Here is a 144,179-nt window from a genome sequence, read left to right as displayed (position 1 = left end):
GTTATTTGTGGGTTCTGGTTAGATGATTTATTTAGAGAGTTATGGTCCTTTGAAATTTTTAAGTTGCTAAACCATCCATCGTATTATTTTGTCCAAAGTTATGCCCCTCAAGACGTTTCCTTTTATCTGAATATATAGTGCAATATTGTGACAAAAAACCTTTGGGGAGCAACATCCGTCTCCGACGGTTTCTTGTCTTGAATTAGCGCCCCGACCTAACATCGTTAGCAAAAGAGTTTTTCCGGATCCGCGGGTAATTGTTCGACCCGCGAATCCGACTCGATTTCAGATCTCCGCTTCTGAAGTTTCGTTAGAAGATTCGATCCAAATAAGATTATGGATTTCCTCATACCGTATGTCGATCCACTTCTCGTCCCATCCGTCCATCTTGTTCCCGAGGTCGCTGGCGTGGAACTGACCAGCGTCCGGCCGGTTGTGGTCGTAGGAGCCGGCCGAGAAGTAGCAGATCACTTTACCGCCATTACTATCGTATAAACATACATACTTTTCATGCTTTAATGAATTATAAACATCAGTGCGTTTAGCAAGTTGAAACCTTATGGCTCACATATTGAAACTAGGCCATTATTGTTCAGCTAAAAGTTATATTACTTCATACATATTATAACTTGAGCCACTAGAATTTATGCTAAAAATTTGCTCGATTCTTCGAGTCAAGATTTTCATGCAATGTGGTCTTTGTTGAAATTAAAATGAAAATATAAATCTTCATTTCTTCAAATTATTGACTATAACTATTTCTGTGTAATATGGAAGCGTCCTAGTGACAAGTGTCAATTAAAACATACCAATTAAAAATACAAAACATTAAATAATCCCTTAATTACGACTCCCTATCTCGCAATGGCAATGAACATCTCGTAATTAACCATTTGATGTCGTTTTTTATGACATTTCATTTAAAAAATAAATAAATCATAAGTGGGGAATACAAGTCCCTCCTCCGTTTGTTTGTTCTGTAAGTCCGTCAGTCCGTCCGTCCGTAAAACTGTACATCGCTATATTTCTCATAAAGTACTGAAGATTCATATATGAAACTGAGTGTACTTGTGGAGGGCAATGTGATTATTTTTAACGACCCATTTTCACTACAGGGTAAAGGTATTGTCACTGTTAGTAACAATTAGGAAATACTTTCTATTGATATAGTTAAACAAGAAATAATGATTACAAGACTATTGCCAAGCATTAAAAGTACCATACCTACGCAGGATCCACCATTTTCAGCAATATTTCTAGTCTAATTTGTTGCCATAGAAACCATAATTCTTGACGCAGGAACAAAATAAAATGACGTGCATAACCTCCATATTGCCATGAAAGAAAATGAAGTTATCGCAGGATCCAGAAAATTATGACAGACTGACAGACACACAGAGCGCAAACCATAGTCCCTCTCCGGTTTCACCGGTAGGGGACTAATTAAATATGGTGTTGACAAACTTGGCTATTTATCATACTTTTGTTTGTCATTCTCTTCTGTCCATTCTTCCGTCTGTCGTTCTGTCGGTCGGTCTGTCATAAAAAAATGAAAACTTACACAAACATATACACGTTAAGCGTTATGACCCTAAATAATTTTTGCACGGCGTCCGGTCACACTTACTACTTCAATTACTTGATAATTACATGTTTCACCTAGTGAGTTTTGAAAACAAATCTTCATAGTGCAATGTGTGCAATGGGGAGTTATTTCATACTTACACGTTTACAATTAAAGGATCTGGAAGTCTGTTATAATGCACAATATTTCATTACAATGGGGTTTTTACCGTTAATTACTTGCAATACATTCAAAGCATTGAAGTCGTTATGACGACTTAAAAAGTAACAATTATGAGAAAAAAGGACGCAATTACGGGATACAAAGTAGTGATTACGACATAAAAAATCTCAATTACGAGACAGAAAGCCGTAATATTTAACGACGTAAAAAGTCGCAATTATGAGATAGTATGCCGATAAATATTAGATAATATGTCGTAAATACGAGGTTATTTCTTTTTTGTTTTTCAATTTTCGCCAGGGTACTTCCATAGTGTCATTTACGTCCGCTCAACCCTTTCCAATTATCGTTTATACTGAATGCACACATCATATTCGTATTTGAAAGCAAAGAGTAGTCACGGCTTACGCATGGATCGCGTTGATGTCACGCGTTGTGACCACAGGTGGTTAGCGTGTGGCTATGATATTAATTAACGAAAACATCATTTTGAATGATAAATAATCATATTATAACGAAAAATAAATTTTATGAAAAAAAATTCACTATCAAATATATATATAAAAAGGTCCATAGGCGGCGGGGTTATCTATCAGGTTCCCCTTGTGGCGGGTTTTCACCGCCCATTATGCCATTCAGTAAAATATGTTTTCTGTTCTTTATTTTTTTATGGCATTTTAAAATAAATGCCCCTTTTTCAATCAATCATTGTCTCAGTTATTTCCTTCGTGGCATACGAGTCCGTCCGATTTATGACCTTTTCTTTACCACTAGGACAATACATAAATAATATTTTATGCACACATATTTTTTTTTATGTGATTGTTCGCCTTCTAGTTTAATTATAGACCAGTTGAATGTTATTGTTTACATTCGGGATTTTGTGCGCATACGCACTCACTGGTTGGCAAAAACACTGGTTACCGTAACGTAAAACATGTATAAAGGGCTCTTGTTTAGTTAATAAATTGGTAATAAGACCGAAATAAACATTAAAACTCTTAAACTTTAGTGCAAATATATCATATTTAGTACCAAATAGATGTATATACACAAATAAAATTTCCTCGTCATAAAAATACGAAGTCACGATTTCGACATTGTTAAATCACGCGTAACGAGACTGCCGAGATAACGCGAGATTAAGGGTTCGGGGGGGGGGGGGGGGGGGGGGTTCTGCCAGTATTCGCTCTACAGTATACACACCTGACCTATATTGACTTTATAAATAAAATAAAAGCGATAAATTGCCGATTTGTAACTAATAAAAGAAATCTTTATTTTTATTATAACGTTCAACGACCATCTGCTCGATAATAGTTCAGTACCATTGTAATTAACGGCGCCGTAATAAACTACTGACAAAAATAACATGATCATACCTTACTGTACGGTGTGCAGAAACCTGTCAGAAATTAAAACAACTCCAGACTCTTATAATTTTTGATTGCAAGTTAATTTAAACACACCCACTTATTAAAATTAAAGGGGCCTTTTCACAGATTTTTGGCATTTTTTTAACTTATTCATTAAATGCTTTATATTGATAAATGTGAACATTGGATCGTAAAAGCTCCAGTAAAAAATCAAGAAAAAAAATAAAAAAAGGAAAAGAACATTGCCCGGAGCAGGTTTCGAACCAGTGACCTCAGGAGTCCTGCCAGAGTCCTGAAGTAAAAACGCTTTAGCCTACTGAGCTATTCCGCCGAGTACACATTTTAGACGTATTTTATACGTTATACAAGCAATCTTCGTAGTTTCACAAAATTTAACGACAAAAACAGAACTCTCCAAATTATACAATCGTTTCGCGTTGCAACGCTTTATAATTTTTAGGTTTTAAAATCGTCAAAAGATGCATATAATGGCTATATTAGAGCATGGTTAATGTTCAGTATTACTGTTTCCTCACACATATAATAACTAAAACGAAAACTTACGAATCTGAAACAACTTTTTTCAATTTTGTCAATTTACCAAAGCGTGAAAAGATCCCTTTAAACCTTTTTTATATTAGCTTATTTTTCTAAATTTTCAGAAATAAAAACCAATTTGTATTTGCACATTTAAGTAAACCTAAGACTACTTTATTGTTAAATATGTTTGATTTGTAAATTGTATAATAAATTAATAATCTATATATTTTTATTAGTTCTGTTGCAAGCCTAATTTAAGTTAAATATGTTTGATTTGTAAATTGTATAATAATCCATATATTTTTATTAGTTCTGTTGAAAGCCTAACTTGTTTTTTTTTTCAAAATACATAAAAATCATATTGTTGACAACTATAATAGTATTTAAGATCATTATTAAGCAAAAGTAAGTCACCCAAATCAAATCAAATCAATATTTATTTATTGTCGGTATGGTATACAAACATTATAACTTAAGCTATGAATAGCTTTTGACCGACAGCTTACCCCGGCCAGCTAAACCGGTAGAGTGCTGATCTCTGACTCGCTCATGGGTTGGTAAGTTTAAGCCTCAACTCGGGTTCATCTCTTAGAAATAATTACACCTTAGGCTACCCTGTCTGTAACCCAAATTGCAGTCGAGGGTCACCGACATACATGTATCAAATACAATGTATGTGCTTATGTTAACATTTCCTGAAGATTCAACCACTGAGCAGGATAACTAAGTTAACCCCATATTATTAATGAAAAAAATTAAATATACTATTAGATGTATCAAACAGACAAACCAACTAGTACCTACTAGTACTTTGATAAGGAACATCATCCATTAACCATCTATACTTCCAGGTCTTTTGGCTCTGCTACATCAACAGGAATTACTTTACCTTGACCTTACCGTGCCATGCATAGTTGAGATTGACCGTATTGTCATAAGAGAAGTTCAGTAGCGTTGGGTTCATGTTTTCTGTGTAAATCATAGGGATTACAATTTATAATATTTCATCCCAACAACAAAATCTTTATTCATTTTACAGTCAGGTTTTACTTCTATTAGCTTAAAAACTAAATAGTGAATCAGTTTTTGAGATGAGCTTGTACCAAACACACACACACACAAGCTCCTGTAAATTTTATCAGGGACCTATACAAACAAAGGGATGAGACACTCACTGAACCGAAGAACAAGCTAACGCGTTGTTACGCAAAAGGGAAACGAGACTTGCGACCCAACGAGACTTCGCGCTTCGAGGCAAATTTTCACAGCCGCCATTTTGACAAAGCGAGACCGTGACAAAGCAATCGGGAAAGAATAAGAGTACAAATTAACCAAGTGTTGCCAACACAGAAGTATTCATTGCAAAGGTTTGTTGAGTTTGATATAGTTCTGGCTACCATAACTATAAATGTCGCTTGTTATGATTTTTGACTGGCGCGACTTTATAGTTATGGACCAACCCCATAGACCAGTTCACGCGTGACGTCACGCGCACCTGCGTGTTTACATCCGGGCTATATTGGTAGTCAAAAGAAAGATACAATCAAACGGGAGAAATAGAGCGTGATCGGTTAAATTTAAACGATTATATTTAGATTTTATTTTTCAACATGCCAACAAGTTGTTCTACGTTTCTGAAACAAATAAGATTGAACACAATGAATAAATAGATCAAATCCAAATAAAAAACATATACAAATTAACCATAATGGTATTTGTCTGGGCAGGGACCTTTACCCTGGTCCGGGAAAACTAACATGTTGACACATTAAATAAACATTTAGTTAAATGCAATAGTTTTCATTTGATTGTTTGCATCAATCTTAAAATCGTTTAAGCCTTTGTATTCCGGTGTTTAATTGCCCCTTTGTTCTGCCTAATCCGATTATCTCGTTTTGATCAGATATTGTCCAGACCTAACTAACAACATGGTGTCATAAATCACACTAGGTGGCAGATGACAGTCTGGTCATTAAACGCAATTGATGATGCCACCATGTCTTCATTCTGGTAGTATTAAGTAACTAGGCATTTGGTTGAATAAATTTACCACCGAAATACTTAACAGTTGCTTAAATTAGATATGTTACATAATTATTGTACAAATTTGAAGTCTATAGATTATCGGAAATTGAACACGGTAAAGATACAAGCCCGTTTTATTTATAAAAAATAAAGTATTTATGAATTATAAAATGTAAATAAAAAATATTTTACGTATTTAGCGGGCATCGGTTAATTATAAATACGTCATTCCGTATGAAGATGTAATGTTACGGCAATGCACGAAATACATCATAAAAACAAGAAATAACGTTTGACATCAATGGGGGTAAATAATTATTAAACAATGTGTATATATTATATTATATATGTATATATATTATGTTGTGTGTGTGTGTGTGTGTGTGTGTGTGTGTGTGTGTTTGTGCGTGTGTGTTAACTGTTAGATAGTTGTCACTCATACTCGATCACTAGAAACGAGTTTACAAAATACATGAATACACAGTTCAATTTGCATCATGTGAGGTTGTGTTTTTCAGTTGAATGTTAATATTCCTCAAGTCATTCTCTGAACAACACCCATCCAAATTAAAATTACATGTAAATACCGTCATGAACTTCGCTTTTAATAGGGCTTTGTAGTACGTTTATTTTCAATGAAACACTGACACATTCTAGCTATCACTAATTTTTTATTATTATAGTTTACGCATGCAATTGATAATTATAATTTTATAATTAGATGTATCATTATTTTTATTGAAGCTTTTCTGCAAATAATTATACGGCTAATGCATAGAGCTCTTTGTTGCGTCGAGTTGTCTGTCGTTCAGTCTTCAGACAATCTTAATTACTTTTATGCTAATGACGCGTTCTTTTAAAATGCAAATAAATGTGTTAATGCATTCTTTTGGCACTAAACATTATATTTTTTAAATATTATTTAGGTGTTGTTTTTTTAGTTTCTTTTCGATTTATTGACTAAACAAGTCTCGTTATCCATATGCTTTGCGTTAGCTGTAAGCAATGCTTTTGACTACCAGTGCATTGCGCATGCGCGAAAATCGGGAATCAAAACAATAACAATGAACTGGCCTATTAGGAAAGTCAACCAGAAATTCCCGAAAAGTTGACAGTTAGCAAAGACCGGTCCAAAACAGCTTTTATATGCAGTTATTGGCCCAAATCAACCACTTGATCGGAAAGATTAACATTTTTCACATTCAACTGATATATTCTTTCACAAAATACTATCTTAAACATTTAAAATTTATCTATTCTGCTCTTACATATCGAGAAAAACAGCGATGTGACAGACTTTCTTGAAATGCAAATCTCCCGAGATTTCACGGTCATATGACGTTATTTCTATTTTTAGTAACATACCATGTGCTCAAGTGTTTCAAATTCAGAATGACATTTCCCGGTATTTTAGATTATTCTGGCTTGTTTTGTAAACAAATTGTAGTGTTAATACAAACTCAAATGTAGTGTTGTGTGTAAATGAATAGTTGAATGTAACCTGTGGTGTTTTGTACGACTAGAAGTTTTGGTAATGAACGCTTTCTGAGTAGCATGGTCTTGTTGTCTTTAAACCCGTAATTGGCCATTTATAACGTGCTTGTACGAGCTACAACACTAAACTGGCGACGAGGATGGCCAACCTTCCTCCATTTCCTTCGTTCAACATCCATGACAGCGGCGACACGTCAAATTCTTCGTCAAATTCAGCCGGCGTACGGTGGCGTAAGTGGACGGAAAAATTAGACAATTTAATCTGTGCACTGGACATTGATATTGACAAGCGCAAAAAGGCTCTCCTTCTGCATTACTGTGGCAAAGAGTGTTTCGACATATATGACTCGTTCACTGATGAACAAAAAGGGGTAGGTTCTACTAAAACTGTACAGAATGAAAACGGTGATAACATAGAAACCCCTGACGAATATGGAAAATTGTGTTCCTCATTCAAAAACTATTTCACTCCGAAACAGAATCTTACCTACGAAATCTATAAGTTTAGGCAGTCGAAACAAGAATCTGGTGAGTCGATCGACACCTTTTACACAAGGCTAAGAACCCTTGCAGCGACATGTGAATTTCACAACAAGGACACTGAGATCCTTAACCAAGTTATACAAGGATGCACGTCTACACGCATCAGACGTCGAGCTCTGCGAGATAACTTTATTGAAGAGGCTCGCGCATTGGAGGTTTCCGAGGTTAGAGCGTCTGACATGGAGGGACGGCAAGCAGCTAACGCTAACGCTATCCACACTATCCCTGGTGGTTCGCGTGGTCGTGGTGTATCTTCGCGTGGTCGTGGTGTGTCTTCGCGTGGTCGTGGTGTGTCTTCGAGTGGTCGTAGTGTATCTTCACGAGGTCGTGGTTCCTACAACAACCCATCCCAGGCATCAAGAACTGGCACTGACTGTCGTAACTGTGGTGGCAAACATGTAGACCGGAAGTGTCCGGCATTTGGGAAGAAGTGTCATCATTGTGGCAAATTAAATCATTTTCAAACAGTTTGCAGATCAAGATTACAACATGTGAACTATACAGAAGCCAGTACTTCAGAAGCTACACAAAATAGTTCTAGTGATGAATCTGTATTTAACCTTTGTTGTACAAATTCTAGCATACCCTCTGTTTGTGTTAATATTTTTAACAGTGATGTTAAATTTTTGATTGATACTGGTTCTAGTGTAAATATAATGAATGAAAATATTTACAATAACATGAGCAGCAAACCTTCTCTTCAACAGCCTGTACCATTGATTTTTGCATACAGTGCATCTCAACCTTTAGATGTTAAGGGTTATTTTAGAACAACCATCAATTATAAGGGTAAAACAGTTACTGCTGACATGTATGTTGTAGGTAACACTGACTCTGGGCAGTCCAGCTGTCTCCTTGGGGCCAAAACTGCTCAAGCTCTGGATATTGTTCAGTTTGCATTTTCTTCGTTTGCAGCTTCAAGTTCTATTCCAGATCAGTACCCTTCTCTGTTTGATGGCAAGATGGGCAAGATAGAGGGCATCTCTGTGAAACTGCACATTGATCATGATGTTCCCCCAGTGACACAGCGGCATAGGCGAATTCCATTCCATGTACGCAAAGATGTTGAGGCTGAACTCAAGCGTCTTGAAGACCTTGATGTTATTGAGCCTATTTCAGGTCCCACACCCTGGGTAAGCCCCGTTGTAGTTGTCCCCAAAAAGTCAAAAGGTGTTCGTGTTTGCATTGACATGCGTGAGGCTAACAAGGCTATCTCTAGGGAGAAACACCCTATGCCAACTGTGGAAGAACTTATGTCAGATTTGAATAGTTCTACAGTATTCAGCAAACTTGATCTGTCCAACGCATATCACCAACTTGAACTTGATGAGTCCAGCAGGTACATCACTACTTTTGTCACTCATGTTGGTTTACGGCGCTACAAACGTCTATTGTTTGGTGTGAATGCTGCATCTGAAATTTTCCAGAAGACGGTTGCAGACCTCCTTGCTGACATCCCTGGTGCAAAGAACTTGGCAGACGACATCATTATTCATGGTAAATCTCAGTCAGATCATGATCGAACACTTAGCCTTACATTGGAGCGACTGAACAGATGTGGTGCCAAACTCAACAGAGATAAATGTATCTTTTCTGTAAACAAAATCTCTTTCTTTGGCCATGTTTTCAGCGATACAGGTGTTTCGGCTGATCCAGAAAAAATTAAGGCTATTGTAGGTCACTCAGCTCCTCAAAACCCAGCTGAAGTAAGATCTTTCCTTGGCATGACGCAGTATGTTTCTCGATACATACCTCACTATGCAACCATGACTGAGCCACTCAGACGTCTCACTAGGCAAGATGTTCCTTGGGATTGGTCAAGTGATGCCCAAAATGCTTTTGATAGTTTGCGATCTGCTCTGTCTAGTACTAAGGTGATGGCTTACTTTGACCAGAACAAGTCAACTGAGGTTCTTGTTGATGCATCCCCTGTTGGAGTCGGAGCGATTCTCACTCAGGAAGGTAGAGTTATATGTTACGGAAGCCGTGCACTCACAGACGTGGAACAGCGATATTCACAAACAGATCGTGAGATGTTAGCTGTTGTTTATGGTGTTGAGCACTTCCATCTGTATCTCTTTGCTTCTGAATTCAAGGTGATCACAGATCACAAACCCCTTCTAGGTCTTGTGAACAGTCGTAAACCTGCTTCTGCGCGCATTGAGAGATGGCGTCTTCGGTTGATGCCGTATCAGTTCACACTCGAGTATCGTCCAGGTAAAGATGACCTGAATCCTGCTGACTATATGAGCAGGCACCCATTCACGAAGCCAAAACGTGATAATGCAGCTGAGGCTCATGTTGCTTTCATTGTCCAGAAGGCAGTACCGAAAGCTATGTCCTTACAGGAGATTCAAACCGCAACCAGAGAGGATGCTACACTGCAGAAAGTTATGACAGCCATTCAGTCCGGCAACTGGTCTCACTCCGATTGTACGTCCTTTGTCAGGTTTCGAGATGAGTTTTCGATAGTAGATGGTGTTATTTTGCGTGACCACCGCATTGTTGTTCCCACTTCCTTGCAGCAGCATGTTGTCGAAATTGCTCACCATACCCACAAAGCAACTAGTTAGGGAGAAGGTGTGGTTCCCCGGCATTGATAAGATGGTTGAGGATGCGGTTAGATCTTGTATCCCATGTCAGGCTTCATATCCCGGTCCAAACAAACGAGAACCTATCTGTCCTACAAAGCTTCCTTCTAAGCCATGGGAAGAAGTTGCTGTTGACTTTGCAGGTCCTTTCCCATCTGGCCAATACTTGCTTGTTGTAATGGATGAACACAGCCGGTTCCCAGAAGTGGAGATTGTTTATTCGACAGCTGCCAGAGTTGTTGTACCTAGATTGAAGTCTATCTTTGCTCGACAAGGATTTCCCTCTGTCCTGAAGTCAGACAATGGTCCTCCATTTCAGGGACAGGAATTTGCAGAGTTTGCTTCTACCTGTGGGTTCAAACACCGAAGAATTACTCCTCTTTGGCCTGAGGCCAACGGAACTGTAGAAAGGTTTATGGCCACACTTAACAAGTTTGTTAGGGCTGCAGTTGCTGCGAACCGTGATTGGAGAGATGAACTTCATGATTTTCTCATGCACTATAGAGCAACTCCCCATGCATCCACTCAGATATCCCCCTTTGAAGCCCTTGTTGGGAGAAAGATGAGTATGGGACTACCTGAAATCTCAAAGCCTGTCTATCCTGTTTCTGTCTCTACTCGTTTGGCGATAAATGATGCAAACAGTAAGCAAAAGATGAAACAGTATGCAGACAGCAGACGTCACACAAGTCCGTGTACATTGATAGCAGGTGACCAGGTGCTGGTCAAACAGCGTAAGGTTGACAAACTTACACCTCCATATAACCCTGACCCTTACACAGTCAAAGAGAGACGTGGAAGCATGGTTATCGCTGATAGGAATGGTCATACCATTACTCGCAATTCCTCACATTTCAGACCTGTTAATGCTAGTATTCCTGATCCTGATCCTGAGGGTGAACCTGAAAGCATTGTTGAATGTCCAGTCCCTCAGTTACCTGACCTTGGTTCGAGTCAATCTGATTTGTCTCCTACAATGACTCCTGTTCCCTTGCGCAGAAATCCACCTAGAGCAGCGGGAATGCCTAAGAGACTCTGTGATTTTGAACTGACATAGGTTAGCAGTGTCTGTTTTATTCAAGATCATGGTATTTTAAAAATCATTGGAAGTTTTGATATAAGTTTAATTTTTGTTTAAATTGTTAACATTGTTAAATGATTGTTTTATCAATGTAAAATAATAATCATTTTACGCCATGATCATTTATAGGCAATGACAAGCTATTAAACTTAAGACATTAGGATTAAGTTAATAACATTATATTGTTGTATAATAATTAAACAAAGTATCAAAAGGATTTCCCATTAAGCATATGGCTGCTAATGTTTATTGTCTAGTCAAGTAATCTTTGATTATATGCCTGAACCATGAGTGTATGTTGAATGTGAATTGTTTATTATTACCATTATGACTTACCTCCCACATAAATACTTATGCTTTGAACAATTGTGTGAAACTTTAGATTTCCTTGATATGTTTAAGTAAAGAAACTTTTATCAGAGTTATTATGAGAGTGGAGATTTGATTAATCTATAAGGACTGTGAAGTTTTGTGTTTTATTTACATGGGCATTGAAACAAATTACTTTGATTACTTATTCTTTTAAAATGTTGCTCAGTAATTTGTTTAATTTAACTTTATGCAGTTTTTCTTTAAAGGTGGGGATGAATGTAGTGTTGTGTGTAAATGAATAGTTGAATGTAACCTGTGGTGTTTTGTACGACTAGAAGTTTTGGTAATGAACGCTTTCTGAGTAGCATGGTCTTGTTGTCTTTAAACCCGTAATTGGCCATTTATAACGTGCTTGTACGAGCTCCAACACTAAATCAAAGTAAATATTATTTAAAACTACCTGATTCACACTGAAATCAGTCTTATAATCCACCATACGTTAGTTGTTAATCACAAATAATAGATTTCAGAAAACGAAAGTAATGTTTACAATTTCAGCAAAAAATGTCAAGGTCGATCCGAAAGAATCCAAATGAAAACTCGTCACGTGACAAAGCGACAATGGCGTCAAAATTGTGAATTTCAGACTGATGAGAGTTATTTTCATCTATTGTAAGATGCATTTGAAATATTTGAACCTTAAAATATTCCCAGATGCAGTAATTTATATTCATTCACTAATATATGTAGAAATGTATTCAAGAAAATGAGCTTTCTTTGATTTATAGCGTGACATAAATATGTTACGACTCTGGTTGACTTTCGATACGGGGTTCGCTTCAGCGTACAGGTCTGTCAATACTATATAAACTGTACGCTGAAGTTTCTTTAGCTAAGTTTGATACATCTTATTGTTTCATTTGTTTTCGACTATGCTTTGTATTTACTTATAAAACAACGGTGGGTATTTTCACCATATCATGCGTATCATTGTTTACACTTCCATAATCCGAGAAACTTGTGTCGTGGCTTTTTTCAAAAGGCTTGGTCAAATAAAGCTCTATACTATTGATGTTGGTATTCTTACAAACGTTACATTTCAACGCATTGTGTGATGCTAATTTTATTTGTATTATCAGCAAATTCATGATTTTGAATGAGCACAAAGGCAATACAATTTAAGTCATTTTTTTTATTTTTTACCACTATCAGTTTCATCAACATATGTCGTGGCTCAAAAAGAGCTGTCGTAATGAAAGGCTCACTCAATACTAGCCCTATATATATCATGTTGGTATCTTTACAAACGTTGCATTTCAATGCATTGTGTGGTGCAAATTTAATTTGCATTATTTGCAAAGGCATAATTTTGTATTAGCTCAAAGATTATACAATTTTAGTCATTTTTTATTTTGTAATCACTATCAGTTTGATCAACATATGTCGTGGCTCTTTTCGAAAGGCTCAGTCAATACTAGCCCTATATTAATCTTATGGGTATCTTAACAAACATTACATTTCAACGCATTGAGTGATGCTAATTTTATTTGTATTGTTAGCAAATTCATGATTTTGAATGAGCACAAAAGCAATACAATTTTAGTCATTTTTTTATTTTTTTACCACTATCAGTTTCATCAACATATGTCGTGGCTCTTTTTGAAAGGCTCAGTCAATACTAGCCCTATATATATCATGTTGGTATCTTTACAAGCGTTGCATTTCAATTCATTGTGTATGCAAATTTAATTTGCATTATTTGCAAAGGCAAAATTTTGTGTAAGCTCAAAGATAATACAATTTCAGTCATTTTTTTGTTTTATGTTTTTAGAATGCCTAGAAAACGCAAAAGAGGATCCCTTACGGTGAAACGCAAGTACCACTACATAACATCTGAACAGCCAAAGGAAGAAAACCATGTTGCCAGTGAACCCCTGGTGAACATTAAAGCTACAACAGATTCTTCTACCCAGTCAGAAAGTGAAAATGTGCAGTTCACACGTGATCATAGTTATGCTATTGATGAAGACTCCACATATGAGCTTGACTCCTTCCAGGAGACAAACAATGATAAGCCTGAAGCTGATGTGATGGAATGTAGTTCAGGGCTTCTAGAAATGGAGGTGGAGACGACAACCTTCTCAGACTTTGCTGTGGAACTTAAACTTCAAAATAGTTCATCTCAGTTCGTTGTAAAGGAATCAGAGCAATCAATTCAAATGTTACAGTTGTACGCAAATGACAATCTGACAGCAATCAAGTTATCGGTTGAAATTAAGAGTGATTTTACGTGCTCTGTCTATGTGCATCGGAAATGCATTCCGAGATCTCACCAAATATGGACTATTTGTATATGTCCCTGATTTTATACACACTTTAATGAGCAAGTATTTGGACTGTCACAGTTATTGCTTGTTGGAATGTCTCAGACAGACCAGGATATACAAGCAGTCTTCACTTTAGCATTTTTGAACAACTAGCCTGAATCTTTATGCATTAATAGAACAGATTAAAATACCCACTAGCCCGACTATATGCATATTTTAATAGCCCAAATTTAATACATTTCCAGTTAAACAATTGGTAAGGAATGATTCATGTGTATGCAATTTACAACATATTTTATTGATTACATCATTAAGTGAGTGAAACAATAGTTACAGAAATTTATCACATCGCCTGTGGAGGTCTCTTAGGCTATAGTCATACACGCATGTACATGACTGTTATTGATATTTAAAGATCGATGTTCCCGGCCTGCGCGCGGATTTCAATAAGCGAGCGGGGTGACAGCGATTTAATTATGCATAATGATGCACTTCCGTTGCTTCAGAAAATGGCGAGTGATTTACCTTTTCAATTTCTATGTACATAGTCGAACTTTTTTTTAAGCAGACGTTTTGTCGGAAGGTTTTTATTGATTTAGTATGTGTTTGCATTATAATAAACTACGGGTAACTAAAAACAAAATAATAATAATAAAAAAATAAAAATAAACATTGACATCGAGTGCCTATGATACAGTATTCCAGTTTCTGACTTCTGTTTACACTGTGATGTTCCTGAAAAAAAGGTTTATATAAGTTATAACAATAAACCATTCAATAACATTTAAAGACAGCATAGTTATCTGTTTTAAAATAATTGTTCTTTTCAAAGAAAAGTATTTTACCAAAGGTAATCAAACTTCTAATTTGCCCAAACTTAACAAATAATATATTTTTCCATACCCCACCCGCTTTTGGCATGTTTCGTTTTTACCTACTTTAAACACAATAAAATCAAAATAAAGCATAAACATGAACTACAATTAAATCAAAGATACTAAGCTAATAACAAATTACAAAAAAAATCATACCATATAAGTTATATCTGCAAATTATTGGGAAATTATAATTGCATCAACACAGAACTCTATGCAGACGCACTGCAGTAGATGATCGAATACCCCCCCCCCCCCCCCCCCCCCCGACCTCACTTAATCCACTCAGAGTTGTTTTCCTTAAAATAATGTCGAAAAGGTCGAGTAAACGTGATCGGAAGACTAAACACTGACAATTCCACAAAACAAAACAATAAATAAGCCGTATTCTTTCTGATAGTAAGACTGTAATAAATAATATTTCAACAATAATAAAAATGTTTTAATTTCATTATAGTTGTAAGGTGTGTGGATAGTGTTTTTTTCATCAGCGATCGATAATGTCAGCCAGGGATTCCTGTGTCAGCGGTGCATTTAATATTAAACAAAGCCCTAAAAAGCGTAATACATTACAATTTTTAAATATTGTGGTGATTTTCTTTTACATTAAATGACAATATTAATACAATTGAGCATACAAACGGAAAACCCCTGCATATTATGCAAATTGAACTGTCTTTGCATGTTTATTGAAATCTCTTTACTAGTAATAGGGAGTGATAAAACTATAGCATTTAATGATAAATGCATATATTTAATTTATTTAACGCAATTATGTTTTACCCTATTGTGATTGCTTTTGTTCATGATGGTGTTTCTTACACTGCAGTAATGTACAATCTTTACACGCACAGGGCCGTACCCAGGAAATGTTGACTGGGGGGGGGGGCCCAAACGGGGAGTGCGGGAGGGGTTTCCCCTCCCGAATAGATTTTTTTATTAGGCACTGTTCAAGGTGAACTTTAATGCATATAGAAACATATGTTGTGTTATAAATTTATGGATATATAACAAGTAAATCAGCACCTTTCTGAAGTCTAAAGCTTTAACCATTACGGGCCGTCCATAAAGTATGTCACGCTCCAGGTGGGGGGAGGGGGAGTAAGAAAGTGACAGTTTGTGACATGGGGGAGGGGGGTCAGGCCATGTGTGATGTCACACATTTATTTTAAAAAAATGTATAATTTATTTATTATTTCTTTAGCAGAATTTAAAAATAATTTTCAAAAATTTGTGAAACATTTGAATTAGTTTTATGTCAAAATAAGACGAATTGCGTATCTCCTGATTCTGTTGTTCGAATGTTTAATAGGCAACTTGGCTGGGCCGGCTTATTCAATAGGCACAACCTCAACACAGATTTCAATGACAAAATAATTGGACTGTTCCAATTTTAGTTAGTAAAGGGTTGAAAGAAAATCTAAATTATAATTTCGTTTTTATTAGAGGTTAACACGTGGATAAATATTCATACTGCTCATCGTAACAACCCTACAGTTATAAAAGCCTGTAATGAGAAAGTTCTTTTACTGGTAAGTGAAATTTTGATACGGTTTAATAGTGAATTGAGTTTTAGATTAAATTTAAATTAAGTATTAATTTAATTATAAATGTTCGAAAGTGTGAGTTTGTGACGTACTTTAGGGGAGGGGGTCCAAGATTTTTTAACAGTTTGTGACATGCCGGGTAAAATGGTTAAAAAAAGCGTGACATGCTTTATCAACAACCCCTTGGTGTGAAATTCACACACATGTTTAAAGCTTTAGATTTCAGAAATGTATTACACTTTATAAAGAAGTAAAAGCAACCTTTGAAACTAAAAAACCTTTATTATGAAATGTAACATTAAGTATGACTGTAGAGGTTTGATTTCAAAGAGAAAATACTACTATGGTTATATGTCAGTAACTGACATATAAGATAACCTACTAGTATTTTCTCTTTGAAATCAAACCTCCTCTATATAAAATTTCAAAGTAAATTCATTATAAAATGTTTATCATCTACAACACAGTTTTCACAGAAATGTTTAATAAGCTATGACTCTAGAGGAGGTTTGAATTCAAAAGAGAAAACACTATTATCGTTCAGACCTACGACCTTCTGTATCAGTTCCATCCATTTGCTGTTTCTCTTTCCTTGTCCAATCAAAAGACGTGTTACACCCACCATCAAAAGATGAAGCATTGAGCACAATGGGTAATTGACAGATCGGGGATGTGTGTACAAGGTGATAAGAAAACATTGCCTAAGGGCTTATCTCCACTGGCGAGTAAATTAGCGCTAATCCCCTCGTGTATCAGGGGCAATAAAACACATCTGCACATTTGTATTGCAGGGAAGAGTACTGTGGGCCCTTTCATATGAGAAAATTTGCAGTAGGCCCATTATTAAAAAATCACAACTCGACAGCCAGCTGGGGGGGGGGGGGGCCCGGCCCCTGGGCCCAGTGCCTGGGTACGGGCCTGACGTAATAGCTGAGTTTACTTTTGCCGGTACCCGTTAAATACCTTTCATGCGTAGCTCAGTAAAATTGCACAATATTTTAAATGTATAGTTATTAAACAATGTATTATTAGGATTAAAATGTCTAATATATATATAGTTTCTCTTAATCCATTTCCGACGAATGTCTTCATTTTTTAATGTTAAAATATTTTATTGAAGCAACTGTTCAGTATTTTAGCTTTGAAATTTGGCTTAAATGACTGCTCAATATGCCAAGAGATGACATGGAGGTATCGTAACTACCGTAACTTGTGTTTACTGACCAGACACTCGTCTGCCACATGTGGTTTATTCAGGGACCCAAGTTTAGGTCCCTGGGTTTTACTTTATGACACCATGTTTTCTTTGTAATTGTCTGGACAGTATCCGATCATAACGAGATAATCGGTTTGTGATGAACCGAGGTGCAATTAAACACCGGGATATACCGGTAAAAGCTGCAACTAAGAGTGTCAAAATTAGTGTGAACAATTAAATAAAACAATTACATTAGTCAAGGGAATTTATTTAATGTGTAACAAGGTAAGTTTTTTCAGACATAAAGGTTCAAATCAGTTACCCTATGTTGCGTACAGAAAATAGACCTATTGGTTGTTTGTTTTCATCCTTATTTGATTTCGTTCATTAAATTTAATTTATTCTGAAAGAATTTCAATTTCTGAGATTTTTTTAAACTAAAAATGGTCGCGAAGAAGTGCCAAGTAGAGAGATTTTTGTGGTAACCACATATCGAGCTATTAGATTGTGTTCCACTCCCGAGTTCGTTGTGAGTAAAAACGAATAATAGCAACAATATAACCGTTCCAAAGATGCATTCCCTTGCATGCTTATGTTTTATATAGACATAATTAGTAAAAATATATTTGATATATGCATGATAATCATTAGAAACGATGATTTTGTCAACCTTCTCTGTATGCGCTTATATGAATTTCACCTCTTTTTGCCAACCAGTGGGCGGAGTCTAAACTTTGCAGATGCACGTGACGTCACTCGTCAACTGGTCTATAGAGATTAATCACGTGACCTATCTAACCAATAATAATCTATCCCAGCTACGCTATGTTATTAACAAATCGGCTTAAGTTATATGACCACGTGAGCCCTTTGGCCAATCAATATTGATAATGGCCATTATGCGCTCGGATTTTCTACTTGCAGCTGCTACTACAATAAATAGAGATTATTTTCAATACCCACCTCCACCCCTTTTCCGCCTAGAACGGAATTGTTTTTTATGTGTATTTTTTATGTAGTATTTTCATTTTGTCTCATGATACCTTCAAAGTGCCTTTATGAAAATGTGTTTTTATGATATGTTCTTTGTGACCCAGTGACCGCATGACCCAGTTGACAATGATCATGCAGTCTTTATGAATGAAATCTCCAGTTGTAAAGACACACCTCCGCATTGGACCAATGAAATCACTCGTGTGTTTAAAATAAAAAAATGTCAGTAAGTTGAAATGTATGTAAACAAAGGTTTCAAACGGCGCTGGACAGTTAGTCTTGATGCAAAATGTAACGACAAGTACGGTCATAATGTTTTTTCATACGTTTTATTGAATTATGGTATCGAGGTACATGAACTTTCTAGGGAAGATGCCCTTTACTCCGTGAAGAATTCAGTCTTAAAGACTGCATGATCATTGTCAACTGGGTCATGCGAGTTGTGTATCGTGTTATTTCTTAAAAGTTGACCCAGCATTTGTAAAAATATTGCAAGACATATACATTTCCAGAAAAGAAATTCATTTCTGCGTTAAATAAGACCACCGAGATCGTGAAAATCGCTGCACAATTGATGAAGAAATGGCTGTTTTTTTGGCTGATTTTGAGTTGCATACCTTGTTATATATATATTTGATAGTGATTTTTTTGCAGAAAAGTTATTTTTTTGTTATAGTATGATTATTTATCATTCAAATGATGTTTTCACTAATTAATATCATAGCAACACGCTAATTACCTGTGGTTGTGACTGCCCACAGGTCAGTATCGTACAGGTCCGCTTGCATCGAGTACTGTAACGGGTTCTGGTCATCCACTTCTAGTTGCCATTGGAAACGGGTACCGGGGTGAGGCTGTTACACGCCCAGGGCGGAAAAGACGACAGGAACACAAGGCACAGCAGGTGTAGCATTGTCCATGTACAGGAAATGCGATCGTGAACACGTATCTAAACTGTGCTGACCGGAAAGGTCTTATCTTTGTGCAGTACTAGACCAGTAAGGGTTGCTGTAGTTAATTAGTTGTATGAACGTGTATCGGCCAGTTATTTACTTATGTTCATAACAGTGCATGTAGTCACCTAATTAGTTCACGATACGTATTTTCTTTAATTATCTGTAAATGGCATATTTATGATATAAGTAAAACCATTGATCTTTGGTCCAACCGATCTCGAACAAACTTTATCATTATCGTTTTTATTATGTTTGTGGGCATTATAACTTGGTAAAGTTCAAATATAACATTTTAGTCTTAACAGGCATTCGATAAATAATGACCATTGCAGGGGCGGATCAAGGACTTTTGGACGGGGGGGGGCGGGATATTGAAAGATTTGCTGGGGATCAAGGGGGCCGCTAGGGCCCCTGGCGGGTGCAGGGCAAAGCTCTGCTTGGGGGTCCAGGGGGCGATGCCCACCGTAAGCTTCACGATTTGAGTGATTTCGAAGGCTTTGACAACCACTTCTCGAGCATGTCACGCCTTATACTTTCATCAAAGTACCTTCTTATAATACCAAACAAGTGCATAGTTTGTCGTTTAGGGGGTCCAGGGTGCGAAGTCCCCCGGTTACTTTAATGATTTTGAAGGCTTTGACAACCACTTCTCGAGCATGTCACGCCTTAGATACTTTCATCAAAGTACCTTCTTACAATGCAAAAAAAGTGCATAGTTTATAATTTTGGGGGTCCAGGGGGGCAAAGCCCCACGGAAGCTCCACGATTTTAGTGATTTTGAAGGCTTTGACAAGTAAAACATGAAATGAATTTACTTTACTTTGGAGATTTTAGGGGGGCGTACGCCGCGTCCGCCCCCCCTGGATCAGCCTATGCACTGAGTTGAATGTGTTAACATCATCTTGGATATATATATATATATATATATATATATATATATATATATATATATATATATATATATATATATATATATATATATATATATATATATATATATAAAATAAAACGCTTTTATTAAATTTGCCGTAGCTTTCGACCTCTCGGTCTTCTTCAGCGGCGTTTATTTGTGAATAAGCATATCATCTTTAGCGGAAGTGACGTAATATTATCGCACGTTACATTGCGCGCCAATTTTAGTCTTTTGTGTTTAGTCCATATGGTTTGAACGTCCTCAGTTTGCGCTTCCAAACGTGTTCGATGGTCTTCCGGTACTCGTCGTTCCATTTAATTTTTCGAGACCCATGATCCGGAAGTCTGCGACGCTGTGGCCGTTTGTGTACAAGTGCTCGGCTACCGGGTCGTTGTGTCGAGTCCGTATCCGGGACAGGTTAAGAAGATGTAGCTGGTACAGGGTATCTCCCGTTTCTCTTACGTATACGAAGGTCTTACACCGTTCGCAGTGTACAGCGTAGACTACATTGGTGGATTTGCAGGTGACCTCGTTCCGCACATTGTAGCTTTTGCCGGTGATGTCGCTGAACTTTTCAGCCTCCATCATGTATGGACAGATTGCGCACCTCTGTGCCCCACAAGGTTCGCTCCTGTAGGGAACTCGGAAAAAACATCCGGTTGTGTTTCTTATGAACCAATATGTCTTGAAGGTTGCAGTCATTTCTGAATGCTGCTAACGGGGGTTCAGGAAATACGTTTTTCATATGATCTGAAGTGTGGAGTGTTGGCAGGTGTTTCCGGAGGATATGGCCGACATTTGGTAGCGCTCTGGAGAAAGTGATAACGAGCGGTACCGAGGAAGTACTTTTTGAAGGCACTTTCGTATGCAGCAGATTTTCTCGCTTTTTGCTATCAACTTTCTTCAGTTCTGTCTCGACGAATCGGCCATTGTATCCTCGCTTCTGTAGTTGCTCTTTTATCTCATCTCTGTGTTTTTTTAGTCCGTCTCTTCCGAACATATTCTTTTCAGCCTCACACCTAAGCCGTACGGAATGGCCTTCTTCGTAGATTCGGTATGCGACGAGTCCATGTGCAGGTAGAGGTGCCGATCTGTTGGTTTGGTATATAGGTCTAAAACCAGCCTTCTTTTTCGAATAGACGTCATGATGTCTAGGAATTCGAGCTGCTCTGTGGAGTAGCGGAGCTCTAGCTGTATTCGTAGATGGATTTCATTTGCAAACGCATGGAATGTCTTAAGTGCCTCCAAACCATGTGTCCACAAGCCACAAACGTTTTACAGGCCTTTTTACAAAGTTTTTTTTATAAATATATGTGAAACTCTGTTTACTTACGACACTGTTAATTGTTTTCTATCGCCATCTGAAGGTCATAATGATGGAAATATTTTAATTATATGCTGTGCTTGTGTTTCGATATCAATTAAGACTATATCGTAAACAATTAAACTTTGTGTCATGAATATAGCTATCATTGACTTGGATGATAGCAATGTAGGTAGGATAATTAACTGCCATCTAAGATGAAGTCACTTAAGCAGGCTTGACAAATATGATGATGTTGCTTTTAAAAAGTAACTTTAATTGCAATAATGTCCAGATTTATTACACTATAGGTACACATATAAGTTAATATATTTAATGACTAACGAGTTATTTTTAATTTCATATCATATGATTAGACCTAATTTACACATAGATTACATAAACCACCCATGATAGCTACCTGACACTTTGTTCTTTTGAATACATGATTACAGCGATTGTATGCATATGGTGAATGTTACTGAATGGGACATCATTTACTGATAAGATAGAATATCAGCTGATATGTACAGGATGTCTCAATATTTGGTCATCAAGTACTGACAACAGAGTCTGGATTATGAACCTTAGCAAATACATATAAATTTTATCGAACAATTATCTCTTGCTGAGGGCATGTATTCTATCCAGTTTTACACATGATCCTGTCACAGTTAATTTATGTCCAAGATACAATTGAGATGCATATTGCAAGCATTCGTGCAGAATTAATGGCAGTACATTAAACATGTCACTTGTAAGCACATTTAAATAATTTCATAATTATAGCTTTGATAGAAGTAGGCTATTGTTTGCACCAAAAACAGAGCAACCATCGAATATGAGGACAAAAGATAGCAGTTTTTCCCTAACATGTATAATATAACATGGGCAGTTTTGACCCCTCTTATAATCATGGACATAATTTGACCACACTTAATACATGATCTATATCTTATTCCAAATACCAATTGTAAAAGCTCTTGGGCTTTTAGTATCAGGAAAAAGTTCAGTTTTTTTGTCATTGTCATAAATCATTGGTTCATGGCCCTTTTGACACCAGGGGCAGGATTTCACCAAATTTCTAAGATGGAACAAGGAAGAAACAGAATGGATACGCCTATATTTATATGCATTTGAAGATACTCAGGATACACACACATATACAAGAGCTGTCAGATAACAGCGCGCTCGACTTTTCGAGTGCTTGATAGTTTAACGTATGGGGAAATTGTTCATATTCAACAACATCAAGGTAATATAGTCATATTCTATCTGGAAGATGACCACAATTCAAACATGTTGATCGCTTATGATTTAAAAAGTCGTACATTATAGACGATTCTGAGTTCAGGTATATTTTCCACTATCTATTGAACATTTGTAAAGTCATGAAACAAACTAATGAGATTATATTTCAAGTTTGATAGCAATAGCTTGTGTGGGATTGTTGTCTTTCAAAAATAAAATAATGATATATAAATATTATTTTTTTAAACTATGTTTAAAATAAATCTTTTTGGGTGAGGGTTGTGAAAAGGGAAAATAATGTGGGGATGTGGTCGTTTATTAGATGATCTTTCACGAATAAGAACAAAAGGGAAAACAACATTATTTGTTTTGGGAGGGATTCTGGAAGGGGTGGGGGGTGCGTGGGGGATGGTTTTGGTGGAGTCCATTGTGGTTTGTCAGGTAAGTGTTGTTTTGTCAAAGTATGAATCAAATCTGATCCTAAATAAAGACGTAATGGCAATTAAAGCAAAATTTATTAGTTTGACCTTGAGATTCAATGTCATTCAAATGTCAAGGTCAAATTCAACTTTCCAGGTACAGTACCCTCATGATAGTAAAATAGTATTTGAAGTTCAACAGCAATAGCCTTGATACTTTAGAAGTAAAGTGCATCTAAACACAAAATTTAACAAAATATTCAAGATACGAAGTCAAAAAAAGGCCATTATTTACATCAAAATGCCAACCAGTGTTATGTAACTTATGTTCTGTACAGTCCCCTTATGATAGTTAACGAGTGTTCCAAGTGTGAAAGCAATAACTATGATACTTAAGGAGTAAATGGACCTTAACACAAAACGTAACCAAATTTTCAATTTTCTAAGTATAAAATGGGCCATAATTTTGTCAAAATGCCAGTCATAGTTACATTACTTTGCCTGCCCAGTCCCCTCATGATAGTTAGTAAGTGTAGCCGTGGTGTAATGGATATGGTGTCCGCCTTGCGACCGGGAGGTCACGGGTTCGATCCCCACCGTGGGAGCGTTCTTTAGATCTCCCCAAAGACACCAAGTACTGGTTCTAGGCCCAGGAAACGGACTCGAGAGCGTTTATATAAGCCCAAGGCTTTCGACGCAATCGAGCTAAAATAAATAGGTTTAAACTAAGTTTGAATGCAATAGCTTTGATACTTTATGAAGAAAGTGGAACTCAGCACAAACTTAAACGGGCGCCGACGCCAACGCAGACTCCGACGCCAACGCCGCTCAGGTGATGACAAAAGCTCATATTTTTTTCAAAAGAGTTATGCACCTTGACCTACACAATCGTCTTGTTGCCACAAATAAATATTCCAAGTTAAATATCTTTGATAGTGTTAACGGTTTAGAAGTTAAACAACATATTCTAAGTTAAAAAGGTGCATAACTATAAAAAAATAGTGTTGAATAAGTTATCCAGCTAGACCTAAACAAGTGTCTTGTCCCCATAAGGAAGTAGTCCATGTCTGAATTGATTAACTATGATAGTATTCGAATGATTGAACTTGAAATGTTCACCCGAAATTCTAAGTTAAAAAGGGGCAGAACTCTAAAAATAATGCTGACAGAGTTATGCACGTTGCCCTACACAATTGTCTAGTTGCCATAAAGAAGTATTCCAAGTTTGAGTTAATTATCTTTGATAGTGTTAAAGTTATTTGACTTTTTCAAAACTTTAACCAACGCCGACGGCGACGCCAATGACGGGGCAAGTAGTATAGCTTTCATTTTTCTTCGAAAAGTCGAGCTAAAAAGAATTATTATGATTATGGTATAAGAAGAAACCTTGAACGATTTCAACAACTTTGACAAATCGCAACCTGGTACTTCGTTTTAGGATAAACGCCGCCAGATTTATAATCCTCCTAAATACAAAATGCCAAGATAAATACTCTGACCAAGTTTCAACATGATTGAATCACAAATATGGAAACTAGATTGGTAACACTGTTTTTGGGCACATGTCATGAAGATTCAAACTCAGCCTAGATATTGCCCAAAAAAGCATTCTTACACAAGTCAGTAGTTTTGCCTCTACAGTGGTAGCAAGATTATAATTGGATGTAAGATGTCCCTTTTTAAATGGTGAAAAACTAAAAATGATGCACAACACACACAGGACAGCTCACATCATACGACAACGGATATTGGGTGATCCGAATAGTTCATCTTCCGTACAAAGTGCTCATGTGAAAAAAATACATATTATTTTATAATTAAAGGGCAATTACTCCCTAAAATATTAATGGAGCAGAACAACCTGAAAATAATCCCATGTCCACCCACTAAGGATGCAAATGAAGTGTCATTGAAATTTGTAAAATGAAATTATGAGATGCAACAAAAGAGGGCATAATTACTCCAATGACACACTTAAAAATCAATAGAGCAAAATGGACTGACTATAGGTCGGTGTCCACCCTATCAGAAAAGTGCATACAAACTTTTAACATAATGGAATCATTAGTGTCTAAGATTTGGCGCAAAAATTAAGTCTATTAGAAAAGGACAATTTAATAATCAAAGGGCAATAACTCCCTAAAAATATTGGACCAGAATGACCTTACAAAGATGCACATGTCTAACATAATCGCATGCTGCATATCAAGTTTCATCAAATTCTGATAATTTGTTTAGCCAACAAAATCAGCCATATTGGAAATAGTTACACAATTGACACATTTCCAATATTCAGTTTATTTGTACTTCCAAAACATGGCAAAGTTCCTGAATAAGAAACAACAAGCTTGTGTTCATCATGTACATGTGCAATCAATCTTATGCATGAGGCCATTTGTTTGAAGCGATCTTTGTCTTGTGTGACCACTTCGAATTCCTCCCAAGCCTTTTCACTATATTTTGCTATTGTATCAAGCGACTTTGTCTTCAGCTACCAGTGACGGCTGTTTTTCGTGTACTTAGATGTCCAAATCTGGGATTTTGTTCAATAGCACAGGAACATATTAACAGTCTATGGCTTAAAGAGTTCGCTATCTGGGACAGCCTAAAATAATTAAAAAAAAACATTCTCCATGCATTTTCAAAAACAATTATATTCTGAAAAATTCGCCATTTACCAATAACAATGGAAGACAAAAACACATTTCAAGTAACAAATTGTTTTATTAATTCTAGTTATATTGAGATTCATTTGATTGAAAAATGAAATCATTTGGCAAGAGAGACAATCCTACATAAAATGGATGGTCATTATTCTTCCAAATAAAATCCAACTTTTGGTTACTCCTTTGAGAGTTCCCTTAATACAAGATTGACTTTACTTTTATTTCAAAAGACTCAAACTATGAGTTTGCCATTAAGATGATTTATTTTCTAACAAACCGTCTTGCTACACATCAGTGTTTTCATATGTACATTCTTTCATGCTAACCATCCCAAGACCTGAAGGCTTGTTAACAAAACTTTATCACCTATTATCTAGTTTGAGTGGCCTCAGAGGCAAAGTGCACAGTCAGATTTGAGATATCAATGTTGGATTTCAGTTTCAAATTCAATCAAATTAATGTGTGAACAATTAATGTACATTAATTACAAGGTGAGTACATTTTCACTTTACGTATTAACTTGAACACTATACTTATATTTTGTTAAAATATAAATGTCTATTGTATGTATGAGATATATTTAAAACAAATATGCATTGATTTTCAAGCGCAAAACCGTGTTGGCATTCTCACAAACCTGTTTCTCATTAAACGTTGGCATTAAGTCATCATTGCAATTTATAATATTGTTTTGCTTTTATCATCAAACATAAGAAATCTTTGCTAAAAGACAATTTAGGGACGACTTTTTATCGGCAAACCTGTACTAAAATGACATTATATTTACGGAAAAAGTATTTTTAATAAATGTTGCTTGATTTTCATTAGAAATAATTGTGAAAATAATATTTAAACAGTTAAAATCACATATGATGAGCTCCTGGTATGATTGAAAACACGGTTGTCGAGGTGGGAAGAAGATACTCTCATTAAGTCTCTGAAGTCATTTACAATTTAAATTGAGTTGATTCCAAACTGCTTGTCATTCAAACATTATTATTTTCAAACACAAGGACGCTCTCCACAAGGAATGCTGATTGGTTCGGGATAAAGTATTTGACAACAACTGAAGATTTAAAAAAAAAAATACTGCTTCATATGTGTCTTGAAAGAAAGATTTTGTTAAGGCACTTATGAAATTTCATTTCATAAAATAATGTTAAACTGGATTAGAAAAATACCTTTTTTAGTTTTGTTGTTTCCAGACAGCAGCCTAATAAATATATGACTGCTGATTGCATTTTGAAAATTTTAAAATGTTCAAACACAACAGATATCATTTTTTGTCTTATCTGCTTTGTACTGCATTCCATCTTACAACCCTCCATATAAATTATGAAGTGTAAATTTAGTTCCCTTTGATTTACAATAACAAGTTTATTTCAGAATGTTATGTCAAGGATGTAAAGAGGAACTAGCGAGTGGAGCCAAATTCTGCCCTTCTTGTGGCATAAAGACTGCAAGTAAGTGCAGCTCATGAAGTATACATTCTTCATATCATACACCTCCTGATTTTTTGGCAGGAAAACAAGAACTATATAATTCAGCGAAACTTTGTTGCAGCAATATTCCTTTCTTAACTTTAATCTACGCATTAATGCCATTCAACTGTGAAATTTTTAGTAAAATCCACCCAACTGTTAAAGAGGAGATGAAAACACAAGCTTCATGACATATGTTGTACTGACTGACGGATAAAGGAGATGTTTTGTAATACATCTTAATTACAACAAATATGCACAACGTTTTAACTTTGATCTTCCTTTTAGCAACATTGGTTTGCACTCAATATGTCATTTTGATATGGATCATTTGTGCCAATTTATTTCAACAAGAAAAGTTCTTTAAATAGATATTCAGCGTATATCCTGACTTTGAAATAGAGTTGAAAATTAAAATAAAAACAAAGGTTTAAGTATTGTTGTGTTCTTTTTTCACTTAATAGGCTGCATAACATTTTTGTTATATAGTTTATTTATATTTAACTACATAATAGTGTTAAAATATACACATTTAACTATGTGATATCACATCATATGACTTAATTGTGTTCTCACTTATTAGGACTTATTATGAATTTAATTCTTCATTATCGTAACAAATGGAATGTTGATATTTTATTAAGAAAATGTTTTCTTTCCACACATTCAAATACTACTGTTTCATCCACGTCATACCAAAATTGGTCTTATGGCATTTGCCGCCAGTGTAGCTCAAGCCCAGCTGCAAACTCGCGCAGTCTAGTCATGAGCTACGCTGTCCTTTATACATCAAAGCGCTGAAGGCACTGAAGTTGTTTGATTAAAGTTAACACCGCTCTCATACGTGTTCTCGGAACCGATTGGGTGGAAAAAAATTAAAATTTGGGACTAGAAAGTAACATAAGAGATTCTCGTGACGCATCTGTGCCAACACACATGACTCTGTAATGTTGCTTGAATATTCGATAAGTTGGTTTTGCTATCTCTTAACAGTGGAGTATCTATTACCCCGGCGTTTATGTCGATTTCGTGTAGAAGAAGGTACATAGTACTCCTTTAATGTGTGTGTAAATCAGAAGTTTATTTACAGGTCATCGCTGGTTCTGTACGACTACATTATGAGCAGACTTTCCCCTATGAACTTTCAGTAGCAAATTTTTCATGTTGATTAAAAGTAGGTCAAATTTACCTCGGCTTCTCGGGTATTCGCTAAAGAAACACTTTTGATCCAATATACCAGTGCATGGTGGCAAACGAGTCCTTAATGTGCACTGGTAGATAATTTAAAGACAATTAAGGTCTTGTTGCTCTTAAAAGGACAATGTAACTCCGCCAAGGGAGTGCTGACAATTGAAAATACTTCCTTCCCGCTCCTTGCGCGCTGCACCTTCTTTAGGGCCTCTCTTGACGTCACAAGATGTCAACCCAAACCCCAGAACGGCTTCCCCAGATTTTGAGCGAACTGAGTACCGCCATCTTTGGACACTTCCATCATCTTCATAGGGCCACTCCCTCAAAATCCTGGTCTGCATCTCTGTGCAATGTCTGACTTGCCTGTCCTCTCGATGTTGTGTTGTACTTGGCGATCCTTCTTAATTCTGGGAGTCAGCGAAGTCAGCAGTAGACGTGCGGCTCGAGGGATGACGGTACTCGCTGGATTAACAGAGCCGCCTGCAGAAGTTCCCCTATCCGACCCTAGTAAGACAATGTAGTGAAACCACTATCCACCTACGGACAATAAGCGTTTCACTTTGCCATTCTTCGGAGTAGTCTTCAAGGAAATCTGATGCGGGTGACTCTCACCCTGGTCGCGACGCCACGCTCTAGCTGTTGACCGAGCTCTTTTCAAGTACAGAATACTGGTACAGTTATCAGTACATTTCACATTCATACATTACGTCACTGATATAGAAACCTTGATGTATTTGACAATTTCTCTTTTCTTTTACATTTACAACTTTAATCGCCAGCTAACAGTTTCAAGTGCCACCGGCAATTTCAGCGATCGGAAACGCTAAAAGATAATATCCTTACTTTGAAAAATGCGTTTTGAAATAATTAAATTTAAATAAGTTTTCAACTGTTGTTTTGTTTTGTCGGCTGTTATTAAGAGCGCTGGTTAATAGCATCAGCTGCGCACGTGTATATGTGTATTTCAGAGTTTATTTAGAAGTCCCCCTGCGTCTTCATTAAATCATCTTTTTGCTGACATGTCCTTGTTACCTTTAAGGAGAGCTGTACTACGAGATTATAACTTTACATGCAATGGACTATATTCATTATGCAAAAATGTTCTGTAAAATATGTGCTGGTTGAGTGTCATTTGATTAACGAAAGTATCCAGTAAACCGATTTTCGAAACACGACTATTAACCTTAGTTGTTCTAGCTAACAACTAAAAAGCATGCAAGGTTTTGTGGTATCTTACGTGTATCCTCATATACTGATAAAACTCCTTATGACCTGGGTTTTAAATAATCTCCTTTCGTCTTGTAAATGGAACATCAAACCACAATACTTTCCGATAGAAAATTTAAGTCACACCGTGTTATTTAAAACAAACTGGCAAATGTAATTTAAACATTTGTACAGGAAATTTTAAGGATGGAAGGTTTGATGAGCTGTAGCCTGTCTAATATAGCTTATAATGTAATATACATGAGCTGTGCTCTGTGAAAATGGGGTTTAATGCATGTGCGTAAAGTGTCGACCCAGATTAGTCTGTGCAGTCTGCACAGGCTTATCAGGGATGACAATGTCAGCTTAAATGGGATTTTTGCTCAAAAGAGACTTTCTGTAAACAGAAAACAGCATAAAAGCGGAAAGTGTCGTCTCTTATTAGCCTGTGCGGACTGTAAACGCCAATTTAAAAATTAAATGAGACTTACCGTGAAGTTGAAGTTTAATTGTAATTTTATGAGTTAAATAGTAGAAGGAGGGAGTTAACTGAGATAGTACATGCGCTACGCATGCGCATCAGTATTCAAAGAGTTTTTAAATCTTTTTTGAACACAGGATATAACTGCATTAATGCAAATAGTCCACATACTTACCGTGAAGTTAAAGCTGGGTGGGAGGGTGGCAGTTAACTCCCTCCTTCTAATATTTAACTCATAAAATTACAATCAAACTTCAACTTTAAGGTACGTTTACGTTTATTTTTTTAAATTTTATTTCGTTAAAGGGGCCTTTTCACGTTTGGGTAAATTGACAAAATTGAACAAAATTGTTTCAGATTCGCAAATTTTTGTTTTAGTTATGATATTTGTGAGGAAACAGTAATACTGAACATTTACCATGCTCTAAAATTAGCATTTTATTAATCTTTTGACGATTTAAAACCCTAAAAATTATAAAGCGTTGCAACGCGAAAATAATTTTTAATTTGGAGAGTTTTGTTGTTGTCGTAAAATTCTGTGAAACTACAAGGATTGCTTATATAATGTATAAATGTAAAAAAAAATCTTGCATTGTATCCGGAATGATGACCGAGTGGTCGAAGTGGTATACTTTTTACTCCAGGACTCCAGGGGTCAGTGGTTCGAGCCCTGCTGAGGGTTACCTTTTTTTAAAATTTATTCTTGATTTTTTTTACTGGAACTTTGTATATCTAATGTTCACATTTATCGATATAAAGAATTAGATGACAAACTTCAAAACATGCCAAAATCTGTGTAAAGGCCCCTTTAATTAAAACGAATACAGTATTTGAGACTTCAAAGCTCCAAGAAAGATATGAGAACACTACCTGATATGACCGAAGAACAGTCAATGCAAAACCATCTTTGGCCTGAATTGAAATGACGCCTTATCAGTGATCGCTCCGCCCACTTAATCACGTGGCTCAGCGGGAAGAAAACCTAGACAAGCTAACACCAAAATGGCTTCTTTGCCTATAGACTGCATATAGATTTACGCGATATTCCGGATGATTTTATGGACTTGTTTAACACCATATTACACTTGTAAAGGGGTTGATGCCATTTAGTTATTCTGCAAATGCAAAAAATATACGATTAAAGAGAACATCAGCTTTTTATAACGGGTAAATCGGTACATTAAACACGCTGTCAAACGCTTGCGCGCTTACCGAAATCGAACCCGTTATTACGTGTAATGGTGGTATTTGCAATAAATTAACACTTTACCGGTATTTACCCGTGTTATTAACAAAATTATTACCGAAACATTCCCCATACCCGTGTATTTGACACGAAATAGCGCTTTATAACTGGGAATTCGGTGAAGTTTTACGCGCTTTCTGACGCCGGGTGGGTACCTCAATCCCACATGTTATTGCGTATAAAAGTGATCTTAATCATATTAAACATTGCTTATGGGACATTTATCAATAACTATAATTTAAAGCGCAAAAACAACACAGTAAGTTTGGACATGTCTGTTATAAAATTAGCGTTGTACGAAATGGAATACGGTCAGGCTATTATAAATTAATAAAGCTACCAATATCAGATGCTCGCGCAGGTACCGACTTCCCCGAAGTTACCGCATTTATTGGTTAACTTATATCAGTAATAATAACTCTTTTACAATAGCATTTATCGATACGTCTTTATTAAAATAATAACAAAATGGTTTTCACGTGTTTCTGACACACGCGATTTTTAACGGGGATTTCGTAAAGTTACACGAATTGGGTACCAAAATTCTCAATTATTTTACATGCACACGTGACATGATACATACTTAATAATGCTTAGTTATTGCTTATATGACATTTCAAGTTTGTGAAATAAATTAATGTTCTATAAAGGGGATCTCGGTAATTCTTGAAGCTTCCACTCGCTCTTGTCAAGACCGCATTGTCGCATTGGAAATGGTATAAATTTAATTCATCTAACTTATCTTTATGGATACCAAATGTCAGAGTTGCATTAACCCTTTTTACACCGTTTTTGCCATATTTCATTTCCGTTTTTTTAATCCGAACGAAATAAACTTAACTCGTTAAAAAAATGAGATCTAGGCGTTCGAGCTCCTAGTGTGGATTAAAAGCGTTCATTGGTGACACCACATGACTGCAAATGTGTAGATACCGTTAATAAGATAATATATCACATGTCACCTTCAAATAACATGTATGATGTCAATTGACAATGTTTATGTTCAGTTGTTCGTGGGGACGACCGCATGCCTTTATCCATCTCTTACACTTCTCAAAATCTTTTTTCGGCTTTGGAAACGAAATAAATTCAATGTCACCAACTAATCTGTCAGGATATCGATTGTCCGAGTTACATAATCTCCATTGACACCGTTTAACCATTTTTAATCGTTTTTTAAGAGGAAAACAAAAGAAACTCGTTGGAATAAAAGTGAACCTAAACATGTAGCTTGTCTAGAAAATGGCGGACAGGTCGTTGCTAACGAGCGCGCCCGATTAATCGATCGCTGATTGATGGATCAATTCTAGCGGGCGGAGCGATCATAGATAAGGCGTCATGTCAATTAGGCTTCTTGTAAAACTTAGCAAATGTCCCTGCATTTAACCATCATGTTCGTAGAATTTCTTGAATTGCTTTGGATGTGGCCGCAGAACGAAAACTGTAAGGTTCATAAACCTTGTCATCGATCCCTGATCTTATCATCACAGATTTAATCCATCTTGCGACAAGGTCCCTTGTAACTGCCTGATGGGGTTTTACATATCTTATCAGTAATTTTTCATAATTTTTGTCTCGATATGTTTTGTTCTTGCTATATATTCTTTTAAGGCAAATATATATGCACACACACTTATCTAGCGGGAAAGCTTTAAAAGATAAACTTGAATATGTACAACCAGATCTGCTTTGCTTTAGGAGACCTTCAATTCGAACAAAGAACTCATAGTTTATCATCTAAACATTTGTAACTAATAACTTATGTACAGTATCAACACGTGCTGCATTAGTAAGAGCCATTAGCATTACAATTTTCAAAGTCAAGTCCTTTAATGATGTGTCCTTAACTGGACTCAATGAACGCAAATATGACAAAACAACATTTACATCCCAAATAGATGAATATCTTGATTGTGGTGGTCTTACATTGAAAACATCCTTTAGAAACCTGACCACCAATGGGTGAGAACCAGCTGTTTGTGTATCAAATGAGATTCTCAAGGAGGATAAACTGCTCTTGCCACATTGATTGAACTGTAACTGTGTCCTGTTTCATATAAGTCTGTCAGATACTCTATGGCATTGTTTAAAGTATGATAAATTTCACTGATTTGCCATTTTTTACAGACAGATAACCATTTTTATATTTGTATAATTTGTGTTCGTTTCTGGTTGATTGACGTCATGAAGCGATGAGCATGCTGGCAGCTTTTGGAGTCCTCGGTTTCTAAATGAATTCCCGATACAAGACAGGCGAACATCGCCATCTTTCTCCACAGTGGATGTTCTAGACCTGTGTGTGGCATCGTTATCACAGTTTTCCCTTTCGGCAGAATGAGTAGTTGGCCAACAAGCATGCTCAATAGTCCTGGGAACCACGTCTTTGTCGGCCACAGTGCAAAATTATGACTGCCCGTTCGTTGCCTCGCTGGATCTTTTCAATGCAGCGACTTATCAGACTGAAAGGGGGAAAAATATAACATTTTGAAAATGCACCCCAATCAAAAGACAACGCAGCAACATATTGTGCATTGGGATCAGGCTTAAATGAACAGTACTTGTCCAACTTGTTTTTCAACCTTGATGCAAACAAATCGATTGTAGGTTTACCTCAAAATGTGCAAATGTTCTGAAAAACTTGATTACTAAATTCCAATTCTAATCTGTCATTAAATTCCCGTGACGGCCTATCAGCTTCATTCAATTTCCTTAATATATGTGCTATGGACCACCATGTTCCATTGAGGATACCGAAATTCCATATATCTTTTGCAACAATATCTCATGCATAGGACTTGCAGCCACCCATATAAGTTTTGTAGTACACTGCAGTTGATGAATCTGACAGTATTTTAACATGCAAATGTTGAATACAGTTTTGCAGCGTCTTGAGAGAAGAAAAGATCGCCTTTAGTTCCAAAATATTAATATGAGAATTCGATTCCTATTTTGATCATCGACCACCACCTGTTTAATCATTAAAACTTTATCCCCATCCTTGATTGTTAGAATAAGTTTTGATAACAACGTCGGGGTTACCTTTATTTATCTTTCTGCATTCAGACATAATGTGCGTTTCCCACCATTTGAGATCAAGTTTCATGCTAAAACTTAAACGCATATTAGCGTCATAGTCGCATTTACTTCTTTATAGTGACGTTATTGTTTCTCTCTCATGATTACGATAATGCCACTTCCCATAGTCAGTGCCAGAAAAAGAGGAAACCATTAAGCCAATCACTTTAGTAACCTTTGGAATTAATGTTGAACTCAGTTTTAACAATTTTGTACATTCTGCTTTTATAAACAAATTTTTTGTCCTCTGTCAAATACACAATCATTCTCTTTGAATCAATGACATGACCCAAACAGGTTACAATTTGTGTAGGTATCATTACAGATTACTCATTGTTTATCATAAAACCTAGCTTTGTCATTACTTTTACAGTATCTGTTATGTTATCTAAGCATTTCTGTTTTTTTTATCCCCCGCCGTTTTGGCAATGTCCATCCGTCCGTCTTTCCGTCTGTCCTGCCGTCTTTTCGTCCGCCCGTCCGGAGCCATTTCTTGAAAGTGCTTCGGCGGATTTAATTGAAACTTAGTATGAGTATATATATGTATAAAAGGATGATGCAAGCCAAATGGCATTGTACACCATCCGTCAATAACGAAGTTATGGCCCTTTGTATATTGAAAAATGCTTTTTTATGTGTCCGGAGCCATATCTTGGAATTCCTTTAGCTGAATTCATTTAGACTTGGTATGAGTTTATATATGGATAAAAAGGATGATGCACGCCAAATGGCATTGTACACTATCTGTTAATAACGGACTTATGGCCCTTTGTATCTTAAAAAATGCTTTTTTGAGTGTCAAATATAACACTTTTGTGTCCAGAAGCATATTGGTGGGGGATTTCAATTAAACAAATTTGCTTGTTTTTTCTATAAACCCAGAGGAAATATTTCCTGCATTACGTAGAGTGGAATAAACTCGCTTCCTTATTTTTGTAAACCACAGTGGTCAGTGTGAAATTCCATTTGGACAGCCACGGAATTGATAAGGGTTGTTTCTTCATTGAAACCTTAAATATAACTGATCGTCATCAGCCTTTAAAATTGAATAATATGCATGACGTATGTCTATGGATGCCATGTACATATCTTTTGTAAAGTGAGAGCGTTTTCGAAGGTGTCCATCTTAAAATGGCGATACGGAATGAATGCATTCAAATCTTTTAGACTGAGTATTAATCTATACTCATTGGTTTTCTTCAATCTGAGAAATATTGGGGACAAAAATTGTTTTTTATCAAAGTCCACAAGCCTTATAACATCTTGATTCAGAAGTTTTTGTATTTCTGCATCAATTATCAAAGATTCCCGGTCATTATATTTCCTATTTTGCAAATTAGATCAACATGGTTTGAGATTGTCTTCAAATTCAATATGACAATTTTCTATTATATCCAATACTTTTTTTATCTGATGTTATGTTTTGCCATGCTGAAACAAAATTGGCTAATCTACCAGCTGATTTTTTTTCAATTACCTCGTTTAAGCTCTGTATTTGACCCCTCCTCGCCGAGGCAGGTTTTTTTTTGCATCCTGTCCATACTTTGATGGCCCTTGTGAAGGGTAGGTTTTAGCCAAAGGACGTCCTCTCATTTGCCCTAACCTCTATTCCGGCCTCGAAATCCAGGTCTACCCCTGTACATGTAACTGCCTCGTCCAGACATTTTAAACCCGATCGTGTCCGAGTCCTCAATTTCTCTAGCTGTTTAGGATATTTCATCACAAAAAAGCTCCTTTGTAACTGGAAGGGAATGGTTACACAAATGAGAATACTCTTGTTTTAGTTCTGGGCGCAACATATCTCGCCTCATCATATTCACGTGGTAGTTTGCATGCCCCATGAGAGCCAACGCATCATTGCAACTGTCCAAAATTTGTTTTTCCCTTTCCGTCTCCGACTTATCCTGTTCATTGACCATAGTTTTTGTCAAAAAGATGCCTGCTTTCACTATGGATGTTGCAATTTGTTGCATTTTCTTGTCATTGCTCCTAGTCTGTGGAGTCATGACACCCCACACTAGCTTATTCGTTTTGGCAACAATCAACCCATCACAATTGCCTGTACGCGGGCAATTCTCATCCTTTACGTTTTTTTTTGAAACAGTTGCTCATGTATTCTTTTTCTGAACAAATCAGTAACATTTTTCGCCAGATATCGGTACCACATACCTGAGTTGGTTTGAATTTCTTGGCCAAACTGGCGAATTAACTGGATTTTTCATTATTTTCCTCAGAGTCTAAATTTTGTTTACGCAAGGGCCCTGCATCGTCATAATCGTCCATGTCTTCGTGATCAAAATTATTGAATAAAAAAAGTCGTAATTGCAATTTTCAATTGCCTCTATTCTGTTTATAAGAGCCCTCTGCAACATTCCACAATGATGTTATTATTAAGATCATTGTTTGTGTTAGGTGGTGTATCCAACACAGTCAACGTTTTCTTTGCCGGGGCGTTCACCTTAGAAGCTACTTTTTTCTCCGGTTCTCCGCGAGAACCGCTGTTTATGTTATTGTCCGCCATATTTGGCAAATCAACAATGTTCGGGCAACGTGAAAACTAATTTGGATTTTCACGGCGCAACTACGTTGACACCGTTCCATTATATTGTGTATACTTTGATAAATGTCTTATCAATGTAAATATCAAAAAACACAACGAATTATCACAAAATACGTCAACAAAAAAAAATGTTATCAAACTACGTTTGATTGCAAATTCACTTTGCAAATTGCGGAAGCACACGCATGATGATCATGCGTAGCGGATATACTACCGTATTCGTTCTAATTAACGAAATAAAATTAGGGACGACACTTAAATCGCGAGTCGACTTTTGACCCCATTTTTTCACCCACTTTAATTTCCAGTGTAATCCGAAATAAATAAATCCAGTTCGGTCCAAATTGATTGCCCTCTTTGTTCATCACATTCATGCTTGTGTACTGCGACAAACAAAACAAAAACCCAACTTGCCCAATATCAAAGGTTATTTCGCGTGTCCCTTTCCACACCATTTGACACCAGATGTCAATCACTTTCTTATTGGTAATCTTGCACAACAAAAAAAAGCAAAACAAAACTACAACAGATTCTATGACACTGAATACACATCAGTTCGACTGTGTGGTGCAATCAAAGTAACCATTACAGATAAAAAACTTACAAACGCCAGACTACAGACAGATGATGGACTGGAAACAAACTTAAAATTATTCCATTCCAACCCATCAGCAATGATGAACTCTTAAAAATGTCTGCTTCAAACAGCAGCATCAACAGGTTAGTTCATCAAACAATGTAATGAAGATAATTCATCGAATGTTTAAATCAAGAACATTGAAAGAATCATTCAGGACAATGTTTCAACAATTGAATCTTTAAATTTACAACTTAAAGAAATGAAAAATTAAAAACAATTCGCATGAGGGAATATTTGAATAATAAAATAAATGAAACGAATTTTTTCGGACACACAAGAAGAAAATTGAAACCTGAAAGTAAAATAAACATTCATTAAGCAGTGAGCTTTAAAAATTAAAGAATAATAAAAACCTCTACAGTGTAACCAGAGCGGATTTGCATAACCTATGCAATTATCTATGTGAAGAAATGATCTTTGCGGAGGAAAGGAAATCAAAGCGCTGAAGGCACTGAAGATGTTCGCTATTGCATAATTTAACACGCAATTCATTTTTCAAAATCAATCGCAAGTTTGAAATGAACACACGCCATTCAACTTTATAAAGTGTGTGTCATCGCGCACGGGTCGAGTTTTGTGTGCACTTTTTATCATCCTTATTATTTCATAGAAATAACTTAGACAAAATAAAAACAACATGCTTTTTGGACGTTCTAAAAGCATAGAAAGTATGATGAAAATGGTAATGAGAACTTAATATAAAGAAAATATGCAGTAACCATCATATTAAAGGAATATTTTTTCTAATATCAAATAACTATCTCACCAAGAATATAACTTCATAATGAAAGTACAAAACTTTTGATTTTTGACCCCATATACAAATTCAAAATATACAATAATCTTCGTATCTTGTATATGGCGGAATAAAAGTATATAAACATTGCTGTTTATGCTACCCGAGCAGTTCACACATTGTCAACGCTGACATAAACATAGGTATGGAGCACTAATGCGCTTTTAGGCGTAGCTGTTTTATACAGTTTTCATCTTAGTGACTTTTACATAACGCCAACAGACACGCATGAATCTTTTCGAATATTTAATAAGCTGATTCGAGATACAACCTCTGAATTTTTGCTGTTTGCCGTACTTGGTCAGCACGTCTGGAAATCATATCTTTATGTGTGGATAGGCTGCCATTATTAACAAGTTTGCTATTTTGAATTGTTCTTAAAAGTGACATTTTCAATTCGCAATGATATTTGTAATGACCCTCGTCATGCGAAAATGGGTCTTATTCTATATGCGCCCATCATATAAAAAGCCCACTCAGCTATCTCTCCTTCTGGTAAGGAACAACATAACATATTGAGTGAATTTATAGCGAACAGCATCGCCTATGGCCTGACTGCGCAAAAGCACATGTTGGGTTTAACAAACGCTTGCCGAAACGCATAAGACCCATTTTCGCATGATGGCGCTATTGCCGTGTGACTTAAATGTGTCGAAAGAAAACTGCGTTTAAATCAAATATCAACATACGATATATTTCGATAGTGAAGAAAGATACTCATAACAAGGCATATGAGGACACATATGAAGTGCTCTCCCGTAGTATATTGTTTATCTACTCACACTAATGTGTGGTTTGACAATGCTTACACACATTTCATGCGGTGAATATGCAACTTACAAGTGAAAAACACAACACAATAGTTTAACTTTTGTTTAATTGTATTTATTAATTTAGAAAAGTAAACTGCAAACTTTATTTCAAAGTCAGCGTATACGCCGACTACATTTTAAAAAGATATGTATTGTTATAAATATGTTTAATATAATATATTTAGTTGTTTTCGGTTTAAGCGATTATAAAGCATTTTCGAGGTTGCCTATAGTATGCCTGTAGTAATTGATGAGCTCATATCCAACTGTCTATGTATTGAGAACCGTGAATATAAACAATCTAAACCTTCTACTAACCTTCTACTATTGCGTTGCTAGCACCCGTAAATACAAAAGATCGCCGTTATTTGTTGAGAACCAAAGAACGTTTTCCTGAAATAACCGCTGTAGTAGCATAAACGAGTTTACGAAACAGGTCATTCGTATTATTATTATATATTGTTTGTTATATTCGGGTTTAACGATTATGAAACATTTTTTGATTTTGTCTATCGTATCGCTGAAGTTATTGTTGAACTTATGTTCAACGTTTTATAAATTGAGAATATAAATAAGCGTTAAATTTTTCCCGAATTTATTAATAGCCTTAATTTACGACCTGTACAACGTCATTGAGGTGTATAGGAGAGCGTAACCTATTGCGTTGTTATCGCCCGTGGACTTTCCTTTGTTTATCGACAGGCGCATCTATCAATAGCCTCATATTATGAATGGACTGAGCAAAAATACTACTTCATGAAGACGCTGCAGAAAGTGGACTACTTTATTCATTCACAAACAATCTCCTCCGCGACACGTACAATACGATCATTGTTTATTGATTCTTTTCTATAAAAGCACCGTTCGAAACTATTGCATTTTACGCGATATTAATATCATGTTTCCATTTGTGAATGAATATAATTGGAGAACTCATACATCTTGCAACATTATACAACTCTTTCTCGCGCGGATACGCGTAGTAAGCGGTTATTGGCCTCCTACTAGCTAAGCCGTAACGACCTGAATTTTTGACTAACCACCTTAGACGGTCGCTAAGCGACCATCTAAAAACGGAACCAAGACAGACGGTTGAACATGCCTTTCTCCTGTCAAGGATGTCAGTGCATCATCATGCCGGCCAATGTCCTGCACTCCGTCTTGCACACTGCTCTATTTGCCCATCCCTTGAACATTTCAATGCATTCTGCATGGCTAATCAATTGTAAATAAAATAAGTAAGTAAAAACCTTACCAAATATAATTAATTAATAATTTTATGTAAGTTAAAACATAAGTTAAAAATATTTTTAGTTATAATTTAAAAATATTATTTAGGTTTTATTTCAAAGTTATATATCAAAACAAAATGGTTTTAACTGCTAAGTTGAATATTATTTTCATGGGTTTAAGTGCGCAATTTGCATTCTTGATGCAACCAATTTTACATAATATTGTTACCTCATACCCAGTCATCGTAACTTTAAGCCTTATGCCTTTAGCATACAATGACAGCTTATGATACATAATATTAATATATTACCAAAGCAGCCTGTCTTATTGTCACTTTAAATCCCTAAATTGACAATCCTGTTGCATTTAAATGTAAATCTTAATTATAGACAATCCCAGCATCGATACATTGAGCGCCGCAATATTGGCTATCACCTGACCCCGCCACCATCTTGGTACGGAAGAATCTGGCAAATAACAGCGATGTAGAATTTATTTGTCAAATTCTTCACGTAATAATTAAGGCCGAATTTGCTGTATTTTTTAAATAAATACTTTCAGTTATGAATTTGCTTAAAACACAATTATTTCTTTATTGAATTTTATTATTCGAAGATAAAAAATATGGGTTATTTTATATATAGTATATAAAGTCTGAAGTAAACTTTGTGAATTTTTATGTTTATAATTCCGGAGATGTCGATGAGCGATTTTTTTAAATATTTATGACAGGGATATACTATTTGTTTGAAAATCAGATATCTGCCTTTGATTAAAACATAATTATTTCTTTATAAAAACGTATGTAGTTCCAGATATACTCATTAAGAAAATGTATATGATATAATACCGAGAGTAATTTTTCTTATTGAATAGTACATATCTTTGTTTTTCTACAGATTTATTAATTCTTTGATATTATCTCTTATTAAAGTATCATTTTTAAGGTAATGTAAAAGTATCTAGCCGAAATAAAATTTGTGATTTTAACTAAAATTGGTCCGTAAATATTTATAAGCGAAACTCTGTAAGATTTCATGTAGCGGCAAACTTTTCTTATTAAAACGTTTTTTGTTTAGTCTAAAACGTTCTTGTTTGTTATCAATATATTTTATTTAAAACTCGCTTTCAAACAAAAATCTCTTGCCGGAAAATATTTTTGCGATTTTAAATGTACTAGTCCGAGGATATTTATTAGCGAAAATATGTAAGATGTCGGAACATGGCAGGTTTTTTAATTGAAAAGTGAATATCTGCTTTTGCTTATAACTTTATGTTTATTTAACCATTTAAATACCATTCTCATGTAAGAATCAAAGTCTGTAGCCTAAACAAACTGTGTTTGTCTTGTTCTGAATATTTACTTGTTTGTTTACTTGCTTTTCTAAATTTATTAATACAATCTAAATTTACCATAAATATGCTCAACATGACACTTATTTAGTCATACGTTAACATACGTAAACTTAAATAGTCCCAATAATGTTCACTAAATTCCGTGAACGTATTTAATTCCTTTCTTAAATGTTCACTATAAAGTTAAGATTTAAAATAAACTATTCAAACACGAACGCAGTGATATTTTTTCTTCGGTAATTACGGATTGTCAATTTAATTAAATTTATAAATGGTAAAAGGAACATCATCTGCGATTGAGGAACAAAGGCATTCCCTCAGTGGGAGACGATGCCCCAATGGTGAATTAAGAGTTAATTGGAATGTCTGTGACACCATATATCTCCACATGTGTACATTCTGTTATTAAGATAAGATACCATGCATCACCTTCTAATTACATGTCAAATGACAATAAAGGCCTAATTTATGCTGAGTTTTATCAGAGTCGAAGATCGTTGTCTCAGGTTTTATGACTCTTAAACAAAGCATTTGGACCTTATAAAAATATTTATTTTAAAAATACGAACTCTTATATGATAATTGTATCAATAACAGAAACATTCTAAATTTTCAAATATATTTAATAAAATCACGTTACTTCGTTTTATTGTTCAGGGACCTATACAAACATATAGGTCCCTGCATTGTACTTCAGTACCAAGATGGCGGCGCCAGGGGTGGTAATCCGAGAATTATCGATTTCTGGGATTGTCTATCGATCTAGACAACTGTTTAGAAATTTGGTAAAGAGGTGAAGAATATTGAACATGAGATAGAGATATAATTTAGCTTTACTTTGTGACATTTGACTTTGTGGTTTTCTGTGTGATATAAATTTACTTCATTAAACGTTATAGGAAAATATTTATTATAATAAACATTAGTTTAACTAAATAATATAATCTGTGTGTCAGAACTGTGTTATGGACTATTGTTATCATTGCTGTTAAACTTAATACTTTGTGAAAAGAAACTTTTCAACACTTTGTGAGTTGCCTGTGCGTGTCATCTTAACAACGAACTGCGTCTTAAAAACCCAAATCTCTGCAGAAGCAAAATAGCATTTAATGATATGATGCCCATTGTATAATGACCTAATGTATTAAGTAGAACACAATGCTGGTAAGTATATGTTTTTCTTAAATAGTACAGCTCATAAACCTTATTCGTGTAAATGCAACAAAAATGAACAAGTTTATAATGAAATCATCATCAATGTTTCCTTCTTCAAGGTGGCCATGGTCAAGTTCAAGGCAGAATACAACGGCTACATGATGAAGCAGTGGTACCTCCATCAAATGGTGGATATAACCAAGCAACTCCACAACAGACACAAGGTTCTCGGCTTTATCTAAATCTTAATCTACAAGGACAAGGCCAATACGACCCAACAGCACCCCAACAATCATCTAGTTACTCTGTGCAACTGCAGTATGTTTCAGAAGGAAATGGTCAAAACCAAACGCCATTTCCACTGGAGTCTTTGTTTCAATTTTTGACTTTTAACACAACAGGTAAAGTCATAGCTATTTTGTTAATTTCAATCTATACATATTGTTTAATGTTTATTTATTTAGTTTGATGATTTAATGTTTACAATTCAATTTATGAATATATAAAACTTTCAGGCAGATTGACTGGGCACTTGAATATTTTTTTGAACCAAGGGCACAAAAATAGTGTTTTACTTATAAAAGTTGCAAAATGAATGCATGTTTTATTGAAAGCTATAGTAACTGCCGATGGATAGCAATACCGTTGATGAGAACTAATCTGTCTAACAAATTGTCTAACTGTATAACTAAAGTGTTCACAAGACAAATGTTGATGACAGACAACGCCATACAAACAACGGTAAAAAAAGCACTCACAACAGCTCACCATCAGAACATTAGATCTTTTTCGCAGACAAAACAACAGTCCAATGCCAAGTTAATGTGCACGCAGTAAGAACTGTATCAACTGACCTTTAGTATTTTTTAAGTTATTGCAGAATTAAGATTTTGGTTTTCACTTATGTCTGTTATTTTATCAACCCCATATATTGTCAGTTGAAAAAATGTGCATATTCCCTATATGGCTTTCTATGTACAGAGTTTTATATACCTTGCTCAAGTACTTTTTAGTTGTTAAAGGACCCAGATTTTAGTGTTCACTTTTTTCTATAACGACTGCAATACCAATTTGAGTATGACCAAAAAAACTGAAATAACATGCACTATTTTAAAAACGACCCTCTATCTACATACCAAATTTCATCACTCAAGATAAATTACATTTACAAATGTTGCAGGATCCAGATTTTATATTTCACATATTTCTGTAACCATAGCACCCATAATTTGTATGACAAGAAAACTAAAATAACATACATGTTCCCCATATTGCCCCCAATCCACATAATGAAGTTTCATAAATCTTAGACCCGGTGAGAAAGTTTCATTTCAATAGAATTCCTTGAAAAATATGAGGCGGGAGTATTTTTACTAAATTATCCACTCTTGAGGTCCACATCAATACATGCATGATAATGTTTTTTCTTCCAATTTATTTCAAAATCTTACAATGGTCAAAATCACAACGAGAAAAATAGCAGAACACGTTTATTGTTATTACTCAAGTTTTCCGGATGCTCTAAATTTTCGGACATCCCCGTTAAATATTTTGCTAGACTTTAAATTTAAGGACAGTTTGGTTTTCGGCCATAATTAAATACTCTGACCGTTTATTTTACAATGCTATTTTACCACAATTTCTGCACTGTTGCGCTTAGCTTGTGACACTAGGATCATGGGTTTCTACAACCGGACACAGGTAATAAAACCTCACAGACAAATACCTTTAGGGAAATTACCATTCATCCTCCTCCTGATCATCATCATAATGATCGATCCCTTGACCGGTTTGGCCATTGGGGTTAAATGAGGAATGACGATACAGAAATCCTCCTCCAGTCAGGTTTGTTGTGTGCTGCTGAGAGTTATTCATCCACGAGAAGGGATGCCCACTCTTTTACATTATCCATCCAGCTTTACTTCTGACGTAATCGACATCGACCCACCTCTAGTGTGCCCTAGAGAACTGTCTTGCACAGAGAGTAGTGCCTGTAAACGTGTCCAAACCAAGCCAGCTTAGGTGGATTGACGGTCGTCAGTAGGAGCTCATGTGGACCAACAAGTGTTGCAGTCATGTTCTAGACGTACTCGTTGGTCTTGTGGTCCATATTGGAGATAAGAACGTTTCCTTGCACAGACATCGGCGGAAACCATGACTTTATTCTCCCCACCATCAAGCTGACTTAAAAGAGCAAGCACATTACAAAGAACTCTTCATTAGATTTCACTTGGAGAAATTGAAAGATCCATTGATAGAAGAGGTATTTCAAGCACAGAAAGGTTGCAAGTTTGCAGCCCTAAACATCCTCGAAAATCACATCGACAGAATTAGCAACAGCATCAAGTATGTCCTACTGTAATCGGCTGAAGAAGTGCTTGGGAGAGAGAGAAGGAAGAACAAGCCATGGGTGACGACTGAAATCATGGACATATGAGACAAAAGAAATGAGCCGAGGCAGTAGAAGAACACCCGCCCGGACTCGAGGGCTTATTACACGAAAGCGAACATGGAGGTAAAGAAGAAGATGAAAGAGGCCAAGGAAGAATGGATTGAGGAACAATGTATCATCATTGACAAAGAAATGACCAGAGGCAGCATTAAGAAGGTCTATAGCACACTCAAGACCTTAACGAAGACCAGTCAGCCCAAGGCCAGTGTTTTATCAGACGCTGAATGGAATCTCCTTACCGAGAGTAACTGAAAATAACCCAGGGATGTGTTTATTCTGGGGGATGAGCAGATTGTACAACTTAAATTCATGTTTATAATACATCTTTCAAATTTTCAATACCTTTAGTCTGTGTATGGTTTCTTACAGAAAGCAAATGAACATGTGAAAATATAACAGCAATATTCCAGAACATTCTACTTATGACAGTGCTTTAAGTATTAAAGTTTTTCGTTTGATATGAATAAAGATAAAAGATTTTTTTTAAACTATTTATCTTTAATTGACGCATACATTTTATTCATCCCTGCAAACAATATCATTTCTGTTGTTAATTGGATTGTAAATTGAAATCTTCCCCGAGAAAATTGTTGTCTTTTCTCAATTGTCCACCATCTTGGACAATTACGTAAGGATGAGCTTGACCTTTCACTACTCAAAATGTGCAGCTCCATGAGATACACATGTATGCCAAATATGAAGTTGCTATCTTCAATATTGCAAAAGTTATGGCAAAATGTTGAAGTTGGAGCAAACAAACAAACCAACCAATCAAACAACCGACAGGACAAAAACAATATGTCCCTCACTATAGTGGTGGGGGACATAAAAATGCAGCAGCAAAACAAAAACTAAATATTATTTTCCTTATTGACAACTTTAATCCATTGCTTATAACAATACAGTTACAAAGATATACACATCCATTTTCTGTTCTTCTATCCCTTTGTCGAAATCCACTATCTGTTCTTCCATCCTTATTATCGAAATGTTTTTTTAAACCACACTATTTGTTGATAGCGTTTGTATCGAATGCTAACCACTCTGACCCAAAAGCAGATTGACCATATCGTAATCGTGTCGAAGCGACTTATTTTATTTCTATCGAAGTAAACAATTATGAATGGCAACCACACAGTCTAAAATACGTTTATGACTCTTTCGAAGCTTTAAAAATATTTAGAACCACCACGTCAAAATTGTAGTCCCTAAAAATCTGAGAGAGACTAGATAGTATGTTTCGTCATAGAAATGACATCACACTAGATACGTCATAAATTGCGTAATCAAGTAAATGAAGATGATAAATACGGAAAGCTGGCTCGGTAATATATTTAAAAGAAGAAAAAAAGGATGATAAATAATATATAACGATAACATTCATGATGTGTCCCAATAAATTTCAAAGGTCAAATATTAGATCAAATTAATCGGTGCGTAGGACTACATACTTACATAAAGATCGCGATCACGTGAGGTACTACCGGAAATCAACTAGTTTATCCGTACCTGCTTTATTAGGTCGATGTTTGCAACAGAGGCAGGATCAAATGAAATGGAATGACTTCGACTTGTTTGAGTCAAAACAAAAAGTATAACAAGTTTGTAATATAGTATTTAATGAAAAATCATTTCCTGGTGTAAGCAGTTTTAGATAACGTTTAGATAACGCAGGTTACATTAAGTTTCTTGATATTTCTAAATGGCAGGTCTTAAATTTTGAACACAGAACCACACAAGGATGACATCTAAGTGAAAAAAAGATTGACAAGGCACTTTAAGCTGTGTTAAGTGTTTCATAACTCAGTCTAAATTCATAAAATTCTGTTGAAAATGCAATACAATTTTCGATTGGGCTTTTTAATGGATCAATTTTCCTTTTAGTGCAGAAATAAATCAATCTGTTAATGTACTTGGAATACTTATTCGGAGTAGTCTTTCTCCATGATGCCATGCTGATGTAAATAGGCTAGCAAGATAGTTTTCGCCTTTTCATAGAACTTCCGGATATGTGACATACTATCAAAATGTAGTTTGTTGGTTAATGGACGAATCTCATGTGTGTATGGCAATTTCATTATGTTTCGAAACTTACCTTCAGAAAATAGAAATCGAGAGTCAACTACTCCAGGATGCTGGCATAAAAGTTCTGTGTTATCCAAAGCGGTGCCACCATTAAAACATCTACAATGTACTGTCTGTCTTTCTGCAGGACTTGGGCAATGCACCTGGAAGGCGGAAATGCATATATGACATATTTGTTATTATCAATCAATAGAAAATGCATCTATGCTTTGCTACCAGATCAGGCTTCCAAGACACAAACATGCTAATCTGTTAATTTGATTAAAGAAAACAGATTCACCCAATTTTCATACAAGATTTTCATTAACAATTTCTACAACGAAAATCTCATTCATTCATGTTTCCTGGTAAATGTGTAGCTGTAATACAAATTTCACTGTCTTTACATTACAGCAAAATTTTACTCAGAAGTCCTGATGTTCATCCCATATCAGTATCTGTACATTAATATTGCTTTTTGTTACAGACAGATTTCAGAGCATGACTTGCAGCACATAATGCCAAGACATTTATATGGTTTCCATTTCATCCCATCTACCAACAGTTTTATTTTAAATAAATATAGCAACTCATCCAAAAGCACTTGCATCGGCTGTAATTTTTAACTCAAGGATTTTATGGGTTATTTTTCTATGTTGATATTATAAACATTTAATCCACCGGCTAATTTCCTGCTTCATGGTTTCAGAAATGCACATGATTAGTTCAAAACCTCCAGCATTATGCTGTAGCACATGTATGTTTTCAAATTCCAATGTTTGGTAGAAGGACGACCATATTCAACAGCTAAAAGAATGAAACCAACATGCTTGAACCATTTTTTAAAAGAAGAGTGACCAGTAGCCTCTTTTTAAAATCAATAATGTTTCCAAGAATTGTTATTGTATTTATCGAGTTGGTGTTGACGTTCAATATACGTGTCAGCCCAGTATCAGTGGGGCATATGAAACACAGTACTTTAAACTAAATGATAACATCTTAACTTTTCTTGCTCCTCCTCAGCAACTGGTACACTGTAATAGCCATGGTGAATATCAATACAAGCAAAACAAATACCAGGTTTTACCAATTTTAAAGCTGCTACAAAGGTTTCCATCTAAGATTGATGGTACTAAATATGATCATTTAATAATTTCACATTTAATATTATCTATATTCACCAGTCCTGCAGTTGGTTTAGGAATAATAAGAATATGAGAAATATATTCAGTAGGGTGATGATTTCAGGTCGGCCTGAAATTACTCAATTACATTTATTGCCAATAAATTTTGTATTTCTGCATTTTTTCTTCTTTTTCTAAGCATCTATTTCTTTACAAATGGCAATGCTCCAGAATATCATTTGATCTTCATTTGTATTTTTTCTCCAACTTCCTTTGTGATTATTAATATACCAGCAACAATTGTATCAAACCTATCTACTTCTTCTTGAATGTTTGTTTTATATTTTTGCAATTAAGGCTTCAGCCCGAATAGGGCCATTTCTTTTACCTCTTCCACAGAAGCCTTGTCTGCAAATACTATATGTTCACATCAGTGTGACTTCCATATAACAGATCAGTTTATGACAATAATACCAAAGCTAGATAATGGTATTTATAATCCAAATCATCCAAATAATGTTTGTTGAGTTTTTTTTTACGTTTTGCGGTTATTATCTTGTTAGCATTAACCAAGAGGGCGATGGCAGTGGTTCCTAACTTCACATGTTCTGCCTCAGAAGCCCCAAGCTTTTCAGCAAGTTTTACCATATTAATTGAAGCTTTCAACATGACTCCTTGAATGGCACTGAGCCTAGAATCTTCAGTCTGAGTTTAGCTTTTTAACAGCTACCAAATGCCCTTGTTCATTCTAGTGTTTCAGCATAGCTGTTTAACCCAGCTTTTCACATTAGCTGACCTTTGCATGCATCCAGTAAATTTTAATTTAAAATTTCCCATCGGTTGGCTGTGCAATGTACATACAGTTTTCACATTTGCATTAATGTATTATTCAATCGACTTTCTAAGTTTGGAAAGTATAGTATATCAAAAGAGATACTACAGCGCGTTTTGCAAATATGTTAATAGCGTGTTCAGCATGAAATAATTTTATCTCTACAGCATGAAATAATTGTATCCCTAACAAAATAGCGGGAGAGATAGAACAGTAATTCACACACAACTCTCGACATCAATACAGTTTGTGTGTGCCTCTTTATATTAAGAAGATTTTCAGCGCCAGAGTGTATGCACTTAAACGCTGTGTTCTCATATTTAGTAATAATAACCGAATTGCATTCTGTGTACTTGTATATTACAGATCATATAACTATTAATTTTTCCTATCCAGTTATACGCTGTGACAAAAAGAGTTTAAATTGTTTTTCGATATTGAACGATTTACATGAATATTTATACAGCTTTCCAGCAGTGCAATCGTTACCTTACGTAAATGCATTCAATTCCAACCCGCAAGGTATCAAGGTCAGTTCGCGGTCAGTGACAGAACCGCTTAATAAACACTATCGCGTTAACTATGTGAACTTGAATTTTATTTTGACCAATAAAATCATAAACTAGAGCTTTGTCAAAGACGTGACGAATAGCCTCACATGCCGCATTGACACAGAATAGTTTGCATGTTGTCTTCACAAAAAACAGCAGACACCATTCTCAGTGTTAAAAACGCACTAAGTGACCCCGTAACCTAGTTTTGACCCGGCATGACCCATATTTGAACTTGACCTAGACATCAACAAGATACAACTTCTGACCAAGTTTGGTAAAGCTCGGATGAAAACTATTCGAATTAGAGAGCTTACACCATGCTCAATGTTTAAAACGCACGTAGTGACCCCGTGACCTAGTTTTGGACCCGGTAAGACCCATATTCGAACTTGACTTAGACATTATCTAGATACAACATCTGTCCAAGTTTGGTGGAGAGCAGATGAAACAAGAAATATCTTTAAAAAAGATATACGGCGTTGATAGTTCAATGAATGAGATCAAGGATAGCGAATGTCTTTTTTCTGTGCAGTTCTTAGCTGCATCACACGCAGTACGGGATGTTACGCGGAGTTTTCGCGACTTATTTTACATTATTACATATTGCTGGTCATAAACCTATAGATACAAAATAGAAAACCAAAAGCAGAATGGAAGTGAAATTAAAACATACGAGTCAACCGGCCACACGAGAAGTATCCGTATTTATAGGCGCGTTCTTCGAACAAACCTGTTTACTAAAACAGTCGGTTTGTCGGGCATTGCTATTTGATTCGATTATTAACAGTATCGATAAACATCGCGCTCATGCTTAATACATTGGTCAATATGGTGGAATAATTATTGTTAAATTAATCAAAAATAATATTTATCATTGTATTGTTGAAAACACATTAATGATCTACATATTTCTGGTCTAAAGAAAATTCCAGGTCACCTAGTTCACGGATAGCGTATTTATTATATAACTATTATTTTACTGGCCGCGAACTCCGGTGATGACCTGTATATAAACTCTGACATTCATACACTGACCGCGAATTGACCCGATACCTCGCGGGTTGAAATGCAATGTATTAAAGTGAGGCCTCGCTTCCACTACTTTTTATACTTTTACATGTTAACATGTTGACAAGAATATGGAAGTAAGTACTAAATATGAGAACATAGCCTTTAAATATAAACGCGTTGCGCTGGTAATTCTCTGAAAATAAAAGGTGCACGCAAAAACTGTATTGATGTCGAGAATTGAGTGTAAAACTGTTCTATCTATTAAGTCTTTTCATTAGAAATAAAATTGTTTCATGCAGTAAAACAGTGTTACAAAGACGCGGATATGTTTCCAATGTTCTGGTGGAATACTCAAATCAGCCAATGGAATAAATGAAGTGTATTCATTCGTACCTAGCCGCGGGAACTTTTATTTGAATTTTATTGGACACTTACAAAGGTCAGGAGAGGTGAAAAGCTGGCTTAATACAGCTGACGCCGAAAAACTTGAATTAGAGAGCGGAAACTTAATACGAACCGACAGACAGATCGACAGACCGACCTACAAGCTCACTTCTATATACCCCCCTCAACTTCGTTGTTGAGGGTATAATGATGATTTTCGGCAATGTTATTATGGTATGTCAATTATAGATTCTTAATGTGTTTTCCGTTATTCAATGATAAGCACCAGTTTTCTCTAATTTAATTAGAAATATCACACCATATATACCAATTTATGAAGCATGATTCTATAAACAATCGGATCAAATATCAATGTCCGACAAACCATTAAAACAGTTTTGTTTCAAGAACGCGCGTCTAGATATTTAAAAAATGTACAAATGATTCAAGTGTGGCCGGTTGACTAGTATGTTTTCATTCATTTTCATTCTTCTTGTGTTTTTCTGAATCTATTGATATATGATCAATACTATCTAATAAAGCGAAATAAGCAATAAGAAATAATATTAAATACGAACTGTTTGACTTAGAATTCGGTCAGGGTCCAGTTAATGACAGTGATAAATAAAAAAAAACAGCTGATAAAAAAATACTAAATGGTCATTTCACATTTCAGTTGATTCCGGAAGTAGTATGACATAATAGATTTACATACACAATGGCATAACAATGCCCTCCATAGAATGAATCGAATTTCTTATTCCTTCAAAATTTCCCTATGAAACACAATGTTATGTTATACCTGTTACCATAGTAGATTTGGTTGATGCAAGACCTTTGCTTCTGTATAGCGACAATCGTGCACCAGAGTAATAAACTTAATTTACATGCAAAAACAAGCATAATCCTTATAGTAGCCATGTTTTTCAATGAAATGCAATAAATATGCCTACATTAATAAATTATATTAATACATTAAACCTATTTACTTAATTGCAGGGGAGCGAAAACTAAATGTACCACCAATACCAACTAAGAACAATTATGGCACTATTTAAGTGAAATATATATCTCCGTATTTAAGATGGGTACTTTAATGAAGCAATTTATTATAAACTTTGCTATTTGTTAATGCAAAATTAATAATCATCTTTATTATAACTCATGTGACCACTTGTGTATTTTGTTTATAGACCAAAAGTAATATCACAGGGTAACATTTGTTTTTATTATATCACATGATTATTTCTATACACAATGCATCAAACAAAAAAACATCACAATGCCACATATGCAGGTTTACAGCATTTAAGCTTTGTATTTTGCGAGCAAGTAAATATCCTGATGTTTATGTTATTTCTGATTTGCTAGACCTTTATTTATGCTATTGTTTTAATTAACTTTATCATTGCAGCAGAACTATTTACAAGTGTGAACGACCTTTTCATTGGGAAGCTTAGGTCAAATTTATATCTAGGTTTTTCTTGTTTTGTTTCTATTTATTATACTGTTACGATCGCTTCATGTTCATTTAATCAGAAAGGAACAATCAATTGTTGTGGTATTGTTGTTGTTCTTTTTACAGACTTGGTCCGAAAACAATACCATACAGCTCAGCTACGAAGATATATTGATAGACTTATATTCAAAAGAATATTAAATACTAAGTCTCTAACTGACCTAGAATTTGGTCTAGGTCAAGTTGTTTTCAGTGATAAACCAAACACAGCTGACTAATGAATTACTAAATTGTCGTATGACATGACAGAATATTATACCTAATTTCATAACAATGCCCTGCACAGAAGGAATCAAAGTTCTTATTTCTTCAAATTTTCCCGATAAAAAAAAATGTAATGTTGCCATACCTGTTACCATAGTAGATTTGGTTGATGCAAGACCTTTGCTTCAGTATAGCAACAATTGTGTACCAGAGAAATAGACACAATGAACATGCAAAAGCAAGCAAAAGCCCTGTAGTAGCCATGTTTTCCAATAAAATGCAATACATTAGCCTACATGAAAGTATATAAATGCATTAAATGTACTTAATTGCAGGGGAGCGAAAACCAGATGTACCACCAAGACCAATTAAGAACAAAGATGGTAATATTTTAGTCAAGTTTATATCTCCTTTTTTGAGATGTGTACTTTATTGTAGCAATTTATCATAAACTTTGCTATTTATTAATGCAATATTTATAACCATCGTTATAATACCTCATGTGACCACTTGTGCATATTTTTCATAGATCAAACGTTATATCACAGGGTAACATTTGTTTTTATTATAGCACATGATTATTTCTATATAAAATGCATGAAACAAGAAACATTTAAGATGTTATTAAATAAGTGTGCTATCCAAAGCTAGAAATGCATGACAGCTACACAAACACAAAGTTCAAGCACAAGCACAATACCTCTATCAAAACTCGAGTTGAAATCAGTTTTTATTTTTCAACAGTCATATTGATCTTTATCTCAATGCCTTAATTGTTTTAACACACACAAACTGGTCAGGAAGTGTATTTGACTCCTTTACATGTGAAATCTAGAGAATCTTTAACTCATTGCTTCAACCAGGAAATATCTTACGCTTAAAATACCATTTTACTAGAGAAAAGCATGTGCAAAGTTTAGATGTTCCAACCACAAGTTTCTCATTGAAACGTTACGACATCTAAATGAAGAAAACACTTGCCATTGAAAACAAATTTCATGTATTTTTTCATTGTGCTTAATTTCATGAAGAACGTAACATGCACTGTTATTTTGGTATAGTGGTAACAAAGAATGATATTGATTTTATTAATCTGAGAAAAACGACAAATGAGCTCAAATTGAAGAAAATTACATTATTCATATATTTCTTAATGCACAAAGCATAAACACCAAACTATCCACAACTCATGCATGTATAATGTGATTTTCTGAATATTGTATTATTGGTGGGTGGCCTTTAATAACGAAATGAATTGTCTTTACTTGTTTTTACCAGCTGATCCAAAATGCAGTCCCAAGCTAGGGCATCATTTTACACAAGCACGCAGGCACGCATTAAAGTAATCAAGTGGAAATCATTTTTCAATTCTAAGAGACAGTGACATTGCCTTTGACTTGACAGGCCCCAATTTCAAGTCCAAGCTAGGTCTGCATGTAATATTCACACACTATAATACAATACCTCCAACAAACTTACGTTTGTGGGAGTAAGCCATTTTCCTATTCTTTTTTAAACAGTGACCTTGTTTTTTACCCAACATTCTTCAAATTAGATTCCTTGCAAAAGTCTTTAAACAAGCTTTCTATATCCTGAAAATCAAAAACCAAAGCGCCAACGGCGTTGAAAGTCTATTGGCAAGATAAAAGGAAGTTTCTGCTGAAGTAAATGTTAAAGAAACAGTTGACTTAATGAAAATCTTTAAGGCTATCAAAAAGAATTTGATTTTAGAAAAAGTACACATAAATGAAAAAAGAAGTGGTGAAATATTGCAAACCATCCTATATCAATTAGAAAATAAGAAATATGGGGAGCTTAATATTTTGCTAGCAAGTAAATGTCCTGATGTTAATTTTATTTCTGATTGGCTAGACCTTTATTTATGCTCTTGTTAAAATTAATGTTATCATTGCATCATTACTATTTACAAGACTGAACGACCTTTTTATTCGGAAGCTAAAGCCATATTTATATCTAGAGGTTTGTCTTGTTTTGTTTTTAATTATATTCTGTTACGATTGCTTCATTTTTATTTAATCAGAAAGGAACAATTAATTGTGTTGTTCTATTCACAGACTGTCCGAAAACAATATCATACAGATCAGCTACGGAGATATATTGAGAGACTAATATTCAAAAGAATATTAAATACTAAGTCTTTAACTGACATAGCATTTGGTCACAGTCCAGTTGTTTTCAGTGAACAACCAAAACAGCTGACTTATCAATTACTAAATGGTCCTTTCACATCTCAGTTGATTCCGGAAGTAGTATGACATAATAGAATAATATTCACAATGGCATAACAATGCACAGAAGGAATCGAATTTGTGATTCCTTCAAAATTTCCCTATGAAACACAATGTTATGTTGCCCTACCTGTTATCATAGTAGATTTGGTTATTGCAAGACCTTTGCTTCTGTATAGCAACAATTGTGTACCAGAGAAATAGACACAATGTACATGCAAAAACAAGCATAAGCCCTATAGTACCCATGTTTTCCAATGAAATGCCATAATTGTGCCTACATAAAGAAAGTACATTAATACATTAAACCTAAGTACTTAATTGCAGGGGAGCCAAAACCGGATGTACCATCAAGACCAATTAAGGACAAAGATGGAAATATTTTAGTCAAATTTGTATCTCCTTTTTGGATATGTGTACTTTAATGAAGCAATTTATTATAAACTTTGCTACTTATTATTGCAATATTTATAATCATCGTTATTATACCTCATTTAACCACTTGTTTATTTCGTTAATAGACCAAAAGTAATATCACAGAGTAACATTTGTTTTTATTATATCACATGAATATTTCTATATACAATGCATGAAACAAGAAACATGACAATGCCACATATGCAGGTTTTAAACATTTAAGATGTTATTAAATAAGTGTGCTATCCAAAGCTAGAAATGCATGAGAGCTACACAAACACAAAGTTCCAGCACAATAACCTCCATCAAAACTCGAGTTGAAATCAGTTTTTTTTTTCAACAGTCATATTGATCTTTATCTCGACACTGCCTTATTTGTTTTAACACACACAAAATTGTCAGGAAGTGTATTTGACTCCTCTAGATGTGAAATATAGAGAATCTGTAACTCATTGCTTTAACAGAAAAATACCTTACGCTTAAAATACCATTATATAAGAGAAAAGCATGTGCAAAGTTTTGATGTTCCAATCACAAGTTTCTTATTGGAACTGTACGACATCTTGGTATAAAACATCATCTTAGATATTGTACACATTGTCTCAATGAAAAAAACACTTGTCATTGAAAACGAATTTCATGTGTTTTTGTATAATTCGTAATTTCATGAAGAACGTAACATGTACCTTTTTCTTTGTATAGTGGTAACAAAGAATGAAATTGATTTTATTAATCTGACAAAAACGACAACTGAGCTAACATTGAAGACAATTGCATTATTCAAATATTTCTTAATGCACAAAGATTAAATTTAAAACTTTTCAAAACTCATGTATGTATAATGTGTCATTTGTGATTTTTTATTTTTAGTGGGTGGATTTTTATTACGAAACAAATTGTCTTGTCTTTTCTAATTGGTCCAAAATACAGTCCCATGTTCGGTCACCATTTCACACAGGCAATTAGGCACGCACTAAAATAATCAAACCATTTTTTAATTCGTAGAGACAGTGAAATTGCCTTTGACTTTAGACCCCAATTTCAAGTCCAAGCTAAGTCTGCATGTAATCTTCACACAATATTAAGTACAATACCTCCAACAAACTTACGTTTATGAGAGTGAGTCATTTTCCTTTTTTTTTTGAAACAGTGACCTTGATATTTACCAAACATTCTGCAAATTAGATTCCTTGCAAGTCAAAAAACAAGCTTTCTATATCCTAAAAATCAAAAAATCAGTGTGTCAACGGCGTTGAAAGCCAATTGGTAAGATACCGGTAAGTGTCTGCTGAAGTAAATGTTAACAAACAGTTAACTTAATGAAAATCTATAAGGCTATCAAAAAGAAGTTGTGTATAGAATAAGTACATATTAATAGAACAAGAAGTGGTGAAATATTGCAAACCATCGTATATCAATTAGCAAATCAGAACTATGAGAAGCTTTGTATTTTGCGAGCAAGTAAATGTCCTGATGTTAATGTTATATCTGATTGGCTAGACCTTTATTTATGCTCTTGTTTAAATTAACGTTATCATTGCATCATTACTCTTTAAAGACTGAGCAACCATTTTATTCGGAAGCTAAGGTCAAATTTATATCTAGGTTTCTCTCGTTTTGTAACTATTTATTATACTATTAAGATCGCTTCATTTTAATTTAATCAGAAAGGAATAATTAATTGTTGTTGTTCTATTTAAAGACTTGGTCCGAAAACAATACCATACAGCTCAGCTACGAAGATATATTGATAGACTTATATTCAAAAGAATATTAAATACTAAGTCTCTAACTGACCTAGAATTTGGTCTAGGTCAAGTTGTTTTCAGTGATAAACCAAAAACAGCTTACTGATGAATTGCTAAATGGTCATTTCACATCTCACTTGATTCCGGAAGTAGTGTGACATAATAGAATAATATTCACAATGGAATAACAATGCCCTGCACAGAAAGAATCGAATTTCGTATTCCTTCAAATTTTCCCTATGAAACACAATGTTATGTTGCCATTCCTGTTACCATAGTAGATTTGGTTGATGCAAGACCTGTGCTTCTGTATATCAACAATTGTGTACCAGAGTAATAGACACAATGTATTTGCAAAAACAATCATTAGCCCTATAGTAGCCAATTTTTTCAACGAAATGCAATAAATGTGCCTAAATAAAGAAAGTATATTAATAGATTAAACCTATGTATTTAATTGCAGGGGAGCCAAAACCAGATGTACCATCAAGACCAATGAAGAACAAAAATGGTAATATTTTAGTCAAATTTGTATCTTCATTTTTTAGATGTGTACTTTAATGAAGTAATTTATTATAAACTTTGCTATTTATTATTGCAATATTTATACCCATCGTGTGCATTTTTTAATAGACCAAAAGTAATATCACATGGTAACATTTGTTTTTATTATATCACATGATTATTTCTATATACAATGCATGAAACAAGAAACATGACAATGCCACATATGCAGGTTTTCAAAAGTTAAGATGTTATTAAATAAGTGTGCAATCCAAAGCTAGAAATGCTTGATAGCTACACAAACTCAAAGTTCAAGCACAATACCTCCATCAAAACTCAAGTTGAAATCAGTTTTTCTTTTCAACAGTCAGATTGATCTTTATCTCGACACTGCCTTATTTGTTTTAACACACACACAATGATCAGTAAGTGTATTTGACTCCTCTAGATGTGAAAAATAGAGAATCTATAACTCATTGCTTTAACCAGAAAAATATATTACGCTTAAAATACCATTCTACTTGAGAAAAGCATGTGCAAAGTTTAGATGTTCCAACCACAAGTTTCTCAATGAAACGTTACGACATCTTGGTATAAAACATCATCTTAGATATTATACACATTGTCTCAATGAAGAAAACACTTGTCATTGAAAACGAATTTCATGTATTTTTTTTTATTGTTCTTAATTTCATGAAGAACGTAACATACACCTTTTTTTCTTGGTATAGTGGTGTCGGGAATTCATAACGTTGACGTTTATCCGCTTACATGCACGCGACGTCATGTATACTATCGACGTCATTTCTTATGTTGTACATATACAAGTTCGTATTAACGTTTATTAAAAGGTCGAACCTAACGCACGATTCCATAGTTTATTAACACTATACGATCATACGCAACATTTTGGTGCCGTGACTAAAAGAAAAATGCAACTTAACAAACTCATTTCGTTGCGTGCAGCTCAGCGTCGAATAATAGCGAAACAATTTGAGAAACTCGAAGAAATTTCTTCAACCTCCGAGTCGCAGAAACTACTGGACATCATTCAAGAGAAGACACACACGATCAGAGGATTGAATGAAAAGATCATCAACCATGCAGACCTCGGAGATATAGAAACTGAACTATTCGACAGTGAGGAATATTCCATTGAACTTGAAATGAAAATACACAGATATCAAGAAAAAATCAAGACATTAAATGAGACAACATTTGAACAAAGAGATGCAAATCAAAATCATTTCAAGACGGGCGATGTACGGCATTCAACGCAACCGGAAGAGGAACGTGTTCCAACCCAAACATCTAATAGAGGGAATTACGTTACTGCGTCTACGAAACTTCCGAAACTGACATTGCCTACTTTCAGTGGTAACATAAGCGAGTGGCAAACATTTTGGGACTCATTTGACTCAGCGGTGCACCAGAACCCAATACTCACGGATGTACAGAAGTTTTCGTATCTTCGATCTTTAATTGAAGGGAGCGCAGCTATGGCGATCGGTGGATTTCCGTTGACAGGCAGAAACTACCAGAATGCGATCGAACTATTGCGGGAACGCTACGGGCAGACGCACAAAATCATTGATAACTTCATGACATTATTATTAGAACTTCCGCCACCCCGCAATTCCGTACATAGCATTCGTGAATTTCATGACAAAATGGAAACCTATATCCGGGGTCTAGAGTCACTGGGACAGTCACAAGATTCGTTCGGAGATCTACTTGTTCCAATCATTATGAAGAAGCTCCAACCGGATATGCGACGCAACCTTATCAGGAGCCACGGAGATGACAAGTGGCAGCTTCAGGAGCTACGTGTGGCCATCGGGCGGGAAATCAGAATCATGGACGCCGGCTATAGCAACGATCAAGAATTTCATCTCCCGACTGCCTCATTCCTCACAGCTTCAAAAAGGGAGGTAAGCCGTCCCATGAAAAGTAATGTCAAACCGCTGATATGTCCATTTTGTAGTGAATATCATCAACCCCAGGTGTGCAACAAGATTATAGACATTCACCAGAGAATTGACATTGTGAAAAGCAAATGCTTGTGTTTCAATTGCCTGAACCACCATAAAGTGTCGGACTGCAAATCTAAATTTCGATGTCGTCATTGTAAAGGTAAACACCACAGCAGCATTTGCACAAAGAAGACGACACCCGCTTCGTCCATGAATCCGGAAGCCATTCCTTTCAAGTCGGCTATGACCAACAGTGCAATCTTACACACTGCCTCCCATGAGAGAACAAACGTTTTATTGAAGACTGCTGTAGCCGAAGTTCTATCCCAAAGTCATAGTTCTTCCGCCAACATTTTACTTGACGAGGGCGCACAGCGATCCTTTATTACAGAGGACCTCGCAAGGGTTCTACATCTCCCTGTTACCGGACATGATACAATTTCTCTGGCTTCGTTTGGTGGAATGTCACAAGGGGTTCGGTCCATACCTACAAGCGAGATTTACCTGAAAAGCGAGACGAGGGATTTGATAAAACTGGAAGTTCTTGTAGTGCCAACGATAGCAGTGCCATTACAGAACATACCCACAGAAATACGTCATTTGGATTATCTGAGAGGTCTGAAATTAGCCCATCCGCTCACAGAACACAACAACGATCTGTTTGAAATTTCGCTTCTGGTTGGTGCGGATTATTATTGGGATATAGTTGAAGACCGAGTAATCAGAGGCAATGGACCAACAGCGGTGAAATCGAAGATTGGTTATTTGTTGTCGGGACCACTTCCGGTATCAGGACATCGAACCACTGACCTACACATGCTGAATGTCATCAGCGCTCCACCAAGTACATTTGAAATGGAGAAGTTTTGGCAGCTTGAGTCTATGGGAATATCTTCAGAAGAGTCAACAGACGGTACTTCCGGTAACCTTCAAGAATACATGTGCAACAGCATTTCATTCGAAGATGGTCGGTATGTGGCAAAATTACCATGGAGAGATTACCACCCAACTCTACCAACCAACTACGATATATGCAAGAGACGGACAGAGGCTACCATACGCCGATTATCTCAAGAACCGGAAGTGCTAAAGACGTATGGAGAGATAATCGCCGATCAGCTTAAAGGAGGTGTCATTGAGAAAGTTGACCAACAAGAAGACGAACACACAGTGCATTACATTCCACACCATGGAGTGAAAAAGGACTCGGTAACTACACCAATACGTATCGTATATGACTGCAGTTGTCGCCAATCTCGTGACCAACCAAGCCTCAACGACTGTCTTATGTCCGCCCCACCTGAATTGAATGACCTTACGGGGATTCTTCTACGGTTCAGGATGCACAAATATGCGGTAGCCACTGATATCGAGAAGGCGTTTTTACAAATTGGTCTTCATGAATCTGACAGAGACGTCACGCGCTTCCTGTGGTTGAGTGACCCGAGTGACCCGTGCAGTCCACTGACCACATATAGATTCAGGACTATTCTATTTGGTGCAACATGCTCGCCATTCATTTTAGGTGCCACAATTCGCAAGAATCTTGAACTAAACAGTAGTGAATGGGTGACCGATTATTTGAAAAGAGATTTGTACGTTGACAACGTGTTATCAAGTTTCTCTAATGAACAAGATCTACTTCAGTTTTATTCAACTTCGAGAAAACTGATGTCAGCGGCAGGTTTCAATCTACGTACTTGGAACTCAAATAGTGAACAACTTCGTGCTAAGGCGTCTGAAGAGAAATTGCTAGACACGGACACTTGCACAAAAATTCTTGGAATGCAATGGATTTGTAAAGAAGATACATTGACGTTTGCGGAAAGACAGATAGAAACAAAAGGTGTGATTACCAAACGTGCAATTTTACAACAAATCTCACGAGTATTTGATCCGCTAGGATTACTGAGTCCTATTACAGTAAGGGCGAAGAGTATTCTTCAAGAATTGTGGCAACAGAAATTCGATTGGGACAGCCCATTACCAATGGATGTACAAGAAAAATGGCGTAATGTTGCGTCGGACCTGAATTCTTCAGTCAAAATCAATTTCCGACGTAGCTACTTCCATGGCAACCATGACGTCATTGCTGAAACAAAACTTCACGTATTCTGTGATGCCAGCATGTCGTCATACGGCGCGGTAGCATACATTTCCAGGGGTTTCGAGACCACGCTGATGATGTCAAAAAATCGCGTCGCACCGTTGAAAAAGTTAACCATACCGAGATTGGAGTTAATGGCGGCAGTGACAGGTGCCCGTCTGTGCCAACATATCATACAACAGACAGGACTCTCCGATGTGTACTTGTGGTCTGATAGCCAGATCGTTTTGCACTGGCTAGTATCAAAGAAAACGCTACCACGATTTGTTCAGAACAGACTGACAGAAATACAAAGTTTGACTCAGAACCGGAAGTGGAGGTTTTGCCCGACTCATGAAAATCCCGCCGATCTATTGACACGAGGGTTATCAGCATCACAACTCCAATTGAGTGAACTGTGGTTCAAAGGACCGACGTGGATTTCTACACCCGATGCTTGGTCGGAGTGGCAACCGACGAGTGACATGGTTACTGTTGCAACAGTAACGGCAACAAATAATTCGCAAGAATTTATTGACGTGAAAAGATTCAGTTCGTTTCAGAAACTGATCAGAGTGACTGCCTATGTTCTGCGATTTATTCATTATTGTCGCAATGGACGAAAACCAGCAGGCATAAAGCTAACCATTCAAGAAATGACAGAAGCTGAAACAGCATGCATTCGAACCTGCCAGATGACATCATATCCTGAAGAAATCCAGTGTTTAAAAGATAACAAGAAGGTATCGCCGCTTGTTACACAGCTTAAGCTTTTCATGAAGGACAATGTGATTCGTTGTGGTGGACGCATTCATAATGCAGCCTTAGAAGAAGAGACGAAACATCCGATTTTGCTGTCGGCAAAGCATGCATTCACGCACCTGGTAGCCAAGGACGCCCATGAGAGGTTACACCATGCCGGACCCAGCTCAACTATAACACTTTTGAGAGGAAAATACTGGATACCAGCTATACGTCCATGCGTTCGTTCGATATTACGAAAGTGCGTGATCTGCAAAAAGGTTTCTGGTAGACCATACAAAGCACCAGACCCTCCTCCGTTACCGAAGACAAGAGTGTCAGACGTAGCCCCGTTCACGTATACAGGTGTTGACTATTCCGGAGCTCTTACTGTGCGTGACACTAACGGAAACGATATGAAAACATACATATGTCTGTTTACCTGCGCCAGTACGAGAGCCGTTCACTTGGAACTGGTACCAGATCTGTCGGCGGAGTCATTCCTGTTTGCATTTAGGCGCTTCTGTAGTCGCAAATCAACACCAAAAATTATGATGTCTGATAACGGCACGACATTCACGGCTGCTGCTAGAAATTTAAATAATTTGTGTGAATCTGCGGTGGTGCGTGACGAATTCAACAACCGATTAATCGATTGGAAATTCATCCCTACAAGAGCCCCTTGGTTTGGGGGTTGGTGGGAAAGAATGATCGGTCTCACCAAAAATGTATTGAAGAAGGTACTTGGTAAAGCGTACGTGACATATGAAACACTACAGACTATTGTCACTGAAGCAGAAGCCGTTATCAACGACAGACCCCTTACTTACGTCACTTCCGGCGAGCCAGGACAGCCGGAAACATTGACGCCTGCCCATCTTCTATATGGAAGACGGATAACGTCACTTCCTGTCGAGCCTGCGACATTGCCAGCAGATTATTGCATCAATCGTTCGTCGCTTGTGAAGCAAGGTATTCGACGAGTGCAACTCATACAGAACTTCCGCGAAAGATGGCGACGTGAATACCTGACGGCACTCAGAGAAAGAAGTCAAGTACAGGGAAATAACAACCAGACGATATCAGTAGGCGACGTCGTACAGATTCAAGATGACTGCCCGAGGACGCAGTGGCGCTTGGCCGTTGTGGAGGAACTCGTGCCGGGAAATGACGGACTCGTTCGTTCGGCGAAAGTTCAAACAAAAAATGGACTCACTCATCGACCAATCGTGAAACTTTATCCAATTGAAGAATGTGAAAACAATATCTAGAGACTGTTTATATAATGTGATAATAGAGACTTAATGTGATTATTGTGATAAGCAGAGACTTACGTTAATTTAATAATACTTGTTAAAATAATTTCATGTTATATTTTCTGTTGTTAGAATTTATATCATTTCGAGGCCCGGAATATGTCGGGAATTCATAACGTTGACGTTTATCCGCTAACATGCACGCGACGTCATGTATACTATCGACGTCATTTCTTATGTTGTACATATACAAGTTCGTATTAACGTTTATTAAAAGGTCGAACCTAACGCACGATTCCATAGTTTATTAACACTATACGATCATACGCAACAAGTGGTAACAGAAATGAAATTGATTTTATAAATCTGACAAAAACGACAACTGAGCTAAAAGTGAAGAAAATTGCATTATTCATATATTTCTTAATACACAAATCATACATATAAAACTATCCCAAAGTCATGCATGTATAATGTGTAATTTGTGAATATTGTATTTTTAGTGGGTGGCCTTTAATTACGAAACAAATTGTCTTGTCTTTTCTAACTGGTCCAAAATGCAGTCCCAAGCTAGGTCACCATTTCACGCAGGCACTTAGGCACGCACTAAAGTAATCAAATCATTGTTCAATTCGTAGAGACAGTAACATTGCCTTTGACTTTACAGCCCCGATTTCAAGTACAAGCTAGGTCTGCATGTAATCTTCACACAATATTAAGTGCAATATCTTCAACAAACTTACGTTTATGAAAGTAAGCCATTTTCCTAATTTTTGAAACAGTGCCATTGATCTTTACCCAACATTCTGCAAATTAGACTCCTAGCAAAAGGCTCAAAACAAGCTTTCTATATCCTAAAAATAAAAAATCAGAGCGCCAACAGCGTTGAAAGTCTATTGGCAAGATACCGGGAGGTTTCTGCTGAAGTAAATGTTAACGAAACAGTTGACTTAATGACAATCTATAAGGCTATCAAAAAGAAGTTGTTTTTAGAATAAGTACACATAAATGAAACAAGAAGTGGTTAAATATTGCAAACCATCGTATATCAATTAGAAAATCAGAAATATGAGAAGCTTTGTATTTTTCGAGCAAGTAAATGTCCTGATGTTAATGTTATATCTGATTGGCTAGACCTTTATTTATGCTCTTGTTTAAATTAACGTTATCATTGCATCATTACTCTTTACAAGATTGAGAAACCTTTTCATTCGGAAGCTAAGGTCAAATTTATATCTAGGTTTCTCTCGTTTTGTAACTATTTATTATACTATTAAAATCGCTTCATTTTGATTTTATCAGAAAGGAATAATTAATTGTTGTTGTTCTATTTAAAGACTTGGTCCGAAAACAATACCATACAGCTCAGCTACGAAGATATATTGATAGACTTATATTCAAAAGAATATTAAATACTAAGTCTCTAACTGACCTAGAATTTGGTCTAGGTCAAGTTGTTTTCAGTGATAAACCAAAAACAGCTTACTGATGAATTGCTAAATGGTCATTTCACATCTCACTTGATTCCGGAAGTAGTGTGACATAATAGAATAATATTCACAATGGAAAAACAATGCCCTGCACAGAAAGAATCGAATTTCGTATTCCTTCAAATTTTCCCTATGAAACACAATGTCATGTTGCCATTCCTGTTACCATAGTAGATTTGGTTGATGCAAGACCTGTGCTTCTGTATATCAACAATTGTGTACCAGAGTAATAGACACAATGTATTTGCAAAAACAAGTATTAGCCCTATAGTAGCCAATTTTTTCAACGAAATGCAATAAATGTGCCTAAATAAAGAAAGTATATTAATAGATTAAACCTATGTATTTAATTGCAGGGGAGCCAAAACCAGATGTACGATCAAGACCAATGAAGAACAAAGATGGTAATATTTTAGTCAGCTTTGTATCGCCATTTTTTAGATGTGTACTTCAATGAAGTAATTTATTATAAACTTTGCTATTTATTTTTGCAATATTTATACTCATCGTGTGCATTTTTTAATAGACCAAAAGTAATATCACATGGTAACATTTGTTTTTATTATATCACATGATTATTTCTATATACAATGCCTGAATCAAGAAACATGACAATGCCACATATGCAGGTTCTCAAAAGTTAAGATGTTATTAAATAAGTGTGCAATCCAAAGCTAGAAATGCTTGATAGTTACAACAAACTCAAAGTTCAAGCACACTACCTCCATCAAAACTCAAGTTGAAATCATTTTTTACTTTTCAACATTCAGATTAATCTTTATCTCGACACTGCATTATTTGTTTTAACACACACACAATGGTCAGTAAGTGTATTTTACTCCTCTAGATGTGAAAAATAGAGAATCTATAAATCATTGCTTTAACCAGAAAAATATATTACGCTTAAAATACCATTCTACTAGAGAAAAGCATGTGCAAAGTTTAGATGTTCCAGCCACAAGTTTCTCAATGAAACGTTACGACATCTTGGTATAAAACATCATCTTAGATATTGTACACATTGTCTCAATGAAGAAAACACTTGTCATTGAAAACGAATTTCATGTATTTTTTTTTATTGTTCTTAATTTCATGAAGAACGTAACATACACCTTTTTTTCTTGGTATAGTGGTAACAGAAATGAAATTGATTTTATTAATCTGACAAAAACGACAACTGAGCTAAAAGTGAAGAAAATTGCATTATTCATATATTTCTTAATACACAAAGCATACATATAAAACTATCCCAAAGTCATGCATGTATAATGTGTAATTTGTGAATATTGTATTTTTAGTGGGTGGCCTTTAATTACGAAACAAATTGTCTTGTCTTTTCTAACTGGTCCAAAATGCAGTCCCAAGCTAGGTCACCATTTCACGCAGGCACTTAGGCACGCACTAAAGTAATCAAATCATTGTTCAATTCGTAGAGACAGTAACATTGCCTTTGACTTTACAGCCCCGATTTCAAGTACAAGCTAGGTCTGCATGTAATCTTCACACAATATTAAGTGCAATATCTTCAACAAACTTACGTTTATGAAAGTAAGCCATTTCCCTATTTTTTGAAACAGTGCCATTGATCTTTACATTCTGCAAATTAAACTCCTTGCAAAAGTTTCAAAACAAGCTTTCTATATCCTAAAAATAAAAAATTCTGAGCGCCAACAGCGTTGAAAGTCTATTGGCAAGATACCGGGAGGTTTCTGCTGAATTAAATGTTAACGAAACAGTTGACTTAATGACAATCTATAAGGCTATCAAAAAGAAGTTGTTTTTAGAATAAGCAAATATAAATGAAACAAGAAGTGGTTAAATATTGCAAACCATCGAATATCAATTAGAAAATCAGAAATATGAGAAGCTTCGTATTTTGCGAGCAAGTAAATGTCCTGATGTCAATGTTATTTCTGATTGGCTAGACCTTTCCAAGCAAACATATGGCGTTGAATAGACGTTTCAAAGACGTTGTACCATGACGTTGAATAACCGTTGAGTTTGGGTTGTAAATGAATGTGTTTTTAGACGTCATTTTATAACGTTGATTCAACGTCATGTAACAACCGAAATTCAACCATTTTTCAACTAATATCCAACCATTCTATGACCACTTTGCAACCAAAATTAAACAACTTTACAACCAAAATTCAACCACTTTGTAACGTTATTATTAAATGTATGGTTCGCTCAACGTTTTGGAAACGTTGCGGAATAACGTTTAACCTAAAACGAAACTAAATCTAATTTTTATATTGAGGTTTAAAACCAATTATACAAATACGTATCATCGCATTGTTGTTCTTTTTTGTCTTGAAGCCGGATCTGTTTGGGTGTCTTACCAGTTGGCCTGGAAGTACAAAAATATCAAAATGACCAGCTGTTATTTTTTATGTTAAATAAAACGGAAAAAAATGACAAAAATATAATGAACCGCATGAATAACCCCAAGAAAACACACACATATATACGTCATCTTCAACATACACATATATGAAACCGAATTTATATCATACATGGTAAAATAATGAAGCGTTACAACATCTTTAAATTGAATAATGTATGTCATGACTGTATAAATTCATAACTATATTTGAAATTAACCTTCATGATTTATATTTTTACCATGTCATTACCAACACACACTTTTTATAAGCTACATTATAACGTAATTTTATATTTCAATTATAGAATTTAATAAAATTTATAATTTAAGTTAATATAAAATATTGAATTTTATTTATTTTCCAATTAACGGTGAATTCGGATTATCGGTGTTCGAAATAACGGTGTTGAATAGTACATATTTATTTTTCACGTAATCACATTTCAAGAATGTTTTCTACAACACATTGCTACCAAAAAATGACTTTAAGTGAACGTAAGTATATTCAAAAGTGGTACTTAGTCTCCAGTTTACGAGTTTCCCCATATTTCCGAATTTGAATTTAAAGCCAGTGCATAAAATGATATCAATTTTAATATTACAAATGGAAATAAGAATAAAAACCTACCTCGTAAACTGTTGTATATCGTCGATTCTAGGTTCCAACCTCTCTTTTTATTGAAAAAAAAGTTTTACATTCAATAACAGCACAGTTTGAAAATCCAATTAGCCAGTAGGTCAGTGAACCGAGTGGCGTGCACGCGGGAAATCTGCTGGGTTAAGATAAAAAGAGAATCGCGCTTGCAAACATTCGAAGATACACAAACGGGTCAAAATGCAAATCTACTTATAAGCGTATTTTGTAAAAAAACAAACAACAACGTCAAATTTTTTTTGAAAACATATTTTATGTAAATGTTTATATTTTGTGCGATTTTTATACGTTCTGCGAACGTAAGGAATTTAACGTTGAAATTTGGTTTCCCGATAACATTCCGACAAAATCGTTGTAAGAATGTTACAGGAACGTTACACTTAAAAAGTCCACCAATACATCCTAGGATCGTTATAATATACTGTTCAAATGTGACTTTCATAACATATATTTCATATAACTATAATAAGTTACGAATACTGATTTTGTTTTTTGTTACAACGTTCTAAAAACGTTCTGTGAACGTTCTCTGGATCATAGCCTAAATAGAACTTAAGCGTAACGTTATTTGAACGTTACGTGATAGCTGGGTAGACATTTCTTCAACATAGTTAATTAATGACCTAAATAAAACGTCGTATAGACGTCTTTTCCCGACGTCATGTAAACATCGCCATTCTAACGTTGAATCAACTTTGCATTTTGGTTGCCGACGTAGCGACCGAAATTCAACCAATATTAGACATCTATTCAACGTCGAGTGTTTGCTGGGTTATTTATGCGCTTGTTTAAATTAACGTTATCATTGCATAATTACTATTTACAAGACTGAACGACCTTTTCATTCGGTAGCTAAGGTCAAATTTATATCTAGGTTTTTCTTGTTTTGAAACTATTTTTTATACTGTAACGATCGCTTCATTTTCATTTAATAAGAAAGGAGCAATTCGTTGTTGTTGTTGTTGTTGTTGTTATATTTACAGACTTCGTTACATAGCTTCATAGCGTATTGCGGCAAGATTGATAGCAACATAAAAATTAAACAAGTTACGGAAATGAATTCTAGAATACGTTCTCTAAGGTATTTACGACCACAGTGCCCGAGCAAGTAGTTTCTTTGAATATGTATCACATTAGCCCACGATATAATGTTTAAAGCTTTTTAAAATTTGACGCGCCTGCATTGAGGGACGTTTGACACATCAATACGTCTGCTTGTTGTTTAAGCGGTAAACTGCACCATTGTAAGTAGAAGTCTACCTCGCAAGTTTAAATGACGAATGCCACTGCCATCATGCGTGTTATGTGAGGTTTATTCTTAGTGCAGAAAAAGCAAGTTTTCAATAATATGTTCACACCATCTTGAGCACTTTCGACACTGTTCCGCGTATAATCTTGATAACATGCGCCCTACCGCTCTATTCACTGAAAATCTTGACAACATTGTAAATCCAGTTGTAACCATACTTTATAAACCACTAATGTTCCGGACGAAAGTAAGTACACACCATCATATACAAGCCTTGCAAGGAGTTGAACTTATTAAATTCATGATTTTGTTACCCATTATAATAACATTATATAAAATACAAAATGTAATCATGACTGGCAGAAGCTGCAAAAGAACTCTTTTTTTATTTCATGACTTTCACCTACCGGTAGTAGGATGTACACACCATATGCGTGTCATCTGATTTGTACTTGTTAAATGCAAGTCAATGATAACACAAGGAGAAGTGCCAAATGTGTCACTCTGGGTAAGAGAGTGAATGGTTTTCTTTGTCAGCAGATAATAGCTGCTTCGAAATTTTTTAAGAAAATAAGGTTGAAACATAAAACAGTGGCAAAACATTCTGATAATGCGTTTGAAAAAAATCCAAATGCAGTGTGTATGGACACAGGGACTAGTACCATTGTAATGCGGCTTTAATTTCGCGATGTACACGCTATGTAGAGAGGACAACAGTAAATGTCAGTTTATTTGAACAGCTACATTTTCCTTTTATTTATTTCATATAACAAAAACAACAAAATCAAAATAATTCAAAACATATACAATTTCCAATAATCAAACATAACATTTATAATTTTGGAAAATAAGCTTTTATGGAGAGAGAATACTTTGCTGTGAAAAGTTACTTAATGAAAACAATATCTTATACTAATTATAAATCATTGCAGATACAATCATATCAGCCATTGCATATTTTGCTTATAAATAACAATTACATGAAAAGATTATATATATCAGTAATATTTTAAAAACAGTAAAATTATTGTATAGTCTTTTTGCAATAGAAGTAAATAATCTAAAGCTGAACTATAAATAACATAACGAAGTATTCATAAAAGAGAGTTACATTAATGAACAGTGAAAATGTAATATTTCCAATTGTAAGTTTTGTTTACCTACACATAAATAAATAAGATGATGTGCAGAAATTACTTTGCATACATCTAAAATTGCCAAATGCAAAAGTAATCATTTTACACTTACAAGAATAGTAAACATGTTATTTTATCCTGACAGGCTGACTGACAGACAGACAGACAGACAGACAGACAGACAGACAGACAGACAGACAGACAGACAGACAGACAGACAGACAGACAGACAGACAGACAGACAGACGGACGGACGGACGGACGGACGGACGGACGTACGGACGGACGGACGGACGGACGGACGGACGGACAGACAGACAGACAGACAGACAGACAGACAGACAGACAGACAGACAGACAGACAGACAGACAGACAGACAGACAGACAGACAGACAGACAGACAGACAGACGGAGTGGAAACCTTAAGTCCCCTCCGGTTTAACCGGTATGGGACAACACAGATATAACTTTGATCTTAACTTCCTTAGGAAACTGTCGTTCAGGCTCGTAAATAGTAATGATGTAATGATAACGTTTATTAAAACAAGAGCATTAATTAACGTCTAGTCAATCAGAAATAACATTAACATCAGGATATTCACTTGCTCGCAAAAAAACAATCTACCTTGATACATATTTCTGATTTTCCGATTGATATTTCATGGTTTGCAATATTTCTACACTTCTTGTTTCATTTATGTGTACTTATTCTAAAAAAACTTTTCTTTTTGATAGCCTTTTAGATTTTAATCCAGTCAACTGTTCCTTTAGTTTAAACCTGATTATTTCAGCTCGATTGGATTGAAAGTACTTACTACTAATTTGAAACGCTCTCGAGTCCTTTCCTGGGCCTAGTACCAGTACTTGGTGTCTTTGTGGGAGATCGAAGGAACGCTCCCACAGAGGAAATCGAACCCGTGACCTCCCGGTCGCTTGGCGGACCCCATTTCTATTACACCACGGCAAGCCAAAAACTGTTCCTTTAACATTTACTTTAGCAGAAACTTTCATGTATCTTGCCACTGGACTTTCAACGCCATCGATGCTCTTGTTTTAAATTGCTGGTTGAATGATTCGTTAACATTCTCAAAGACCCCTGGAAGTTGTGGTTATCAATGAAATGCAATAAATAGGTTGACTTTCAAATTGTCATGTAAAAATGGATAAATTTCTTTGCATAAACTGATTGAAAGTCTGATAATTAGATCCCAGGGATGTTGATGCAGAATAATACCTCAATATCAGGTAAGTGAGTGATCAGTAAGGGCTAATCAGATAAAGTATAGATTACTATAAATTTCTATTTACGTTAAGCAGGCAGAAAAACTTTATTCATATGAATGATATAAAACGTAAAAAATGTGAAATGCGAAAGGAAACCTTTAAAATGTTGAAAACAATCAAATCTTGTTATTTATCAATATAAAGAAGTGAAACCTTTAAGTCATTATTTCAATAATGAAATAATAATAATAAAACAGGAGATAAATTTGCAAAAAAAATAAATTAAAGGACATAATTAAAAAAATGTTAATATATTTCTAATAAATTGCCATCCTTCAGACTTAAAATTATATTTAATGTTAATTTCCTAGTATATAAAAATGACTTTATGCCTACATGTTTTATACCAAAGAGCTGTAAGAAAAAGCAAGTAAGTTAGTGGAAAGTGTAAAAGACAGCAATAGACACAATATTTTTACAATTAACAGATATTATTATGTTCTAAATTTTGAAGTTTTTCACAGCATTTCCAATAAAAACAAATCTAAGAGTATAATTCATGATAAAGTTCACACGTCTGTCTCCTTTTCAGCTTCTCAAAAATTAAGTGTAAAATACACCCACATATATTTTAGGATCTGAGTCTGAACATGAACAGTATTAAATCAAAGCTTTGTATTGAATGAATTATACTGTGACAAAATAATTTTGTTTATGATGAATGCTTTTTGAATGTAAAAACGTATAAATAAAATCAATAATTTGTTATATAAGCTTATATTAAGTTATCAGTTACCATAGACATTTGCTTTTTACTTATTTAAAAGAATTATTCAGCGTCATAGAAATTTGCGTCCAAAGTCCAACATTACGCTCTGTACAATTTCCACTTAATTCAAAATTCCGTCTCGTAGCTTCACAAATATTTTATGTGTAAGTATGAAATTCTGCCCCGCGAGAGCAACAAAGTGTAAATTTCTGTCCATAAATCTCCTCCACACAAATTCTTTTTAAAATGCACCAGATTTTGTTTAACTCCTGGAAAAAAGTAGAATTACGCCCAGAATTAATTTTAGTTCTCGGCGTAAAACTCGTTCTGCCATTTGTATTGGCGTAATACCAACATTACGCGCCAATTCCACCCCAATTCCGACCGGAATCCGCCCCATTATTTTTATTTATTATAGACAGGAAAACTCAATCAAACCTACATTTCTTTTCAGATCAGCCGAAATCTGATGAACCCTTAAGACAAATGGAGAGCAAAAATGGTAATGTAGAAATGTATTTTAGTCGAGATATATCTTATCTGAAGAGATTTGCATACTATAGGTATTAATGAAATAAAAATATCTAGGCCTGTGCAGCAGTATTGCAGGCAATAAAGAAATTGTGTGAAAACCACTGTCAATAAAAAATTATGCACTATGACCTTCACATGACCTTTTATCTATACACTTGTGATGTTTCTTTATGATATCCAAAATCAATAAAGCACATCTCAGATTAGTTTTATTATTACTGATAAAAAAGGTTACTAGACGCATTGCTTTTCATGAAATCATGTATCAAGTTCTATGAGATTTTCTGTATTACATGTACCTTTCAAGACATTGTACAGTCAAAACTGACCTTGGGGTGAACTGAGAACATCAGTCAACTTCAGACAACGGTCAGTTTGGATGCCCCCCTCTCCACGGACAAAAATCACTCTATATTACTTTTGAGACTCTCTGCCCCATAGTAGCCAACGACCAATTTATTTAACCCCAAATCATTTTTTAACTGAGAACAATTGTCACCAGTAAGTTATTTCAAGTTGAGAAATTTAAAATCACAAACAAAACAGGTGCAGGTAATAATAAGAATGTGTATTAGAAGCAATTAATCGACTCCAGTTAAAATAACTACAAAGTGTGAGGGCATGACAAAGTCAATAGATCTTTATCGCTGTTAAGGTGTAAAAACAAAACTAAGCTGGCGATTGGTGTTAAAAGAAGGCGATAAAAGGAGTTGTGATCGTTTATTAAGTAAAAAAAAACAACAGACATTGAATTTCATTTTTTAACAAACTAAATAATTGTTTACACAATGTTTGCATCTTTTTCTTTGAATGAAAACAAAGCAGTTATACCGTAATATCGGTTAATCATAGTGAAACATAGATTTAGTTTAAAAATAGGTATAAAATAAAATCAATTTATCAGATATTAATTTGTATTATTCATTAGAAGTTATTTATGTTTTATGCTTAGTTCGGCAATGAGCCTTTGTTTTACACTGTGTGCGAACGACTGGGTGTGGTAAGGACATAGTAATACTACCAACTGACCAACCATTCCTTGACTGACCGCTGTTCTCAGTTGACTGTATTAATTAGTTTGTGTTATGCTATTATAGTAACAGTCATCCGACATTTTGATTAATCTACAGAAAAGAGCATCATGCAAAATCCATTTATATTTTATCTTTATATATATATATATATATATATATATATATATATATATATATATATATATATATATATATATATATATATATATATACCAAGTTCCATGATAATACACTACGTTTTGAGTTACAGTTAACATACCTACGAATAGTCATCACATAAGCATATTTTCACCTCCTTTCATTTGTATACAAGTAAAAGTATCTTCATCCATATTCTCAGCATCGCTGTATAATGACACAATTGTAAACAAGGTATATCTATATAAAACCCACTAGTATAACTATAAAAGTCATGCTAAGGTTTGTCTGCTGGCCAACTTCACAAGTGCACAAATATTCATTTTCTACATAAATACCAAAGTTATTGGTATTTGTTATGACACATTTTGAAAAATCAAGTCTGCAAACGTTCATCAAGATTCTGACTTTCACCTATCAAAGTTGTCAATCTATAAATGTAACATAAATTTTTTATCTGATGCGTTATCCCACAGTAATTGGTATCAGTTGTTTATTAATAAGTTATCCACTATTCATATACTCGTTTTTATTAAGTCAAGTAACACTGACAACACTTCAGTTATCTGCTATTCCGATTCCCCCCACTTCTCCAAGTAACCGTTAAAAAATAATTGTTGACAATTGATCAAAGATCAGTATTAAAAACTCATGATTTGTTGTTCATAAGACAAATATCAGTTATCTAACATTCAATTACCTTTTTTCAATTCCAGAACTTAGTAAGTTTTATATATACATATAAATTTAAAATTTTGTCAACGCCAATACCGGAAGTAAACTCTCATAAATATCTTGGAGTTTTTCTTTCGAACGATTGTAAGTGACACCTTCACATTACATATATAACAGAAAAAGCAAGGGGTCGGATTAATATTATGCGTAAACTTAGATATAAACTTGACAGAAAATCACTCGACCTATTTATACGTCATTTATCCGACCGTTGGTAGAATTTTCAGACGTAATATGGGATAATTGCACTTAAGCAGAAAAACATGAACTTGATAAAATTCAAACCAAAGCAGCGCGAATTGCATGTGGAGCATCCAAATAAGTATCTTTAAACGCACTACAAAAAGAAATTAACTGGGAACCGCTGCAAGATCATCGCGACAAACATCAACTTATACTCTTTTACAAAATGCAAAATTCACTTACCCCTCAGTACTTGACCGACCTCGTACCTCAACATGTCGGATCTGCAACTAGGTATAACCTCTGTAATTCAAATGAATTACGCACATGCGAATCAAGATCAACGCTTCACTATAATTAATTTCTACCAGCAGTCATTCGAAAACGGAATACACTACAAGAAGAAATTAAACACAGTGAATCGTTGAATATATTTAAATCCAACCATAAAAAAATTGATTTAAACACCGTCATACTTTTATGTAGGAAAACGTCATCTCCAAATACTTCATATGCGACTTAGGGCTATAGTCCGGCAGAAAAGTTGCCATTTTTCACTTAACCCGAAATAGGAGTGTATAGTAAATGTTAAAGTGATTTTTGTTAGGTGACATGTTACTGATTAAGAATTCAAATGATGCCGGGCTGGTATCTTTGAGAGTTTTGAGAAATTCAAGATGGCGTCCAAGATGGTGGCGATTTTCAGTCTTTTTTGTTTAAAAATATAAATATGCATTATTGTATGTATAACATGTAATTTTTAAATCGTTTAACATGTTAAAGATGAATAAAGAAGTGCAAACGTGTGTTATATTAACTAAATGAAAATGGCGTCCAAAATGGCTGCAAGAATGAAGATGGCGGCTCAAAAATTGTTCCTTATACGAAGATTGAATGTCTTGAAGATCTAGATATTAAATTGTTCTCATAAGAATAATGAATATTGAATAATGATACATTTGGTTAGCAATGAAATGTTTAATTATGGTTCGTTAAATGAATTTTAATAAAACATATGTATAGTATAATATAACAATATCATATCGGCCTACTCCTGACCATTGAAGACAAGTTATATTAACTTTGTGTGCAGTAGTAGTTATTTGGTAAAAGTTATGGTTTGTGTGATGAATAAACACCGTTCTCATAAATGTTACAAAGCACATTATGTTTCCATTGAAACACCATAATACGTATTATTCAACCTTTGTTCGTAAAGGTCAGGTCTGGTCACATTTTTCAAACATCATGGTATAAAGTAGTAAGTATACTTGTTTAGCTCATGTTTTGAGATGTCGTCTAACTAACGTGATGTTCTAATGTTAATATTAGTTCAGTTCCCATGTTTGTTTTTCATCCCAACAATAACATAATACATCTTTCCTTTATAATCGACACAGTAAGATATCTAACGGGCATGTTTTGTCTGCTCATTGTTACAATGTATGACAAGCGCAAAAGATAGTACATGGTAGTCGCGCTTGATTACATGAGCACCGAAAAGTTCAACATGGGAGCTTGTACACCCACATTCAATCAATTAAAGCTCATAGAGTGGAGCTAAAGCAACATTTAATGCTACTGTAATGGGTAAAAGGGTGTTTGAGACCTCGTCTTTTCGCCAGCCATAATCACATGGATTAAGATCTGGTGTGTCTGCATCTTATGCGTGTTTCCAAGTACACGCCTATATGTAAGCACGTTTCACATTTTCATAGAATGCTTCCGTGGTTGGCGGCAAGCTTGCTAACGATGGCATAGCCTTACCCGACTTGCCTACCATGGCTGCTCAAAGGGTTCGTCTCGTAATAGACATTTCCTCTGTATCAGGTTTTCCATAGCATGCTGAGACAAATTTGGTCGCTTCCTTCACAACTTCGTTCAAACAAGCTGTCATATCGCCTAACAGTCTGATGGACTTGCCTTTGTTCAGTATCTTAATAAATTTACCCTTACCGATACCAAAATATATTTATATGCTTTTTGGCAGTTTTGCGAATGTCTATAACAGCTCTTTCCTTCATCGATGATTCCTTGATGACCAATAATAAAAGTTTAAGAACAACACAGTAATGTTACAACAAAACAAACACGTTTGTATCATCAGCTACCAAAGAAATGCCAGTGTGTTCTGCATCTACAGCATCAATCATTTGCTTTATCATAATAACGTCAGCTTCATTGTTGGTTGTTTTTAAAATTATGACACCTTTATACATTTCAGTGGGCGTATCATGATCTTCTGTAACGACTAATTTGTGTGTTTGAGTGCACAGGTGGTGAAATTCTTTAACCTTGCATAAAGCTTTCCAAATCAGAGATCCGCTGTTGTGTGTTCTCAGTGACACCTAGCATAACATTCTTAGTTGGTAATGCCATGTGATCCGTTAGATTGTCTAGCTGACCTCGCCACACTCTTGGCACTGAATTACATGTCAAACACTAAGAAGACATAACATTTATTTAGAATTTATCTTATATACGATTTAAAGTTGTCAATATAGTCACGTATCTTTCCGTCTAAGGGCCAGTGAATGGCATACAGGACAGCAGATCCATCAATTACTGAACATGTGATCTGGCTTTTAATGTGCCGCTGAGACACTTCTACTTGTGATTGATTATTTAGCACAGATTTGGTTTGTTCTATTCTGGGTTGCCCTGTTTCAGTAAACATAGCAGTAGGTACTGGGGCCAATTCATGGTTTAGTATATGTTCAATGTCGATTTCCCTAGATCTAGCTTGTAAGCCAATCACTCTTGAATAAATCAGGTTGAGTGATAAACTTTGGTGTATGCAACCCTAATGTGCTTTCTAGACACGACCTGGTTCACAACCTTTTTAGATATTGACCCATTAAAATTGTCCGGCAATGATTTTTCGAATTCATTCATTTGGGCTTGACCAATGTTCACTAGACTGTGTGGATGCTAGCTTGGATCCAACAGATCAATACATTCTGTCAACTTTCTCCAAATAGTTGCTTTATCTTAAGCATCTGCATTAATCCTGTCTCGCTTTTCTTCTTTGTGTTTCTCATTAGTGTCCACTAAATTGGTACTGCTCATTTCTCTCAGATCTTCTGCCAACCTGCTGCAAATATACAGACTCAAACTCCAAACCTTGACAGTTTCAGGTTTAAGTGTTGAACCTATAATTCCCTTCTTGTCATGTCCATATCTCATTAAAGTTTTTTCTATGAACATGTCGCACCATATGGCATACCATACTCCCGGAACATGTCTCATGACATGCTCACCCTGTAAGAACTTTTCTTGTGCGCTTTCAGGCATTTTCTCCATTGATCTCAGGTAATAGAGGCCATATATCGCGTAGTTTGGGTGTGCAGCGGCAAAAAAGAAGGGTAACATTAGCTTAACTCATGCCAAGTGCAGCGGCCAATAACCTTCTCTTTCTTGTCGAACATTCATCATTATAAGAAATACTGCCTTAATCAAACAATCAATCCACAATTTAGACGTACGACTGGCGGATTCTGTGTTGTTTAGATACATTTCTAGATTGTCAAATGTCTGAAAATTACTTTCAGTGAATACCTTGCGTAACAATTCTTCTGTCACAATTCGTAATGCCCGTACATTTTGTGGATATTTCTTCCCATTTAGGAGTTTTTAAACTCCAGCAAAATTTGACTCAAGCAGCTCTTCCAACCCACTATTTGCCATGTGTAACCCGCTCTTGTTGCTGTAAACATATGCAGTGTAACCTAATTGAATGCAAACAGTTTCTGGTTATACAGGATGGAGTTTTACGTTGTTCATTACATGGTGTCAGAAATCCACTTAAATCGGGGCAGTTATTTGATTGATTGACAATCATATATTGCAAATCGATTGTTTTAAGTTTATTATTCTCAAAAGTATTATGGCTTGAAAGCGAATTATGCCATCACCGGAATTTAACCCGTCAGAAGTTGCATTTAGTTGAGAAGATTACAAACAGAATTTTTGAATTAATATGGATGCGCTAGTTCTGGACAACATGCCTGGCAAAAGAAAGTTTGGTGTCCTACATGCTTGCATGGGAAGAGAGTGTGTTATCATCTACAATTTGTTCGTGTGGGCGCTGAAAGTGGTTTGCGACGCGGATGCTGGAATTGTAGCAGTGCCAGCAAAGGAAAAATAAAATCAAGAAAGATTTTTCGCAAATTTTGACAGACCTTTTGGAGTGCATAATTATCGCAACATAAAAAGACAAGAGATTCTCAACACAAAACAAGGCAAGCTGTATTGAATGGATTACTTTTTGGAATAAAGAGAGCGCCGATGGCGTTGCAAGACTATTGGCAAGATAGAGGGAAAATGTTCCTTCTGAGAATGTTTCTTAACCCTTGTAAGGGAAATTTTCTAAGACCATTTTTTAGGAAAGAAAACATATTGCGTTCGTAAACAATTATATTTCTTCTTTTGACAATCAGCCAAAATTGTTATGAAGGCGAAGTCACGTGACTAGCAGAATTCCAGAACGAGACTGAACGTGTATCCATTTCTAATACTTCAGCGACACTTTTGATTTCAACCATTCACTCTTTTTAACATTCTGCGACTTAAGGATATTGTCAACAAAAGATGAGATTGTCAGAATTAGCAGCAATACCGGTAAATACTTCCCATTTTAATTGTCATTTCATTAAATAAATGTTCTTGATTGAAGTACTGTGGTTTTATTGCGCCTGTGTTCAACACAAACCTATTATATTGAGTGATCAGATACTGCGCCAACAAATATTAAATAACAACATGTTTTCATAAGCCACGGTCAGCAGATGTCTGGTCATAAAATATAAATTATGAAACCTACATGCAGATATTATGTCTTCTTCTGGTAGTAGTATTGCGTACGCATTTCTAGGAATAATTTAGCGCCAGATACTAAAATTGTAAGTAAGTTTTCAGAAACTAACTACTTAATAAATATTAGCCAGTTTAATCATAATTATAAAGTGAATGACGGACATTAAGTTTGACATAGGTGGACGTTCGTTCCAACGTTATTTTAAAGATCCGCTAATTGGTTCTAACATTATTGTATCGTGGTCACAGGGACCGAATATAACCTATTTAGGCATTTGTTTGCAAGTTGATTTGTTTTTCATTTGCAAAATGAAAAACTTACTCGCAATTTGGGATTTTGGATATTTTTATTTAAAACAATACATATCTTGTACCATATTGCTTAAAATTGTGCATTATATGTTGGCTACTTATAAAAACATAATAATTGGAACAAAGCAGTTATCTCAATTATTATAGGCATGGACAAACATTCAATATTCAGTCATCCATTTTTAAACAGTTTCGAGAGCTGCTGTCTGCGTAGCTTTCCTTGTAGTTTTTTTTAAAGCTTTAAGTGTCTTTGCTGTCTCAGCGTCCTCGGACGCCGGCCTCTTCAGGAATTAAAAAAAAACGTTTACAAACACTTATGACAATTAGAGTGACTTCTTTTTATCCATTACATTAAATAGCATGCGTTTGACGACTCAGATGCAAGCACATTGAGCTTTCGGATTCTTCTACCAACATTTACAGTGATAAAGTGCAAACTTTTCCGCATTACTTTGCAAAAAATAACAGGAAACGCAAACTACACATTCTAATCCAACTCCATAGATGCTTATTTCTATTTTAACGTGTTTTTGCGACCATCGCAAATTAGCAAGTATTTCAATCGATAAATAAACGATCAAACTCGAACATATTTTATTTAAAGCTTAAAAATGCTAAAAAAGAGCTTGGTTGTATGTATAGTTGTTTTCATTGTAGTTTTTGGTCTATAAAATGAAATGACTAAGGCTATGTTAAAGCGATAAAGCAACAAAACGTTCTGTTGCTGTGACTTGTGAATTATTATTCGATTATTTAGAATTAGTGTAATTTACTGCTGATGTTCATGTGTTATGTTTTTTTTATCACTATTGATTAAAAAAGGGATAAAGTTATATATATAACACATACCATTTTTCATTGATTTTAATTGAACAAAGACAACGTAACTTGTAACTGAAACTGACTTACATGAATGTTTACCATAATAATGAACACCGAAAATTTCAAAATAAGCTGTTTATTCGACGCGAAAATTCCAAAAATTGGTAATTATCTAATATGTCCTGGTTGAATGTGTGTAAATGTCATGATGTCAAGCTGTAAATTACCTTTTTTCAGGAAGTGTTTCAATATTAATGGATGTCATTAAAGTTGCATTTACTAAGAAGTCATCATGACGATATTTAAACATCAATTAAGTGGGATATTTATGAATTTCTGCCATCATTTTGGATAACTGATGCATTGACCAATCTATCAACACACCGCAAATCAAAGATTGATATTTCAAAACTAAGCAAATGCAGTTCAACATCGCCACACAACGCCTTCCACAGCGAATAAAAGCCACTTCTCATAAAACATAAATGGCATGGGGACATCACTCTCAAGGTAAATGCATTATTTTGCTAGAAGAAAACCCAACGCCAGAAAATTTTGAAGGAAAAAGGTTACACAACTCTGGACAAAATACTTGTAATTTTAAACACGATGGATTCATGCAGTGGTTCATCTAATTGACGTGCTTATATAAAGCATCTAGATCTTAACTTACAAGTCTCGCGTCTTGAAACATCATGGGGCACTATCATAGCTATGACCAAACGAAGAATTTAAAGTCCCAATATTAATGAAGGCACTTATTCCACAACAAAAACAGAAACAACAACGCGATGAAGATGTGTTCAACAACAAAAGCAACATAAACAACAAAAAAACTTTCCAGCTTTGATGTGAACCTCGGTACACAGATCAGCAAAGCAAATTACCTGCACAGCTCTGCAAGGAGCCGATCTTCTTCAAGGTAGAGCTGATCAACCAGCAATAGCGTATTTTCCATAAGCGACAGTTTGACGTTCCAATTGCAACTCCTGACGTACAGCCGATCTTAAGATCAACGTGATTGGACCTGTGATGAGGTTTCACTCCATTTCGATTAGCATTTAAATTGCATAACATTACCTACACTTATTTATTTCAGGAGAAACACACTCATCAAAATCTCATTTTACAAATTATGTGTATATGTATCTTGATAGGTTATAAAATACTATTAGATACATTGTGTTTAAGAATTTAATTTCCTAAAGATTTTAAAGTGATATTATGGGCATAAGATAGTTGACATTAACTTATTTTACACAAACACTGTCCTAACCCACAGCCAATATTAATACACATGTAAATGTCATAATTGCATGATATTTTGGTGTTTTTTAGCTTTTTCTAGTTATTTCGGTTTTTATTCAGACAGAGGGACAAACAGACAGATGAACAGAGGAAAACATATTTAGACATATTGTAAAGCTGTAGATGAATGTGCATTCAAAGGTTTATGAAAATATGTACTTTTTAGTTATTTTATTTTGATGTTATGGTATATACATAGAACAAAATAAAACTAAAAAGTTTCATCCAAGTATCCTGACTGTTTGATAAAGCGCAGGAATTTTCGCCAACTGACAGACTGAAAGAGACGGTGAAACCAGTAGGGGACTTTTAGAAACCTATAAACACAATAATCTACATCACAATAATAACCAGATAAAAGTTTTGTATTTTATCCAGATCTAAGAATACTTCTTGTTGGACATACTGGCCATGGCAAAAGTGCAACTGGGAACTCGCTTCTGGGAATCACAAACATAGGAGGATTTGATGAGAAAATGAGCCCTGTTTCAGTGACAGCAACTCCCAAGAGGCTGGTAAGTTATAAACTAAATGATGGTCAGCTCCGGAGTGTTAACCATTTTTTCAAATGTTTTCCTGTAAGAACACATGACCCAGTCCCAAAGCAGCCATTTTGTTCAATGGTGGATTATCTGTTTAAAAATAGTATGCAGACACCAAGTCTTATTCAAACAGTCTTACTGAAGAATACCGCTCACTGTAATTGTAATTGCATGATGAAATAGAAAGTTGAAAAAAGGTATAACTTTTGTTCTTTTAACAATAACAATAGTAAAAAACAAGCACAACTACGTATAACGAAAAATGCCAGCAAGTTTGTAAATAATTTTGTAAATTAAAAAGTGTATTAAAAAAACCTATGGGGCAAATTTGTATCTATGGAATGACAAACATATTTCACAAGAAATGTCGCTGAAAACGATGGATGCTCCCCTTATGTTCTTAATTAAGTAAACAGGTATTAATAATAATTAATGACAATAATAGTAAACACTCACTTTAATTAAAAATGGAACTCCAACCCAAAAAGCACTATGGTCACTAAAGTACACTGGTTGAATATGAGTCATGACTTGATCCTGTCGGTTTTAAAATACCATGTCTAAAACACTGACTGTCTTACACATTGGACTTGGAATCAGGATTTGAAATGTAGAAAAATTCTGACCATTTAGGACTACCTTGTTGAAGTCCCCCATAATAAATGTCCTATAAGTGTCCGTTATGACCCCATTAACATCAAACCTCCTCAAAAGGTAGAGGACCATGCAAGGTACCTACATGCCAAATATATAAGAGATTGGTCAAATATTTAATGCATTATGAGAAACTGTTGCCAATGTTTGACCTTGAGAAATCTTTTATAAGTCTCAGTGACCTTGACCCCAGTGACCTCAAACCTCATTAAAAGGTAAGAGATCGGTAAATTATTGAAGGCGCTATGAGAAACTGTAACAAAAGTGTGACGGAAGGAAGTAAATAAGGAAGGACAATAGCCTCAGTGATCTTGAACCCAGTGAACTCAAACCTCATCAAAAGGAAGAGATCCATGCAAGGTACATACATGCCAAATATTTAAGTGATCAAAATATTGAGGGCGCTATGAAAAAATTGTAATAAACGTGTGATGAAAGTTAGGAAGTAAGGAAGGACAAACTGGCAACAAAATGCTCCGCCAAAATTTTTCGGGGAGCATAAAAAATGGACGGACATCAATGGTGAGTTCAGTATATCCCCATTCAATCATATTTGGGGGTGTAAACAAACAATGCAATCACTAACCTTTCAAAATATGCTTTGTTTAATTGGAGATAATTATTATTAAATTTGGACAAAATCACATGCAAAATGTTCAATGCACACCAAAACTTTATAAGTAAATTTGAACGCATGGCTGCTACTTCTTTAAAAAGACAATCTTGAAATCTTGAAAATATACACTGGGGCAATTAAATAATAATTCTGTAAAGTTGCGCACAGAAGCTTCTATATGTAATTTTATGCAAAGGGAAAAACCTGCTTGAAAAATAATGCAATCATGAAACCTTGACAATATCCACTGCAGTACTTGAAGATAACTACTTCGTTAAAGGTAAACGAAAATTACATTTAAAATATAGGAGGAAGTGAGCACAAGGGCATGAGCATGTAATTAAAAGAAAGAGAATTAACTCATTAAAAATAATGTATGTGCCTTAGATGGCCAACACGTAGCTGGAGATAATTATAATGATTGGAGAATGCCTTACATTTGTATAACCCTAACAAATGACCTAAGGTTTAAAAAAATCAATATTCATGTATACACAAAATGCAATAACATAACTCCCAAAGTAGGGCCATTTCTGACCCAAGGGGTTTGATTTGAACAATCTTGGCAGAGGATCACCATAAAACCTTACATGAAAAATACCAAAACTTTGAGCCTTGTTGTTTCAGAGAAGATTTTAAAAGTGTTCATTTTACACAAAAAAATGAAAACAAGTGACCACAGGGCGGGGCTAATTTTACATACAGGGGCATATTTTGAACAAAGTTAGTACATAGCAGCTAATAAATTGTACATGCAAACTACCAAACCTTTGGGTTTTTTGGTTTTATAGAAGACATTTTTTTTGGTTTTCACTTGTATAATATAAATGTAATGTAAACAAGTCAACCCAAGGGAGGAGCCAATTTTGACACCAGGGCCATGAATTGAACAAGAGCCATGATAACACGGCCGTTCCTGCCGAAATGTGTTTGCTTGTATGGTAACATTTGTTTAAGAGTAAAGAATAATATTTGTAAAACATAGCACCTGTGTCATCTATTTATATCTCAAGGATCAATTAGTTATATAGTGTTAGAGTTATGCTGTAGAGAATAAACAAATTGGAAACAAATTTACTATGAAATTAAATAATGGCAGATACTTAAAAAACTATGGCCGATAAAGTTATGGTTCATGGTCACTAAACTTCTCCTAGTTGCCATCTGTTTATATTTCAAGTATATCCCTTCATTTGATTTATAGTTACTCTCCGGACAAAAATTCACATTGAAATTAAATAAAGGGGTATAATTTAAATTAAGGTAGATATAGTAATGGTTCTTATTCACTGCATTTTGCTACTTGCCATCTGTTTATGTTCCAAGTTTCAAGCAAATCCCTTCAGTAGATTTAGAGTTATGCTCCGGACAAAAATTTACTTTGAAATTATATAATGGGAGATAATTCAAAAACTTACGTAGAAAGAGATATGGTTCTTGGTCACTGCACTGTTCCTAGTTGCCATCTGTTTATGCTCTAAGTTTAGTTCAAAGAAAATCCATTGAATAGATTTGGAGTTATGCTCTGGACAAAGTTTCGGACGGAAGGACGAACGGACAGACAGACTATTACTTTATCCCCTTCCGAACTTTTAGTAGGGATAATGGAATTGGAAGAGGACTATTATACAATGTTTTATGACAAACTCTAAATCCCCGGGTCTTACGGTTTCAAAGAAAAAGATATATATATATATATATATATATATATATATATATATATATATATATATATATATATATATATATATATATATATATATATATATATATATATATATATATATATATATATATAGAATACTATGTTAGTGTGATTGTGTACTTAAATTTATCCCACGAGTGAAGAAAGGTTTACATGGCGAGGCTTGCCGAGCCTTGTAAGCCTTTCTGACACGAGTCGGATAAATTTAAGAACAAAATCACACTAACATAGAATTCTGTTTATCCTACAATATTGTGTTATTTAATTTATTCCTAAAATAAAAGCAAAAACACATTAAATTAACTGAAACTTACATTGCGTAGTAATATTTATTTTGATCTTTCCTGTTTACGGCAATCGAAATAGTCCTTTAGAATTCCACGCAAAAGAAAAGTAACGAGACAAAATATCGCTATACGCCTCGATTCAAATTTAATAAGCGTTCCAAATGTAACAGGCTCATGAAAAACACAGACGGTTGTGTTCAAACTACAATTCTTGTTTCACCACTGTAAAAAAAAACCAAAAACAAACATGGCTCCCGCCATTTTGAAATATACAAAATGTGTAGACACATACCGTGGCTACGTGAAGCATGATTCAGCATTTATTCCCGCCGATATTGTTAATTTTAGTCTTTAAACAACTCTTCTTTTTACACACTTTATACTTACTTACATAAAAGTATTGTTCTACTCACCGAAGTTGTACAATAACCACGTCTATGTTTATTTTCGTAATGTTTAACTTGCTTCCATGACGAGCTAAAATTCTAGACAAATTTATTCATCGCCATCCATCTTTTCCATTTTAAAGCACTGGATGTAAGCAGGCAATTCTTTGTGGATAGACATTCTTCTTTGATCGACTGACAAAGGAACGACTAAACCATCAAAGAAATTACCATTTTAATTCGACATCGATTTCCTTCGAAAAGTTAAAGAACAATTCACTGACACGTTTCTTAAATTAAATCCATCAATTGTTCAACAAAACATCGCGTTATTCGAGTACATTCGACATTTAACTAAATCGAAAATGCCGTCTCACCAGTTTCATTCCAGTTGTGTATCCAATAATCCATCGTAAACACACACACTCGTAAGCTCGTTAAACGACTGCGTGCCCAATGACCTAAATGACGCAATCAGGGGTGAAAGGCCAGTAATGTTCTTAAAATAAGTGAGGAAGAAACCTGATCGAAAAATAACCATGGAGAAAACTTTATCTTTTCTTTATGAGTCGTATTTGTTCTATTAAATCATTAAGCTGTAGGATTAAAAGGCAATATGGAGGCTATGTGAAATATCAAATGTTTTAGTGATTTAAATATACTGATAACCAACGTTTCTGTTTTAGTTTCAATTGCATGTTGATCAACATTGATAAGTAACCAATTTTCTGCAGGTAGGACAAAGATTTGGAAGAACATTAGAAGTGGTTGACACTCCAGGATTTTTTGATACATCATTAGAAGATCAATTTGTTTACGAACAAATAGCTCGGTGTGTAGGGATGACGTTGCCAGGCTTCAACGCTATCTTCTTGATATTGCGTGCAGGTCGCTTTACTGAAGAATTGGTTCAAACTGTAGAAATTTTCTTTAAATTGTTTGGCAGAAGCGTTGATAAATATACATTTGTTCTTTTTACATACATTGACACAGAAGAAGACATGGAACACTACATTAAAGGTTTTGACAAAAAGCCTGAAGATTCCACAGTGAAAGCATTTCAAGTGCTTAAAAAACGATGTCAAGGCAAACTGTTGTTCATTGATAACCAATCTAACAAAGAAATTAAAGAAGAAATGGTATGGAATATTTTAACAGCAGTGGATACAGCAAATGCACAATCATTACGACCATATTTTTCAAACAAACTTACAAGACAGATGGAAAAAAGGGCGCAAGACTTTCATTGGATGCACGTCTCTGGTTTGGGATTAGAGCGGTCCAAAGAAGGTAATAACATAATAGAGATTAAAAACAAAAAATCGGAAAGATATTGAAAGATTAAAAAAACTTTAAAAATATATTGAATAGATTAAAATATCAAGGGTTTGACTTGATGACCTTGTTAAACTCTTTTGACCTAGATTCATACTTGGATTTTGTAAGGGTTAACATTTTCACGTGACATATAAACCCACATACTGCATTGACACAGAATATTTTGCATGCTGTCTTCAAAAAACAAGATAAGCTTATGTATGGCAATTTTTACGAATTAGTATGCCATTATCATTTATGGTGATTTTGACCTTTGAATTCTTGAATTCTTTCGCATGACTCGCCGTTCAATGACTCTGAACAAAACTAAGGTACAGAGTCATTTTAAAATTTCAAAATGAATGGCATAGTTATGGCCCAGACATGCTCTTTTACGGCCACATTTGACTTTTGAAATCCAAGTGTGACCTTGACCTTGGGGATATCGATGTAATTCTTTCGCATGACACACCGTCCAATGATTGTAAACAAATGTACCGAGTATTTTGAGAATCTCACAGGGAATGACATAGTTATGGCCCGGACAAGATCATTTATGGCGATTTTTGACCTTTGTTCTCAAAGTGTGACCTTGAATTTGGAGATATCGACATAATTTTTTTCGCATGACACACCGTCCAATGATTGTGAACAAATGTATCTAGTTATTTTACAATTTCACAATGAATGACATAGTTATGGCCCGAACAAGATCATTTATGGCCATGTTTAACCTTTGTACTCAAAGTGTGACATTGACCTTAGAGATATTGACATAATTCTTTCGCATGACACACCGTTTAATGATTGTAAACAAATGTACCAAGTAATTTTAAAATCTCGCAATGAATGACATAGTTATGGCCCAGAGAAGATCATTTATGGGCATTTTTTTCCTTTATACTCAAAGTGTGACCTTGACGATGCAGATATCGACGTAATTCTTTCGTGCAACACACCGTCCAATGGTGGTGAACAAATGTGCCAATTAATTTTAAAATCTCAATGAACGACATAGTAATGGCCCGGACGAACTCATTTATGGCAATGTTTGACCTTTGAACTCAAAGTGTGACATTGACCTTAGAAATATCAAAATAATTCTTTGGAATGACACACCGTCCTATGATGTTGCACAAAAACACCAACTGATTTTAAAATTTCACAATGAACGACATATTTATGGCCCGGACAAGCTCATTTATTGCCATTTTTGACCTATGAACTCAAAGTGTGACCTTGACCTTGGAGATATCAACGTAATTCTTTCGCATGACACACCATCCAAAGATTGTGAACAAATGTGCGAAATGATTTTAAAATCTCACAATAAACGAAATAGTTATGGCTCGGACATGCTAATTTATTGGCATATTTGACATTTGAACTCAAAGTGGGACCTTGACCTTGGAGATATCGACGTAATTCTTTAGCATGACACACCGTCCAATGATGGGGAACAAATCTTCCAAATTATTAAAATCTCACAATAAATTACGTAGTTATGGCCCGGACAAGCATTTGACATTTGAACTCAAAGTGTGACCTTGACCTTGGAGATATCGAGATACTTATTTCGCATGACACACCATCCCATTATGGTGAACAAATGTACCAAGTCATTTTAAAATCTACCAATAAATGACATAGCACCAAGTGTTCCCATGACCTAGTTTTTGACCCGGTATGACCAAATACATCATCTAGATTCAACATGTGACCAAGTTTGGTGAATATCGGATAAAATTTTGGGACAGACCGACAGACAAACAGACCGACCGACAGACCAACAATGTGACGTCTATATAGCCCCAATATAAATATGGCCCCTAGAGTGGTAACATGTTTTTTGTTTTTGTTGTTGTTAACCTGGGTACCATTTTACTTAGCTACTTACGCAATTCGTAGACTTACGCACATATTTTAAATTCAGTATAGTTCCTTCAAATTCTTGCTACATTGACATATGGTATGTTTAAATGAAATTCATATAAAAAGTTACATTGCAAGTAAACATTAATTTGCATCAATCTGAAATAAACGAAATTCAATTATTTAAAAGTATGTGCGTAAGTCTAAGACTTGCTTAAGTTTAAGCACGTGATTCAAACTTGTTTTACATATTGTAGAGGTAAGCATTATAACTTCAGTAATAAATGTGGCTTCTGGAGTTAAAAGGATTTTCTAAAATTTGACCGTGTGCAAGTTTTTTATGTATGTGGCCAAGATTCAAACTTAGACAGATGTTGCAAATACATACTAAGTTTCATCAAGATTAGATGAAAAATATGGCGTCTAGAATGTAATTAGCTTAAAGCTGATGATGAACAATAAACGATAAACAACAAAGGAAGCTGGACATAAGGTGACATTAATACTAGCTCATCAAGGGCACTTTGTGCTTAGTTTAGTCAAATCCAACGGGCAATAACATTTTCATATTGAGCCGATATCCTCATGGTCAAGTTAATATTTTTTAGCGTTTTGTTTAAGCCTTCAATGAGTATCTAAAGCCAGTTGAATATACAAACCATTTTGATATATTTTTTTAATCAATAGTGCTTAAATATCACATTTTCTTAAAAATTCTTTTAATAATGTTTTTGTATCGTTAGATCTAAGAATTCTGCTCATGGGACTTCCTGGACACGGAAAAAGTGCAACTGGGAACTCACTTCTGGGGAAAAGCTTGTTTACTGAAAATGCTTCCACGGTGGGGAATGCATACCACCAAACACATGTAGGTAACAATTCTGTAATAAAGCTCTTTAAATGGTAAATTATTTGCAAGTTATCTAGGTAACTATTTACAGTGTCGATAATAATCACATCTTTTAAAAAGAAAGACCTTTAGCTTTTACAATCGGTGCTGCACTCTTAGAAAAGCCTTCAAGATAACTAAATGTAGTTTATGTTTAGTTTAACATTCGTGTCAGAATACTTACATATTATTTAAAATCCTTAAAATACTTGCTTTAACATAAAAAGGTGATATATATTTAATTTGAAAGAAATTCCTTTTAATCTGACCTTGACCTACTTATATCATGACCTTGACCTACTTATATCATGACATTGACGGTAATTCTTGTGCATGACACACAAACTTAGATGGCTTAAATGTGAGCCTAATTATTTTTTCATCTTCAATAGAATGTTAAGTTATTGAGCAGACAATCTCCATTTCTACACGTATTCTTGTTCTTTGACATTTGACCTTTAAATTTGACCTTAAGCTTGAAGGCAGCCACATTGTTATTTTGTGTTACACACTGTCTAATAAAGATAAATATGTCTGACATGTTATTTTTAAATCCTTCAATGCATGGTAAAGTAATAGAGCTCACGAGCACAGTAATATTACCTTAAAGTTTCACCTGGCTTTGAAAAGAATCACACAGTTCTAACGCTCCTTACATACAGGAATGTGGTGCAAGACACCCATCATATATGGGTGAATATGGGTGCCTTGTTTTTAAACAAGAGCTGTTTTAAGACAGGGTGGCCAAGTTTTTTTTCGTTTAGGTAGTATAATGTACTGTCAGTCATCCAAAATAATGTAAGGTTAATATCTGAATTAGTTTTTGCGGTATATGAAAACTTAAACCTTAACATTTGAATATTGCATAAAGAAACTTGTCCGTCTAGACTAGATTTTCAACACTCCATTTTCCAATAATCAAATAAAATCATAGTTTCTATTGTTACAAGCAAATTTGCTGTATTGATATCCCCAGCCAAATTAACTATCTTTATTGATGGGCGCAGATAAATGAACATAACTGTAAAATAAGTTTTAGAATATTGTGTGTGTTTTGGCATTGCAATTCTCCTCATTGATATCTATACACCCATGATTGTTCATATTGTAACTTGTATAGTATTCCAGACACATTCCTGAAAAGTTACATACTACAAAAACAACAAAGATAGCTAACTCTTACTTAAGTATAGGGTTATGGTGCTCAGGCGTGGTATTTCTCTTCATTGGTATCTATACACCGAAGAAGTTACATGTTGAAATCTTATATGGTAACCGAGATAAAGCCCTGAATGAATTGACAAAAATAATACAAAAAATTCTTTCCTGCTATATAAAAAGGCACAAGCTCTGAAATCTTAAAGTTCATAGTATGATTGGCTATGAAGACAAAAACAAGTTGAATTTGCCCTTACAGCCCCTATTAAAAACGATCAAGTTGTACCAGTGATGTTTATAACAGCTTAGCTGTAATGTATCCACCATTTAATGTTTTGTGAACACACTGCATAAGCTTCTACTAAAACTTGCACAGCAGATGATCTATAGCTGAGACACGCCAACAGTAACACTGGGGGCTGACGAAGCCGAAGCGTAGCCCGTTTCTCTACGACGTCGGGTATATGTTTTACTACGAAACATTGTGTCAATACACTACTTAATCAGGCGAGTTTCATCCTTTCATCCTTTCTGGTATTTATGGATTAGACAACGGAACATCCAGTAATAGTAGGTTCTTATTTTCAATAAAAAACTTATTAAAAGTGCGCGTAGTTGCAACCTTTACATTGATTTTGAGCTAAAATCGAAATATTTTGATTTGAAGTAATGCATAAGGTGTGTTATTCTGTTACAATAGCCAATTACAGTAACATATCTTAAAAGAAACTACATGTTACATTGATAAACTGTACATAAAACAATTTAAGGTACAAAACAGGCTACGAACATATATTTTGATTATTCAAATGCTTTTTTTCGAAGGTAATTACAAGTCGCTTTATGTATAGAGTATGTATTGGTTGTGCAATGAACTTCAATATAATGTATAGGTTTCTCAACGAAGTTTTTTTTCCCTGTCAAAATGCTTTCATTCATTTCATTATATATTTACATACACATAATTTACAAAGTAATGCACATTCTTGTAATTTTCTTTCCATATGTAATGTGTTTTCACTATATTATTAAATTCATTACACAATTTGAATTAATATCATACATCCGTCAACCTTTTTTTACTACATCGACTTGACTTAAATAATCTTCATGTACAACAAAATAATAAGTGCGTCTTAAACGAAGAAAGATTTTGATTAACAACAACAATTAAACTTTGGTTACAAGTTCAAACAAGAACAAATTATGTATCATTTTACAAAATAATCAATTTAACAATTTAAATTTATGATCAATATGCACACAACATAGTCAGATTTTGATCATGTAAAACAAACTTTGCACATTTCATACATAATTAGAGTTAAAGAAGAAAAAACCCAATTATGTAGCATTTGCTAGTTTGGATTTACAATCAGAGTGCAGTTACAAATAATATCAATTTGTATTTATGATCAATATGCACACAACATAGTAAGATTTGAATAAGTGAACAAACTTTGCACATTTCATAATTATGTAATGAGAGTTAAAGACAAAACCCAATTATGTATGATTTGCTAGTTTTGTTGAATAACAAAGTTTGGATTTACAATCAGAGTGCAGTTTACAAATATTATCAATTTAAATTTATGAATAATATGCACACAACATAGTCAGATTTGATCAAGTATACAAACTTTGCACATTTCATAAATTATGTAGTGAGAGTAAAGGACAAAACCCAAATATATATCATTTGCAAGTGTTGTTTAGTAAGAAGGTTTTGATTTACAATAAGAGTCTAGTTTACAAATTCAATCAATTTAATTGTATGATCAATATGTAAACAACATAGTAAGATTTGATCAAGTAAATAAATGTGCACATTTCATATATAATGAGAGTTAAAGACAGGGCAGGATCTTAATACCTTCGTAATGTAAACAAATACTTGTTTATTCATTTTGAATTGTAGCTCTTGCAGTGACAAAAACTGTCCACTGTCTTTAATAATATATTTAACATACTGAATGTCATTATCATACCAATATTTCCAAAAAATGTTGATTAATAAAATGTTATTAAAATACAAAGGCATATCTAACAGTTAATCAACATTTTCGATATTAATACTCTTAATAACGTCAGAATATATGGTTAAAACATCTATCCAAAAAGTGTTGGTTATTTTTTTTACAGCTGAAGTGGCGTATACACTGCCTGTATTACATAGCATTTTTCAAGTCAAATAACTAGCTAATGATGCAAATTTGTTTTGGCCTTGAATAACTTTTCTTATCCATGATAATTTTAAGCTTTTCATAAATGCATTTATGTCCACAATTTTGAGTTCCCCTTCATCAAAATCTTGTGTTACGATTTTTGCTTTGATTTTTGAAGGCCCTTGTCACACAAATTTGAATAGTTTATCATTTAAAATCTTACAAATTGCCTCTCCGGGTTGTGGCAAAGAGACAAACAAGTGAATAAACAATGGAAGTATCAAGGTTTTAACAACAGTTATCCTAACTTAGGGAGTAAGATCTCTTCTGTCCAATGTGAAATGATATTTTCTAATTTTACTAATTTGTCATTATAAATTAGCTCAATCATTTTAGGTAAATCGACGTCAAAAGCTAAACCTAAAAGTTTAAATATGGTAATCTCCACACTAGTTTCGACCTTGTTTTTATAGCTCATGTGCTGTCTTTAAAGGCCCCTATCCAGATTATTTTCAAAATTTACGTTCAGACCTGAATATTGTGAGAAAGAGTTCATCAATTGTATTGCAGTATTCAAGGATTCTTCTGACCCGTCAAGTAATAAATAGGTATCATCAGCAAATTGTTGTATTCTTCATTATCAATTGTTATTCCCTTCATTTGTTTACATGTTCTTATGTTAATAGCTAGAATTTCTGCACAAAGGAAAAATATATACGCTTAAATATGGTCTTCCTGACAACAACCTCTTCCTATTATAAATAATTCTGATAAAAACCCATTTAACTGAATTGCATTTTCCATATTATTAAAAAAGTGTTATCCAGTTCTAAAACATTGTCCCAAAATAAAAAAAAAATCAAGCACTTGTTTTATAATGCTGAATGATAAGGTATCGAACGCCTTTTAGAAATCAATTAGCATCAGTATGCCAGGGATTTGGTTGCGCTCAGTATAACTCATAATATCATATAATAGCCTTGTTTTATCTCCCATGTACCTGCCTTTAATGAAACCAGTTTGGTCGTTATTTACTAATTTGTTAAAGACTGACTTAAGTCTGTTAGCTAGTGTTCCTGTTTCTAGTTTACAGACTTGTTAAACAAGCAAATAGGTCTCCAATTTTTTTTTAATGTTTAGGCTTTCTCTACCTTTGGATACATGTAATAATTCTCTGCTTTTTAGTTATTGGGAGTGAACCCATATTATATGAATAATTTATGCTTTTAAACACGAAGAAACCCATTTTTTTTTCCAAAAATTTTAAAGAATTTTGCAGAGAATCCATCAGAGCCAGGGCTTTTGTCATATTTCATTTGTTTGAGCGTAGCTGACACCTCTTGAAAAGAAAAAATACTATCTAACATGTCCGAGTCTAAATGAGTTAATTTAGGCAATTCATCATTTTTAAATTCATCTTTTAGATCATAGTTGATTGTGGGTTCTTCTGAATATAACAATTTGCAAAAGGAATTTGCTTCTTTAAGAATATTTTCCGGTTCATATACTACTGTGACATCTTCTCTCTCAATGCAAGAAATATGTTTTGAAAGAAAATTACTTTTTTTCCAATTTACGAAACATTTGTGTAGGATTTTCTCTATGATCTATCCAGTCGGAACGTAAACGTATAAAGCAACCCTTCATAGTTTCCTGTCAAATAATGTCCAGTTCATTTGTTAATGTTATATATATATATATACAAACAAACTCACCTACATTTTTATATAAAATGACTGCATTAAAATATTGAGACAGCAGACAACAGCACACTATATTGAACAGTTCACTTAGGTAGATAACAGTGGTGTTGCTGTAAAAACATATTTTTTAAGTTAATAAGACTAGTTTCCACTATCTAGACTTGGTAACATTTAGCTTGCAATACTAAAGATTAACATAACGTAAAGGGTTATTTCCTCATAACGACATGCATAGATTTATATCTATCCACTTAAAGTTTTCATAATCTGACCATAATTATAAGACTTGCAATTCTAAGGATTATAAGTTTTCATAATCTGATAATAATTATAAGACAACGTTGTCTTGAATATATAATTTAAAAAATATTATTTTTATATATATATATATATAAAGGGAGGTAAGTACATCTGAAAACATAGGATAATGTTTACAGGTTATAATGAGTTTTCTCCCTTTAGCAGTACACTTATTGAGATTCTTCACTATTAAAAGTTGAAACGTTTATGGAGTGGTATTTAATGTCTTGATGCATTTGAGTTAATTTCCATTATTTATTAATTGTGGAGGCACTTTTTTTACAATTATGTTATTAAATTACTCTTTACGGATTAAAACAGGTACATACATGTATATGCTGCGGTGGTAACAACATCTAAATCATACTTAGTAGGGGAAAGTTTTTTTATTAGTTTTCTCATATACGCTATCAAATTACTCTTGAAGATTATACAAAACATAACAAGGTCAAGTTAGCATAGAAAGCACTGGGAAAGAAGCACATAATTTAAAAAAAAGAACAGCAACATTTAAATAGCAGAACAAAATTAAAAAAAAATAGTCTTACATATTTTTTACTGGATGTCTTGTTTCAACTTGCCGAATCTGAAGGTTGCAATAACATTGTCTATATTGTCATATAAGTCAAACTTGACACGCTTTTGTCTGGTGGTTAGTCCATAAACCGATCCATTGAAAAAACAAGCACTGTCTATTTAATGGTGCAATGATAGTCTGCTTATCAGCCCAGAGTTCAGTTTGGTCACATCATCCGCGATACGGTTACCCGCTTCCTTTATAGCCTTGTGTTTTTTCATTAGGTTTGATTTCGCTGAATTGTTCATCAGCTTCGTGAGGTAAGGTTACGTACTCCAATTTCTCCCTGGGATTCGATGGATAGCAATGCTTTCCTTCCTTTCAAGGATAACCTCTTGCTTGTTAAAGAGATTAGCAACTTTTGTTATGCGGGTCTCAGAGTTTTTATCGCCATCAACTTTAACACCCATGATCTTAACTTTTTTTTGCGAGAATATTATTCATTGTAGTTTGCCTTTTTGTGTGCTTCTTTTGATAAATAATAGGTTTTTGTCATTTGTATTTCCATTGATTCAAGTTGTTCAGCATGATTCTTGTGTAGTTGGTTTACATTTTCCTGGAGTGACTGGTATTTAAATTCCAAGGAATCTACTTTTTCTCTAACCGCTTGTTCTTTACGTTCCACCAACTTTTCAATGTCCTTCACAAATCTGGCTTCAATGCCTGTCATGATCCGTGCAACACATTGTTCTCTCTCCTCTTTCTTCACAAAATAGTTTAGATCTTCTCTTAAGTCCATTATGCCAGAGCACATAATATCTATCTGCTCCTGCAGCCTTCCCAAGTCCATGCTTTCACTGGAATCTGAACTAATGCGCCTAGGCTGTTATGGTGCACGTTCACTTCTAAGTGCTGAGGGACTTGGTTGATTTGCTTTAAAAAGCAAATGCTTAGCTGGCTTATCTACCTTTTCTGTTTTTTCTCCCTTCGCACTCATTTCTGACCCAATCTTTTGTCTGTGTATGTTGAGAATAGTTGATTTGTATTTGTACACTTTTCAGACCGTCTTGTGTACACTATTTTTAATCCTTTCCACGTTGTCACATATAAATAACACTCAATCTAAGTATCATGCATTTATACACCCTAATGTTAATTGATCGGCATAATGTTAACTGATCATCTGTTTGTATAGGCCTCTTTAATCCTCCTATTGTGCTTCCCATTTGTCCTGGTATAACCATGTTCATGTACATGTGTAATTGTTATATGAACAAAGAGAGAGAATACAAAGCGAATATAGATTCATTTTTTTATTAAAGACAAATCACTTTCTGAAATAGTCAGAAGTGGGAGGATTAAAGTCAAATAATAATTCTTCATATTAGCATTCTACAATAAGTTTTGAACAATATGCAGAACTAAAATAACATATACTTCAGTGATACATGAATCAATTCTAATGAAATCTTTCAAAAAGAGTAAATATTCACATGTTTTCACCTCATAAACCACTTTCTTTTTGGGCGTTGTAAGTCCTTATTTTCGATTTTTGCTCATAAATTCATTGACACCCGCTGGAACCTACACTACTGTAGAATATAATTTAGAGTATTATTAAATGTAACACACTAGAAACACTGAAATAAGGATCCTTTCTTGAAAGAAAACATGTAAACACCTTTAGTCTAAAAAAAGTAGGAAAAAGTATGGTTGACCAGATATGACAAATATACATGTGATTGAATCTTTTTAAAACAGTGTTAAACATCACTTTAACAAACATTGATATATCATTATATATATTTTTTTTTCATGCTTTCCGGTGGTTTATAGAGGGATATCAGTGAATTAAAACTGATAACTTCACTGTTTCAAACAGTGAAAATTATGAGTGAAAATTATCGATAATTTTCACTGTTGACTGTGAAATGACGTCATTTTTTAACGAAATGACGTCATTATCCAAGCGAAATTCTTTAGTTAAACTCTTTAACTGTGTGTATCAACTGTGAAAGAAAGCATAAAATAAAAAAGAAAATTTGTTGGCTTCGGTGGTATATCGATATTATTTCTCTCGTGATCATAGAAAATATCTATTTTCACTCGTGACTGCGCCACTCGTGAAAAATATTATTTTCTATGATCACTCGTGAATTAAAATCAATAATCCACCAAATCAAACAAATGTCCTCTATATTATAAACATATGCTATACAATTAAAGAGGTTTTATTAGAATGTTTGCATTATTTCTGTATCTTTCATATTATTTTTTTTTCAATTATCATTTCTGGCCCACCATATTTTTTCAAGTGTACTATTTTTTACTCTAGTTGTTTACATTTTTTCCGAGCACAAAAGTATCCTTTTTCTGTGTTTCTAGTGTGTTATATTAAATAATACTCTAACATTATCTTCCACAGTAGTGTAGGTTCCAGCTTGAGTCAATGGATTTATGAACAAAACAATAAAATAAGGACTTACAACCCCCAAGAAAAAAGTGGTTTATAAAGTAAAAACATTTTATTATTTAATCTTTTTGAAAGATTTTATTAGAACTGGTTCATGTATCACTGACGTATGTTATTTTAATTGTGCACATTGTTCAAAACTTTATATGAATGTTAATATAAGGAATTATTGTTTTACACTACCCACCCACTTCTGACCATTTCAGAAAGTAATATGTCCTGCACATTGTTTTTGTCCACTTATACTGTACATGAATATATGAAAAAATCACTTCTAAATAACTATTTTCCTATATGTTTTTGCAAAAGTTGCAGAGCTATTTTTTACACATCCTCTCAATGTGAAAGCTATACTGTCTTCTCCGAACGAAGTTTCTGTATCCATTTCAGGACATAGCACAGTGTGCAGTACAACAGACTGCCATTTTGTAGTGCTGTCGCGTTATCGTACTGTCGTCATCGTAATATTACATTGTGTCATCGTACTATCGCACTGTCGCCATCGTATTTTCGCACTGCTGTCATCGTATTATCGCACTATCGCATTGTCGCCATCGTACTATCGCACTGTCGCATTGTCGGATTGTCTCCATCGTACTATCGTACTATCGGCGAAAGTGTTAATTATACATTTAAACGACCCTTCAATGAAAGGGGTAGGGAAAGATTGTAACAAAACGAGACATTTTTCACGCTATGATTTAATTCCACTTTTAAAGTCGCATCCTGCAAATCGTGTGAATGTGGAGCCTATTTGGTAAAGACCAGCAAATTACCTCTTCTGAAATCTTAAATTTTACAAGTATGATACTTATGTAATCGCACGCATGCAATATGATTTGATTTACAGTCGACTCTCATTATCTCGAAGTTATAAGGACATAAACAAAGAGTTGAAGATATCCTGAGTTGGTGATAAACATTTGAGGAAAACCGCAGACGAATACGGAAAAAGGAAAACCGAAAGTAACCGCAGTGTAACAAGAGGTAATTTACCGGCCGTAATGTACGCAATATACAGAACAGAATAGTTTATTTGACTTAAGCATATAAAGCTCATCGCCGTTAACATACATATACAATAACAGCATGCGTTACAGCTTGAAATATAGATATGTTCTTTTAGACATCATTATTGCTTGAAAATAGTGTGCCAAATAGACACATTGCTCATGGTGACGAATGTCTACGTTTGTCACAAGTTTTACAAAGTACGTCTGCTACAAGACGTCTGCAGGGTCATGAGAAATAAAAACCATGATACTATATATAGTTTTGCCCCATTCACACGCTCAAGGCAATCATAACATACACTGCAAAGTACAAAAAAATACAGATCAAGTAGACGATGGTGCATAATTACGTCGTTTGAACAAAATTCCCCAACAAAGTATTCAATGAGCGACTTTCTCTTCTGAAACGAACGTATTAATATCAACATAACCTTATGACTTTCGCCTTTGAGAGATAACCAATACGTCTTCTGGGAGAAACGCATACACGCTCAAGCGTTGCCGTAGCAAGGCATGTACGTATAATGTTAGACACATGATCATGCCTTATGATAATATTCAGCCTTTATTTCTTATAACTGGGTCACCCTACACATTTCTTAACACACCAGTGGCTTAACCATACATAGATCAATATGGAAATTGTAAAATTGTGTCAATTAAACACAGTTGTAAACCTAAACTGCATTTGTTAAATTGAAACTTTACTTCGATTTGATAAATCAGTGGTATATTTTATGTTTAACCGAAAAAAACAGACAACTGTTGGACAAATTTGATGTAACAGACTAATGAAATGTTATTGTGCTTAAATTTAGAGTTTTGCTATTAGAAAAGCATAATCTTACCTGTTTACAAACCAAATGTTCCACCAATCTGTACTTCGATTGACATATTGTTTCGAAGTAAAACATATACCCGACGTCGAAGAGAAACGGACTAAAACTTGACCTCGTCAGCCCCCAGTGAGTAAATTGTGTTTGTTGATGACTTAATCAAGTCCTGCGCTTTACACCATAAAACCCAAAGTTTCCCTCTCAAGTAATTTAAAGGTACTTGTTCAATAATTAAATTACCAAGCTTATAATTATAAAATATTTGCTGTAAAAAATCATGCACAAAATGTAATTGCATTATTTAATTTGAGAAAGAAGTTTTTGTAAATTCTTGCATTCTATGAAGACAAAAACAATTGCATTGGCCCTTACAGCCCCTATTAAAAACAATCAAGCTGTACCTGTGATGTTGATTATAGCTTAGCTGAAATGTATCCGCAAATTAATGTTTTGTGAACATACTGCATAAGCGTCTATTAAAACTTGCACAGCAGATGATCTATAGCTCAGACATGCAGACAGTAAATTGTATTTGTTTATGACTTAATCAATTCCTGAGCTTTGCACCATAAAACCAAGCGTTTTCCTGCTCAAGTTATTTAAAGGTACTTGTTCAATAACTAAATTACCAACCTTATAATAATGAAATAAGTTGCTGTCAAAAATCATGCACACAATGTAAGTGCATTATATATGAAAAAGAATGTTTGATTAATTCTTGCATGATTGGCTATGAAGACAAAAAAATTGCTTTTGCCCTTACAGCCCCTATTAAAAACAATCAAGCTGTACCAGTGATGTTGATAACAGCTTAGCTGTTATGTATTAACCAATTAATATTTTGTGAACATACTGCATAATGTTCATCAAAACTTGCACAGCAGATGATCTATAGCTCAGACACGCAGACAGTAAATTTTATTTGTTTATGGCATAGTCAAGTCCTGCATTTTGCACCATAAAGCGCAACGTTTTCTGCTCAAGTAATTTAAAGGTGCTTGTTCAATAATTAAATTACCAAGCTTATAATAATAAAATAATATGCTGTCAAACATCATGCACACAATTGAGTGCATAATATATGAAAGATGCTTTTTTAATCCTTGCATGCTTCTCAAAGTAATTATCCAAACTAAAAGTTCAGGACTATTTTGCTCATTCACACCTGTATGCTTAAGTTGTGATCTTAGTTATCCTTTGACCTATAGTTTCCTAGATGTATCTCGCAAAACTCTGTCTCAAAACGCTCAACACTTGAGGTAACTAGAGTTTTTTCACAGACGTGATGTATACCCCCACATGCTGCATTTTCACAGAATAGTTTGCATGTTGTCTTCACAAAACGAAAGAATCGAATTTATGGCCATTTTTAGGAATTATTATGCCATAATCATAAATGGCCATTTTGACCTATGAACTATTGAATTCTTTCGCATGACACGACGTTCAATGACTGTGAAATAAATAAATGTACAGTCTTTTTAAATCTCAAAATGAATGACATAGTTATTGCCCGGACAAGCTCATTTATAGCAATTTTTGACTTTTGAACTCCAAGTGTGACCTTGACCTTGCAGATATCGACGTAATCTTTTCGTATGACACATCGGCCATTGATTGTGATAAAAATGTACCGAGTAATTTTAAAATCTCACAATGAATGACATACTTATGCCGTTTTTGACCTTTGAACTCGAAATGTGTGACTTTCACCTTGGAGATATGGACAAACTTCTTTTGCATGACAAATCGTCCCATTATGGTGAACAAATGTACTAAGTCATTTTAAAATCTAAAGATAAATGACATAGTTATGGACCAGACAAACTTTCGGTTTCAAACGCACTAAGTAACCCTGTGACCTTGTTTTTTACCCGGCATTAACAATATTTGTACTTGACCTAGACATCATCTAGATACAAATTCTGACCAAGTTTTTGAAGATCGGACAAAGTGACTCCTTTATGTTCCCATTACGAATGGTAATGGGGTTATAATTATTTGAATGATGGGAAGTTAGGCTCCAGACTAAATTTAAAGGACGGAATCCCTACATTCCATGTCATAAGTTTATGGCCATGACTTTTAACCAGTTAACCGAACAATCAATGGGTACCATCATTTTACTTTCCAGTAAAATCATACCAATAGGCATGATCATAGGTAGAAGAGTTCTCTAGATATAATGCAGAAATCACATGCTCTAATGACCAAACCTGACAAACTAAGAGATGTGAAGAAAAAAACCTATACTTTTTCAAAAAGGCATAATCAGTAATCAGGTGAGGAGGTTATATGACTTCATTTTATCTGGTGAAATACATATATGAATAATGTTTCAAATGAAGAATTTTTCATTATTTGTATTTTTAGAGTGAGGTAATCAATGGTCGTAAAATACAGATAGCGGAATTTCCTGTGGAGAATCCCTCCGTCCAAAGTGAGGCAGATTTAACGAAACAACTCTTACAAACAGAGAAAATACTGCAGCCAGGGTTTCATGCAGTTTGCTTTGTTATTAATCCAAATAAGATATCAGATGTAAAATACCAATTTTTGCAACCCATGAAGTACTTTGGAGATGATGCTAATGATTACGCTTTTGTAATTATGACTTTTTCTAAAAGTGAAGAGGAATTTGAAGAGCGTTTTCGTTCCAATATACAGGCCAAACATCCAGTTACATCTGTGCTTAAGTATTGCAAAGATAAGAGGCTGTACATAGACAATAAGGCCGAACTGCAAGAAAAAAATGAAATACTAGAAGACATTGTAAATTTCATTGACTGTGAAAATGCGAAAAAGGTTACTCCTTACTTCAGTTCAAGGTTTAAACAAACAACTGAAGCTTCTGAAACTGCTAAAACTGAAGAAGCAGCAAAAGCTGCTGAAGCTGCCAAAAAGGCTGAAATTGAGCACAATGAAGAGCTCCTCAGAGTTAGGCGTGAAACGTTTGAAACATACAAAAGAGACTTGGAAAAGAACATAAATGAGCAAAATATTAAAACTGCTGAAGCTAAACAGCAGATTCAAAAGTTGGAATATGAAGTTCGTCTAACAGAGATCGAAAAGAAAAACTTAGAGGAAAAAGCTGCTAAAGCGGAACATCAAGAACAATATCAAAAGGAGCTTGAAAAAAAAGAAAGAGAGAAACTTCAAAGGGAGCATAAAGAACAAGAAGAGAAACATCAAAGGGAGCGCAAAGAACAGGCGGAAAAATATAAAAGACAACTTAAAGAACAAGAAGACAAATTTAAAAGAGAGCTTAAAGAACAAGAAGAGACACGTCAACAGGAGCGTGAAAAACAAGAAGAGAAACATCGAAACAAGCGCAAAGAACAAGAAGAGAAACTTCAAAGGCAGCGCGAAGAACAAGAAGACAAATATAAAACAGAGCTTAAAGAAAAAGAAGAAAAATTTAAAAGTGAGCTTAAGTTGCATGAAATGATATCTAATCGGGAGCGTAAACAACAAGAAGATTCACATCAACGGGAGCGACAACTGTACGAAGAATTTAAACAAAAACTTGAACAAGACTTGAAAGACAGTAAAGACTCTAAATGTTTAATTCAGTAAAATGTCATATCATATGAACTATGACTACATATCAACAATATATGTATACCGTAATAACTCTACGTTTTTGGACACATACACATAATAATTGTTTTTCTCAATTAATGAAAATTAACAAATCAATTGAATTCCTACTTCATATCATAACAATTAAGAAGTCCATGATATCAAAAGAAGAAAAACTTATCTATATTATTTTGCATTATAATTTGGTTAAATAGCCTATAAACAATATCAGACAGATTTATCACTCTGTCAGCAGACGATTTATTCCATAAATCAATCTCTGGATTAATGGTCGGCATCTTTTGAACTCATTCGCTGTTTGTACATGTCAGGGTAAGTGATTTAATCAGGAGGACGCTTGGAAAAAAACACAGTGGAAGACGATTTGAAATATGAAAAGTTGAGAAATTTAGTACATATGGATCGGTTCTAGAGTTGAATAGTGTTATTTTGAACTGTGTTCGAAGCTGGTAGTGAAATGTTGGTGGAAATTGAATTGAGAAATATCTTATAATTCTTCATCGTTTAGAATTATCATCAGAATCATTTCTGTGGAATATTGTAATATTCTAAATACTAGTAATTCATAGTTATGTTGCGTTTGATATAGTTCACTTACCATCAAGATTTCTGTTCACAGGTAAATGGGTTAATTAAATAATTGAACTTGTGCAGAATGTCTATTTTTGCATATTATTATTAATTTTTTATTTTTATTTTAGATAGATTGAACTGAAAGTCTTTAGCTTTGAAGGAAACTCAAGTCTGTTTCCTGGGTAGAAACAATACTTGTTCAGAGTACAGCAGGCTCATTCGGCCTCGGGTTTATTTGACCTGGGCCTAAAATCTTGGTCGATTTGACTCCAGGTTTATAAACCCCAAATCAACAAGGCCTACTCAGCCCTATCTTTACCTATTCATATTATTTTAAGATTTTAAGAGCCCTCGCGTAAACAAAGTGGGGATCAAACAGGGACCTTCTGTTAGCTAGATAGACACAATATCTAATATGCCAGCAACACTTTTATATAATCAATAAATATAATTATTGATGATTCTGTCCTTCTAACTTCATTTTTTACTTATTTACTAAACAATTTGAAACTCATTTTCTTGCTACTGTCCTCTGCACAAAACATGAAATATCTGCATTTGCATCCAACCAATTCTGTTAAACGAACTGTCACTTAAATAAAGTCAATTACAGCAACTATGTTTCATGCTAACTTTTCAACACTAACAGATCTTGTAAAAAAACACCAAATTTCACGTTAATTTTAGTAAGTTATAATGCTTAAAATTCTATTATGACACCACTTATGCATGTGACTAAACAATTATACAACTATGGGTCACATTATTTATGAGAAATTAATATACAAAACCATATCATCTCAGATTTAAGGCACATTATCGAGTGATTTTTACTGCCATTTTTACTTTTACATGTTTTTCATTTGATGCTTTGATGCACTCAGATGTTATGTTTCTGCATTCAAGAAGCAAAACGTGTTACACTTTTGAAGAGAGATGTTGTCTGACAATTATAAAATATAATAACTACACAGTTAAAACAATTTAGTTGAATAATGTGACCAGCGAAGATTTCCCAAAGAGCAATGTAGATTGGGAATACATTTAATTCAAGTAAGAGGAAAGAGGAAACTCTGCCTCTGGGATTCCAAAGACTTATTTGTCAAATCTGCAAAATTGCCCATGACCATATAAAATTGGGGACTTATAACCATCAAATAAAACTGCGATAACTCCAGGTAGCACGGGACTAACCTTGATGCATGAGTAATCGCAGGTTTCGAGAAATCAATCGTATTGTTTGTTTTCATTGTTTCGGTTGGTGATGCTTTACTTCTGACCGCAAACGCTGTATTTACATGTAAGACGGTGCTTGGATAAGAAAAGTATTTGTAAAAATCCCTTAAGGTTACAGTATACTAAACTACACAAAAAGAATGATTGTTCATTCATTTAATTTAATCAACATACACACATAACACATATATAATCATACATGTTCAAACACTATTTTCTGTACACGTAGCATATTTAAAAAAAGCACACAAGTACGTACATGCGCATGAAAGAAATAGGAAAACAACATGATCACTACACAGTTTGTATTTTATTTACATTCAGTCAGACTTATGTTTTGCAAAGTCTAAGATTTAAGACTGTCGCAACCCATTAGCTACCAGGAAATGATGGCGTCAGATTTTCGCCATAGAAAGCAGAGCTTCTGTAGTTCCCGGTATGTGTTAGGCGTTGCTTGGAAGAATCAGCGGACCACATATAGCGCTTCGGTGGCCTCGTTGGGTGTGGGGTTGGGGGATTTTCTTCATCTTAGCCTTGGTCGTCTAGGTCATCTTCTTCGTCTGATGATTTGTCGCGTTCTTCGCTCAGGATGTCTTCGTCGGTTAAGGACTCGGCTGTTGGAGTGGGGTCTACAAATCCGAGGAATTTGCTGAGGTAGGATGCTGATACGCCGAGTGATGCCAGGCGTAATGGAGGGATGTCGTCAAGCTCGTCGTATTCTTCTAATTTGTTCAGTGTGGTTATGTTGGGAACCTCGAACTTTGCGTGTTGCAAGCAGTTTCTTATAGTGGTCGCAGTGACACATTCCCACGATTGCTGCAGGGTGTTCAGGGCGTCGAGGAGTGTGTTGCCAGCTTTTTCTTGTCTTTGATGGCCTTTATCTGTTTTATGACGACCCGCTTCCTGTAGTGTATTTTCAAGTTTTGCATGACACTCTGATCCATCGATTGTGTCTTGCTAGTCTTGTGCGGCGGCAGGAATACCGGCTCAACATTTGTCAGCGTCTTCAGTTTGGGGTGGGCCTTGCTTTGTCCACAACCATAGCTATCTTGCGGTGGGCTCGGCGCATTTTCTTGTCAATGTTGGTTATCCATTCAGTGAAAAGTTGCTGGTCAATCCAGGCACGGTTTTGACCTGTGTAAGGCCGTGGTAGCGTCCGGACATTCTTGAAGCATCGTGGCTTGTGCGCTTTGTCGATAACAAAGAGCGGCATTTTGTCAGTTCCGCTCATGTTTGCGCAGACGAGTGAAGTGATGCGATTCTTGCTCTTCTTTCCATCCTTGCAGTCTGGCCCTTTGTAGTCGTTGGTTTTGTCCGGCAGCATCTTTAAGAAGAGCCCTGTTTCGTCGGCGTTGTAGATGTCATCTGGATTATAGTTCTGCAGCATGCTTTTAGCTTTTGTTGCCATTCTTCTAGAGACTTCGCCTTCTCGTCGACGCTGTTTGCTTCCCCACATATCTTCAGGAATAGGATGCCATGACGTTGTTTGAACCGGTCAAGCCACCCTGTAGTTGCTTTAAAGTCTGCGAGACCAAGCTCCTTTGAACTTAACCTCTATTGTTCGTGTTTCCTGATTGCGTTTTATGGCCGTTTTCCCAGTAAACGATATCAAAGGGTGGCCACTACTTTCATTACCCAATATAGGACACAGAAGCTTTGCTGATCTAGCTATTCCCCCCACAAGTGGAACTTTCACTTGACTGCTCAGGAGTTTGATAATTTGTACGACTATTTTCTTTCTGAGTTGCCATGATGTAGCGCAAAGGTCAAGAAGGAATCAGTTAAGAGATTCCGATGTATATTCTGCTACGCTCTCTTTAATACAATACATTTTATCATAATTATCGATTGCTGGTAATTATTCAATTATCATTAAAACTGTGTTGCTTTTATCTGCATCTCAAAGGCAGACAATTTGCAGTGTTTCTCAAACTGCGACTAACTTCACAGCTAATCAAGCGTTTTTTGTTTGCTTGATTGCGCTGTTTTCACAACTCGAATATTTTAAGCATTGATTAGACGAGAAAGTGTCTTCGAATAATTGCCAGTTAATTAGGTGTGAAATGCCTTGCAGGGACCAGCACTCATCCTCGATTTATCGAAAATCGCATGTTTGAGTTATTGCGGGTATTTTAATCTTAAAATTGAAGGAAACTTTTTTGGACCTTTAGTTCTCGAGTAATCGCCAGTTTTCGAGAAATCGCCACCTCGAGTCATTGCAATTCTGCTGTAAAAAGGAGCAGGGTGTAGTGCACTGCTGTTCATCTCTTGATCTTTCAAATGAATTGTACGGGTTATGTACATACAGCAAAACAGAAGTGGCAGATACTTATTTTTTTCTAAGCAGAACACATGATTTATACAAATGATATCATATAGTGTAATGAAAAAGCATATGAGCACAAATAATATCTCATATTAGTGGTGCAAATTTTATTTAAGTGTCACATTTCAAAAGAAAATAAATTTATATAAAAGGGTTGTATTAATTGTTAAAAGACGTTACTAAAAGATGACTTCATTTAAAAAAAAGCATTTAATTACAAGAAAAAGTACATTTAATGCCCATAACATGTAACAGTATTGGGATTGTATTTTTTGGATAAAATGTGCATTTTATACACTTTAAAATTTAGACAAGACAAACTTGTAACAGAAACAAATGTATTTTTTCTGCATTTTTCCAGCATAAAAACTCTTCAAGTGTATTTTTTATCATCACAAATACACTTTACCAGGGAATAAGTATGTTAACCCTTACCCACTCAGAGTCAAAGTTGAAATGGCTATGTGAAAACAGCATAAAACCAGAACAGCCAGCGAGTAACTAGCAGTCTATTCAGGTTTAACGCTGTTTGCTGCTCTTCATTATCTAAGGTTTGGAGATGCAGCTTTAAAATCTTGCATCTAGCTAGAAGGAAAGGTCTTAAATTATAAATAACTTTCTAAGGCACTTCAAATGCGTGAGAATACGTATTTAAGTGGTAAAGGGTTAAAGTGATTTTTAGTGTGTTTGAAGTATATTTTAAAATGCATAAATACACTCTTATGCAAAAACGTCGAAAAAGTCAGAAAAAAAGTCAAGTGTAGAAATAATACAAGTTATTTATTTACAACAAAAACAGTGTCAAATGCATACCATTGCCTAATTAGTAGCAGCAGGCCTTATATGGTCTACTTGTGGTACAAATAATGCATTTTGTAAAAATAAAAAATAAAATATAGCTTCCCATACAGTTCAATACAATGTTCAATTAACTTCACTATGCAAATTTGGAATAAGACATAAACTTGGAATAATCTTTTCAACAATGAATAATTTGCTGTTTTAATATATAAGTGAAATAGACATTTGCATATACAAACTGATTTTACATCAAAACCAAATTAATTAGATTTTTTAAATACTCAAAAAATGAAACTATTTGTACTAAAAAATCAAATGAATATTTCAATAATACATTGTGAATATGAAATTAACAGGGTTTTTTGAAGAGAAAAATCACCACAGTGTGATATATGAATTCAAATTCACATAACTCATATTTCAAAAACACAAAATCACTTCAAATCCTTTCGCACAATACTGAAAAAATGGCACAGTTTATGATTGTTATGAATTCTTTATTACTTTATACACATAACATTTTAATTGTGATGCATCCGCAACAATTGAATTATACAAATGTAAATCTGTTTTAACAGTAATACGATTATAGCTAACACAGTTAAATAATTATCCCTGATTTCTAAATATATAAATTAGATTCCGTTTAATTGAATAGCTCATTTGTCACATCCGAACATTCAATTATCCGGAGTATTCAATTATACAGAATCAGTTATATTTCCAATGTTATCACTGTTTATCATATACGTGTATGTATGTTATCGTGTTTTTCACCTATTTCAAAGCTATATTGTTAAAAAAAATTGCTACATAAACTTGTTTTATTCAAGAAACGCATAGAAAAGCACATATAGTTGGTTGATATTCATTACACGTTGCATTGAAAATAATCCACTCGTAATTTTCACTCACTCACAGGTTACATCAAATTTTAGATGTACATTGACATTGACGAGAAAACAAAATCGGCAACAAACTCTTTAGTTGTTTCTAATCTGCAACAAACTGTTGAAGTGTGCTACTCGACAGTTTGTATTCGAAAGTTTGCGCCTGACTGCAAACTGTGATTTGCGTCAGTTTTAACCGAAGACTCCAGTGTATGCATTGTACTTGGCCCGCATACTACACATGACGCTTGACAGACGCTGCATACATGTATGGTGTGAAATGAAAACAAACAAAGTCAATAGAGCGCGTCTGTCAAAATAGTTGATACGATGCGTATCCTTAAACATTTATGAGATTCTACGCTGGATTGTAGTTTGCAATATTCAATTTAGTGGAATCTACTGTATATATATATATATATATATTATTCATTATCAAGTATACCTGTAAAAAGTGAACTTGTTACTAATAATCAAGTACAGGTAGTTATCAATCATGCATGTAAGGGTATACGCAATTAAAATTGGATGCATTTAGACTTATTTAGTCATGCAAATGAATCATTTTCAAAAATTATGTAGCAATATTATATTAATATAATGCTGAAATACTAAAATATTCAAAAGTCGCTGATGTGTTATGGATGTGGTGTCCACCAGGAGATCACTGGTTTTATCCCTATTGTGGGAGCATTCTTAATGACTCTCCTAGAGACACCCAAGTACTGGTTTTAGGCCCAGAAAACTTACTCAGGAGCATTTCAAATAGATGTACGTAGTTAGAACTTTAAATGCAAACTAAAAATATATATGTTAAAACTAAATACTTAAACCCTTATTAATACATTTTATTTTGAATCAAGCAATTGTGGACAATCATAAAAAATAATGAGCAAAATTTTAAATTCTACTTTAAAATAAATAATCATGATAATTTTAGATTTTTTTTCAATTTTTAGAATATTTAATAATGATAATGATGCAATTTTACATTACCTGAATGATAATAATAAAACAGAAAATGTAAATTTTTGTGAAAGAAAAAACTTTTTAATTTACCAATATCATGGTATTTACCAATAGATACAGCGAATGTAATCACACACATGCATTTATTATATTTATGATCAACCCAGATATTATTTGGATACAAAAAATGTATACATGACATTTCATGATTAGTATTTGGTAGCCAGTACTGCACTCGGCAATGTTAGTCTGTATTGCATACATATTCAATTGTCTGTGATCGATTCGCTTCCTCAAACTGAACAAACATTAAGATTTTACATCGTGAAACGTCATGCACCCAGTTTCACTTTCGCTTTGGTTGGTTTCGTTATCAACGTAAATTCATTTTCAAAAGTGGACAATAAATGTCAAAATGCAACACAAATGAACGATGACAGTGCTCTTAACATCAAGGTTACGGGAAAGAGTTAAGCGCTAGTTCAACGCGCGATGTATACAGCCTCATAACAATAGACTGATAACCTTTTGGGTAATAAAGTAGAAATACAAGGAAAGATGGCGACCGTTGGCCACGAGACCTATCTTACAGAGGAGTCTGAGGATAGCCGATGTATAACGATTGATAGAGTTATGTCATTTGTTGTCGGCTTTGGTCTGTGTGGGAACACTAGTATTGGTATATAAAAAGAATGCAAAGAAAAATTAACAAAAAGATAAAGCAATTAAACAACCTTTGTATTTTAAAATTGTTTTAATCATCAATACATTCTCATAAACTCTTCCACCAACAGATGCTTGCATTTGCTAAATTATTTATCATCACAAAACGGCACTTCTTTCAAGGGTGTAAGAAACCATGCACTTGCATACTTATGTCGAAGTTTTACTAAGTGTTTATGATGAATTGTATTAAGAACGTTGAAGACGTTTATTTCTCCACATCATAAATCATTTCTGTTTTTGTTGATTGCTTATTAGCTAAGATAATATGACTTGTTAAAATACAATGTTTTTTAAAATTTTATTCAAGAACCGCATGTACAAATAAAAAAATCTCTTATCACTTCAGAGGAACTTCCTTCTCTGTCTAAGTGTTGGTTGATTTTGAAAGTATTGTATCTAACAAAGTAATGTTAATCAGATACAACAGTAACAGTGTACCATGTGTATGTGGTTTGGTAACTTTGTAGTCGTATTAGTTGTTTGCAAGTGAACTGAAATTTAAATATTGTTAACTTTGATAATTATTACCGTATGCATGTTATTTGTCTATTGAGTACACAAGCTCTCTCTTCAAATCAGTCCCGAGTTTGATAGAGATAATATTTATGCAAATGCATTTTTTTCGAGAACATTTGTTAACAAATTATAAAATAGTGTAAACAAACGTTTTTTCAATTTGACCTAAGGACCTAGTTTACATATTTGAATTTTTTCGTGTGACCTTCTTTTATCTGAAAAAATAGAAGATTATAAAAACTAATTCTTAAAGATTTAGAATTAAGAGAAAAATAGTAAAGAGTGTATTATTGTATATACATGTACTGGCTAAAAATGTTCCTTAATATATGATGTTTAGAGTGGTATAATAACAGTTGATAAAAGCCAACTCAGACTCAACATCAAAGCCATTTTCCAACAATTAAACTTAAAAGAATATTCTTTTTTCTTAGCCTGATTAGTCTCAGATTCGTGAGTGAATATAGTTCAAGACCAATTCTCAGCATTTATAGATTATTATTATCAAGTATACCTTATAGTTGTCAAAAAGACCTTAAATGTTTGATCAGAACTTTGCTTTGTTTTTATATTCATACTTGATAATGTTTTTAAATTGAACTGTATGCGTTTGCAATTGTTGTCCATCCCTTCCAGTAGTTTCATGGTTTAAGAACCTTTTTTGTTTTTCTGCAATACAACCTTTTTAGCTCGACTATTAAATATGCAATATATATAGTTGAGCTATTCTGCTCAACCCGGCGTCGGCGTCTGCGTGAGCGTCTGCGTCTGCGTGAGCGTTGGGATATTAAAGTTTGCGTACAACCTCAAATATTTTCTATATCCCTTGACATATTGCTTTTGACTTGTGTATACTTCTTTACCAACATGACCCCAACTTATATACAAGAGTAGACAACTGTATCAAGCCTTTTGTAAGAATAATGATCCTTTTTTCAGTTAGAATATGCATATTATTGATAAATCTATATTAAAATGTGCGTACCACCTCAATTATTTTCAATGTCCCTTGACATATTGCTTTCAAATTGTACATACTTGTTTACCAACATGGGCCCAATCTATAAATAAGGGAAGACAACTGTAACAAGCAATTTGTAAGAATTATGGTCCTTTCTCCACTTCGAATATACATATAATTGATAAATCTATGTTAAATTTTGCGTACCACCTCAAATATTGTATATGTACCTTGTCATATTGCTTTTATATTTTGCATAATTCTTAACAAACATGACCCTAATCTATAAACAAGAGCTGACAACTGTATCAATCATTTTGTAAGAATTATGTTCCCTTTTTAAACTTAGAAAATTCTGTTAAGTTTTGTGTTTCGGTTCAGTGTATTCCTAAAGTATCAAAACTGTTGGTTTAATACTTGCAACAATTACTTATCATAAGGGGATTGTGCAGGCAAAGTTATGAAACTCTGACTGGCAATTTGACAGATTTATGGCCCCTTTTATAATTAGATAATTTAACATTTGGTTAAGTGTTGTATTTTGGTCCATTTACTCCTAAATTATCATAGCTATTGCTTTCAGACTTGGACACATACCAGACATACCACGATGGACTCCACCCAAACATCCCATACGCCCTACCCCAGAATCCCTACTCCCCTAAAAAATAATAATATTTTTTCCCTTTTTTATTATTTTTGAAAGATCATCTAATAAATGACCACACCCCCACATTATAACCCCCTTTTCACCCCACCCCATCCCTCCCAACCCCAAAAGTTTTTTTCTTTGAAACAATATAAAAAAAACACACATATTTATTAATTTTATTTTTAACGGACCGTCCAACCTAAGCTATTGCTATCAAACTTGAAATATAATATTATTATGTCTTTTCAAATGTTCAATAGATTGTGGAAAATATATCTGAACTCAGAATCGTTTATAAAGTATAACTTTTTTAAAACATAAGCGATCAATATGTTTCAATTATGGTCCTTTTCCACTTAGCATATTCCTATATTACCTTGACTTTATTGAATATGAACAATTCCCCATAATGGCTTGCGTTATACTGTCAAGCACTCGAATAGTCGAGCGCGATGTCCTCTTACAGCTCTTGTTAAAGTTATTGTTTGTGTTGTTTTTGTTACACAGAAGCTAATTTGACCGTTGTTTTTAACAGAGCATTGCCAATTTGTGTTGAGACTTTGTTTAAACTTTCTTTGGTTATACTAGCATATTCATATTTTTTCTGTAGACTACAAGCCATTACATAGACAAATGTTCAAATAATAATTGTTTGTTTATATATTACAATTTTAACTTTGAATTGTAAAATAAGTTATAATTGTTCCGAAGAAACGCACACTCTCTGGAAAGCACATATTTAACAATCTGTATTTCCTGTTTATGTATATAAACATTCTTCTTAAATGTGTGTTTTTTATTGTATATTTGTATGATACTATCGCCTAGCTTAGCTAATAAATAAATGGACTACAAAACTGAGAATTGTGGGTTCGAACCTCAGCCCGGCCTTATAACTTGTGTGTTGACTGGTCATGAAATCCTTTGTACTGCCAGTCTTACTCAACCTTTGATTCAAGTAAGGCAGTGTTCAGTTACTGGCAAAGGTATGTACACCAAGCCAAGGTCTAGTTAACTAGTTAGCCCAGTTAAAGGTGTGTACTTGTCCGCAATCATATGACTGACCTAATGTTGAAAAAGGTGACAAACAGACTTAATTGATGTTTCCACAAACTCATGGCATATTAAAGAGCTGTACCATAATAACAAATACATGAATAAACTCGATGAATAGTTATTCGCTCTTAATTCAATTGTTACATAATGTTTCCAAGTCCATATAATTCTTTAAATTAGTTGTTTATGCAATATTTCCAAGTCAATGTAATTATCCAAGTAAATAATAACGTTTCCAAGACATGACAAAATCCGTGTAAATCCATCTAGACAGGACACCACACCACCTGCGGTCCTGATAAAGAAAAACCTCTAGCGTCTCTCCTGTGGGTTAAATCCTTATTGTTCTAGTGTCCAAGGAAGCATTGTTTATAAACACGAATCGCTACATAAACATGTCAACTCGATGGATCAGACTACTTAGTTGAACGTGCATATACTGGCGTATTTACCATCTCGCAAGTGTACATTCACGACAACACACATAAATTTATCATGTAATCTGGTCGCGATCTATAATCAAAACGGACTGAAGCCAGTTGAAAGCGTGCATCTATTGTCAACAGACTAATAAGTCTCATGTCACAATGACGTAAACACAGGGCATGCACTATTCACCAGATTATACATCAATAATGCGACAGAGCTAATTCGCGGTTATTGCAAAAGAGCTTAATACACCAGCAAAGTTGACCTGGATTGTTTTCTTGTGAATACAAACAAAACACTTCGGTAAAACAGGCATTAATACCAATATAATTACAGACTATTTACCGTTTATAAGCGTAGGTCTAAATGGAGTTTTAAGTATGAATTTCAATGGCTAATACAACATTATATCCAAAGAGAAAATTTCAAGGGCTCAAAAAAATAGTCTTACTCCGATTCTACCTAATTACATGTATACGAAGTGCTGCTGTTTATAAGTGCACTAATCAGAGAAGTAATAATAATAGTCTGCACTATTTCAGTCGTGTGATTTGTGATCGGAATGAACCTAATTATCAACATCGCAAAGAGGGAAACCAGAGGACCAAAGACAGCCTCCAGGATATACCTTCCATCAAATAGAGGTTATATTGATGACCTCACCTTAACTGCAACGACACACGTGCAAGCTTGTTGGGTTCTTGGATCATTGGATGATGCAGCGACTTTCGCAAGAATGAAGTTCAAACCAAAAAAAATGAGGAGCTTGGTAATCAAGAGGTGAAAGGTTACCAAAGGTTCACCCTCCAGGTACAGAGCGAAGACATACCATCCATAGTAGACACTCCTATCAAATGCCTAGGAAAATGGTACGATGCCAGCCTTAACGACAAGCAGCATACACCACACCAAGAACAAACTCCAAGATAGTCTGAAGCAGATAAACCAGACATTAACTTTTGGGAAACTCGAGGCATGGTTATTCCAACATTGAGTGTTACCAAGACTCATGAGGCATCTAATGCTGTATGAGATAGCAGTTTCTGCTGTGGAAGGCTTTGAAAGAATCATCCACAGATACCTCCGTAGATGGCTAGGGGTCCCACCAAGTTTCACCAGCATCGGACTGTATGTGAGGACCAACCAGCTCCAACTCCCAATATCATCAGTTGTTGAGGATTACAAAGTTGCTAAGGCCATTATGGTGTTGAAACTGAAAGAATCTTCTGATGACCTGATCTGGCTGGCAGGCATAGAGACTAGAACCGGAAGGAAGTGGTCGGCAAGCCAGGCGGTGTCCCAAGCTGAAAGTAGACTTAGACACAAAGACATTGTCGAAACTACTACGGAGGGCAGACAAAAGCATGGTATGATAAAAACACAGCGATGGTGTACGGCAGATAAAAGAGAGAGAAGTCAAATGGTGCGAAGGAAATTAGGGTGAGCGAAGAGGAGAAGAGCCCGTTCAGTTGAAATGGGATGACAATGTGCATGGTACATATGGACAACAACAGAGAGGAATTGAGTTGGGCAGACATCTGGCAGTATGAGCCGTTTAGACTCAAATTCCTGTTAAGGTCAGTTTACAACCTGCTGCCATCCCCAACAAAACCCACAGATGGGGTCTAGTGGAAGACCCAAGATGCAGTCTTTTTAACAAGCCAGGTACCATGGACCATATCATAATATCATGTAATAATTCGCTGAAACAGGGACACTACAGATGGTGACAAGACGCTGTCCTTAGGGAGTAAGCCGATGTACTTGAGAGCGAGAGAAGGAAGAAAAGAACAGCGAAGATAACAGCATCTACAAATATCAACTTTGTCAAGGCTGGGGAAATAAGCACAAAGTCAGCTCCTAGAAGCATGTCGATCTTAGATGAATCAGACCAATGGGAGATGAAAGTCGACTTAGGGAAGAAACTGGTCTTCCTCGAGATCGTCCAAACTACACTGAGGCCGGACATAGTGATATGGTCCACCAAACACAAGACGCTGGTGACAATTCACCACAACTCACCGTCCCACGGGAATCAAGGTGTGACATGGCATATGAGCGGAAGAAAGCCAAATACACTGATCTAAGCAGTGCAGTGCCCGCGGTTGAAAAACATGGCAGTTCCGATCGAAATTCGCGCCAGAGGTTTTCCCCCACAATCACTGTCGATAATGCTTAGTGCCCTAGGAATCAGAGGAGGAGAGAGAAAGAGAGCTGTTGGGAGACTGGGTCAAGCAGCAGAGAGAGCGTCTAGTTGGCTAGTTGCCTGATCAGCACTGCGGTTCCACCGCCCGGAGAGTGTCCTGGGATTAAAGGATGAAACACTTGTTGATGGGCGGCTCCAAGCTGATGAGTCAGTGGTTTCTTACAGCAAAGGCTGTATACAACACAGGATATCACTGTTGATAGTCAATAATATGAATGAAGTAAGAGAATATGCATTCTTTAAATAAGGTTTATATTATTAGGAATTTCAGTCAATATGCCCCTTTCATACGTTTGCTAACAAATTTATACAATAATGAAGTAAGAGAATATGCATTCTTTAAATAAGGTTTATATTATAAGGAATTTCAGTCAATATGCCCCTTTCATACGTTTTCAAACAAATGTATACAATTCTATATTTAGTTTTACAAGTATAATAAAAAATTGCAAAAGTGGCGTTCTTATTTAATAATGCGCCCATGTGACATGTCATTAACAGACTGTTGATCGCATGCAAATGCTCATTGACAATTCATGAATGTCTAGATGACTTTCATTCACTGGTTCAAAATAATAGTATTTTTTCAGTGATGATTATATAATTTAGCACTGCGCTATGCAAACATTTCTAGCCATTTTCGACATTTAAAGTAAATCTCTTCATTACTAAGGAGGCAATGGCTGGACAAGAAAAACTGACAATGAGAAATCTCTCTACAAATAATGCAAAGATATCATTCTTGGGCTCTGTAAAGTAGCTTCCTTAAAACAATCTATTAAATTTGAAGTTGAAAATTTATATCTTGAAGTGCTTGTAAGATAGAAGAAAAATACTTGTGTACAGTTAAATACAGTTTTCACATGCAAATCAATTTTGAGCTCATGCAGTGCTTGGTACTAATAAGACTCTCATAAATTAAGAGATCAGATATTTACAACAAAGAATAAGTGGGGCAACATTTCCAAGAAAAAAAATCAAATATGGAGCTGAATAAAAAAAGTTATATCAGAGTAAATGATTACAGCAACACTGTACTGATCTTTAACATCAGCAATGCATCCCCCCTATGTGCAAAATATGTAGGGTAAAAAAGTCAGATTTTGTTTCTATGAAGTCAGATCTAAGTTGGATTTTAATTTTAATATAATACATATGAATATTATTTTATACAAATAAAGTGATGATTAATGTGTTATTTTATATAAAAGATTGTTGTAAACAACAAAAAATAAGTTTACTGGTAGAGATAAAGAAATTGCGCTTGTGTTCGTATGCAAAAATATGTAACGGAACAAATATTTAGGATATTATTGAATAAATATAATAATCTAAATTTGTATCAATGCAATAACCCAAATTTCATTAATCGTCAAAAGGCAGTAACGCCTAGACCATCAGATCATTGCCCCGGGAATTAAACGTCAATAAGTGTAGGACACTTTGTGTTTTTATCAATTACTTGATGAATCCTTGTTTATTTACGTATCATAATGAGTGTAAATACATCGATCAATTGTGTTGGCATTTGTCATGCGTCATATTTGCATTGCAATTGTAAGACACTTGACTTTGCACACGGCACGTTACAGTTTGCACACAATACCATTGACTATTTTATTGTTTATATCCATATTTTGAAAAAGGTAAAATACAGTACCACATACACAGCCGGATAGAAGGCACACAATTTGGTGCTGTTGCAGGGCTGGCCCCCGGCTGTTACGCCACATATAGCTTGTTGTTCAGAATAATTTTTATCGACATTGGAAAAAAAATGTTAGAACTAAATAAGCAAAAATAAACCACTATAAAGACTAACATGGAGTTGTGTATGTTTATTATGTTTAAAAGACTAAATGACAAATGCGTAATTATTTATTTGTCCAGCACATTTCAGTTTGGTCCAACAAGTTTTGAAAGGTTGTATGACCGCATGTCTGACACTTTTCTCTTGCTTTCAGGAAGTGAACACTATCTTGTACACTTATACATGCTTAAAAAGCATTAAACATACATTAAGAATAAATTGTATAATTTTCAAGCATGTTTGCATATGTTCCACACAATGGTATAAGTCAAAGCAAAATTGCGTATGTGTGTGTATTTAGCTGTCAATTGTATACGCTGGTGTATGTTTATAATATGCTAGGCAACTGGTAACATACATTTCAAATATTTATTTTATTTACATAACAAGGGACAAAATTGTCACAGAACCAGGTTTTCATTTTTTTTTTAATGTTTGATAAAAGAAGACTATTCAAAATGTGCATTGTAACCACTCTTGTTTCATATTCAATCTTTTTTACTCGTGGCAACCTTGATTTAAATTTGAAAAAAAAGTCTGATAAAGGGAGACAACTAAAAATGTGCATTGTTGCATGTTCACAGTTACCCTCTTCTTTCAAAATCAATCTATTTTTAGTCGTGGCGACCTTGACCTTGGATATATCGACGTAATTCTTTCGCGCAAAACACCGTCCAATGATGGTGAACACATGTGCCTAATAATTTTAAAATCTCACAATGAAAGACATAGTTATGACCCGGACAAGCTCATTTATGACCTTTTTTTACCTCTGACTCAAAGTGTGACCTTGACCTTGGAGTTATCATCGCAATTCTTTTGCGCGACACACCGTCCAATGATGGTGAATAAATGTGCCAAATGATTTTTAAATCTCACAATGAACGAAAATGTTTTTGCCGGACAAGCTTGTTCCGCCCGCCGGCCAGCCCGCCCGACCGCCAGCCCGCCCGCCCGACGATATTCGCCAATCTAATAACCATTTTTTTCCTTCGGAAAACCTGATAAAAAATATCTATATACCCATACCCATTCTGTTCTATCAATTTGTGCTTGTTTTCATATTATTAAGTATAAATAATTGGACTTATTGGTACCAGATTATATTGTAACTTAATAACAGCCCATAAATTCAAGAGAGTGGATTGGTTTATTGTTTTAAAACCAGTACAAATTCTTAAATTTGTTAAAAAAATATAAAAGGTTTAAATGATTTTGCGTAAGAATAATAATTGCACAATTTTTATGAAAATGTTACAAATTCTGACAACATAAATGAGTCCATTAAGGGTAAGCTGGGTTTTGTTCCCGTTTTTTTTTGTACCATTAACTTTGAAATTGACCCAACACGTTTTAAAAGAAATCCCAATGTCCATGCAAGCATGCTCCATCAAAAGTTTCTTCAACATTTGTCAATTCAAACTTTCATTCTAGACAAGAATCAAGCTGCTTGAAATTTTCAATTTTAAGTAACAATGACCTTGACCTGACTGATCCCAATTGTTATCTCAAAACTTGTAGGTCATTTAAATTATAAAGTAATTGATGAAATTTATTCAATAAATACACATTTGTCAAGTAAAATTCATTTTAATTAGTACATACTTACCTGCTACGATTAGCTATTTCCTCCAAAGGTGGGTTAATTATCTGGAATTTCCTGAAGCCGACACCTACATTGCCCGCGATTTAGTCTGAACCGGAACACATAGTGTAACGTGGACTAGCTAAACTGGTGTCACCCAGAATCATTCTTCATTCAACATAACAAAATATTAGTCGAAGAGCAGGGTTGGAGATGGGACTCACTGATAGCAGGTAAGTATTTAGTAATTAAAATGAATTTTAATTGAAAAATGTGTTTTAATGTCATAAATACGTTACCTGCTATCATTGGCTGAATTCGCAGATGCGGCTGGAAGGTTCGAGTATAGCTCCCCATTACAGCATAAACTATATCCAGGGTTACCAGCTTATCTTCGTTAGTATGGTATTGACTTGGACTTCTCGGATAAGCGCAAGTCTGTCTATGTCGTAGAAGACAATACCGTTTGTGCAACCATAAGGGGGCCGAAAAAAAATACACGTTGTATTGTTGGCACTCCAGAGAACGAAGATAAAAGGAGGAGGTGGTAGTCGGCTTCCTCCAGAAAGCAATTACGAGCACGTCAGAGAGTGGGGCGTGATAAATATACGCCCACGAAGCCGGCAAAGCTCGTAATTCATGCGGTCTGATCTTAAAAAGGGATGATACCCTAGATGAGAGAGACGAGTAAGCCTTTCTTAAAGTCGAGGCTACCCAACGAGAAATAAAGCCGCAGACACATCGCCCTTGCTTTTAAGAACATCGAATGGGCTTAACTATGCTGAGGTAGAACTTCAAACTGACTGGGCAGAGTAGTCCACATGTTTTAGAAAGACTTGGGACTTGAAGGGTTTAAAAGCCATAGAGGGAGTTGATTTTTGCAAGGAATCCTGGCTGACACAACGAAGTGACGGAGCCATCGAAGGAATCAAAACGAAGACGACCGTCTTGGACAAAAAGAGCATGAATTTCACTTCCCCGCTTGGCTGAAGCCATAGTAAGAAGAAAAATGGTTAAGAACTGTAAAGAAGCCTGGTAAACGAGTTCATAGGGAGCCTTAGTAAGCGACCAACGAAATAAAGCCAAATCCCATTTAGGGGTAAGGGAGCGAGAAACAGGGCGTTGAAGTTCCATTGCTCGGAACAGTTATGAAATGGCTAGGTCAGCACAGACTTGTGATGACGTACGAAAAGCCAAGGTATGCGAAAGCATAGATCGGTATTAATTGATGGAGCTAAGAGAACGTTTTTTATCATCAAGGAGGTAGATGAGAAAATCCGCTATGCGTCTAGCAGAGGGATTGCGGAGATCAATTTGCCCTCGAATACACCAGTCAGAAAAGTGCTTCCATCGAGCATCATTGACTGTTCTGCTGGACTTTCTCCTTGCAGAGGCAACTAGAATTGAAGCCCTAACAGAAAAACTTTTCTTCTGCAGGGATTGCCAAATAACAGTCAGACGTGTAGGTGGAACACGTCTGGATCCGCATAAAGTCTGCCTTTCTGAGATAGGGAACATTACCTGTGAGGAAGTTTCCTGGGACAGTCTCACAGGAGACTGAGAAGGTCGTTGAACCAGGATCTCCTGGGCCACCAAGGGGTGACCAGATGGATATGGCAAGAGCTCACCCTGATTTTCTCCAAGTTTTGGGTAATCAGAATGGGTGGGGGTTAGGCGTAAGCTTCCAGTTGGTCCCAAGAGAACAAAGCGCATCTACCGCCCACGCTGCTGGAGCGTAAACTGGACTCAAATACAAAGGAAGTCTGTGGTTGTCTCTGGTCGCAAACAGGTAGACCAGTGGATAACCGAACGTCAGAAAAATCTGGTTTGCCACTTCCTGATAAAGTGTCCACTTTGACGGAAGTAACTGGTGTTTTCGATACAAACGTCCACCAGGGCGTTTCAGACGGACCTTGTATGTGATTGATAGAGAGAGGAGAGAGATAAGAGAGAGAGAGAGAGAGAGAAGAGAGAGAGAGAGAGAGATGAGAGAGAGAGAGCGAGAGAGCGAGCCGAGAGAATCTCGAGAGATAGGAGATCATCGTTCTAGCGAGAAAGAGCTCGAGAGCTCGCTCTACTCTATCTCTCTCTTCTCTCTCGACCGCCCGCCGTCTCCCCTCTCCTCTCGCTCGCTTCTGCTCTCTTTTGCGTAGCTTTTGCCAGAACGAGTTAATTCCTGGTTTCAATATAAAGGGAGTGGGAGTGTGTTCCCCCCTGTGCCTGGATGTAAGCCACGACTGATTTGTTGTCTATTGACACCATCACACAGGAGTTCCGAAGATGTTATTGGAAATGAGATACAGCTAGAAAGAGTATTTCGTATTTCTGTTGATTATTGATGTGCAGTTGAGATTTCTGAGGAGACAACATGCCTGAGACCGGTGACCGGACCGGTCATAATTGTGTAATTAATGTTCTTATGTTCATGAACTTTTAATGTGCATGAATAATTCATGTAATGAAATTATCGTGAATAGTCTCATTTTCAGTTCAAGAATCATTCATTAATATTCAAGAACGGTATGATGAATATTCATGAACTTTGTTCATGAATTTTAAGTTAATTTTTCAGGAATATTCATGAATAATTTATAATCATTTCGCCTGGGATTGTACGTGTTGAATGCAGACCTATACCAGGAAATTGCAGCGATAATTACAAACCTGTTAAGGTAGAGCCTCTGTAATAATTTCCCGCGATTTCTTCGAAGATCGATGAGCCTTTTAACCTGTTTGCTTATGGATATTTAACCAGGTAGTAATGTGAAGTTGTCGTGGTCGAGTGGTTAAGGCGATAGACTAGCAATCTTTTGGGATCTGCCTGCGCAGGTTTGATTCCTGCCGACAACGCATACTTTTTGCGACGCGTTTTATTTCTTCTCTAACATAATTTGATTTAATAAAGCACAATAAGATATGCTATTTGTTAAATGGACTTTCAACCGCGTTTGACAAAAAAGAAAAGTTCTAAAATACCGCGCTTAACGGTCCCTTTGAATATTAGTCCGGTTTTCAAGCAATAACACAAACATGGCAATAACGACCTGTATAAACCAAGCTTTGCAAAGTAAAAAAACATCATATGTTCACTATCGGCATGCGCTCGCGAAAATATCAAAAAGTAAACGGTAAATTTGTCTATTTCTTGGTATTTTTGCTATATATATATAGTGTATCTATGAAAACTAAGTTCAAAATATTCCTTAAATGATACAATTTTTAATTGTATGACACTTTGTTTTGAACCAACCCAATCTACTTGGCTGAAACTACTTAGATTTCATTGCGCTCTTCGATAGATTACAAGTTTTTAACAAATAAATGTCTGTAAAATAATACTTATTTCATCTTGTTTAAACTTAAAACACCTTAATTGCATCTGTACACACCAACTGCATGCCCATATTTGGAAATCTGGATGAATTATGGAACTTTTATATACCCCAGTGGGGCAAATAAACAGGACAAAAACCGAGCGTAAGGGTGGATTTGAAACAACAGCTGTCGTTAGGACAGTATGCTCGACTTTTCTCAGTCTTGATAGAGTAATAAATGCTTGGTATTGAAGCAAAAGGTGTGTCAAAAAAGAAAGCATTTGGCTATTTGCATTAGTGACAGCAAATAAAAAATGAATTTAGGATAATATAAACTGTAGAAATTATTTACAATATAATATTATTTAATTCAAAATAACAAAAAAACATATTTTGTATATTGTTTATTTTTTGCAATATCATTTAGATTATACATATGATGCAATAATACTAAACATATTATTGAAATTAGAGAAAGAGAGTTGTTTCCCTTGGAGGGAAGACGTGTTATTTTTGGACGGAGTGAAAAAATAAATAAAACATAGTAAAGGGAATATTTTCAATGGATTAAAGTGGTATTTGTGAAAAATGGAAGTTTTCTTGTAACGAGGTAATACGACTTTCATTTAAAATTGAAAAATAACTACAATGTAAAAACTTTTTATAGTGCACATGGTCACGCTATGCTTCAAAAGAGGATATCGCCATATTGAATGTGTACATCTTGACATATGTGTAAACTGACAATAATACGCACGCCTGCACAACAAGGTCAAAATATGTATACTTCTCAAAAGAAAATAGTAGATGGCGGATAGGCGAAAGCACATAAGTACAAGCTGGAGTGAGTTAGAGTCAAGTGTACGTGAAGTAGTGGTATAAAAACAAAAGAAGAAAAAAGGTAAAATAGTCGCATCAAAAGGAAAAACGATCCCTGAAACACAGGGTGAAAGTATGGAGAGCCAAATTCAAGATTTGAAAGTCGAACTGAAATTGATGAGCGATAAGTTGACATCGTTTATAGATAAAAACGACTCATTCACAAAGGAATTGGTAACCATAATAACAACACAGGTTTAAGCAGAAATAGTTAAGCCATTTGAAAAGAGAATTGAAATTCTAGAAGCAAAGTTGTTCGAAAAAGAGCTGGACAGTGACAAATTAAGTAAGAAAATTGAAAGCCTTGAAAATGATCTGAAGAAAGCAAAGGAAAGTGAACAACATGACAAAACATGCATAATTAATGTCATGGAAAAACAATCAGGTAAACTCAACGAGCTTGAGCAGTTTGGAAGACGGAATAATATCCGGATAGCAGGGTTAGCCGAAGCGAGCAATAATAACAATAACAAGAACAATAAAATGACAAGTGAAACGGCAGAAGAAACTAGCAAGGCAATAATAAAATTTCTAAATGAGAAGATCGAGGGGCTAAATCTTTGCATAAACGATATTGACATAGCACATCGACTAGGCAAGAGAGACACCAATAGTAAACCAAGAGCAGCAATTGTGAAATTCGTGTCCAGGTACAAGAGAGACCAAGTGATGAAAAAATTGAAGGTGCCTGAAAGGTTCCGGCATCTTTTTAAATGACGACCTTACAAAGCTGAACCAAGCTGTTTTGATGTCAATAAAACGTAAACTGAACCAAGAACGAAATGAAACAGCTTGGTCCTGGGAAGGGAAATTGTACGTGAAAACAGCAAGTGGTACAATTACCCAAGTACGATTTGACGATAACAGCAAATGGACAGGGCCAGAATGGAACACCATACTCAAACAGTTTAACAATTCATAATATGTGTGCACTCTATCTTACATCGAACAGTAAACGCATAAGCGTTTTTAACGAGGAAATGATGCTTGAAACCATGCACTGGTGATTTTTGTTAAAGGGATATGTTGAATCATAAGTTGATCACATTTATAAGAAATCAAACTCTCTTAAAAATAGAAAATAATAGTTAACGAATTATTTGTATATTGCCAAACAGTAGGTTTTTTGTGTTTTTCAGCTTATAAAAACATAGTCCGTTTATCAATGCATAAAAGCGTTCGTTAACTGTATTATAAGTACATAATTACATTGTAATTATATGCATTTGTGTGAATTTTAAATACGATTTTGGATAGCTTTGCACAATCTCATGAATTATTTGTATACTGCAAAACACTAGTTTTTTCAATCTATATAAAAACATAAAGTTTTTTTTATTGATGCAACAAATTATAAAGCGGCTAAAAGGTATTATTCGTAAAATATGTAATAAAATGTTCAAGTAGACCGGTTTTATATGAATGTACCTATAACAATTAGAATGATAAACTATATGCATGCATTTTTGTTATATATTGCAAGTGGTCCAAATGCTAATCTAATCGATTTTTTTCGCTTTTTCGCTCCATTAGATTAGCTGATAATCGGATATTTATATATTATAGTGATTGTACAAAGCAATAAAGTTCAGACATGTTTTACAAGATATGCTTATATATATATATATATATATATATATATATATATATATATATATATATATATATATATATATATATATAAATATATATATATATATATATATATATATATATATATATATATATATATATATACATATATATATATATATATATATATATATATATATATATATATATATATATATATATATATATATATATATATATATATATATATATATTTGGAGAGAAAAGAAAAGAACAACAGAGGAATAGTTATGAAAAATGATGAGTTGTATAAAGTCGGAAGAAAGCATACTGGACTTGTGTGTTTTGTTGTATATTCACAATGATCTTGTCAGATTGAAAAATAAAAATTAAAAAAAATAAACAAAACTATTTTAGAGAGATAAACTAACATTAGAGTGAAATGTATATAAGTGGACAACACATTATGAGAATTCAATCCGATTCCATTTTTGTTCAAAGATTTGTAATGTGTCATTACTGAGGGCTATTTCTTTCTCAATCTGGATATTAGTTTAAGATTATGGACAAAGCAATTAAAATTTGGTACTTGTTTTTTGTACTTCCTGTTTAAGATAAAGTATTTCATCAATATTACCATAAAATTCATAATATTATTACAGTCTATTGATTTCAATAAGTTAATTCCGAAACTTACATTTAAGAAAGATAGTTTAACGTTTAGTTGATGTTGTTCAATAAAAGATATTAATTGATTCCAAATAGGCCGGATGTGTTTGCACTCCCAAAAAAGATGTTCTATAGTTTCAATGTTTTCACTGCAGAAGTCACACAGATTTGAGTTAGATAATTTGCATTTAAAGAGATATTTATTTGTAGCTATAATTCTATGGATGTATTTATATTGAAAATGTCTCAGTCTGCTTTCAATAGTTGCTTTATATGGCATGGCATTAAATGTTTCCAATTAAGTTCATTTCCTCCAAAAAGGACTTGCCATTTATTTTGGATTTTGGAGTTTTCTATAGGGTTTTTAATGTGTAGTGTGTAAAATATTTTATTTGTTTTGTTTTTTCTTCCAAGTATGTTTTCTACAAATGTTGTTTGAGTACATGGTGTATTATTTGTATTGATTTCAGATTTAATATGTATGGGTATGCTTTTGATTAGTGTGTAGTACTTCAGAAAATTATTTGAAGGTATTCCGTATATGTAGCATATATTATCAAAAGAGTAGAAATCTTAATTCTGCAGTCATATAATTGGTCGACATATTTAATGCTTCGCTCAAACCAGTCTTTATAGAAAAACGTCTTATTGTTTGAAGTTATGTCTTTATTGTTCCAAAAAATTGTTTTACTGCTGGTTTGGGTTTCTAAGTTATTAGTGACATCACTCCACGCTGATAGAACATCAGACAAAAATATGTTTTCGTTTGCAATTTCATGTAAGATAGTATTGCTGATGTTACATTCAAAGATTAAGAAGTCACCATATTTTTTTAGGATTTTCTGGTAGAATAATTTCCATTTACTCCTATTGGTATTGTCTAGGTATCTATTAACCCAGCGGCATTTGATTGCATTCAAGAATGAGTCAATTTTCGTTAATTGGATACCTCCATTTTCTACAGATTGATATAACTGAGCTTTTTTATTTTATCAGGCTTACCGTCCCATATGAAATTAAATATTGCTGATTTTATATCGTTAATAACATCATTTGGTGGATTTGGGAGAACTGTTAAAACATATATTAATTTAGGAAGTGCAAACGTTTTCAATACTGTGTTTTTTCCGATTAGTGTAAGTTTAAGATGATGCCATGATTTTAAGCAGTTTTTAAAATTCTGTAATTTAGGTAGTATGTTTTTAAGAACTGTATCCTTTTCATTATTTGTGAAAGTAATTCCTAACGTTGTGGCTTCATCGGATGTCCAATTAAATTTCAGTTCTTTTTCATATTGAACATTACATTGTATTAATTTACCTACTGGTAGCAAAGTACATTTACTTTTGTTTAGTTTAAGACCCGATGTCATTCCGTAAAAGGTTAGCGACTCTATTAGGTTATGGAAAGAATCGTAATTGTCATTTAAAAAATAAGTTGCATCGTCAGCAAATAGGGATTGTTTGATTTCTTCGTCAGGTTCTAGTTATATGCCTTTTATGTGCTTATATGATTGGATGCGATGTGATAGATACTCGATGCAAATAATAAATAGCGATGATGAGAGTGGACATCCTTGTCGAACCCCTCGTTCGATGTTAAATCTGTTTAAAAAGAAGCCTTTGTTAATGATTATACTGTTAATATCGGTATAGAATAGTTTGACCCATTGAATGAGACTTTCACCATATTTTCTAAGCAAGAGAACATAAATGAATGATCAAGCGAATCGAATGCCTTTTCAAAGTCTGCAAAAGATATTAGACCAGGATTATTTGAATTGTTGAAATAGTTTATGCATTCTTTGTGCTGCATACGCTTTGTGGTTTTATTGTGCGGCGTAGTTTTTGTGCATTGTAATTGAGAAGTTGAGTCCCTTAGTAGTAATATTGTCATTATAAACACAGTTTTTCCCGGCTTGTTAAAGTCAACGAAATTTGTTCAAACTGCTTCTCCCTCACGATGTTAGTGCATTTTACAATATGTGTATTGTTGTGCGCATTGATTTCGTTCATTTTTCTATGCTGTAATTTTGGAAATTGATTCACAATAGGCCAGTTGCATTCGTTCGTTTGCTAAAACTACGGAAGGTCATATGGGTCACTTAAAACGTTATGCGAATGACATGTGTCTTATTTTCACGATGATAATGATGTTATAGTGAAACATTAAGTACATCTTATGATATATTCAGGTCATTGAATGTCTTTTTTATTTCTGTTGTAGCTGTTTACCCTTTATGACGTGGAAATACACTACCAAAGCGACTTGCGTGTGTTGTTTTTGTCAACGGGTTAATCTGTCTGCATTGCGGCAGAACATTCTTGGATAAGACGAACGTTTTCACCAATGTAACGTCCTTTTATGAAACCAGATTGAGATTTTGAAATGATTGATGGTAATATTGTTTTAATTCTGTTTGCTATACTTTTAGTTGCAATTTTTATAATCATTGTTTAGTAAACTTATCGGGCGCCAGTTTGATAAGGATTCTAATTTTTTTCCGGGTTTTGGAATAAGTGATATAATACCTTGTTTTTGTAGCGTAGTTTAGTTTTCGTTGTTAAATGAATAGTTAAGTGAATTAATTAGATGTGTTTTTATATCATTCCAGAATATTTTATAAAATTCGATTGTGATGCCATCAGATCCTGGGCTTTTGTTATTTTGTATTTCATTTAGGGCTAATCCACATTCATATTCATTAATTAATCTGTCGCACAGTTGTTTTTCCTCCTGGTTTAAAGCGTGATGTGTATTTTTAAAAAGGGTGTTATTTTCAACATTTTTTCGTTTATAGAGGGTTTCGAAAAATAAACGTTGTTTTTCTAGTATTTGAGTTCTGTTTGTTATATCTTTGCAATTGACTACTAATGTGTGTACAGTTTTTTGTTCACTTCTACGTTTTTCAATGTTTGCGAAATATTTTGTTTGTTTTTTCATTGTGTTCAACATGCTGTGCACGCGCTCTTAGTATTATTCCATTGATTTGTGTATGATAGATTCCATCTAATATTTTTTTTTAATGTTATTTCATTTTCAATGTCGGTGGTATCATTTGTGTTTGTTTGATGCAATTGTTTTTCAAGTGTTGCAATGGTTTTGATAGTTTCAGTTTCAAGTTTGTGTGTTTCTTTTTGTTTAAATGATGTGTATCTAATTGTTGTGTTACGAAAATTTCCTTTAATTACTTCCCATAAGGTGTTTGGGTTTGCCTGTTTATTATTTTGAACTGTATTTAATATTTCCTGTTTTATTTGTGTTTGATATTGTGTATCTAATAAGATGCTGTTGTTAATTTTAAAGCATCCTGGGCCTCTTTCAGGTTGTATATTGTGCAGTATAAGTTCAACTAGAGAGTGGTCAGTCACAAATCCTGGTTTTATGTTACATGTGTCAATAATGATGCAAAGAAATTCAGATATTAAAAAATAGTCTAATCTACAAAATATTGTTGGTTTTGTGTTTGAGTTCCAGGTGAATTTGCTTTCGTTTGGGTATATTGTACGCCAGATATCTATCATATTGTAGTTTTCAATTATGTTATTTAAAATGTTTCTATTTTTAGTATGAGTATAAAGGTTTCCATTCCTTTTATCTAATAATGGGTACAGGACAGTATTGAAATCACCACCGATTATAATATTTTTATCTTGGTTATTACTCATTATAAAGGATTGTAATGTTTCGTAAAATGTGGAATCGTCTATGTTAGGGCCGTAGACGTTGATTAATGTTATTTGTGTTTCGTGTATTTTGATATCTATACTTGCTTGTCTGCCAATTATTATTTCCTTAAAGTTATCGACTGTGACCCCTATATTATTTTTTATCAGAAAGGCAATGCCTTGTTTATTAGTATGTTCTCCACTGAGATAGATTTCTCCGTCCCATTCATCTTTTAAGGTTTGTGCTAAAGTATGTGTCAAGTGACTTTCTTTTAAAAGGCATATACTTTATTTTTTATCGTCTAAACATTTGAAGATTTTAATGCGTTTGTATTTGTTGTTTAGCCCTTTAACATTTAAAGTACATAATTTAATCATTTAAAAAGGTGGAGGGTGATGTTGATGATAGTTTGTGTGTGCTTGTCCAGTTAGTTTCTATCTTAAAACATGTCCAGTTTGTTTCTATTATAAGACATAGGATGTCCATACATACAAACAAAATAGGAAACAAAAAATAGGAATACAGAAAGATGAATATTTCATAGATATGAAGAAGTGAAAAGAAATAATCACAAAAATGAGAAAAAAACACAATGAACCACTGGTCCCAACTAAAAAACAAACATTATAGACAGAGAAAAACATAAAAGTGAAAATGACAATGAGCGTAATGGTAGCTTTGCTAAACATTACAAAGATAAAAAGAATAAAAGAACATATGCAATCAGTGGATAGTAAATTTTTTCATAATCTTTCGAACAGTTATGTTGAAATTAAGTATTTTTGTAATATTTTTTAGTGCAGATATCAATCAATATAATGTTATTTAAATTTATTCAGTTGATTTATTTTTAAAATAACAAAAATGTATTAAAATTATGCTATTTCATTGGATGCATTTTTTTTAAATGCAGAAATAAACCAATATAAAGTTAATAAGAAATGAATAACTTTGTTTTTATATATAACAAAAAAATACACGTAATGAAGCAATTTTAGAGTTCTTATGGAAGATTATTGTTAATTTCATGTGATCATAAGATAAAAAAAAAATAACGTATAATTGCCATTTACAATTGACTATTAACAAATTATACATATAATAGTAGCTTTATACGAAAATTGATAACAGTGGTTATGCGACTGTTGGTTTAAGTTATGTATAATAAGGTAGGCAACAAGAGATGTCAATGGTTTAAGTACAATTAAGTAGGCAACAAGAGATGTCAATGGTTCAAGTAATGTACAATGTGCACAACTATTTCATATGATGTTTCACAAGGTATTGAGAGTCATGGTCATTCAAAAGTCAAGGTCAAATTCAACATGCCAGGTACAGTACCCTCATAAAAGTAAGAAAGTATTTGAAGTTTGAAAGCAATAGCCTTGATACTTACGAAGTAAAGAGGATATAAACACACAATTTAACCAAATATTCAAAGTCAAATAAGGGCCATAATTCTGTCAAAATGCCAGTCACAGTTACAAAACTTTGCCTGTACAGTTCCTTTATGATAGTTAGTAAGTGTTGTAAGTATGAAAGCAGTAGCTTTGATACTTGAGGAATAAAGTGGACCTAAACACAACACTTAACACCATTTTAATGTTTCTATGTATCAAAGGGGCCATACTTATGTCAAATTGCCAGTCAGAGTGACATTTTTTTCTCAAAAGAGTTATGCACCTTGACCTTCACATAAATTGAAATATCTGTGATAGTGTTAAAGATTTAGAAATCTAACAGCATATTCTAAGTTAAAAAGGGGCATAACTAAAATATTGTTGACAGAGTTATCCTGCTAGACCTTTACAAGTGTCTTTTCCCCATAAGGAAGAAATCCAAGTGACTATCTTTGTTAGTACTCAAATTATTGAAGGCATTAAACAAATTCACCCGAAATTCTAACTTAAAAGGGGCATAACTCTAAAAATAATGCTGACATAGTTATGCAACTTGACCTACACAATTGTATTGTTACCATAAAGAAGTATTCCAAGTTTGAGTTAATTATCTGTGATTGTGTTAAAGTTATTTGACTTTATAAAAAAAACTTTAACCAACGCCGACGCAAACGCCGGAGCGAGTAGTATAGCTCGGGATGGGGGTGGGCGAATTTAATATGAAAGTAGGCCCAGCCAAGCAGTTGTAGCAGGCAAAGATGACGAAGTGCTACTAGGGCTGGATGTGTTGGCTGGAGAGAAGTACGGGAAGGCGGGCATCTTCCTAAGCAAGAGTGTCAACAGGCTAAAAGGGAAAGAAATCCCATTAATACCCGCTACAAAGATGCAACAGAAGGTCACCGTTGAAGATGTTGCCATCTTGGAGCTCTCAAAAGTGGTGGTTGACGTTTATGTTGATCGCAATGAGTCAGATGGTAAATGCAAAGAAGAAAATTTCGTAATTGAACCCGCAGAGGGTTTCGTACAGCGTTTCCCATTGGTAATGGCGGCAACGTAAGAGAACGTTAACAGAGCCGTCACCTGTAAGATCAACGTTTTGAAACCTTTCTCAACGGGCGAAGCGTTGCGGCATATTGCAGAGTTCGTAAAAGCCGAGAGAACAGATGGTTGTACATGGGTTATAGCAAATGAAGAAAGCGAAGGTGAACGCGGGTTAACATTACAACATTAAGAAGAGTGCAGCTGAAGACAGTTGAAACAGACAGCAATATTACGGACTTACTGGTTGCAAATGCAAAGGATATGCCCCCACACCTGAAATCATTGGTGGAAGAATCAGTTGTCGGCAAAACTGAAGAGCCATAATCCGTTATAGTTGGGTTGGTTCCCAAGCGAGGAATTGGAAAGGGACCCGAACTAATTTACCATGTAACATTTCCAAAAGGACGTATTGTTGTTTTACTGTTTAAAGTGTTTTTACTGTGAGTTTATCTTGAACCATTGCGTTTGTCTTATATTACACAAGATATTTATCAGTTAACTGTCTATAGTATATGTTCTAATTACCAGTGGACTTCAGCAACAGGAGTTTTGCCAAAAAGACAATGGGGTATTGATATGCTCTGCATATAGGAACATTAAAGTATCTAACATTTGACTATATTATGAATTAAACTTAACTTACCCATCGCTGTTCAACTAATGTATTGATTATTTAAGCAGCCATGAATTATTTTGCATGTTAACTTGTTATTTTCACAGAACAGCATACAAACAAATGGCATAGCCATTTATAAACATTCCAAACATTAACTGTAAATTTAAATTTCGCTGTTGTTGTTCTTTCTTTGTTTTAACATCAATTTCATGTTACGATGTCTAAGTTTGTGCACATTGTAAGCTTCTTATAAGGTTTAGTGACTATACCTTAACATCTTCGCTGCATGCCTATTTTATTATGCATACATAAGTACATTTTTCTTATGTTATTGTCAGATCACTCACATTTCTGATCTAGTCGAAACCATCTTGTCGCATTGGATCGTTGTTAAATTTTAGTTATTTCAGGCAGCGACTCAACTAGGCATGAAGAAGGTTACTTTTAGATAAGATGAAATCTCTGTTTAATACTTGTTTAAAGTGGTGTATTCAGCTCTCTAAGCGCCCATAATTTGTTTTACATACATTTTTGTTCAAAACCTAATATGGCGGTGTTTTTTGCGTGATGCTATTTTGAGCTTCTATGACCATTTTTATGGTCGATCGACGTCACGATGACCAATTGTTTTGGTCACTGACCAACTTTTTGGGTCAATGGTCAATAATTTTTGAGCAGGCGACCAAGAATTCTTGGTCGGGCCATAAAAGTGGTCATCGATCAACCTTTTGGGTTGCTCGAGTATATAAGGGTCCAGATACTTTGTTCAGCAATTGTAAGAAAAACTTAATATAAACTGAATTCATATAGCTGGTGTAACTATATAAAAGACTTTTACTCAACAAATTTAAAGATATATTATATTAATATATTAAAGATTGTGTATTTATTTAAAACGTATACTCTTGTGGTGAATAAGTATTGGACACTTGCGTGAGGCAGTTGTTTAATTATATGACTTATTTCTGAGAAGTTATCGTATGGTTTGTGACGTATTTGAACCTTGAAGAAAGTTGCACTGTTAATGTTTACGTTGTGAAAGTCAAATTATTCCGTCTATGAATTTCGACGTTAAAGAATAACAGGTTAATGAAGTTTGAAACTGACTTTTTTTCTCATTTTAATAAATAAGCATAAAACCACATAAGTAATATTAAAATATTACTGACATGAATACGGAACCACAGACGACACTCAACATTATGTACATCTCTTTTTTAGGTAGTTTGTCGCTTTGGCAGGAAAATAGAAGGGATGCAAGAGGTTACAAAAATCATTAACCGGTTATTAACCAAAACACTTTAAGTAGTTAAAATGTTAAAGAGTACGTACAAAATGCATAGGAGTAAAATATTTAAGAAGTACACAATGTTCATTTTCATGTGACATTAAGTTTTTTTTTTTGCAGGGCTGCTTATATTACGTTTGCGTCATATCGCTCACAAAAATGGTGTGTTTCTTTGTTCATTCTGTTTAAAGTTTTTAAGCCAAAAGTGACTTAATATAAAAATATTTTTTTCCCTTTCAGATTGATGTAAAGAAGGTCATGTGTTTTCAATGAATCTGCATCTCTTTTTATTGGCTAATTGCATATTTTGTTGTATGCATTGTGTCGTCTGTAGCCAAATTATTATTGTTTGATGTTCATTATACATTTTAAAAAAAAACCACACATTCAGATTCTGTGTTATTTTTTTATTCACAGTTCCTAGTTCTAGCGTTTGCAGAATTAATCAGAGATACAGGAAAATAAATAAGGAAAGGATGAAATGTCTTAGCTTCAAACAGTGAAAAACTATCAGATAGTTCAAATAAAGCATCAAGCATTGAAACATCATCTGTGACGAATTCCAGCGTGTCGGAACATCCTGGATTAGATCATGGTCAGTAAGTTGCATGACAGCCCGTCGCGATCGCAGCTCAGCTGTCATGTTAGTGGATTGCCCAAAGTGGCCAACGATGTTACGTGCCCTCGACATCACATCTGCCACTGATGGAAGCTCCATGACCGGCTTCACGCACAACTGAAGGGTGTGCGCAAAACAAGGGAGGTCCTGCCATTCCAGGACACAGACGGCCGGCCATGTCCATGTTCCTGGCATTGTCGTGGACACAAGCTACAACACATCCCTTCAGACCAAACTCGTCCACACAGTCCTTAAGGCGGATAGCGATGTTTTTGCCGGTGTGTCGTTCTGGCATGGCATGGGTCATTAGAATACGTGACCCCATTTACCAGTCTTCTTTGATGTAGTGGACAGTTACTGTGAGGTATGCCTCGATGGCATTTGATGTCCAGGGGTAAGTTTTGTGGGCGACTTGACAGCAGAGACGTCTTTGCGTCATCATACTGTGGGTAAATTCGCGCCCTGACGGTTGTTCAAGAAGGCGCCTAGAACTGTGATTCAGCAGTTGCATCAGATGCCGAAAGCTCTCGTGTTCGACGATTTTCATTGGCACGAATGCCTGGACCACGAAGTTTGCAAGGGCCTGGTTGATCGCCTCGCTCGACGAAGGTCGGGGACCAAAGTCCTGGTGTAACCTGTTGCCGTGCACCATGCGGACTTGCCTTGTTGTTGTCCACTGACGGATGCTTAAATCTGATATGGTTACGCAGATTTGGGGTGCCGCCATGTAGTTGTATGGTTGTTCTGCATAACAGACAAGAAGCACTGATCTTGTCTGTTTATTTTCTTAAGTATTTCCATACCTCGGACGGTAATGGTTGCATCGTTGGTGACGTAAATTACAATAATGATAACAATTTCTGATAAACAAATACGATTTTAACTAGGAATGCAATACTTGATTAAATTTTTACTGATAAACACGGTATTTTCGCGAGCAATCAGTTTTGGATTTTGGTTAAAAAACTTTTCTAAAAAGCCGTCTAATGTCTCAACTCTATTTAATCGCGAGTTTGATAAACGTGTCAATTACCTCTTCGCTTATAGCAATAACGTCTTGCTGTTCGCTAGTTAAATTTGTCCGAGTCTAACAAACAGTGGTGCCAATTTTCAAAACTCCTATTTGTTATCATAAAAATATTGATTTATTGCTTTATAACTTTGTTTGTTGAAACGTTATTTATAACCGTCGATTGTGTGGCATGTTGTTCTAACTGGTCGCCATCGCAAGCTGGCAGTATGTCACGCTCCAAAAGGTAAAACGTACAAGTTATTCCATGAAAAAAACATAATCGAATATTTGTTTCCAGGCCAACCTTTTCTCGAAAATTTATCCGACTAACTGGTCATTTCAGTAAGTTAACTGGTTATCCTCTTGCTTCCCAAGAAAATATATATCATAGACACACCAGGATTATTTGATATTTATCCTGATGACAGCTTTGTAAAGAAAGAATTGTTGAAATGTGTTGGGTTGACACTGCCTGGATGTAATGCTGTATTTTTTAGTTCTTAAGCGATTACGAATGTCACAAGAAATAGAATACACAAAAAATTATTGTTCTTACACATGTTAACAATGATGAACAGAAAAAAAGACTTTGGGTTTGATAACATTACAAAACAACCGTCAAAAGTTGATGAGTTACTACATCGTTTAAAACGAAAGACTTTATGTATTGACAATGAGGCTGATATTAGCTCAATAGCTGCAATGATCTGGAAGATTCTCAATGAAGTTGATGAGAATACTGCTAAGCTAAGGGTATGATATTTCACAAATGAAATAACTGAAAGAACAAAAAACAACAACATAGATATCAGAAAATAAAAGCCAAGGACTTACAAATTTTGATGAAATAATATCATCATCTGACATGAAAACTGGAACAAGTATTCTGATACAGGACATGGATGATAAACAGAAGGTCTCATCTGAAGCAAAGCATGCAGATATTCCACAACAAACACATTTGACAAGTCAAATATATGTTGAAAACCAGACTGAAACATCAGAACAACTGAATTAAGCAACAGAACTTGTCAATAAGCCTGCTGAAACTTCAAAACCAAAGAGTGAAACGTATAACAGTCTTTAATGAAAACCAAAGTGACACTTCTCAAAAGCATAATAAAACTGCAGTACCCAAAACTTCAGACAAGCAGGATGACAGTTGTGAAGAACAGAATGAGCCAAACCCAGCATCAACACCAAAAAAACAAAGAACCTGGAAATTATAAGAAACCAATAGCGGAAGAAACATCAAGCCAAATATCAATAGAAAATTATGAAAAGAATGAATACTATATAAAAAAAACTTCTGGAAGATGAAGACCTTTCACGTTAAGTACTCGCAAAACTGATTGACACATTTTGTCCTAAAATACCAGTTATTGGAAAGGTATGTAGATATTTTCATAAAAACATTTTAACAGGTAAACATTGAAAAAGTTGCAATAAAAAATGAGCATAAACGGATAACTTTTGGAGTCAAAAGCAAAAACTTTATTTGTTTCGTCTTGTACGTGATGATAAATTCAATATATAATTTTATTCATTTTAATACAGCATGATTACGAAATTTCGGTAATGTAAAATGAAACAATATGATGATACAATCCTTATACATAAAATGTGATGTATAACAAACAAGTGAGGTTGTCCGTTTGATTTGCCTTTTTAATACAATATAAAATAAGATTCTATGATAGTGTTTATGAAGATTTAAAAGAGAATGGCATACAAGCACAATTTACTCTATCCAATAAAAACTTCAGTCATATGTACACAAGAATTGTCAAGAACAAGAATTATAGTGTGTTTTTTTTAAATAATATGTTTAAACACTACTGGTAACATCAAACTTTCATTCAGGAGAGTATAGGATATTTTTTTAATATGTTTTTTTATTATTTTTGAGTAGTAAATGTTTTTTCTATTCTTAACATCCTTTTTCAAATTACAAGTTGAATTAGTGTTTAAATTTCATTGTATATGAAACAATATCTAAGATTTTGACATTTGTTGCCATAATAAGCGCAAGATGCGAACACTGTAATAATTTGCTATGAACAAGACAAATATCATCACTATTGAATACATCAAAAATAAAATTATAAATATTCTTATTGCACGATTTTACCTTTTGTAAACACTATCTACACATCTAAATTATAGTAATTTTCTGTAAATAATGTAATGTAGTGTTTCTCTTGCATGTTTTATAAGAATCATCATAATATCTAACATATCGTGAATACGCGAATATAATACCCACGATTTTACCTGTCAAATTTTTCTTCAAGTAGGGGGTGCATATTATATACGAATGTAGAACAGAACAACACAATTTTCCTGCGAAAATTTAAAACTTAATCGTTGTATCCGCTGCCTGTCAGCCATTTTGAATTACACCATTACATGAAAGTGAGGCAACAGGGCTTGCGCTGTTGTTCGCCATTTGATCCATTTGCGAAAATATTGAGAATTTGGCTCAAGAAAAATCTTATTTGCAAACATGCAAAAATCTAGTAAAATTTCTTTGAAAACATCCGCCGTTTTAATCCGGACTGGTTGTCTATATTTGTCTATTTGTTTCAATGAAAGTGTTCGCAATTCGATTAGTAAACGAAACCCGGTTTGTACTCGATTAGACATCGCTTGACCTTTTTGTTATCGAAGTACACATGGCCAATCAACATTGAGCTCGCTTAGACATGACATGACGTTGTCGAATATAACGTGAGAACGGGTGGAGCTATCGGATAATATTGGGTCATTCATGTCTAGAGACTGAATACTTTGAATACACAATAAATATCGACGTCTGCCTACAAAATAGCGGCCGGTCGCAAAGTCGTATTAAGAGATAAGCAAATAAAAAAAACACGTGACATTACCCGTAAATAAATATTTCTAAGCTGACCAATTTTTATCTTTCTACCGAATAGTTACCGAGCTGAATTAAAGTGTGATAATTAAACCATAAGTTATATGGCGATAATATTACACCTTTCCGCCGATTGCCGAATGAAACTGAAAGGTGATAATAAATTAATTTGTGTTTTGCTCCCAAACTATCCTTAACGACAGCGGTGTATTTTAATTTAAGGGATATAAGAAAAACACGAGCGGTTTATTTGTATTATAAGTTTAATTAAAGTATCGAGTTTGTAACACTTCGGAATAGTAATTCATCTAGTCTAATATAAAAACGGAAGTAACCACTTTGTCTTCTTCTTATTTCATTATTCCAATTTGTCCACTTATTATTTTAAAACTATTATAATTATTATCGTCCTGAATATTGTCAAATGCAATTCAGTGTAATAAAAAACAGCGTCTCTGTTTCTTTCTTTTGCAATTATGACTGCTTGACCCGGGTGTCAGCAGGTGGCCCGTGTGGTTTTTCGGTAACAATCAACGGTAATATAAACAGATAACAGATATTTTTATTATGCAACTGTGCTGACAATGGCGAAACAGGCGGTTGATAACGCAAAATTGATTTTCTATTTTCACATCACAAAAATATACTGGCGCATTTTTTCGGAAATAGCCGATTTCGGACACTGAATCTTTTAGTGCGTATTTTACTCGGAATATCAAATATTTACCGATAAAGTTGGACAAAACTCGTGGCTGCGTATTTTACACGAGGGCGTATTTACGGTACATGTATTGAAAGGGACTTGTTAACACTTTGGGGCATTTTTGAAGTATGTCGTAAATGCCTTTAATGGGTCGATTTCAACCACAGAGCAATAGAGCTCCATTATAACTGTAATAATATAATTTAAGAGAGGAAAACAAGATGTTTCCCATTGCTTAAACCTCTATGTAATCCAGATTGATATATTAAATTATAAATACGTATATTTTATGCAGTGGTCAATGTGTTGCAAAAGAATATAATAAAAATAAGAGAAACATTCCAAATAATATAATTGTTTCGCGTTTGTAATAACGCTTTATAATTTTATAAGTTTCAAATGCTGATAATCCATAAACAAAAGACATAATATTTTCAAAACTCAGCTGTGTCTAAATCATTAGTTATATATGGCTCCCAGATTGATAAAACATGCTCTCTTTTTTTTAAATCTCAGACAAAAAGTTGGAAAAAGGTAATTTTTACAATCTGCAATCAAGTCCCTTTAATGTTTTAGGGAAATATATTTGTGGCATGATATGTTTATTATTAAATATGGTTGTTGTTTTGACACTTACAGTATTTCTAACTGAATCAAATGCGAGTAAAAAGCTTTTTAAATTATTTTTTGTTCTTTAAGTACACTTATCACATTCAATCAACTTCAAATTCCTTTATTGAAGAGTCTGGGGCAATCTTTAAATGCATTTACAGTTTCTTTATACATGTATGACAGTTTGTCAATTTCTTTCTAAATATAAGTTCCTTATATAATCTTCTAATTTGTTTCTTTTGTTACTAGTAATAATATGATGACATTATTATCAGGGAGTATGTTATTTTATTAAATCCATTCAAAGAAAGAAAGTGTTCCACAGCCACTTTCGGAATATTGAAAATCCCTTTTGGAAGATTGGTAGAAAAACATTCAACTGAGTGGTTTTGATTTCTATGTGATTTATGCAGTAAATGAGAATGCACATTTGCAATTCCTTTACCCACCAGATTTGATAATTACAAACAATCTGATATAAAACAATATGTTAACCTTTCCGATTTGATGGTGTCTTCTTGTTGTGTTGCAGTTTTTTAAACGTGTTGTTTAATGGTTTGGAGACATAATAAAGTAAACAAGTCAATATTATAAGAACAGAAAGAATTAAAAAAGTGTTTCAAACGAAATGATTAAGTTCCTCTCAGATGTTTCAGAAGTTAAGAATAGCATACAACACCAATGGTAATTCAACAGATGTAACAGATTAGTAGGGTCAACATTTTTTAACTTGGTTTATCAGTTTTTGACACACATTTAGTTGTTACCGTAAATAAACTCCTAATGAAATATCAAAGCAATACTGTTGTTATTGTTTTTTTTAAAGCTAAAATATTAATACATGCCAGTGTCTTTGATGTATAGAACAATTTCTTAACATTCTAAAAATACCAACAACACACCTCAGGGATTACAAGATGCCATTTGCACTGACAGGTTGTGAAGTGCTACATGCCATGTATCTTGTGACAAAGTTACGAGTTGTGACAACATAAGAATGGAATTTGGGCTATTTTTTTTTAGATATAGATGATTCATTAACATATAAAAAAGACGACAATCTCAGAAGAAACATACAACATATCTATATGTGACTTACCTTCCAACAGGATATATTATATGCAGTGATGTCAAGCTTTTTGGCAAGTCTTCAATGGAATTTAACACAAATTGATTTTGACGGTTCGTGAATGCACATATTTCAGGTTTTAGTTTAGTTGCATGAGTCACACTGACAGTTAAACTTGTTTTGGAAGTCATCAAATATGATTTTATCTGAAAACTAAAATTTACAAAATTTGCTAGTAAAAGACCAACAGCCCCTAGTAGGCGTATATCATTTTGTACAAGCATTACAAGTAAATTGTGAATTAATGAGTAAGTTTTAACATAGACCTGTTATCTTTGTACTCAATAATACAAACTGTTTTACAGGAATCCTACAGCAATCGTACCAACCAAATTAAAATGACCTCAGTGCAAAAGGTTCTGTGGTTAATGCCATAAAAATGTTCAAAAAGTATTGTCAAGGTCAACTTTGACCTTCAGTTCTTAGAAACACATAACAAACCTACCTAAAACGATTGAAAAATCTAAGCCATATGATGTTTTTCTTAAATGTACAAGACGAAGTTTTCTTTAATTTTCTTTTTTAATCTTTGACCTAGACGTTTTGACCCAGGTACCCAAATGTGAATCTGGATCATCTGCTAGAAATAACATACCTAACTTGCGAATACACATTGTGAACATATACCTTAGCGTTGCATGTCTAAGACAATGTTAAATAATAATAAGGCCAACATTTTCATATAGTGTGTTTTTTACTGGAGTGCCG

At 34.6% G+C, this 144,179-nt stretch overlaps 3 protein-coding genes and 1 non-coding gene across 4 annotated transcripts in view; 2 read left to right on the top strand and 2 right to left on the bottom strand.

Moving 5' to 3' along the window:
* The window catches only part of LOC127844976 (uncharacterized), a 9,162-nt gene extending 6,975 nt beyond the window's left edge, over positions 1 to 2,187 (bottom strand). The window contains exons 1-2 of the mRNA XM_052375577.1: positions 2,156 to 2,187; positions 353 to 484 (exon numbers count right to left, since the gene is read on the bottom strand). Coding sequence (XP_052231537.1) covers positions 353 to 387 — 35 coding nt within the window. The 5' untranslated portion in view covers positions 388 to 484; positions 2,156 to 2,187. The remainder of the gene's footprint in view (positions 1 to 352; positions 485 to 2,155) is intronic.
* A 24,396-nt stretch (positions 2,188 to 26,583) lies between these two features.
* Positions 26,584 to 105,984, top strand: LOC127845470 (early endosome antigen 1-like). The gene is made up of 11 exons (XM_052376400.1): positions 26,584 to 26,648; positions 27,544 to 27,620; positions 43,509 to 43,790; positions 53,869 to 53,916; positions 58,411 to 58,458; positions 66,354 to 66,401; positions 73,872 to 73,919; positions 83,677 to 83,813; positions 88,223 to 88,778; positions 91,421 to 91,545; positions 104,105 to 105,984. Exons 2-11 carry the CDS (start codon positions 27,545 to 27,547, stop codon positions 105,305 to 105,307), a joined length of 2,571 nt encoding a protein of 856 aa, XP_052232360.1. The 5' UTR covers positions 26,584 to 26,648; position 27,544; the 3' UTR covers positions 105,308 to 105,984.
* A 1,687-nt stretch (positions 105,985 to 107,671) lies between these two features.
* Positions 107,672 to 108,551, bottom strand: LOC127845962 (major centromere autoantigen B-like). Its single transcript, XM_052377140.1, has 2 exons — positions 108,183 to 108,551; positions 107,672 to 108,046 (listed from the first exon to the last, which is right to left on the bottom strand). Exons 1-2 carry the CDS (start codon positions 108,549 to 108,551, stop codon positions 107,672 to 107,674), a joined length of 744 nt encoding a protein of 247 aa, XP_052233100.1.
* A 16,287-nt stretch (positions 108,552 to 124,838) lies between these two features.
* Positions 124,839 to 124,920, top strand: Trnaa-agc (transfer RNA alanine (anticodon AGC)). The gene has a single exon. It is a non-coding gene; the product is annotated as a tRNA-Ala (tRNA).
* Positions 124,921 to 144,179: the final 19,259 nt, after the last annotated feature.

This window comes from Dreissena polymorpha, chromosome 9, assembly GCF_020536995.1.
Source record: "Dreissena polymorpha isolate Duluth1 chromosome 9, UMN_Dpol_1.0, whole genome shotgun sequence".
Taxonomy (NCBI): Eukaryota; Metazoa; Mollusca; class Bivalvia; order Myida; family Dreissenidae; genus Dreissena; species Dreissena polymorpha.
Note: the sequence above shows the minus strand (reverse complement) of the source record. Positions and strands in the feature narration are given on the sequence as shown.

Coding starts and splice junctions, on each gene's coding strand:
- LOC127845470 (XM_052376400.1), top strand. CDS start 27,545: ATGTTATGTCAAGGATGTAAAGAGGAACTAGCGAGTGGAGCCAAATTC. Junction 27,621..43,508: donor TTGTGGCATAAAGACTGCAA/GTAAGTGCAGCT, acceptor TCCTTCTTCAAG/GTGGCCATGGTCAAGTTCAA. Junction 91,546..104,104: donor ATGCATACCACCAAACACAT/GTAGGTAACAAT, acceptor TTGTATTTTTAG/AGTGAGGTAATCAATGGTCG.
- LOC127845962 (XM_052377140.1), bottom strand. CDS start 108,551: ATGGCAACAAAAGCTAAAAGCATGCTGCAGAACTATAATCCAGATGAC. Junction 108,047..108,182: donor CCCACCGCAAGATAGCTATG/GTTGTGGACAAA, acceptor AATACACTACAG/GAAGCGGGTCGTCATAAAAC.